Source organism: Rhamphochromis longiceps, linkage group LG13 (assembly GCF_057381845.1).
Source record: "Rhamphochromis longiceps isolate RC_006_pf linkage group LG13, R_longiceps_female_GT1.1, whole genome shotgun sequence".
In the NCBI taxonomy this organism is placed as follows: domain Eukaryota; kingdom Metazoa; phylum Chordata; class Actinopteri; order Cichliformes; family Cichlidae; genus Rhamphochromis; species Rhamphochromis longiceps.
The window spans coordinates 3590270-3734448 of record NC_140569.1 but is presented as its reverse complement, the minus strand read 5'-3'; the positions used below and the strand labels follow the sequence as shown (position 1 = coordinate 3734448).

Genomic DNA, 144179 nt, shown 5'->3' with positions numbered 1-144179 from the left:
CAAAGTTCCATATATTGAGGTCAGGAGAGCAATAAAGAGGTAGTGCTTTCCAAAATTCTCTAGACTGTCAATTTTAAAATGTTTCTGCATTTGCTCACTAGTGCAACCCCCCCCCCCCCCCCCGAACACTTGACTGTTGTCTGCAAGCTGTTGCCACGTCAGCACAGTAATGCTACAGTCACACTACAGAAAACAGTGACTGACTGTGGTGCACTTAACCTGTTCCTACCCAAAGAGCTTTCTGAGCTTCCTGCTTGAAAATGGCATATCCAAAGTGAATGGAGATTTTCTCTGCAGTTACAAACTCTGTGTAAACAATCTTGGTATCAAAATAAAGCTAACACTTTGATAAGAGATGTAAATATTGCAGCAGATGTTATGGAGGCTGAAACACAGAAGAAGTAGACTTTTTTCCTTGTTGAATTTTAAAAAGTTCTTTGTAGCATATATCCCATTAAAAATATTTCACATTTTAATCCAGAAAATCAGTAATCAACATATAGGTTCAGAATCTTGCCTAAGGACACTTAAGAATTCAGACTGGAAACAGAAGCAACCAGGGATTGAACCACGACCTCCTGACTGGCAGAGGACCTGCTTTATCCTCTAGTTTGTTGTTGGTTTTGGCCTCCATGTGGGTGTGTCCGTGTGTCTTTAAATGAATAAATATAGAACATTTTGAAGCTTTTCTTTAAAACCAATTCATCTTTTTGTACAGCCGTTGTCATTGTGAACATCTGTGTTGCCGCTCACTGTCTGGCTGGAGACCACAGCAGTGTCACTGAAACATTTATGTGACACTGAGTGAACCAACCTAAGACGTGACAGTGTCGAGGGTCCTCTGTCAGCTCAGTCACTTTTTGTTGTGTAGTCACCTCTTTGCATCCCTCTCCACACGCACGTACGTGCACAGCCAGACAGACCGTCTGCAACAACACAGCCTTCTGCTATTTTTGGCTGTAATTAATTCATGGAGGATGCTGTGTTTTACATCCCTTACCGATGGCCAGTGGTCACGTGACCTGACAGCACAGGCGAGAAGTGTCGGGTGCAATGGCGCCGGACAGCTGGCCGCTCTGCAGGGAATGCATGTGTGTGAATTCATTGCATTGATTACTTTGTGCTGCAGCTCCACGTGTCTGTATTTGTTTGGGAACGTCTGTATTTGCACATTCATGCGTTTGTGTGTCTGTGCACTTCAAAGAAGCTGGCCACTGGGGACATAAAGGAGCTAAGCCAAAACATGCGGTTCAGTTGATTACGTAAGAACAGGGAGTGATGCTGGAAGTGAAGGAGGAGATGGATGGGGAGAGAAGAGACGAAGAGAGCTTGGAGAAAAGATGGAGGCTGCTGGACAGACTGCAAGGCAAATGCTGGAAAAATGCAATATGGAGGCGGCAATACTCCAGAATTCAAAGGTTCCTTTATTATATTCATGCTGTGCTTTTGTTTTCCACTGTATGCAAAGATATCACATGGACCAGAGAGCCGTCTGTGTCAGGAGGGATTTGGCTCAAACATCTCAGTCAAATGTGAAGCGCTAAAAAAACCAAACACAGACAGAAATAAAATCAGTGCCCAAGAAACCACTTCAAGTTCCTGGAATCATTGTCACGTCTGCTGTGCTCACATAAATGAGACTTCTCTCATTTGTCTGAGCTGCTTTAAATTTTATTGACTTCCAGTGGTCGTGTGAATAAATGTCACCTTTAGATGAGAGAAACAATGGGAAAAAAATGAATTTTGTCATATGTGTTATGATTGTAAAGGTCTCTAATATTTTTTAGGCCAGGCTACAGTCTGAGGGCTTTAATCTAACGTGGAGCCAAATAACAAGCAAAGCTGGCAAAATAAACGGTGTCATTTCTCCGTTACCCTGGCTGAAAGTTAGATGTGTATGCATTACCACAATCCCACCTCCTAATGTACACGTCCCTGTTGCTTTGAAGTGGAAATGTTCCCTACAACAAGACAGTGGGAAGAAAAGACGAGCACAGCAACAACAATGGGAAATCTGGCCCAAATCCTCCTGAATAAAAGCAGAATAGCCAAAAAAAAAAACAGAAATCTTTTCTCTACTTTTCTACACCAAAAAAAATCTTTTGTTTTTTTGTTTCATTGGTTTAAATGAGCTTAATTTAAACCAGTGAATGACTTCACATTTGGCTGCATGTTTCTTTGTGCAACAGGAAACATCAACAGTAAGAGCTCTTTATGAGAGACTAGTGCAATCGTAGACACTTCATCATGCTACCAAAAGCTGTGTTGTGTTTGCCAATGGAGAATGAGAAGAGGACAGCTGTTGTATTACATTACACAGAGTGGCTTTATTCTCTTTTCAAATTGAGATAAAATAAGCTCCTCCACTTCTCTACCCCTGTCCTCAGCAGACCCTCCAGCCAGCTGTGTGAATGTGTGTGACATTTAGATAAGAGTTCAAAGAACATATGAATATATAGGATTTGTAATTAATCACTACAACAGCTTCATATTCCTGCATAAAAAGGAATATTCTGGGAGCTGCGGTGTTAGAAAAAAATCTTTCTTCCTTTAAATTCAGATGAGCTTTTTTGTGTTGTTTATTTAGAGTTATATTTTATATTAAATAAAGGAGATTTAAAAAATATGTGTGTCATTTAACCACAGTGTCAGAGGCCAAACTACAGAGTGACGTTTAGCTTTACAACTCTAACAGTAAAGGCACAGTTAGTTCCTCTGGTCGACATTTAAATCCTGTTAACACATAAACAGTTACACAAAGCAGCTGCACATTTTTTAATACAAGACTTAAAATTGTGTACAATTTCTAAAGGCGTTTAAGAAGCCACCATAATAAAATTAAAGACTACTTTTAAAAAAACTAGTACCTAAACTAAGGGTACACTAGGCTCACAACCCTACTGCAGACACCTCGAGAATAAACAGTTTCAGTCCTACAGCTGGCAGCAGATGTAGCTCAGCTGTTTCTCCAGTTGTGCTTTTTGCTGTTATCCTTGTCCCTTCTATGAGACAGTACCTGTACGAGTGATTCAACACGATCAGCTGGATTAACGAACATTACCAGAGTCCCATGAAATGACCTCCAGTTGATCACTCATGTTTCAGACTCTGTGAGGGTGGCATGAGGTCCTGAAGTCCTCTAGCTGCACCTGTGCTCACATTCCAGCACCATTCCCCACCACAAATGGCATGTCCACCTCCAAACATGGACTCGACTGTGGTATCGTTTTAGACCGTTTCAAAAAAGGTCCAAAGATCATACAAAGAAAAGACAAAGGTTCCCAAAGATGCACTACAATGAAAAACAATCCCAGCTGTGACGTAAAGGATGAAATGATGGCGCTCTGCTAATCTGTAAATATGATACATTAATACACAGGCTATGTTGGTGATGGTTTTTTGTTCTTGTAGTGAATGTGGATTTCTGAAACTAATCTAAGGGAAACATGTTAATGTGACAGTCACAAGAAGTCCCAAGAAAATATGCTTCGCGTGCCCTCAGCCGACAGACGGATAAGTGCTTGGAATGAATATTCATGTTGGTTATCTCCTGTTTCATTATCTAATCATTGGTTCCTGCTCTCATTCGTTCGGTTCCTGTTAGTTTGATTTCCTGCTTTTGGTAATTTTCTGCACTGTTTGCTGTCAGCCCTGTTATCTGTGTTGTTGTCACACCTTTCCTCCGTCCCATGCTCGCATAATGAATACAATGGACTAACTTAGATGTCCTAAGGAAGCTTTAATACGTTTTTTGAGGCAATAAGTTTGTTTTTTAATGTTCTGGGAACTGATTAGATTTCACAGTGTGTGTGTACAATCAGTTAATCACTCAGCAGGATGTGCTGTATGGACTCCGCAGCTTCCTTTGTTCTCCGTCAGGTCGTCTTGTTCATTTAGTCCAAGCTGTTCAGCATTTCTCTTTGTCTCTTTGTTATTTTCACAGTTATTCTTCTTTTTTCCTTTTTTTAAAGCTTTTTGTGTATTTTTAATCCTTTTTATAGATTATTTCATAGACTTGGCATTTTGGCTGTTCACCATATGGACCTTTTCCTCACTGCCTGCCTCTGTGAACGACAAAAGTTTGAATTTTTTCTGAGCCTCTCTCCTGCATTTATTAAACTCTGATTCCTAATCATTCTGCTGTTCAGTGCAAGCAGCTCAAGTGGTCTTTACCAGTGTAATAACTGTGTAATAAACACAGTCAATTTTTAATATTTCCTTTAGTGTCCAAACACCATATTAAGAACCTCAATGATTTCCACATTCACTCTGCTGCCATTACAAAGAAATGCTGCTATGGTAAATCCAATAATTATGTCAACACACGTCCTTCCATCAACCTATTACTTCTCATTCATCTGTAACGTCTGTGTCTGATGGTTCAGAGTCCTGGCTTGAATGAAAACGTATCACTTGTACCACTGTTCTCGTTTTTCCTTGAACTGCTCTTAAAGCCCTGCTTCTCCAGATGTCTTGATGCACGATCACTCATCCAGGTAAGGAAACCCCAGAAAGTTAATTCGGTTCATCTGGACGTAGCGTTTTCAGTGGAAATGTAAAATTCACATGAACAGAATCAACTTTCTGGGATTTCGTCTCTGCGGTTTTTACATTTTACATTTTGACACATCTGGTCTAATCTTGCAAGGACACAAAAAATAAATAAAAATGAAAAACCACAGAATCATCACATTTGTGCTGCATGAAGAATATTTTAATGCACCCATAACCTCACAATAAAAATCTTCAGCTTCACGACTGCAGAGGCTCCAAGGAGAGAAAAACCCTGGGTTTGCTTTGCTCCAGCTCATTTGCGCTGCGTGGGGAAATCAACAGCAGGGCTTTAGTGTGACTGCTCCTGCCTTTCTGGACTTTGTAACTTGTGCTTGAGAGCAGCTTTAGGTCTCTTTTTGGTGACAAAGGATCAGATCACAGTAGCTCAAACAAGCTTTTTTCCCCATTTCAGTTTCAGAAGGAAACCCTCTCATTCAGATTAGCTGTTTTATTCACAAAAAGTAGAATCAAGAAGATTATGAATGCATTGTGTTGGTTATGAATAGTGTAGAATTAGAGGGTGCGAGCAGAGAGAAAGCTATCAGTGATTTTTTTCTTTATCTAAATTAACTAATTTTGAAGAAGGAAGGAAGAAAGATTCATAGATAGTCATTTCCAATATTTAGTCTTTATTATAGTGAATAATAACATTTTAATTTGTTAAATGTTTGTTTTTAAACCTTCCTGTTGTTGTTGTTTCTGGTCTCAGTGAAAGCTCACAGAGCAATGACTTCTCTCTCTCCACTACGTTTACGCCTCAGAGCTGCTAAGCACAACCTGTCATGAAGTGCGAAGTGTCTGAGCTGCTGTGCTTTATTGAATGAAAATCTGGCTTTTCAGGGGTTTTCTTTTGAAATTCCATTTCAAACAACTTTCTTTGTTGAAAGTTGTTTTTCTATTTCCCTTCCCTTATATTTCCAGTCAGAGAAAAGATTCACAGCACAGCCCGAGGCCCTCGACCTCTCCTGTGGTTTATTGTGAGGAGCAAGATGCCGGACGCTTCTCAGCTCAGGAGCGACGCGACAACTTTGGTCTGTGTCAGGCAAAAAAACCCCCAAAGATTTGAATGGTCAAAGGTTTCACGACTCGACGATGTGCATCATCTTATTTAATGTGCTGTTAGATCTGATGACTTGTCATCTTAGGTACGTGACAGTCCGTGACTGATTCGTGTGGAAATGCAAGCCATGTGTGACACATTCACACCGGCAGCGACATTTATGCAATTCAACAAACGACCTGTCTGGTTGGTTTCAGATTGTCTTTTGATCACCTGTAAATGAAAATGAACTCATTGAAAGAATAACAAACTGAGAAACAACAGACACAACATGTCTGGAGGAAGGAAGTGAAAATGTGAGAGTGTTGAAGGTTAAATTGTTTCTGTGCCCACCCTTATTGGATTCCAGATTAGCGAGTACTAGACAAAATCAGGTGGTTAGTACTCTCGCCTCACAGCACCAAGTTTCTGAGCTTGAAGCCTCTGGTCTGGTGGAAATTTCCTCACAAGCCGTGACTTTGAAATGAGGGAGGAAAACCAGAATTGTGCATGTTACTGTAGGTTAATGTGCTACTGGGCTTAGTTGTGGCCTAAAAATAGATGGTATAAAGTCTACAAAGAACTAGAACCAGATGATTCATATAATTTCTTTGTTTCTGAAAGCCATGACCACAGTTTTGTCTTTTGCCAATCCTTCATGTCCTAAATGTGTCCATCTTAGACAGCTGTGGAACAACCACAAACAACCATTTGCATCATGTCATTTTGGGGTCTTCAGAGTGTCTCATGTTTGTGAAAACAAGACAAATAAGAACGAGTGTGGAGGCTGGGAACAGAGAAGCTGTCATTCTTGGAAACCTGATTTTGTTTTTTGGGCCAGTGTCTGTCCTCAGGAAGTTATTGCTGGCTTTTTGGCATAGTCTAATTTTCTACCATGGCCATGTGGAACAAAGACATGGAAGAATTGGCCCTTTGGGGAGTATTTTTCAGCTCGTTTTTAAATTATAAAGTAGGTTAACATTGACTGTTGAAAAAGTCAAGATCCGACTGAGCCGTTCTTCTTCTTCTTCTTTCCCAGGATGTAAGAAAAACAAAACAAACAATGACATCCTGTCAAAGCTGCCAGTGTGGCTCACTTATGGTGGCATTTATCAGTGTCACCCACCTTCCCAGCACACCACTTCCTAACTAAAGCTGCCTCTCTCAGTTAACTCTCTTCATTTGAGTCCTGCACTTGTGTCCTACATCCTCTCTGCCACAGCACCACACATGACAGCATCACTATCATAGAAACAGAAAACAGAAGATATTAAGGTCCCGTGAAGGCAAATCAAAGGCATGTAAGTGCCAGTTCAACACCTGGGCCTGGGCTTTCCCCTTAAACCACAAGTGTCGAACTCCAGGCCTCGAGGGCCGATATCCTGCAGGTTTTAGATGTGTCCTTGATCCAACACAGCTGATTTAAATGACTAAATTACCTCTTCAACATGTCTTGAAGTTCTCCAGAAGCCTGGTAATGAACTGATCATTTGATTCAGGTGTGTTGACCCAGGGTTAGATCTAAAACCCGCAGGACACCAGCCCTCGAGGCCTGGAGTTCGACACACCTGCCTTAAACCATTCTAGTTCAGACAAATTCATTCCCCTTATCTTAAAATTACATCTCAGTGTTAATTTTGTGATTCTAAATGTTGTAGCACTAAATACACAAACAGCCGCTTCAGTGAGGGGCAACGAAATGAACAATGGCTGCTTCTGCAGTTCAATTTCATGTTCTGCAAGTCACCACAAAACAGCAAGGCTCTCTAAATCCCTGGAGCCTGTGACAACAATTAGGAACCCTCAAAGTAATCCCTAAATAATAAAAAGTGCAGTTTACTGTCAGAGGTATGTGTGGACTATAAATATAATGAGGTCCTTAACTGGGATTGGTTTTCATGAAATTATTATTATTATTATTATTATTATTATTATTTTGCCTGTTCCGTTTGGCTCTTTTGCCATCAGAATTATTGTCTAAAGGCGAAGAAAGATGCCCAACGGATTTACTTTACCAAACTGACCATCCCAGCCTCGTCGTAATGGTCTATTTGATTCACCTTTTATTGTTTATTTTATTTATTTTTTATTTTCACTTGCTAGATACGGGACAGACTTGAATGAGGAAAAGAAAAGGGAGAAAGGAAGAGGGGGAAAAAACAGCGGAGAAGAGGGACGGGGGTAAAGGGCAAAAAACCCAAAAACCAACTAAATAAGCAGACAAAAAGATACATCTATCGATCACCTGATCACCTGTTGAGAAAGAAAAAAGAAAACAAGCAGAAGAAAACGAGAGCAACACAATAAACAACATCATGATGATATATGGGAATATAACAGTAAATACTAAATATTTAACATTATTGTGCAGCACGTAAGATCGTAAGCCAGGCATCTCTTGGAAAAGATATTATAATATAAAGGATCATAAAAATATATAAAATAGAAAATCCCGAAGCATGGAAATATGTTTAATTTTTAAGAAAATTATTAATTCATAACAAAAGATTATTGTGGCAGTGATGGGAATGTGCATTTTTTTTTTCACGAGTGCTCACTTACAGCTGACAGTGGAAAAAGGAAAACAGTGTCTCTAAATATAGTTGAGAATACGCTCGATCATTTCACAAATATGTGCTTTCAAATCAATTTTTAAATGTGCTTTTAATGCCTGTCGGATTATTTGACAGGCAGCTATCATCATCGCTCGCAGGCGCCCAACTGTTTAATGATAAATGATGCTGAGGTGTGTGAAGGAGTCTTTGCATGCAGTGGGAAACATGACATCAGATGTACTCACACACAGAAATAAGAGTTCAACTCCTGTGGTGTTTGTACGTTCCCTTCTTTGTTTTGCCTGATTTAATAAGAAGAATTACAGACTCAAACTGTGGCACATTTATTATGGATGAGAAGACACGTAGCAGCATAATAAATTCTCTCATAAATAACTGAGGCCCTCCAGATCCCACAGAGGTGAGCAAGGGTTTATATATGGAGTCTATGTGTATATATGATACATGCACATGATGAAAGAAGTTTTTGCTCAGGTGGAAAAAACTAAATCTTTACTCCTCGGTTCAAAAGGCTTCTCTGTGCAGCTTAAATATCCTGGAGGTGTGATCCTTACCGAGGGCAAGGCGAGTTCAGTGAGATATATTTGGGCAAAGAATGCAGAGCCTGCGGTCGGGCTGAGAATCACGTGGAAACCCTTTACAAATACCGTCTGCAGGGATGTCTTTCTGTCTTGTCTGAGGATCGCAGGTATTGTGTGAGTTTGTGTCGTCTTACTGAAACACTCAAACTTCAACGATGAGAGCTCAAATATCCCACGCAGTCAGTTATGGTCCCTGAGTCTAAAATCCAGAGCTTTGAGTTTTGTCTGATTTCCCGTTTTTTTCCTTTTACATTTCCAGGTTGTGGTTTCACATCGATTTCTGTTCTTGGTTTCAGTTTTATGTTACGTTTCCAGGTCTGGTCTAGTCTCTGTGTTTTGTCTTGTATCCCTTTGTGTCAAGTTACTTATAATTCCTCTGTGTTTCTTCGTTATTGCTGTCTTTAGCGTTCTATCTACACTTAGTGTTTTTAGTCTCAGGCCTTTTTATATGTAGTTATCTGAATTTAATTCTCAGTTAATGTTATTAGTGTTCCAGCCCTAGTTATGAGTTACTTCCTGTTTTGTGTTGTCAGTCTTTAGTCTTGTGTGCACTGTGTTTACTTTTTCTTCCCTTGTGTTTTCTCTCCAATGAGTTTCAGCTGTTTCCACTTGTTTCCTCTCCTCTTGTTATCTCGTATTTATTGCCCCCTCCTCTGCTCTGAGCTGTGTTCCCTTGCTTCATGTCTTCTGGTATTTCCTATGTTTCCTAGAAGTACATTTTCCCTTGTTCGTGTTTCCAGGAGATGATTTTGAACTTGGTTTGAATAGCCAGCAATAAAGCTTTGATTTTTGTTCGACTCCTGAATCTTGAGTTCTGTTTTGGAGTCTGAAACATGTCTCCTACACAATGTTACAGGATACAAGGTCATCAACAGGAGATCAGGCAACATGGCAAACTTTTCAAAAACGGAGGGAGCAGGCAAAAGGCAAAGAAACAATCCAGAGAAGCCAAACATCAGGAAAACAACATAAGAATCACTGGAAGGCTTGACTACAAAGAATACAAGAAGATCTGGCAAGCAGGGAGTGCAAGGCAGGAAGTCCATACACCAGAGAGGGTGACTGACTGCTAGGAATCAAATCTGAAGAACAAACCAAGTGAGACTAATCAGCCAGGCGTTCAGTCACAACGGAGCGAAAACTAACAGACTTGTAGGAAGCTTAACACTGTTACAGATTAAAAACAAACATGGGAAATAAAACAGGAAATGATTTAACTTCCTGACACAGAGGATCAAAGAAAGAAAACTAATTAAACATGATGACAGAGACAAGGAAACACTGAAGGAGATGAGGAGGAAGAAATGACTTACTCAGAATAGGAACCAAAGCTAAACAAAAACAAGTATTTAAAAGTAAATGCTAGAAGGGTAAAGCCATTTTAACAAGCTTCCTGAACTTCATGGAACTAAACAGGAAGTCAAATAGCACAATAACATTAAAGGCTCAGTGATAAAAACATCAAAGCAGGGATTCAAAACTCTAACATCAGAAAGTTTGCTTGGTTGAACATCACACTGCTGAGGCTGCGGATTGATGAGCATAGCTCAGTGGGCCGGATCACGGTCGCTCCATCTGGTTTCAGTATTTCCAAAAGAAATTCCCAGGTCATGCTGGCTGGTGCACTACTTGGTCTTCGGGTCTGTTCACCGTCCCTCGGTAGTTCTCCCACTTTGTTATGATGTGGAGGTGAATTTACCACACTGCTTGAACGTTTGATTTCTGGGTTGTATCATGGTGCATGCCACTGGCCTTTCAGGGGTGTAGATATAAAGATTATGTAACCTCTCAGGTCTGTGTAACCCTACCCGAACCCCAGCCCTGAGCATGTTGCAAAGAGCACAACACGAAATTCAACATTTTTCCAACCCAAACTTGTCGTGTAACAGTTTTTTTGTGTGTGTGTGAAGAATTCATCCTTAAAAAAATAAAAAGTTTCCCTGATTTTTCTGAAGAAGATAAATCATTCCAGACGGCTGACTGACCCGGAGCAGCAGCTAGTTGTGCGTTTGAGGTTAAATCGGATTATTTTATAATTTTTCTATCATTTTATATTCAGCACTGGTCCACATGCTGAACTATGAGCACCGTGTTGCTAGAGTCTGATTTTGAGATCTGTTTATTCACGTGTGAAAAATCTGAAAAAAAATCGAGCACGATACAAAAATAAGTGACACAAATTTGTCCTATGAAATTACGGTGTGAATCGCTGCATTAATGAATTTCATCCTTGTGCTATGTCAAGGCCTTAAACTTTAATCCCTAATCCTGACACATTTTTACATGAAAACGTGTCGCACAAAAGCTGACACACATCTAGAAGTGTGTTTAAATTTTTCCATGTGACGGAAACTGTGACGAGATAATAAGGAAACTGTTGTTTGGCATCTGATTCTGAAAGGAGCTCATTTCTCACGTTTCTATAATTGTGTCTTTAGAAATGACACTGTGGCTAATCACAGTTGGAGTTTCTACTTTATACTTATGTTATCACATTTTGAGAAACGTCTATGTAACATGCAGAGTAGGAGCAGTACTCGCAAAACTGTAACTGTCCTGTTACACCTCCATGAACAACTAACTTGTGGCTGTTGTCTTTTTTTGTGAAGGAAACAATCAATCACATCCACTCTATGGACCCAGCTGGCTGAGTGTGCAAAGCTTTCAGAGTAAAGCAGTGTTTGCTCTTCTCTCTGGATTCATGCAGGACACAGACTGAGTTCTCACAGAGACGCTGGACATGCAGAGCTGGTGGAGGCCTTGGCTCAACTTTGGTTTGTGATTATGAGGAACAGCTACAAACAATTTTACCTTTAGAAGTTGTCAAATATACTCAGAGGTCAGAAGTGGAGGATCAAAGCATGACAAATAACCCAGAAAAAAACAAACTAAAGTACATGAACTTTGACTCGATGTCAGTATTTGTTCTGGCCGTGCATTACACACTCAGCAGACTCCACAGGTTATTTGGTATCTCATCAGCTGTGTAATATTTTGGTCTTTGTCTGCACATCACGTAGTTGAACTGCGGGTGAGTTTCATATTTTGAATATTGCCACTAATGAGCCCCTGAGAGCTGTACAAAAGAAAACATGAAACATGATCATTATGAACTCCTTCTCCTCGTCATGAACTGCTTTGCAGAAGCTTTCATCCAGCAGAGAGGCAGGTAATCACATGTGATTTGTTTGAACGTGTTTGATGGTCTATTCATATGTAAATGAGCGTTTTAGGAAAGGAAGGAGAAACTGACAGTCTGCAGGGCTCAAACATGCTGGGGGTGTAGTTTTCAGCCAGGAAGCCATTCTGAGGCTTTTTACTGCATAAGTTGATTCATTCAGCACTAAATGGCATCTTATGCAGTTTAAAAGAGCCCCTTAAATTTTAAACCATTTTCTATTCGAGGATGGATGGATTTGATGGAGGTTTTAGTTAGCCGATCGTGACCTATTCCCAACTGCTTCAAGCACCCGGTCAGTTAATTGGAAGCCTTCCTGATTGTGCTCAACGACTTCGGCTGCTCCTGGCGTTCCTTTGATTTCTTGTCCAGGTGTTTGAGGGACAGGAGCTAATATTTGCTGTAGGGCTTTAATCCACCATTTACACCTACCTCGATTGTTTTACATCAATCCAGCCATCCAGCCAGGTCTGGAGTGCAGTCCAGGCAGAGAAGTTCAAGCTCCGTTTTCCCAAGTGGACCTCCCTGAAACACTATATCTGGAGGTGCTAATGGGTCTGCTGGCTGAACCACCTCAACTGTCTGATAATTTACTTTAGTGGTTCAAATTGATCAAGATACTGAAATCCTGGCAGTGAAACAATGGAATCAGTTATAGACATTTAAGAACAGGCTGAGGACTGATGTGATCTGACACACAGTGAATGTGCTACAACAAAGCTCTGTGTAAACCAACCAGTTGGTGATGATTGATCACATTAATAACTGAATTGTTGTAGTCATATTGATTCAGTCACTGCATTGGAAGGGAATTAATTTACATCATAGACATGAATTTGTATCTAAGAGTGAAGCAGCTTCCACCTAGCCTTAAACATGCACATCTAAAGGCCAGCGGGTGGTGGCTCCTCCGACTGGAAAATAAAATCCATCCTACTTTTGTCTATAACCTAAGTCTGCACTCTCATAACTAGTTTATAACATAAATGTGTAGTTTCCAGTCATGTTGAATAAAGCATGATGTTCACTTTATGTTTGCAGTTAGAGTCAAAAAGCAGCACATGACTGTTTTTTCTGTTAGATCATCACGTCCTGTTTAAAAACTCCGCTTGAGGCTTCAGGGTGACAACATCGTGGTTACATCACTTTTTACTCACAAGTCTACAATTAATATTCAAGAATATCAAAATATAGACAAACGTTAATAATGTTTCAACCAGGAAACGTGTTCTTCCAAACCACAGTGTCGCTTCTGTTGCTCAGACGGTGTGTTAAAATCATACGAGGTCTCCGTGTCAGTTCTGACGTTCTTATAAAAGAAGCTGTCTAGCACCCCACAGCTGCAATCAGTCCAGAGTCATTAGACCTAACGGTATGAGTGAAAGGCTCCCCCTGTTCCTCTGTGTATATGCACATGTCCTTCTGCTTGTGATGATGCCTAGAGGTGTGACTGTTCACCCATTCCAGCTGGATCTCTGCAGCTGATTAACTAATCACCGACCTGCAGTATGTGGGAGCCAGACCGGTCCAGGAGAGCCCCGCCCTAATTTAACCCATCCAAGTACTGATCTTTGCTATAACATCACCACAGGAACCATGCATTTCTAAAGCTGCCCCATTATCTGATTGGGGCCTATAGAGAAAGGACAGTAATGAAAATTTTTCATAATACTATATAATTGGACAGTAACGCTGTAAATATAAAAATGAAAGCTGAGGCTGAGAGTGACTATAAATTGTGATGATGGGCCTCTCAGTGCAGCCGTGCACGCTCCAGTCAGTAGTTGAGGAGCTTGAACTTGGCAAGTCAACTCGAGACTCCGGAGACCTGAGAATGGGATTTGTAATTGGAACGCCAGTGTTCCTGCTGACACCAGCAGCTCAGTCCGGGTCTGATAATTACACGATGCACTTTAACTCTTTTTCAATAGGCCATATATATGTATGTAAAGGCCACCCGGCAACTCGAGCATATTGCGATTTGTACTGAAATGACACATATGCGATTCAGAGCACAGAGAGGGAACGTTGTGCCATCCAGAGTTTATTCAGATCACTCAGTGACAGAGGGAATTACAAAAATATCCACAAGTCCAAATCTAAAGAGCTACTTTCTTGTTTAGAAAAAATATTAATACTACATAAGGTGACAAAATAGCCATGTTATGACAAACGTATTACAGCTCAGAATCAGAAGGTAGTATATCTGCCAGCCAGCTGAGCTCGTGATGCCTTGTTGGAATTCAGGAGTTAATGTTTCCTTTTCAAACTAACAAATACATCAGCACAAAAAAACTATATTGGAAACATTTTTCACACTTGGTCACCGTAGCTAATCTGATCTGACATGAAGATGAGAAACAGCAGCAGGTGTGGCATTACACCAGTGTGATGCACACGCCCACGTTTGCGTTTTTGTTTCCTGCCGCAGATGCAGAGTAAGCCTTTCCCTGATTTTGCAGTCTTTCGATATCAACCCTTAAAAGGAGACACAATGCACTTTCAAATAAATTACCTGAGTGTGGCTGGAAAGCACTCAGATCTAGAGGAGGTCCAGGCTACAGCCGGGAGACACAAGTTAGTCCTAGATGTTATTTTGATTGTCCGCAGAGAGAGGATTTAGCCAGGCTGCTTACTCGTATCTTTGTGAGGAGGTCCTCTGGTTTGAAGGCAGATGATCTGACAGACACTGGATGGAGACTGGAGCTTTTCTGCTCCCCAGCAGAATCACCTGGATCTCATCAACCTCATCAGCAGCAAATCCACCCAAAGAGGAGAGGACCTCTCAACCTATCCTGGCTCAGAGAGTAAGAACACACAGACCAGTGGCAGACGATGACAATACTTCATTAAATATAACATCAGCACAGTTATATCTGGATGACATAAGGAGTGAAAATATGAATCGTGCACATCAGCTGATCTTTTGATCTTGTGTCATGTGGCAGCCCTGTTTTAGAGATCCCAGGATGAATCGGCTCAGGGATTAGCTACTGCTTCAAAGTGGCCTGACGTCTGTGTGGTGACAGCCGGGCACCTGTGTGACACTGTTATTGACATGTTCCACTGTAACATGCTGAGGGCTTTTTGGGAGAACAGAGCTTCAGTACTTGTGCCCCTGGTAAGATTTACATCCATGCAGGGTTTTTTCTTTTTTTACAGTTTTACAAAATTAAAATCATATTTTGGGGTCATTGTTTCAACATGGTGGAGGAGATCCAGCAGGCTTCACCTGAGGTGAAGTACAAGTGTGTTATGGTCCCGGCTGTTGGACCCGAGTGTTCGTTTTATAGTCTTAGTCTGTCTGCTGTTTAGATGATGGCTGTCTTGTTTATTTCTTGTTACTGAAGTCTTGTTAATCATTTTATTGTGTTTCCTTAGTTCTGTTCTCAGTTTAGTCTCAGTTGGTTTCCACTTTTCTCTGTTACATGACTGCTGCGTTCTTTCAGGAAACATCGCATAATCTGCACTTTCCTTTAGTCCAGTTTGATACAGACATTTCCAAATCTGTGTGTTTGTGTGTGTGTGTGTGCAGGCCTATATAAATTCGGAGTGAGCTCCTCATTCATTATCAGCCTAAACTCACTAACAGAGAGGAGCTCTTTCAACTTCACATCATTCTGCAGCGGCTTGAATCGAGAGTGAGGAAAAAGTACATGAAAGGAATTTTGCCTCTTAATTGGAAATTTGGGGTTGCAGAGTACTTTGAAGATGCTAGCTGCTTCCTAAGCAGTTCTGGAGTGTAATATTTCTCAGGCCACGGCCAAAAGCATATTTATTTAGGGATTATCTGTGTCAAACTGCTAATACTCCTTCTTGCTTCCCTCTCACTCTCGCGTCTTAAAAACCCTTCTCGAGGAAAAGGCCGGACTCTGCTATTAACGTGCTTAAAATTTATTTATTTATTCATTCATCCTTACATATTTCATCTTTCTGAAGTATTTTTGGAAAATGACAGAGCGTGCCCACAACAGTAAAAGTGTCCCTGTCCCTCCTGCTCTGTGGCACAGTACAGTTTATCAGGACGACGACTCTTTCTCGGAGCATTCTGCTTCTTTTTCCTCAGCAGTTAATGGGATTAGTCTGACTGAAACCCACCATATCATTTTTTTAACAATGTCCTCTTTGCTTAGCGCAACACCAGCTGCAGCCACTGCATGTGATGAGGAAGTAGCAATGAGCATATACAGAAAGCGGAAACCTAATGTTGGGATTAAAAACTGGCACGCTCATGTATGGAAACTAGAAACAAAGGAACAGGGGATGGATTTCACACAGACGTGCTAAACGAGCATCGGTGCTCGTGAATGATGGAGAAAAAAAAGGCTGAAAGTGTGAATGAAAGGATGACCCTGAGACAGAGCAGGATAAAGCTGCCAACGAGAAGCCAGACGTTGTGAATGACTCTGAAAAACAGGGAGGGAAGCAGAGGCCTGGATTGAAGGAATGAAAGGAAGCCATACGCTGTGAAAGCGAGCGCTGTTGCTGAATAAAGAGGAAGGAAAATAGAAAAAGGCAAACAATGACAGCGGTGCAGAGACAGAAGAGGGTGAATCAAAAGCTGAAACGATAGATGTGAAAGCGACACAGACCGAGAATCAGAAAAGGAAGCCAAATTTGAATCAGACAGAAGATACCGAACATAGACAAAGCCAAGAGGGGCTCTGAAAAGGAGTCAGCCACATAAGAAAAGACCAGGAAGTCTGCTTGTAATTATGCTGCACATGCACACAGGTTGCAGCTTAACAAAACAATGCAAGTGCCACCCACAGATAGCTGTTGACATGGTTAAAGTTGGGGCTGTTGTGTAATAGTAGAAGCTTTGTTACATGAACATCTGGTCAATGTAAAAATGTTTTCCTGGTAAGAAAAAGTGACGGTAATAACGAGCATGTGTAAAAGTATACGTCATGTACCCGAGGCCGGCTGGTTGATCCTAGAAAGCAAACACAGACTCTGACTGCAATTTTTCCCCAGTTTAAAAACCATCAAAATTCTAAATTACACTCATGCATCATAGCCCTGCGTCTTACATTCTATCATGTGTGTAAAGTGGATGAAAATCTTTCATTATTAACACACATTTCCATACTTGCACTACATTATGTACTTACTGTGCGCATGTGTGTGTGTGTGTGTGTGTGTGTGTGTGTGTGTGTGTGTGTGTGTGTGTGTGTGTGTGTGTGTGTGTGTGTGTGTGTGTGTGTGTGTGTGTGTGTGTCAGGGAGGGAGTGAGAGAGAAAATGTAATGATGGAGTAAATGGCTCTTGAGATATAAAGTGGAGGGCATCCTGAAAGCTTTCACGGGGGCCTTATGTAACGCGTGTGCGTAAACTGTTTGGCTGGAGTTGAGGATGTAAAGAGGTTTTTAAATATATTAAAGTGGCCTCAAATGTGTTCATTGCATCTTTAATTGGGCTCCAAATAGCCGCCCTTTAAAATGCATGAACCTGTTTTTTTAGGGAGTCTGTCAAACACAAGGATATATTATCAATTTATATAGTTTTTATGCCATTTATTATAAGAAACAATTTTACTATTTACACATGCAGTAGAGAACATTCATCATTGTTGTGTTCCTGACATCGTTCTTTATCTATTTAGGCTATTTTTTAAATCTCTACATTAAAGGTCCTTAGAGCCTGCGCTGATCAACTAGCACCGGTGTTCACGGAGATCTTCAACCTCTCCCTGGCCCAAGCTGTGGTTCCCACGTGCTTCAAACGGTCCATTATTGTCCCTGTACCAAAGAAACAACAGCCCGCTTGCCACAATGACTACCGTCCAGTAGCACTGACTTCAATTGTGATGAAGTGTTTTGAAAGACTGATGAGAGATCACATCACTTCTTCACTTCCTCCCACCATCGACTCACTTCAGTTTGCTTACCGGACTAATCGTTCCACAGACGATGCCATATCTCACCTGCTCCACACATCCCTGAGTCACCTGGACACTGGCAGAGGGAATTATGTTAGGATGCTGTTCGTGGACTACAGTTCAGCATTCAACACAATAATTCCCTCTAAGCTTTTCACCAAGTTGACGGATCTAGGACTCAGCTCATCACTGTGTCAGTGGATCCTCAACTTCCTCACAGACAGACCCCAATCAGTGAGGGTGGGAAAACAAGTCTCCCCCTCCATCTCACTCAGCACTGGAGTGCCTCAGGGCTGTGTTTTAAGCCCCCTGCTGTACTCACTGTACACTTATGACTGTGTAGCCACATCCGACACCACCTCCATTGTCAAGTTTGCTGACGACACTGCTGTTGTGGGCCTGATCTCCGACAACATCGAGACGGCCTACCTGGAGGAGATTAGGAACCTGGAGACCTGGTGCCAGGAGAATAACCTCCTCCTAAACATCAGCAAGACTAAGGAGCTGATCCTGGACTTCACTACAAAGCAGGCGAGGAATTACAAACCCCTCATCATCAGTGGCACGCCAGTGGAGAGAGTGGACAGTTTCCGATACCTGGGTGTCCACATCACTCAGGACCTGTCATGGTCCTGTCACATCAACACCCTGGTTAAGAAAGCCCGTCAGCGTCTCTTCTTCCTCAGAAGACTTAGAGACTTCCATCTGCCACTGAAGGTGCTCAAGAACTTCTACTCCTGCACCATCGAGAGCGTCCTGACGTCAAACATCTGCACCTGGTTTGGGAACAGCACCAAGCAGGACAGACGAGATCTGCAAAGGGTGGTGCGCTCGGCAGAACGCATCATTCAATCAGAGCTCCCTGACCTGCTGTCCATCTACACCAAGCGGTGCAAGTCCAAAGCTAGGAAGATTATGATGGACCTCTCCCATCCCAACAATGGACTCTTCTCACTGTTGAGGTCTGGGAAGCGCTTCCGCTCCCTTAAGGCCAAAACAGAGAGAATGAAGAGGAGCTTCTTCCCCCAGGCTATTCGGGCCCTGAACCAGGTGTAGGACTGGACTCTCCCAAACACGTCACTATAAGACTGGACTCTCACACACGTCACCACACGCACCACCACACATTTCCTATAATCCTATAATTCCTATAATTTATAATCCTTATCTTTATAATCTCTTCTGCTATTTGCACATTCTTTACTGTAAATTCCTAAGTTAATTTGTAAATTTTTGTAGTAAATTGTAAATATTGTAAAACTTTTCTTCTGTCATTTAATGGTCGGGCATTGTACAGCTACAAGCATTTGACCCCCATGTCATACTGTGTATGGTTGTGTGTGTGTGACAAATAAAATTTGAATTTGAATTTGAATTTGAATTTAAAAGAAAAGGATTTCTGCAATTACGCGTAGTGATCTGAATCTGTGCGTCTCACAGTGAACAATACAGACTGACAGACACACAAGTCTGATGATATTGTGTGTGATGTGATATTGGCCAAACCTGCAAAAAGAAATGTGTGTTTATTTTGTTTGCACTCAGGTCCATCTTTTAAAATTCTTGTAGCTGAACTATTGATCGTCTCTTTGTGCGGCGCTGCACTGCTTCCAGTACCGAAGACCTGCTCTTTGGCCAGTGTCTGTCATGTACACTGGATATCCTTGATTGTCTATAAATGCCAGCTCTACAACTTGAATTTCACTTTAAAGAGGACATGCTCTCAGGCCAGTTGATTAAGATAATTTTAAAAAGCCTGTCCACATTAACATTGTACATTTCATGTTATTTCTCCTGTATTTTCTCCCCGAGACGCCTCAGGACATTATAGAATCCAGCACTGATAGTGTCACCTGGGGGGACGATGTCGTGGTTCATAACTCCATAAATGTCTGGAAAATGTGTTGTTTGGTGTCAGGGTTTTGGTCCAGGAACCGCCAATAATGATCAGCAACAGTAAACATTGGGGTAGTTTGACACAGATGTGGATTTTTTTGTCTCTCCAAGTTTAAGATTGAAGATGATCTAAAAGAAAGACATAGGTTTGGGTTTCTTCTCCCTCCCCCACTTCCAACCCTTTCTCTCTCGTCTCAGGTGGAGCTGTCCGGCTGGCTCTGTGTTGTTGATTCATCCATGATTGACTCCTCAAACAAACAACCTTTATTTGTCACATACACAGTTATACAGAGTACAACATGTAGTGAAATGCTTGTGTCCGAGCTGCGAATAGGCCGCAGACATAGCCACATCTAACCAGTCCAGTCTGTTTCTCCAGCTCCCAGCCAAGGAAAGCCTTACCTTTGCTACACCTGCACCCACTCATCGGTCACAGATACCCACCTGCCAGGTTCCCTGCTCGCCAGTGGAAGCACATTTTATTCATCCTCAGCTATATTTTGTTCAACTCACCTGAGCAGTTGTTGAGATCATCTGTGTTTCTGGTTGCTGTCGCATGAAATACCCAGTGTCCTCTTTTCAAAAATTCACCAGGATTTCAATAAACCTTTTGAACCTGCAGCTGAATCTGCTCCTCGAGTCCACTTGAAGTCAAACCATGGCAGCAATCCAGAGATGTGGGAGATTATCATATTTATGGGTGTAGAAGAAGCCCAGTTTAGATGTGAGAAAACAGGTTTCGGGCTGGCTTTAACTCGAAAAGATAGAAAAGCAACTTTTGTCAGATTCCCATTTTCAGTAACAGCGAGAGCATCAGCACTTCAAGCATTAAGCATGCTCTTGTGTGCGCACATGCACGCTGTTGTTTCTCAAAGTGAAGGTGGGAAGATGTTGCTGTAGCATTGCAAAAGTTAAAAGAGAGCAGCTCAGGGCGGATGTCTTGGTGCATAGCTTGGTTGTTTTTATACCAGCACAGTTCAAACGTCATTATTGACATTTTTTCTGAGCTCATGCAGGTTAGATTTAGACGCTCAAACTTAACTCAGCCTTAACAAGACAGTGGTGAGGACACAAAATGGGGCTCACCTGCTGCCTGTTAGCTAACATCATAAAGGCACAGCAGACAGAGAACAGACGGGGTCAGTCTTTGCACCAACGAGGACGAAACATTAAAGAGCCTCCGTCTCTCCTCCACAGGCTTAAGGACAAAATCAGTGTCCAGATGAAGTCACCGCTATTTTTCTTCCGCCTCCTCGCACTGACTCATCGTAATCAACATGTCTTTGACTCACCATATTAACGTGGCTAGTTAGCTTACGTCACAATAATAACACTAAAAGCCGATGGTTCAGTGTTAAATGACTTCGACAGCCCGTCGTCCAAGTGCAGCATTTCCCTCTTCATCTTTTTATCCTTCATTCATTTGCACCCCCCACTTCCCCTCCCCTCCCCTCACCAGTTAGTGTCCCTTTCTCTCCTCTTTAACCACCTTCTGAAAGCACCTCTCCTCCTCTTCCTCCCTCCCACTCTCTTTTTCACTTCTTCCTCGCTTTCTCTTCACATCTCAGTTTCTTTCACTCCGTCCAGCCCTCCTTCGCTCTTTCTCACTCCTCCTCGTCTCCCATCTCGACAGGCAAGACGCTGGCTGACTCGGGGATTGCAAACTTCTCACTTAGTAGCTCACAAAGCCAAATCTCAGCAGAAAACTGTACCGAAAAAAGTATAAAAATAAAAAAAAACACTCACAGAATCCCCCATCTCCTTCTTCTTTTGTGTAAAAGTACAGTACAGTAGGTGTGAAGTTGTCCTTCAGTTTGAGCTGCTCCCCTGCTGTCCACTCTGTTTGGAAGAAAGTAGAAATCACTCTTTATGATATTTCTGAGTGTGAATGTGGGAAGGCTGAATCAATAGCAGCCGCTCATGTAAACGCTGCCCTTGGCGGCTAAATAAATGAGTCAAACAGAAAACTGCGTCATGGTGCGCATCAATCCAAGTGATCGATAGAAACACAAAATCTATGGACTTTTCAGGCACAACAAAACAACAAAACTCTGTTTTTACTGCAACGTTTGGTGGATATAAAACTGTGTTATTATCCTTCACTCTGCTGGGGGAGGCTGTTGCGTCTTTGCTCATCTACATGTCACAGAGAAGCTGCAGCTGGGAGCTACAGCATGCAGAGGGTTGCTGGTTTCTGAAGCTGGGAAAATATTCTTCATCCTGCAGCTCCACTGAAGTGCTTCAATCCAAAAGTGCGTTCTTCTTTGTCTTTGATGCTGGGATCCTGCAGTTCTGTGTGTGTGTGTGTGTGTGTGTGTGTGTGTGTGTGTGTGTGTGTGTGTGTGTGTGTGTACAAAAACATTAGAGGTCACAGTAGTACCTTTCCACTGAAACCTTACAAAGTTTTTAGAGATTTAATCACAATTTTGAGACTTGATTTAAATATAAATGTATTATTTTTTCAACAAGAGTGCAGAGTACGCATCAAAATCGAATCTGCTTTAAACAACATCACAACAACCGTCTGTGTAGCCACAGTCACAGAAGTGCAAAAGAGTTGGCTGAGTTAGCGCTCACAATGATTTCAGTTTAGCTCTAAAGAGATGAATGGGCCACAGTCTGCACGCGCACAGACTGTGGGCAGTCCTGATGGTTTTATGAGTTCAGTCGTTCATTTCAGGTCACGTTAATAAAACACTAACCCTGTTTTCTTTTCTTTTTTTCATTCAAAGACGTAAAAACGATGATTATCCAGGATATCCTCACTGACCAGTAACTTGTGATTGTGGAGTTGTTAGCCAGTGAGTGTGCAGTTTCACAATCAGATCTACGATACACATCTGGTTTTAAGGGAAGATGGCAATGGCAGAAATGCTTAGTTTGAGGTGTCATTAAGAACTCTGATGAACAGTGAGTGATGTTGCAGTGGGTATGGCCATCTTTCATACCGTCTGTGGATTCAGGCTCACCAGCCAGATGTTGGAGCCTGGTTGTTTGAATCCACTCCCACACAGCCTTAAGAGCATCATGAGCTCCAGCAGTGATTTTTAGTGACAGCATCTGGCTCAAAGCTGGCACTACACATCGCTCCAAAGTTACTGATGGGGCTGAGGTCACAGCTCTGTGCAGCTCAGTGCAACAAACTGAGGCTGATCACTGGTGTGTCGTTTTTGCTAGCTGACTCTGACTTTTGCAAGATTTGAAACAATCTAATGGTCAAAATTGAAAAGACAGAGCACTGAAACATTATATGTTGTAAGCAGTCAGCTAGATAAAAACTCACATAAGTTACCACAAAGAAGCAAAAGTAATTTAGCTGCTGCTGCAGGTTTGTTTGATAAAGCTGCGGTCAAACCGGCACCGTAACCTGATCAGCGCTGGATCAGAAGGCTCAGAGGAGCAGGAGATAATCAGTAATGCGTCTCTTTCACCAATCATAGGACTCCCAGACGTACGAGAGATGGAAAAACGCTGATCAAGGTAAAGAGATGTAAGATTAATGAAGTAATCAGTGAAATGAATGATTCTGAAGACCATGACAAATGTAATGAAATGACATGAGCTTGTTTGGAGATAATCATTCTTTGAAGACGTGTCCTGCACTGTGTGTTTGTCAGAAACTATTATGTTTAATGATGCTTTAGCATTATGGGCATTTTAACAGCTCTATTACATTTAGAAGGGAACTGGAGTGTTTTCATTCATTTCAAGTTTCAGGTAAGAAGCTGAGTGTTTATAGGATGGGAGGCTTTGTGAAGAAGACCCTTTAGTGGACTCGGAGTCTTGCACTGTAGAGGGTAACAACACCAGTTCAATGTGATGGCTGGACTGGGCCCATACTGGGATAAACTGCATCACTTCATTTAAAAGTTTGGGTGAAAAATGATGTAGATTATGGACATGATCTCATGTCTCAGTTAATTATTAAAAATGTTAAATATAATGAGCTGAACACACAGCAGTGAATCAGCGTTCTGCCTTCCTGTCTGTCACTTTCTCGCGCTCCTCGTTTTCTCTCTTGTTCTCTTTATGAATCGTTTTGGTGCTTCTCCAAAAAATACACATTTTTAAACTAATCTCATTTAATTATTACGCAAATGTAATTAGTTTTTGTGCATTTCTACTTCCAAGAGGTGACTCATTAGTTCTTTCAGAGATGTCTGAATGTGATTCTGGATGGGATTCGGTTTTATTATGTCTCTGCTGTCAGAGTCTTAAACAATACAGTTTGTCTGTAACTGACTCACAATGATCGCTCGTTAAGTCTGATGACAATTTTATTTGGTTTGTAAGATACAGAATAAACACTTTTGTTTTTTTCTTATTCCATAATTTTATTTTATCGACAAAACCACACAGACACATTTTTTCAACAATAATAAGCAAACAAACAATAATACAGGGAGTGCAGAATTATTAGGCAAATGAGTATTTTGTCCACATCATCCTCTTCATGCATGTTGTCTTACTCCAAGCTGTATAGGCTCGAAAGCCTACTACCAATTAAGCATATTAGGTGATGTGCATCTCTGTAATGAGAAGGGGTGTGGTCTAATGACATCAACACCCTATATCAGGTGTGCATAATTATTAGGCAACTTCCTTTCCTTTGGCAAAATGGGTCAAAAGAAGGACTTGACAGTATGGCCACCAGTTTGGCCATATTTCAGAGCTGCAACATCACTGGAGTGCCCAAAAGCACAAGGTGTGCAATACTCAGAGACATGGCCAAGGTAAGAAAGGCTGAAAGACGACCACCACTGAACAAGACACACAAGCTGAAACGTCAAGACTGGGCCAAGAAATATCTCAAGACTGGTTTTTCTAAGGTTTTATGGACTGGTGAAATGAGAGTGAGTCTTGATGGGACAGATGGATGGGCCCGTGGCTGGATTGGTAAAGGGCAGAGAGCTCCAGTCCCACTCAGACGCCAGCAAGGTGGAGGTGGAGTACTGGTTTGGGCTGGTATCATCAAAGATGAGCTTGTGGGGCCTTTTCGGGTTGAGGATGGAGTCAAGCTCAACTCCCAGTCCTACTGCCAGTTTCTGGAAGACACCTTCTTCAAGCAGTGGTACAGGAAGAAGTCTGCATCCTTCAAGAAAAACATGATTTTCATGCAGGACAATGCTCCATCACACGCGTCCAAGTACTCCACAGCGTGGCTAGCAAGAAAGGGTATAAAAGAAGAAAAACTAATGACATGGCCTCCTTGTTCACCTGATCTGAACCCCATTGAGAACCTGTGGTCCATCATCAAATGTGAGATTTACAAGGAGGGAAAACAGTACACCTCTCTGAACAGTGTCTGGGAGGCTGTGGTTGCTGCTGCACGCAATGTTGATGGTGAACAGATCAAAACACTGACAGAATCCATGGATGGCAGGCTTTTGAGTGTCCTTGCAAAGAAAGGTGGCTATATTGGTCGCTGATTTGTTTTTGTTTTGTTTTTGAATGTCAGAAATGTATATTTGTGAATGTGGAGATGTTATATTGGTTTCACTGGTAAAAATAAATGATTGAAATTGGTATATATTTGTTTTTTGTTAAGTTGCCTAATAATTCTGCACAGTAATAGTCACCTGCACACACAGATATCCCCCTAAAATAGCTACAACTAAAAACAAACTAAAAACTACTTCCAAAAACATTCAGCTTTGATATTAATGAGTTTTTTGGGTTCATTGAGAACATGGTTGTTGTTCAATAATGAAATTATTCCTCAAAAATACAACTTGCCTAATAATTCTGCACTCCCTATATAGCAAGAAGGAAACTTTTCTTTGCATATTAATCAATCTCTACTTCATCTTCAACTTTTCTGTCATGAATCGCTGTGCGGCAGGCGGGAGTTGGACCCAAAATGCAGGACTCACAGACTCGAGGGAATGAACTCAAAACACAGCTTTATTTGCTGGTAAAACAAACATACAAACTAAACTAAACTGGGAAGCCACAAACTAAGAACTACAGCGAGACACAGGGAGATCCACACACAGCATGAGGGACGACGTCACGCTGAACAGAGGGAGACGCAGACAGAAATACACAGAGGGTTAACGAGGAAAGTGGGAACACACGGGGAACACAGGTGACACTGATAATCATAACGAGACAGGGCGGGGTGAACTGAACATGACATGTACGGGCGTGAGAGTCACAAAGTAAACAGGAAGTGCACAGAGGTTCAGACAGGAGGAGAGAGAGCACGGGGAAAACACAGACATAACGGGCTGGGGAAACATGAAACAACCACAAAGGGAGACGAGGGCTCATAAATACATAGAGGGCACACAGGGGGAAGAGAGAGCACGGGGAGAACTTAGACATAATGGGCAGGGGAAACATGGAATAAAACATAAGGAGAGACGAGGGCTCACAGATACACAGAGGGGCACACAGGGGGTAAAAGCCATGAAGGGAAAACACTTAGGGAACAACACAACAGGGCAACTCAGAAAACATGGCCTAAGCAAGGAACAAAATACAAACATACAAGAAAACTAAGAACACTGGGCCAACATGGCCCAGGACCATGACACTTTCTATTTGTTAAAAGTCATTAAATATGGAGCTGATGAATAGATGATTGTCCTGTCACTACTGGCAAGCACATACTGACAAAAACATGCTGATGTAATTACAGAGGAGTGTCGGTGTGCCGCAGACTGAGGTAACAGAATATCAGCATCCCTGTTCTTCATTATTGAGCTTCCTCACAAATATTTGCTGTAGATCAACAACCTGCTGTTCTACATTCCTGAATTTACAGAAACTAATAAGACGGCAGAGCATTAATCAGTGCAAACACACCTCAGTGAGATACGAGTTTCAGATAAGACAACAGTGAGTGTGGAAATAATCTCTCTAACTGCAGCGGGAAGAACTTCCCGCTTCGTTTTTTAGAGTGGAAGCTGGCGTCAAGGCTCACTGAAACCTGCAAGAAGTTTTTCCTTTAACTCATAAAGTAAATGCTGATTGCACATGACTTTAAAATAACGGCACATCAGCATCTATGTTGGCTCTCTAAGTTTCTTCACACATCTGTGGAAGAATTTCAGAATAATGCCACCTTTGTAAAGATGTGAGGACAGTAAACATCTCGCCCTCTGCAGTTTATATTACCATCAAAAGATTCACAAGGGACGAGGTTAAAATCAGTGGACACGCCCATGACCGTCAGGTCCTCAGCATCCTCTTTTGGTAATCAGTGAATTTGCTCAGGAACACTTCCAGAAATCACGGTCTGTGACCACGGCTCACGGTGCTGTCCACAGATGTAAAGTTTAAAGCTCTATTGTGCAGAGAAGAAGGCACAGTGAATATGAAAATGATCCAGAAATGCTGCAGTCCTCTCTGGACCAAAGCTTGTTTAAAATGGAGGCAACGTGCAGCGCTCTTCTGCGGTCACATGAATTTAAATTTGAAATTCTTTTTGGGAAACATGGGCGCCACATCCTCCAGACTAACAGCAAGTGAGACTATTCGGCTTGTTATCAGTGCTCAGGAATACACAGGTCTAAGAAAATATACCCCATTCAAACAAAGTTTTGTTTTCAGGCGAGGCCTCGAATATTTTAGCAGAATGATGCTAAACAACAAACTGCATCTATTACAACAGCATGGCTTCTGAAGAGTCCAGGTGCTGAACCGGCCTGCCTGCAGTCCAGACGTTTTAACAACCGAGAACATCTGGAACATCATGAAAAAGCATCTATGACACAGGAGAGCCAGGACTGCTGAGCAGACAAGAATGGGACGATATTCCCCTCCCAAAAGTTCAGCAGCTGCTTTCCTCGGATCACTGACATCTACGGACTGTTGTTAAAAGAAAAGAGGAAACATGGTCCAACTTCGTAAAGACGTTTTGCTGACATTAACTCCAAATGAGCACATATTGTTCTTAAAATGACACATTTGATTGGGTACTTCCTCCAACAGTCCAGAGCCATGCATGGAGTTAGGTTAACTGGTCATGCTAAACTGGCTGCAGGTGTCTGACTCAGTGTGTCAGCCCTGCGACAGATTATGTTGGCTCTGGACCTCTGACAGCTTAGAAAGGCTCCAGAGTGAGATTGTACAACATTTCACTTTCCTCTGTGATTTGTTTCGGTGCCTGTAAAAGACCATAGTACTCTGTTTTTATTGACCTTTGACCCAGCATCCCAGCTTTTTGGGGAATTTTTCTGTATTCCAATATTAAACTGCATTCTTTCATTGTAATGCTAGATAAGTAGGTCTTACTGTCATGTGCCGGCCATGTGAAGCAGGCAGGAGAGGACCGAAGCTCAGAAACAAACACAAAAGGTAAACTCAAAAGGCAGCTTTATCGCTGAACATCAGAAACTACGACACTAACTAAACTTGGAAGATACATGTAACTAAACAGGCAGGGCGATCACACAGCGGGGAACGAGGGCACAATGCAGTTTAGAGCAAGGAAAATGCAGGGCTTGAATATCCAGAGGGATAACGAGGGAATGACACACAGGAGGAGAGCACAGCTGGGAGCAATCAAACATGACGAGACCAAGGGGAAGCAAAACTGAAAACATTAACAAAGGACAAGGACTACCAAAGTAAAACAGGAAACAGTTCACAAAGCGTAGACATGGAAACATGACAGGGCCTGGGAACAGAGGACACATGAAGCACAGAGACCAGAATAACAAACGGCAACATGAGAGGCGACTGACTGCGGAGCAAGAAAACAAACACGACAGAACGAAGCCTCCACTAAACACGAGGGGCACAGGAACCCGAACACTAAGAGTCATGATGAAATCACAGGTCAATAATTGTACAGACTCAAAAACACTGGGTCGCAGTGTTTATAGCTACAATTAAATAGTTTTTAACAAGCTAGTTAGAACATTAACAGAACAACAGTACAATTTATTAAAAATATCATATATAACTAGGACACAGTCTCAGTTTAAACACTGTAAAGGACTATTTAAAAAGATGCGGAGGCTTATTTATTTTAGCATCTTTTACTGACTCCTGCTCTGTTTGCAAATAGTAGTCTAGCAAAACCCTCCATATAATCTTTCTATCTTTTTGTCATAAACAAAGACACATCTCCATCATGTGTTCTCCACGTTGCCTCTGATTTTTATTGCTGACTAATGTGACTGATGTTTGAATGCATTTTTAATGTTTAAACGCACCGAGTCTGCCACTCATCGTTTCAGTCAGAGCTGATAATAGCCCACTTAACTCTCATCAGTTACAGTGACAGCATCTTGTATGATGTCAAATGAACTGTCTGTGGAACAGTGTCTGCATCATCCTGACCGTCCTGACAGGAAATCAGTAGCATCCCCACTTTAAAGTGTGGCAAATGTTCCAGTACACTGGAGATACGAGGTTTTTCATCCTTTGGCTTATATTTTTAGCATGGCTGAAAACAACCTTGAGCAGTGTTTTTTTTTCTTTGCTTTTTTCTTGAAACTTAGTACAGTTAAATAGAAAAAAATGCTCTTTTCAAGAGTTATTTTTGGACCAACCAGCATTTTAATTGTGGGCAAAACCACAAAGCGCGAGTCGCCAAAGGTGAAGGTTGTGTTATCTCTTTTTAAGGCGTGCGTTTCACATCTAAGAACTCGCTTTATGTGTAGATTAATTTCAATATCAAACAGTTTTGTGACTTAGCCAGACAATAACAACAAAGCTAGTGCTTTACTTGTGAAGTAACATAAGCGTAAGCCTGCAGTAGCCATCATTTCCACGTGTACTTGCTGTCTTTAGGTGCTGATCAGAACAGTAAAGCAGAAACAGAGACGGAGATCAATCCCGTTTTATTTTTTAAGTATTTAATGATTCATTTTGGCAAGAAAGGTCACTTCACAAATTTAGCCATCACTCAGCACCCTGACAAAACTGTACAGACTGTAAAATATAGATTACATCTAAAACAAGTCTAAAGAGTTTTAACTGGAAATCTCCATCGTGGCTGGTTGTTAAATAGCTCGATGACACTGCTGCTGATGTCGTTTCAGTATGAAGAGCCATGATTGAAAATAATCTTACAGATCGGGTCAAAAACGAGGCTGATTAACTGGAACCAACAAGGTTTCACTCTGACAATAACAACATATCTTACAGTCTTTTCCACGTGAATGGTTTTGGACTCATATACAAGGAATTTCAGCAATTTGATTGGTCAAATACACATCGCATCTGTGCCGAGAAGTGCCATAGAGACTCTCCTGCTGTGCTTTATGGGTCGCTAAGCCCAGCTGTTATGGTCACCAGGGGCCATGGAGCCATCGCGCTTTCCTTTTTTCTCTTTTTAGTCTTAATATATACACAGGAGTTTCACACAGTGCTAAACAGCATATAAAAGCAATACTATCCCACGAGAGCTGTTCTTTGTACTTTGATAATGCTGACAGAACAAGGTCCCATATAGTCCCAGTGAACAACATTGGCTGTGGTATGAAAACTAATTGAAAAAAGTGTTTGAATGTGGCCCAGGAACCAATCTGAGAGCTTTATTTGTCCCGAAAGGATGCGTTTGGCCCTCTTGCTATTCTGACCTTGTTAGTCCACCAGCTCTACCTTTTATCTGATGTGGAGCAGTTTTGATGACGATAACTCAAAGGAGCGCCGTTGAGGTTTCTCATTAACCAAGATGGTTTGGAATGATCTCCCTCTGTTGTGCCAGAAACAACACAACTGGATGGGATATTTTTACCGTATGCCATCACATATGTTTTATTTTTCTGACTGACTCCTGTGCTATTTGCCCGTTGATGACCTCCAAAGATCATTTGAAATAGCCTTTCCCGAACAAATCCTTGTTTGTGCATTTGTCCGGTAATGGTAGGCCAGAGTCCAGAGCTTTGAATGTCTCCAGTCCACAGAGCTGACTCGTTCATCTAGCATTTTGAGATGAAACAGCAGGTTGAAAATTAAAAAACAATTGGTCCAATGAGTGCCGTGGGAGGATTAACACACAGCCAATCAGTGACAGATTAATGGAGTCGTCTCAGTAGAGTGTTGTCACTGTGCAGATGTTTCAAATGGGCAGCGCTGGCTTTCAGCATCCACGAGAGGCAAACAAAGATGTTTGACTCTCAAAACAGGACAAACCGACACACATCCATTCACGCAAATGGAAAGCGGTGCAGACTAAAGACTGAATGCTATGAACAGCACACTTTATATCTAATATGGAGCTGAGCCTCCCTGTTCAAAAACAGCTTGTGATGAGGACATTCTCAAAAGGATAAGCAACTGTTGGCTGAACATTTCCAAACATCTGGCTTCTAAAGCAGCTATTAGCAAGAGACAGCAGGTAATTTAAGTCACCTCCAGCCATATGCCTTAAATGTTGATCTCTCTATTTATTATCCTTACTGAAGTGTCACAGTTTCTCTGCATTTAGAGTTAACAGTCATTTTCTCAGAGTGTTTTCAGTGTACTTTGACTCAAATGAGGAGTACATGGGAATAAAACATCTGCCTTTAAACAATCACATCTTTGGTTGATGTGTAAATTTAGCTGCAGCTGATATCTCCACATTCCCCATCTTTTCATAGATTCTTTAGAAACCATGTGACCACGCCGAGCCAAGAGTCATTTTTTGACTATTGTGGGAACTGCTGGTGCACGCTTAGTTTGAGGGTTCGCGTTCCCTCACTGAAAAAAATCCATAAATCTACTTGTTGTGACGCAGGCTCTCAATTTCTTTAAAATTAGCTCCGGTTCAGTGCAGCGCTCTCATGCGGGAAGATGACTAGTTTGATGAAAGAGGCGAGCATTCAGTCACATTCTGAGATGCAGGCGACAGCCACTGAATGCCAGGGTGTGCCTCTACCTTCCATTTACCTTTTAGCGTGTCTCCTCTCTCCTCTGGATGTCATACAAAGAATTTTTTTCAGCCTGCTGTGCAGTCGTTCCCTTCCTATCTCGCACCAATGTGTTGATACGCCACTGAGAATATTTTCACGAGATGTTGTCAAGATAACAACAGCTTCGCTTCCCAGATAGTTTGAGTGTTGCATGTGAATGATAACATTCTGCTCTTCAGAGTTTTTGGATGCTCTTCAGGAAAAATGTGCTCCTGTGCTCCTGGCAACCATTCTCCATCTATTCTATGACGGGAAATGGAGCCATGCCACGGCGGCACTGAGCCCAGAAGAGTACAGTTCAGTGGTTCTCAACCTTTTCAGCTCACCTCCCCCCAAATAACTAATTCCCTTAATCACATGGCAAAGGCGTGACTGGGCAGAACCCTGAAGTGTGACTGAAAAAGATGGATTTACCTATTATAGCTGATGTTCTATACCAGGGGCAGGCAATTCATTTTTCCATATTGGACTGTTGTGGAGGGCTGCAGAAAAAGGTGAAGTCAATTCTGCTCAATATTCATTTTATCTCTTTATAAGCTCACTGATTCTGGTTTCCGTTGTGACCCTTGGGAAAATATATATCGCCCACTCCTGTGTTTCATTATGATGTTTATTCACACTTGATACTTGAAATAAAATCTAAAATCTAGAATCTAGAGAAGTGCTCGAGTCCCGTTTTACTCTGAGTGAACTTTCTGTTGTCGGGCAGACAGCAGAGTTTGTCACATGAACCAGACGTCCTGCTGGCTTCTCTGTATCATCTCTGCTGCCATGCTAACTCGGTAATTAAGGCTCAGTAGCTTAGCGCATTTTTTAAATTTAAAAATAATCTTGTGGAGAGCAGCTTTAATTAACGTTTCAAAAGAGAATAAAGGCGGTAATTGCAGTGTTCACACTTCTTTAGTAAAAAGAGATTTTGGTAAAACTGACTGAGTGCCCTCTGTTGCTCCTTCTAAGTTAGCTGTTGTACAATTTCAAGTTAACGAGGACAAATTCTCAGCAGCACAGAGTGTACTAATACTTGTAAAACACAAAGTCTCCTCAAAGGATTAAAAAACATTACTGAAGTCCGTGTGGAATAAGAGGTAACACGTTTCTCCTACTCCTACTGCCAGAAAGAAACCAAGCAAGCAGTTTCCAGAGTTCCTATTGTCAACATGATGTTGCAGCTGCTTGGTGCATGCAGGATGCTGCACTAAAACTTGTGCACATACAAAAGCTCTGTCACTTTATCACTCCCCCTGAGCTAAACTTGTACTTTTAACTTTAAATTAAACTCCAAGCAGACAGGCTCTCGATCTCCGGGGAAGATTAAACACACCAAAGAAACAGCGGCTGTGATCTGCTCTCTCTCCTTTAACATCCACATCGGATTTCCTCCCGGGGCGTCGCCCTGTAGCCTGAGACAGAGCTACACGGGAAAGATGGCTGCGTAATTAGTGTCTGTGATCACATAAAACTCCAGAAGAACAAGAGGTGAGAAGATTAACAGCATGGCAGCCCAACATATTGGAGGTCATTTAATTAACACTGGTGGTACAGATCCTAATAAATGATCACATCTAACAAATCTTTAGAAAAAAAAAAGCCGTATTTACGCTTTGCCCATGCTTTTGTCAGCTTTGACGACGATAACTCGATTGAATTTGAATAATCGAATCCAGAATGGACAGGGCTACGTGGAAATTCCAACATCGTTATATAGAAAAGGTTAAGACCATAAGTTTTCATCGTCATAAAATCATTTTGTGTGACTTGTTGCAGGCAGCAGGCTCCTAGCATCGCCTTCAGCCGCCACAACCAGCTGCTTCCCACACACACACACTGAAACTGCTGTGGCGGTTTAACGTCTAATGTGTAGTTATCATTTGGACAAAGGTGCCAGTAAGGGTGTACTGGTCCCATGGTAAAATTCCTAATCAACTAATGGCACTGATTAGTGGGATGCTAGCATTTATAAGCTAACTTGACCTCTATGTTAGAAAAAATTTTTACATAACTGTCGTTTTACTTCAAACAGGAAACAGAATCAGTTTATGTATTTTATTCCCTGGAAGCAAACATAAATCATGATTTTAATTGTTTAGCTCCATTCACTGCTGCTCATTGAGGATTGTCTCACTGGGGCCCCCTGCTGTTCAGCTGGATGAATTACATCTGTGACGTGAGATCTCCTAATTTCCAGCTGAGCCCAGTTGGAAAAATATGACCTCTTCGAGTTTTGAGCATCAGCTGGAGTTAAGCAATATTGGACTTCAAAGGAGACGCCAGTTATGGGTCAGGGGTGTTTCCCAGCAGCAGGACAAATCCTGATCCTGGATTTGTCCTAAAAAAATGTCCATATAATATATTAATGTTAAGATTTTTATATATTATAAAGAATGTAAACATAATTTATCAAAATGAAACTGGTACATGGGGTATTTTTTTTTTTGATGACTGTAGATTGAATATGAAACTGTGATTTTACTGTTTTTAGACCCACTTGAGACCGAACTTTAGCCCTAAAACTAGTCAATTGTTATATTAACTGTGAAAATAATTTTTTGGTGCGTGTCATGTCAAAAGATTAGATCCTGTCTGACCATCATTCATCTCTGTTTGAGAGGATACTGCCCATTTTATTGGACATTTCTTTTGTTATGTAATGCACAACAAGGCTAAAGTTGCACATTGTCTCAACTTTCTAACACAATGTAAAGCGAGACTCTTGTGTGCTGCAACCAAACCTTAACCGACAAAGCAGAAAAAGGCACAGGCACATTCAGAAAGCGTCCTCAATGATGTTGTTTCCCTCTACTCCACCTTCAGCTCCGTGTCGACATCATCGTGTTCTGCATTTTCACGTCATTTTCTCGTCCCTAAGAGTCCTTGCTTGCTCGTTAATTAGCTGCCATATTACAGAAATAAATGATCAGCAAATAGTTTCAATAAACAGGTGGTCATGACACGAGTAGAAGGAAAGGGAGCACGTTTTGGCTCATCTTCAAATGATATCAACTTATTAGGTTACAACAGATCAGAACCATTTGTTACAAAAACAGCGTGGCTATTGACTTGTGTACATAAATTTTTACATACTTTTTAATCATTACCGTGTCCACTTGTTACGCCTGTTCACCAATAAAACACTCTACGTTTTAGAAAAGTGATAACTACGATGCAAAGTAAACACATTTGGTAGCGGTTGAGCTCCGAGTCGTTCGTTATTTTCTCATTGTTAGTTTTCCTTGGGTCAGAAATGGAAATGTAAGTCACTGGCTACTGCGTAAGATCATTTCCATCCATGACAGGAGCTGAGATCAAAGTCTGGGTGTGTAGCTCCTGCTTTTGCATCAATGTCATGTTCAAAAGGCTTCTGAGCAACATAGCAGCCAGTTTTAAATCCACCAAGGTAGCCCTTCCTCGTGGGCTTCAGAGTCATTGCAATAGATTCAGCTAATTAAACAGTATGAATTCAACACCACTGAGCTCTGTTTTCTCTCAGTTTTCTCCAGAGTGAAACACTTAGGCTTCCTCTACATCCACTTAATCGCAGCATCTTTCCTCCTCTCGCATTGGCAATCCTCATGAAATCTGGAGGGTAAAAAGGTCTGTCAGCACAATAGCCTTGTGCCACAGTCTGAGCCCCAGTTGATTATTTTCCATACTGGTCTCTGCAGCCTTGCTGATTGGCAGACCTACAGCTTTACGCATCAGCGTCTGGTTTCTCCACCAGTTTTAGAGCCTCGTGCATGCCAGCCGCCGACAACTTCCGATTGATGTTCCTGTAGCGGCAGCGCAGGAGGTTGCTGTAGGTGGTTCTCAGATCACGGTTGAAGAATGCATAAATGAAAGGATTAATGAGGGAGTTGGCGTAGCCAAGCCACAACAGAGTTCTTTCCAGCCAGAGGGGCACACAGCTGCACTGCACGCCACAGACGAACGGCCTGGCAGTGGACACCAGGAAGAACGGCAGCCAGCAGAAGGTGAAGGCACCAACTACAATGCCCAGAGTGGCTGCAGCCTTCTGCTCCCGTTTGAAGATGGACTGGTTTTTCCTCTTGCGCCGTTGGTGGTGCTCGCCAGTTTTGAGAAGGCGGGAGACACGCGTGCTGCACTCCTCCTCCACCTCACGCTGGAGCTTCAGCGCCGCTGCCACGCAGTCCAAGCTCTCCTCTTCCTCGGCTTCCTCCACCTGTTCGACCTCCGTCCCCTCGACACTTCCCGTCTCTCCTGACTCTGCTGGCTGATGCCCTCCTCTCCCCCCGCGAAGAGTCACCACGGCTCGGTGCTCCCCTTCCCTGGGGAAGCCAGTGATGGTGTGCTTGGCTGCGCTGAGCTTGGCCGCTCGGTAGATCCTGTAGTACATGATCAGCATCACCGACATGGGGATGTAGAAGGCCACGGCTGTAGAGTAGACAGTGTATCCAAAGTCCTGGCTGATGAGACAGACCCTGCCGTCATTAACGTTCTGCGCCCAGCCGAACAGAGGGGGGAGGGTGATGGAAGCAGAGAGGAGCCACACCGACAGGATCATCTTGGCCATGCAGCAGCCGTTTTGCCGGACAGGATAAGTCAGAGGCTTAGTGATACCCAAATACCTACACAGAGAAAAACACAGCCAAATGAATACAACCCTAAAATGTGTCTAGTGTAACTCTATTTTTATTGCTTTACATTACCCTAATCAGGTGACACTCTCCCCACCCTGGACAAGGTGCCCTTGAGCAAAACTAAGATCTCTGCCTGCCACACTCAGCCCCCAAATGAGAGCTGGGTTACATTATGAAAGAGAAGCTTGGCGATGCTGGGAAAGACCATAAATGTTCAGCAAACCAGGCTACAAAATTTCCAACACACAGGGCATTGGCAGGCATGTGTGGCTTTCAAAAACAAATAAGCATAAAAACATTTTATCATTTGATTAAAGTGGTGAAAACGTTTTAAGGAAATGGAAAAACAAAGGCAGCGGTTGAATTTTAAACTCAGGGTCGTTTCAGAGTCTCTGAATCTGTAAATTGATTCAGCGGTCAGAACAGGAATGCCGTGGGCAGAGAGGTCACACTTTGTCCTGCAGCGTTTCATTTTAAGTAAGCGCCCCAGAACAAGACCCCGAGGCGCAAGAAGCCTCACAGAAACCCAGCGATCCAGTGTCGCAGAGCCCCGAGCGACAAAATCTGGAGTTAGACTACAGAAGGCATTTTTTCTACATCTGTGAAATAAGAACGTGACCTGTTTAAATGTATTTTTGGAGACTCGGGTAACAAATACTAAAGACAGGAGACGTTTAATTAAACTCTGTTAAAAAAAACTTTCTATCTTAGCTTCATGAAAAAAGACTGACACAGTTTTAAAGCTGGAGAAGTTTATCTTACCTGTCAATGCTGATTACGCACAGAGTCATGATGGACGCGGTGCAGCACATCACATCCATGGCGATAAAAACGTTACAGAAGAACTGACCGAATATCCACTGACCGCCGATAAGGTCCGTGATACTGACGAACGGCATCACGGCCAGAGCCACCGAAAGGTCGGCCAAGGCCAGAGAAACGATGAGATAGTTGGACGGCTGGCGCAGCTTCTTGACAAAACAGACGGAGATGACCACGAGCAAGTTCCCGCAGATCGTGGACAGCGTGAGCATAGTGAGCACCGCGCCGATCAGAACTTTCTCCACCCGGCCGTAGCTCAGGATCTGCTCCCCGCAGCGGGTCCCGTTCGTCTCCATGACCTGCGGCTGACTGGAGGTGGACGGAGAAGTGGCTGCTGCCGCTGCTGCTGCTGCATCTGCGGCGCCTTGCGCAGCCTTTAGTAGCCGAAGAGCAAGAGCCTCGGAGATCATCATGTTAGTGGAGCCCCCGGGATCTCCGCCACCGACTATGTCCTCTATCATGAACGACGACCTCATGTTGCCACTGCCGAAAGTCCCGTTACTCGCTCCTGCAACAACCATTCTGCCGCCTCGTGTTCCTTTTTATCCATGGACTTGGAGAGCCGTCCGGAGGTGGCACAGACGCGCACTGAAGTGCCGGTGTTGGTGCGTGAAATGATTAATTCCTTTCCCTAACCCCCGCCAGGAGACACTACGCTGGTGTGCCCTCTTTCATTCCAAAGTATCGACGCCTTATTTCATCTATTTACAGGCGCACTCGTCATTACGCACGTGGCGCGCAGCGGGCATATTCCCAAAATACCTGACCTACAAAACGGGATTTTATTTTCTTTTTGTCCTCGGCCTGACGGACTGCACGTCACGCTTTCACTCCGATGTGCTGGAAGACAAAACTTAAACGCAGCCCTACGCGTAAATATCACAAAAGTTGACGCGTGACGTCAAAACCCAAGTTGGATAGCCTATAGGCTACATTTACACAAATAACACGCACTGTGCTTTTTGGTGTTCGTTCTGCTGGAACTGGAAACCCGTGCCCATGTGCGTAATTACGCAGAAAGGATAAATGTTCATTAATGTCATTAATTTACACACAACAAAAAACAAAGGGAGATAAATTCGTATTTATCGAAGTTTTAATGATGTAATCTGAGGTTTTAAGAAAATTTTAAGAAAACATCATGTCATCCTTTTGGGGGATAGAAGTGAGGTCTTATAATTACATATTTGTGGGGAAATACTTTTTGTGGTTTCATTTTAAAGTTGTTTATCCCTCATCTGATCGAAGTGAAGGAGCTGAAAAGGATTTCCTTTAATTTTTACCTTGAATCATTTTTCTGTTTAGCCTGCATGAGTCACATTTTGAGTGTTAGGACAATCTGCCTCCATCTCACTTCTAAAACTATTAGATTTGTGTTGCTGGAGTTGAGAACAGGAACACAAAGTGCTCCCGACGTCTTTTCATCATTCTCTAATCTAAGTGCAATTTTGGAAAAGATAAGTTTATACGTGGCTGTGATACTAATGCAGTAGGTAGGCTTGGTTACTACCTCCCCCAAGTGATCAAAATCGTCCACTGCATGCTGCTCGTGAAGACAATGCTGGATTTCTTTCTTGGTTTTGCACCAAGCATCGCGCGATAAAACGTTTATACTCTCAATGCTTTAATGTTAGTTTAATTTGAAATAATTTCATGTTTTTCTTTCACAGGTGAAGCTGTGGTTTCTCACTTTAGGGCCCTGGAGAGATCACCACAGGCTGGAATTTCACTGCTGGTCGTCTAAAGTATCCTAAACGATCCCCAAACACCTCAATCTGAATCACTTAATCATCACCTTGTTTTATGACAGATTAGTCAATGTGAATTTTCCTCTTTGACTGCTTAAAAGACTTACAATAAACCTGTCAATCAATTCAACTTTTCCCACTTATCCAGTTCAGAATGGAGGCAGGGGCTTGTTTTTGGTGGGAGGCAGCCAGAGTGCCCACACAGATGTTGGGAGAACATTCAAAGTCCACACACAGGAGCTGGACTCAAACCCAGGACCTTCTTGCTGTGAGGCGACAGCAGTAAAACTGCACACTGCGACTCACACTCTGCTGGCACAGCAGCCAAAATACACTCATGCCAGTTACAACTTCAGGAGCACGATCCAATGACTGAGTTAGTAGCAGGTGATCCCCCCCCCCCCCCCCCCCAAAAAGCTTACAGGAAACTCTGGTCTTCATTCATAACTTCTATCCTGGTCTGATTTGATTGTTTTTATCCCCAACACTCTTAAAATAGGTCGATAGGTTGATTCCTGATCGGCACATCGCTAAATAAAAGAAGTGTAAAGAAACTTTAAACATTCACGAAGGTCACATAAACTTTTATTGGTTTCAATATATATGTCACGGTTCCTCAGTCATCCCTGACTGACTCCACCAGAGTTTGTTTTTTGTTTGCTTGATGTTAATGTTCATGAGCGGGACCCATTCGGGCTTTCCGCCTCTGAAGCTGCACACCTGCCTACAATGATCTCATCTGAGATCACTACTTTGGGTAGCGGCTGGCTAACATTCCTCACTGGAACATTAAACTATGCAGTTAGTAAACTTCTGGCTCCCTAGTTGGAAAGTACAGCCCTTGTTTCTTCTCCTTGCGGCCTGTCTCATTGTGTTTCTCCTTTGTACAGCTCGTCCCTGCTCGTCACTCAGCTGAGCTGAGTGAGTGTGGAGTGTTCAGACTGTTTTTGGATATTTGGACCCTCTCCTCCCTTGAGCTCCATTGTTCTCCTGCCATATATATATATATATATATATATATATATATATATATATATATATATATATATATATATATATATATATATATATATATATATATATATATATATATATATATATATATATATCAAACAACCTGAAATTAGTAGCCAACCTCATTACTGTAATGCTGGTTCTTGTGGAGAGCCTGAAACCAGAGGCTGGTAAAGCAGCAGATTTATGTCCAGAGTTTTATAATGTCAGGTTTAATTATCAGATATGGCCAGAATGGATCTACTGTTTTTATCTCTGCCAAAGAAAAATTACAAAAATAAATTTTAAACATTTAATGCATCGAAAGAAAAATTTGGTTTACCATTAAGAGGTGATAAATACTTCTTTTCCAAATTTGGGAAATTCTTGTGCAGCCGTTAAAATGATGATGAAATGAAATTAATTAATGGAATCAAATCAAATAAAACATAACTGCTATATGCCTCTCTGTCAGACAGACATCTTGTGTTACTGTGAGGGTGATCATGCGTGTGTCTCATCATGTTTGCTCCACACATTGAAGGATCTCAGCTTCCTTATGAAACGGAGCTTTTTGTATCCAGCATCTGTGTTGAGTTTCCAGTTCAGCCTGTTGTTGATGTGAATGTCCAGGTACTCCTCCAACACATCAACATCCCAGGATAGACACGGGTGTTGTAGCCATTCTCGCTCTTATGACATCTCTCTGGTCTTTTTCACATTAAGAAGCAGATCATTTCTCCAAGACTACTCAAATAAAACCATCCACTCGTGCTCACCAACCCGTCACTAATGCATCCAAACTTTCTGAGTATTTCTGCAGGTGGCATGACTCGGAGTTGGACTGAAAGTCTCAGGTGTTCATGGTAAATGGACTGGAGACAGCACGGTCTCCTGTGGAGCTCCTCTAATGCACATGAGCAAATCAGACAGAGCTCAGTGTCATGTCCTGCGGCCTGTCTGTCAGGCAGTCGCTGATCCCTGAGATGGTGGAAATGTTTGCTGACATTTCCTGCAGCTTCTCTCTCAGTGCTATTGGCTATCAAAAAAAAAAAAAAAACCCAAACTGCATCAACACCAGATTTCAAGGAGCTCACCAAACATAGGCCACCATATAATAACAACATCTGTTAGAGAGCTATCATCTGCTGAGAGCAGATTAAGCGCATTAAGAGCTCCCATTAACAGAAACAGACGAATGAGTCTCTTCGCCTCGACACCTTAAACATCCCTTTAACTGGCATCACACTGACGATGAATGTTGAGTCATTTTGTAATTGGGGGAAGTTTTAGACGAGAATCTAGAATAGCTTTTTAAAACGTTCATAAGTGAGATTTGTCCTCCCTAATGTGCTGCCTCATTTCATGATTAAAGTCATCATTGCACAACAGACTGTGTGACTTACAGGCCTATAATCATGTTATTGCCATTGTTTGTTTTTATACAGTGGTTGAGGTTCGATCTAAAGTCATTTTAATTCCTATTTTTCACCCATAATCTATGATTGTATATTCATTTTACTATCATGTCTCCTCTTGGTTGTCTGCGCTTTTATTCTAAGGTGCCTCTGAAGTGGATAAATCGGATCAATGCAGAATATTTGTCGAGTGCAGTCGAGTTCTGTTTAGAAAGGTCACGTTGTTGCTTCAGCGTATTGGAAGTCACAGAGTCACAAAACTATTGAATGGTCAAGCAAACAAGTACATTAAGAAAGTATTAAGTACCAACACTGAAAAACACTTGAAAGTTATTACATGCATGTAATGTAATGTAATAATGTAATGTGCATGTGTTAGTCCCCATAGGGAAATAGTTCCTCTGCATTTAACCCATTCACCCAGTGAAGCAGTGGGCAGCCACCTGTGCAGCGCCCGGGGAGCAGTGTGTAGGGACGGTACCTTGCTCACGGGTACCTCAGGGTAGCCGTTCAGTGGAGTCGAACCCCCGACCTTCCGATCATGGGGCCACCACTCTACCTACTGAGCTATCCCTGCCCAGTATCAGAACGTGTTGCGAGTACATACGTTTGTCTCCAGTTTCTTTATTCAGAGTTTGTTCTTTACTGACATTCAGTAGATTCATTCTTGTGATCACTATTAGATTTTTAATAATGTCAGTTATCAGTGGCTGTAGGGGGCACCAGTAAACTAAGGTGAAGTCATTGTGGAGAGCACAGCTCATGTTACAGGTATCATTTTACCATTGATTTGGAGATCACCTTGTCAGACAGTCCACTCATCACAGCAGCACTTTTCAGTTCAGTTGAGATTGATGCTGAAATAACCACGCAGACACAGTAAGCAACAGCTCGTGAATGTTCTAAATGTATGTCATAATGCAGATTGCTGCTTGCACTTACAAGGCAGATGATTTCTCAAATATCATGGAAACACTGGCTAACTTTTACTTGATGCTTCAGTCTTTGTTCTGGCTCAGTACCCTGATGAGGAAAATGGTAGCCAGGCCTAAAATCTATAACTTCTTTATGTAATTAGATATAAACTAATGCCCAGCATGCTGAAGAGGAATTTTATTGGATGCTAGCTTGCTAAATATGCAGTAGTGGTTCTGCCAGTTTTCTTTGAGTGATATAAAACTGAAAGAAAGTAGATTTGATTAATGATTTTAAACCTGCAGTTGTTATGTCTCAGTGACCATTGTTATGTTATTAATATAGAATAATGATAATGAGTCCAGCTGGGTTTTCACGATGGCTGCAGACTGGCAAGACATGCTTCTAAAAGGGCTTTGGCCTTAAGCACAGACTGTATATAAAAGATGAGTGTAGTCACAGTGAAATCAACTAGTCCTGGATGCCTCATTTTTTCTGATATTTCATCCATCCTCATCCGCTTTATCCGGGGCCGGGTCGCGGGGGCAGCAGCCTAAGCAAAGAGGCCCAGACCTCCCTCTCCCCAGCCACCTCCTCCAGCTTATCCGGGGGAATACCAAGGCGTTCCCAGGCCAGCCGAGAGATATAATCTCTCCAGCGTGTCCTGGGTCTGCCCCGGGGCCTCCTCCCGGTGGGACATGCCTGGAACACCTCACCCAGGAGGCGCCCAGGGGGCATCCTTGTCAGATGCCCGAACCACCTCAGCTGGCTCCTTTCGATGTGGAGCAGCAGCTGCTCTACTCTGAGCCCCTCCCGGATGGACGAACTTCTCACCCTATCTCTAAGGGAGAGGCCAGCCACCCTTCGGAGGAAGCTCATTTCTGCCGCTTGTATCCGCGATCTCGTTCTTTCGGTCACTACCCACAGCTCGTGGCCATAGGTGAGGGTAGGGACGTAGACCGACCGGTAAATTGAGAGCTTCGCTTTTACACTCAGCTCCCTCTTCACCACGACGGACCGGTGCAGCGTCTGCATTACTGCAGCTGCAGCCCCAATCCGTCTGTCGATCTCCGGCTCCCTTCTCCCATCACTCGCGAACAAGACCCCGAGATACTTGAACTCTGAAATGATATTTCATTGGTCCTTTATTATTATTATTATTATTATTATTATTATTAGCAGTAATGTGTCTGTGTGTTGTGCTCTTACAATTTATCGCTGTAGCTTGCTAATCAAGCTAGCTAGCATTAGCTTATAACTTCATGTTCCAGCCTCTCGTTAAAAATATGAAAACTTCTTTGGTGTCCAAACGCAAACACCAAAGCTTCAAAATGCAGGATTGGAAACTAGTGGGTGATGATGTCACTGTTACTTCATCCATCTTTTATAGTCTCTATGCTGTCTCTCCTTTGAAGTTTGGTATTTTAATATGGAAAGCTGCGGGGCAACACCCAATCACAGCAATAGTTGCCTCAGGGAGGGATAGTCAACGCGTTAACCAGTGAGCATATCCAGAATAATCCTCCTTCTGACACTTATGGATTAAATGACCTTCATATTTTATACAGAATGACTAGAAAATGAGGATAAATTCACTGGGTGCCATCAGAGGGATGTCATTACCTTCAACAGGAACTGAAATGCTTTTGCACCCACAGCTCTCACTGCTCAGTGGCCTTTCAGAAACAATGTCTCTTTAAAGCAGAGCTTCCCAAAGTGCGGGGCCCGCGCAGAGCCATTGCAGGGGGGGGGGTATGAAAAAAAAAGAAGAATGCTTGTACACTGCTAGCATAATTGACAGGTTTTTGACGGGGCGCCCACACAAACACAAAGCAGGAGATGAAGCATAGCCAAATATGTTTCCAAACCAACTTCCTTTCAAGCCAAAGACTAGAAAATACGGTGAAGCATATCTTCCTTTGGCTTCACCTGCACAAGTGCCGAGGTAGGTCTCTGTGACAGAATTAGTTTTCCCTGCGGGGAGCACGCTGGGCTCTCCAAATCACAGACAAACAGGATCCCACAGCTGTTTATGTTTTTAAACCTATTTTGCACAGAGAGGCATTTTTTGAAAAATGTATTGACAGCAATGTTGAATATTATTACACAGGAAAAAAACAACTACACGTAAAATAATCACACCGTGACGCCTCTGCCTTTGTAAATGGAGGGAAAGTAACTGCGTGTGTATATGTAAGCGTGTAAAACCTGCAGATAGTCAGATTAACAGTATTTTGTCTATCTGCCATTCTGCAATTCATCTCCTGTGAACAATAACGTGGCGCACAGCGTGACGTGAAAAAAGGCACATACCTTTGACGCTGTGACGAACTCTGTATTCCTCGTCCACACGTAAACGCAAAAAAGGAGTTTTAAGAAATCTCCGTTTTCAGTGATTCGAAACGCCGTTTACGTGGACGAAACAGCTGCGTTTTCAAAAATACCCGTGTAGGTGCGGAAGCAGCGTAAAAGAGTTAGTAGTTTATTTTATCACTACCTGTAATTTATTGCAGATTACTTGTATTTGCTGAATTGTTTACTAAATGTTTGAGGTGTGAAATAAATGCAACGGAGCAAAATATAGGTGTGTGTGGCTGTGGCTGGAGGATGTGTTTGGGGGGGGGGCATTTTTCTTTTTAAAACAAAGGGGGGACCTAGCAAAAAAAAGTTTGGGAACCACTGCTTTAAAGGACTTCCACATTGACTGACGCTCTTTTACAATCTGCCTCAAGTGGCCGTTAATGGAATTGCGGTTCTGGACGGTCTGAAACACACACTGAAGCCCACTGACTTCATATTACTTCATATCCCTGAGGTTGAGCTTTTGAGCTTTGAGCTGAGCCTTTTTGGGGCAAAAATGAAACTATGACGCACTGATATGAATTATTTTAGAATTTGTGCTTTACTCTGAAAGCAGAATCGCCTTATCAGCTGTGCCCGAGCTTCCTCCACCTGTCACCGGCTGAGACCGCAGGAAATCCCATTCCAGTGACTCCAGCGTCGCTGCCGCAGTTTCAAACGTCCCCGCGGGGAGAGCGTGTAAATACTGTGTTGCCAGGTTGGACAGGAATCCACCTTATAGCGGATGGCGCTCACCGTGCAGAGCTGTGCGCGTGCTCCTGCCATGCAGGCAGCTTGATGCGAAGATAAGAAAAACCGGATCTGGTTTCCGCGAAGAGCGCAAGTATCCGCTGGAACGGACTTTCCCAACGCGGCAGCGCGGAGGGATAAACGAGCCACGGACACGAGCGAAGCGCGTTTGTTCCCTGCGTGTGTCCGCGGCTGGACGGGCAGCAGGCTGACACGACTATTTGTCGCACGTCAGCTGATCGGCGCTGCTCTTTCTGAAGGCCGAAGCCTCGGATTTGGGAAAATACGCACACGCGCTTCCTCCTTCCACCTTCGCAGGATCGGCGGCTGGCCTGACATCATTGGCTGGCAGTTAGGAATGAATCATCGCCTTCCCCGGGGGGGTTCGGGGATGCTGTCGCTGTCATAGCACCCATAAAATCCCTCGGACACGCAGACCCACCCTCTGCGCTCTGCTGTTTTAAAGCCGTCTCGTCTTTGAAATCAGCATGGAGGAACTCTTGAGGAAGCTGCAGAAAGACGCGTCCGGCCACAAATACAAAGGCATCCGCGATGCCTGCGTCTACGCCTGCGGTGAGTGCACGGCAGCCCCTCCGGGCTCTTTGTCAACAGGAGGCGGAGGGAGAGCAGGGATGAGGGGAACCTGCGACTTCTCACCTGCTTTTAGCTTTTAGGAACCCGAGAGCAGCTCCTGCACTCAGCCCAGAGGCTGTGAAGGCTGAGCAAGAAGCCAGGAAATCTTTAGGACCATAATCTGAGCAGCCACGGTGCCATATGGCTGCCATGCCCCTGTGCTGAGCTCCGCACCTATTTTCTAATGCCAAATGTCAGCCTCTCTTAAAGAAATACGGTAAATGCTCCAGTCAGGCTTTAGACAATTAGATTGGATCGTTATAGAAAAATACACAAGGCAAATATTTGCTGATTCATTACTGCAATAACTTGGGAGTATTTGACAGAGACGAAGAAAGCATGAAGGAGCTTCTTCAGAGGTTTCCAGACTCTGAGCAGAAACTCTTTCCTGTCTCATTACTGTCTGTCTGCACAGTTCAGTACCTTTCACGAGTTCTCGCCTCAGCGCGAGACACGAGCTTCACTGTGGAGGGAAATATAGAAGTAGAGGAGTCCTCCTCTGGTTTCTTTATTAAATAAAATGTAGTTAATATGGTTTAAAATGTCTTAATAATATTTATGCACTGAAGAGTTCACACACACATCACATCAAGCAATAACAAAAACGGACACACCATGGTGTCCAAGCTCCCACACTGTTTTGGAATTATTATTATTATAGTTATTATAATAATAGTAATAATAATGAGTAGCAAAGTCTGATTGGGACTCCAGCCAACATCGCTTCATTATCCAGGTGGATGAATTATGACAGAAATTCTCAGAGTTGTTATGAAAAACCCAATTATCACATGAAGCTAAAAGAGTTTAATGCTCCAGGCTGCAAATCTGATTGTTTTTGCTGTAAAATTGGGCCTTTTAACAAGAAAGTAAATGGGGATTGAATCCTCTGCGGTGCCAGCCTCAAGTGGACGTTAGTGGAACTGCAGTTTTTAGCACTTCTGCATCACTGTGTTATCTTTCAGTTCTGCAGGATGAGTTTTTGGAATAAAGCTGATGGCGTACCGGTACGGATACGGATATGGAGGGTCATCAAGTTAGAGCTCGGTTTGAATTCTGTCAAATAATCCTCTGAGCTTTGTTACACTTAATCCAGCATGCTAGAAACTGGCAATGACCTTTTACAAACGAATCATGCGGCCGAACACAAATCATGTGACTTTCAGTGCTTTGTGACAACAATGAGAACGTGCCACAGAAGCCAGAATATATAAGCACACGGTGAAAAACGATTTCCACTGACGTCAGCGAGGAGACTGTTAGCATTAAACGGGTCAGCGTGACCTTTTAGTGGCAGGTGGAACTCATTGAGACAGCAAGGAGAGAATGAGTTCAGGTTGCGCTGAAGAAGGGGTCATTGTGTAATCGTACACACACACACACACACACACACACACCTATTTGGGTATGTCCAAAGAAAGCTGCAGGCCCTTTCCAGGCACATGCTTGCATATACACACATGCACAAAAGGCCTGAACTGTGACTTTCCAAAAAAGATGATATCATATATCAGTTCTGTTTGCTCTTTTCTTCACAGACCACTCGCATGAATAGAAACATGCCCACAGCATCAGTCACTGCAGGTCATGGTCGTCTCCGGATGTAAAGGATGCTGAACAGCCTGATGCAGATGCAGAGAACATATGTGAGAGAGTTTAGTGCAGGGACAAAGCTGCTGTTCACTAAGTCTTGGCAGACAAAGTATGAAAGCACGTGCAGAGATTTATGGCAGATTTTAGAGATGTCAGCAAGTCTCATATTTCACCTTATAGCTGGAAAAACGTGGTACGCAGTCAGAGTTGGTTGGAAGTCTAAAGAAGAGGTGAAAATTTCTCTCTGAGCTCACCGAGGTCACGTTAGGAGGAGGATGCAGCGTGCGCTGTGAATGTCGGCCGGCTTTGAACATAATGTGACTGTACAGATATTTTGGTGTTTGGTTTTCTTAAAGTACAAGCTCACATTTGATTTGGGGCATCCTGTTTCAGGCATTCATGCTGAATCTGTAATTTTAACAGAAATGAGTCAGCTAGCCCCGTATCTTTCAGTCAGGTGTCACGTAAATAAGATCCAATCCTGCCTTTTCTTTTTTCAGCAGTAAATCAATCTGCATTTGGTGCTGTAGTGAGTATTTGTGTCTGTGGGACTGAGTCAAAGTAAAGTGCAGTGTTTGTGTTCATGGTAATGAAAGTAGTGTCACTCAGTGGCTCGCTGGCTTCAGAGGTTGGAGGTTGTTGACATGAGAACATATTCAATGCAGAATATTTCTTCAACTGTTTCGCATGTCTGTGCTGAATTAAATGCAGCTTTTCATTCATGGATTCTCTATGAATGAAAATGTGACTTAACCACTCTGTCTGTTTCTTTGTTCCAATAGAAATGCTTCAGTCTCAGAATGGATCAGCAAAGATTTCCCCTTCACAGCTTCGGTAAGTTGAACATGACAGATTTTCTTCTCGAAAGTGTGAAATTAAAATGTGTAATTAGAACCTGCTGACAGCCTGTGGTTTGTTTTGAAGGAGGCGTCTTCGACAGTGTGAAATGTTCCTGCCTTTAGCTAACCTGATAGTGTTCATTCATTCTCTTCTGCTTATCCTTATCGGGGCTGGAGCCTGTCCCAGCTATTATGGGGCGAGAGGCCGGGTACACCCTGGACAAATTGCTAATCTGTCACCGACAACTGAATACTGAAATTTAAACTGCTAAGAACTTTGTGGCTTAAAACATCAGTTTTCTCAAAGCTGCCTGATTTGAATAGATTAAAATGACAGAGGAGTCATTTCTGAGTTGATAATGCAAATACTGAGCGCGAGCTCTGAGCTCAGCATTGCTTCAGTTTGGACGTTTGATTGTCAGAGAAGTGATCAGTTTAAACTGCAGTAGCCTGGACACACTGACAGCTAAAACTCATCTGTTCAAATCTGCATCTTCACTATGAACTCATTGTTTATTTTATCTTGTGCTCTTGTTTATGTGTTGTTCTTTATTGTCATTCTTCTATTTTGTTTTATTCTATTGTTAAGTGTCCTTGGGTATCTTGAAAGGTACTTTTAAATAAAATGTATTATTATTATTATTATTATTATTATTATTATTATTATTATTATTATTATTATTATTATTATTATTATGTGTATCTGAGGCTACTTTGACAAGCAGGATCCTTTTTTGGGCTGTCAGATATACACTGTGATCATAGACTATTTACAGATAGATAGATAGATGGATATATTACATTTTCTATGTAGTTTGTATTTGTATTGCTTCTTGAGTTTTTGCTTTTTATTCAATTTAGTTTAAATTGTTTGAAAATGCCTATTTTTATTTTATTAAATTTCTTTTTTGCGTGATTATTGTATAGAGATTTAGGTACATCACTACAGGTGTTAAAATAAAAACATGAATTTTTCAAAGCAGTTGACTCAGTAAACAAATCAGCTGGCCAGCAGGGGGCGACTCCTCTGGTTAAAAAGGCCGTATTTCCCATTTGACCCTTGACCCCAGTAAACACGTTCACTATTTTCAAATCTTATTTAACACAGTGTTATATTTATTTTGTGAGTTTGGTCCCCATCAGAATAAAAGCAATGATAGTTACAGCTGCAGTATTTTTCTTGTTATCGTACAGTTTAACTCAGAGTTTTCAGTATTTCTATTATTTAAATGAGTACGAGAGCACCACAAACTAAAAGAGCTGAGAGAAAAAGCAGTGTTGATAACACCTGAGCTCTCTAATGTGAGGGGAGTTTGTGCTACTGAGTCCAAGTGCTTTTGTGCTAATCACCTTTTAAATCATTCCAAAAAACCCAGTTGGACATTTTTAGAGTTCAGTGATCTCTTGGTGGAGTTTTTTAATTAGAGGGGATGCAATAATATGATCTGTCTGATTCTTGCAGTCGCTGTAGTGAGTTTGAAATCTAGTAATCTGTGACTGTTTCTGTGAGTAAAACTCAGTAAAGTGTAAAGTGGATGGAGCTGCTGCTGCTGGTGGCCAGCAGCTCGTGATGGTCCCGTAAATTCCCAACACGGCATGAATTATTCACATGATAATCTGTGTTGTTTTATTAGAGCGTATTAGATTAAATATTGATGATAATGTCTTTGTAATATAGTGCCATGATTTCTCTACCAGTGTGTTCTTCTGGCTCTACAGATAAGACTTCATGCCTGTTATCTCTGAAGGAGAGATGCTAAAGAACAGACTTGATTGACAGACTGATGGAAGATTAATTTATAATGTATTTAATTATAAATAATCAAATTCAAAAGTGACTGAGTTTGGTGTTTAAATGACAAATTCTCAATGTTTTTCACCCAAATGTTTGCCTTTTTGTCTTTTGACTTTGTTGTCTGTGTTGTTTGTTGCTCATAAATGGTCTGGTTGTGGGTAACTGCCGTGCAAACTGTGGCTCCTCACAGCCTGCTTGAGTGGTCGAGTTGTGGCAGCTCAGAGCAGCCTGAGAGCGCAGAGATGAAGCTCAGTATCCTGTAATCAGCAGCAGAGCGCGGTGACTCAACCAACCACAAATAACAAGAGGGAGATGGAGGGCGAGCGAGTGGAAAGAGAGATGGAAGAAACGGTGGGAGAAGCAACACAGTAGCTGGTTTACATAAAGATATCTGCGTGAAGCTACCGTGAAAAGCTTATTTAGCAAAGGATGTGGTTGCTGAGATTATTTGGGTTCCCTGTGCAAAGTTTTAAGCTTAGCATTTTGCTCGTGTGACGGGCGGATCTGACTGAGAAACCAGCTGACATTGTGAGCTCATGTGGTGTGATATGATATGGGATATTAATCAGCCATGAGGTAGGCCCACCCTGACGCATACTTTGCTTTATATCCTTCTGGATGTTATTGTGGGCCACAATTTATAAAACAGACACCATGTTGCACAGAGTGACTTGAAACCAGCAGTAAACTCATCAGGAAAGAGGTTAATTGAGCATGACCTTAGCAAGAAAACAGTGTGGCACTTCTGCAAGATGCTTTGCAACCCACCTCCAGCCCAGGTTTGATGTTTATTACAAATGTTGCTTATATGCAGCTCTAAGGACACAAGAACTAGAATGTAGTTCAACTTTATGACTTACGCTCCCCTCACCCATCAGACGGGTTGGCCAATGAAGACTTTTGCCAGACAAGAGAAGCTCAAGTAAATTGCTCCTCCTGACTTGTTACTGTAACGATTGTAAACTATAATGCTTCGGTTTTGGAGGAGGGCACAGATTTATGATGGAGGTGAAAAAGGAGACGTTCTGATAATCTGCTGATCTGTTTTCTTCTCACATCTCTGAAGTACTGCACACACAGTTTCACAGCCTTTAAGAGATATTCCGCCTATGCAACATAACCATTTTCAACCACTAATCATTGATGAGAACTCATTTATTAAAGCTTAATTTATTAACTTCCACTCCAAGATTTATTCACTCCATATTTAGCATTTTTTTCTGTTCCAAAGTCTGTGTTCGCTCACTTTATTGACACCAATCCCTGACTGCCTGTGATCGTGTCAGCTAATCTTCAGAGATTGTAGAGAGCTGTGATTGCACTGCCTGCATTACTATGTTGTGTTTGCTTCCAGAGAGCGCTGTCTGCTGCCTCTACAGATGGCTCTGGAGTCAAAAAACACCAAACTGGGACAGACTGCACTTACTGGCATGCAGGTACTGGAAGACACAAATGTATAAATAAAGGTTTTATTTATTTATTTGGATTTTATTCGTCTTTATTTAAACCTTTCTGATTGAACTCTGACACCAGCTTAAAGTGGAAGGTACAAACTGAAGCTGTAGCTTTTCTCTACACAGAAACTCCTGTGTGAGGACAGGTTTGTGGGTGGAGCTAGTGTGGAGGTGGAGGCACTGGAGAAACAGCTGCTCAGCCAGATGTTGGAGGCTATCAGAGTTACCCCATCTCTCCATGAAGACTTGCAGGTGGAAGTTATGAAAGTAAGACCTGGGAATTAGGGGTGGGTTTTTATAATCGATTCATCGATTAAAATCGATTCCGGCTTGGATAACGTAAAATCGATTCATTAAAATCCTGAATCGATTTTTTTAATATAAATTTATTTTGCCCGAAATGCCAGAATCTCTGGTGACATCTCACAAAATTTCAAGAACCACCAAACAGTTAAGACAGTAAATGAGAGCAGGAACACGGATTCTGCACATAGACTTAAACACACAGCGCGACCCGCGGATCAGAATCAGTGAGATGTCGCCTTTCTCACCCGACGGCAAGGACACGGTCGGGGCTGAAAGCCGACAGCTTGCTGATTCTGATGTGTCGGCGGGTCCAAGCTTTGTGTTCACGCCCTTTATGCGCCGATTCTAAAGCTGTTAGTTTGATCTCTCTCCAAACAATATTGACCGAACCAGCAGCAAAAGAAGATTCACATAAACATCGTCATGTATTCACTCTGACTTTTACTGTTTTGCTTCCACCGCAATGCACAGCTCTCTCTCTCTCTCTCTCTCTCCCTCCCTCTCCCTCCCTCTCTCTCTCTATCTCTGTACTTCAAGAACAGTTTCCCTTTCTTCATTATTCGCTTGCTTGTTACGCACAAGTCTACTGTTGTTTACAGCGCTGTCAGCCGCTGTTTTTTTCCCTTTTACATTCTTCCGAAAAGAAAACCTCATTTCTGCTGTTCAATACTGAACAAATTTAAACTTTTTAAAAATTATTCAAAATGCAAAACGCTTAACCATGTCTCTAATAAAACCGCTGTAACTTCAGAGGTAATGTTCATATGTTGATTAATGGTTTTCTTTCGTTTTTGATGTACTGCAGAATATTTTTATAAAATCCCAGGCCAGGAAAATCACCTTCATGTTTTTCTGTGTTTTATCTTCAGCTACTTTGACACAAAGGCATCTGCTGTGACGCTCACACCTTTGATAAAGTCTTGCGTGTGTCAGCTTCCTTTTTATTGATACAAAAATATGTAAATGTACTGATCTGAATTATAATATTTCTGACTGTCAAAATATCCCAGATTTAAATCGAATCGAATCGAATTAAATCGAATTAAATCGAATCGTGGATCGAATCGATTCGGGACCTTGTGAATCGGAATTGAATCGATTCTAGAAATCAGTGACGATACCCAGCCCTACTGGGAATGTGTTTTTGGGGCTGAAATGATGACAGATGGTTGTACTTGTGTCATGCATGAAACTTCCAGGCTTGCGTGGTGGTGCAGCCGGTGCTGTCCTTGGTGCTGAAAATTGTTCTGTGAAACTGGACTGAAAGAAGTCTACAGTTCTGAGTGCCCACACTGCTCATCATGTAGCTACACTTAATGTGAACACACTTAAAATAGTGTCAATTTCTAATCATTTAGACCCCAAAACTGATGTTATTTTCTAACATTGACTGTATTTTCCTGGAGCACGCTCCTTAGTGCACTTAGCCTATGTAAAGTGAACCTGCTATGGTAGCGATTTCCACCTCCATATTTTATTCTTGGACTCTACTGGAGTAGGTTTGCATGATTGCATGATTACTTATTGCATTATTATTGTATTATTTAATGCATGATTACTTATTATAAATAAGTATCTTATTTGGTCTTTGTACAGCTCCCATGTCATCCTTTGCCTGAAATAAGCTGGTTTAGCTCCTCCCCCTTTTGCTGTTACTGACCAGCTTTCTTCTGATTGGCCCTTGTAAATAGAATCATCGAGCCAAGAGTTGAACAAACAGCATGAAGCACAGTTTTTAGAGCAGTGTGCAACCTGAGCTTTTGGCTCACAGCTATTAATTATATATACATTAACTTTGTTTGCAGCTTTGGGCATAGTTAATATGAAAATAAAGCAGTTTAGTATGCCGTTATTTTTGTGCCACTATTCTGAGCGCACGTAAAAAAATTTGCAGGTGCAAGTGTTGTATTTTGAGGAGAAATTTTTCTTTGAGCGAAGAAAAGCTGAATTTGAGTGAACAAAATTCATTGCTGCGTGCAAAAAATGTATTTCAGTGTTTGCTGTTATCCACACACACACACACACACAATAGCACCCCCTCTCGCTCAGTCTTTGCATTTGCGCTCGCTCGCAATGTGTTGCTCGCACTCTCAACATTTCTGCCCGTGCGCGCTCAACTCTTTCTCTACACCGTTATATTTGTGCCAGACAACCAGCCAATCACAGAATTGGATGCAAAAAAATCGGATTGGCTGTTCTGGTCTCCAGTCAGCTCGAAATGATGAAATGCAATATCCCTGCTTATTAAGAGTGTGTTTCTCCTGTGTGCAGGTCCTGCTCTGTATCACCTACTCACCAAACTTTGACATTAATGGAGACTCCATCCTCCGGATTGCTGAGGTAGGGCAGCCTGAGACTGATGCGACTCATCTTCATAATCAGATACATGAGCTTTTACTTGGCAATAAATAAATGCATAAACAAATACATTCACAGACTTCATCACTGTGCAGAAATTTCTTTCCTGGATTCTTTTTCCAGCTCTTACATTAAGTTTTAGACTTTTTCTGTATTGCTGTCGCCTGGAATTATTCTGAAATGATTAGACAGACTTTTATGGGCCGGACTAAACTTGGACTGGACGGCCAAACGAGCTTTACAAAGGAAAATTCAAACATGTTAAAAAGAATTTGCATCATTTTCTGTTTAGCTTGTTCCTGCTTGTTGCCTCATGACGCAGACTTTTTTTCATAGTACCAGCTTTGAATAGGCTGTCTCAGACTGAACCGATGATAGAGGGCGTTGCATTTTTTTTTTAAGGAAAGTGAACTGTTAGCACAGCGAGCTGAACATGGATCTTTTTTTTAAAAGGTGAAGCGTTTCTCTGTCCTCACTTGCCCTCAAGCCTCATCTCATACTGTAATCTCATCAATTATTCAGAAAAGTGAGATGAGTTTTCCTACAGACACACAAACAAAGAGACAGGGCTGTGCAGATGAAAATATTTGCCAATAAAACCAATAAAACCGTGACGTGCTGGAAGTACCAAGGTCTGCACCAGGTTCACTGGCTTAGCAATCTGTACAAAGCTTCTTACTCATGGTTTTTAAGGCTGTATTATCATCATATTACTGGAACACGTCTGTGTAATCATCATCAGTTTTGCTGTAATCAAGAACATCTGTTCCCAGTTCAAGCCTCAGCTTGCTTTGATTTCTGCTGAACAGTGTACTTATAATGAGCATGAGAACGTATAGCTGAAGAGACTGGATAAATGTCCAGCACTGCCTGCCTGATGACATACTGCACACGTCAGGCGGTGCCCCGGCCTTGAAGGTCAGCAGGTTCAGTTCTGTATTAAACTATAGATTAAGATAGATTATAGATTAAGCTCTTCTGTTTTGCTGGGTTCACAGTGAATGGGGTTCAAGAGAACAGATAGCATCTTGTTTTTATTAGGAGGTGTGATCACAACTGGCTTAAAATCACAAATTCAAATATGACACATCAACCCCTTCAAGGTCGTCTCCTTGGGTGGCACTGCACCAGATGATAATGATAATAATGATATTAATAGTAATGATAGTTAAAGTAACCGTAGTAAAAGTAGTGCTCAATGTTCTCAATGTAAGGAGAAAAAACAGGGATGTGCTGCAGACCTGCAGCCTGGTCTTTGAGATGTAGCTGGAGTCTCAGCTCCCGTGGGTAGTGATGATCCCTGAAATTAAACTTGGGTCAAGCTGACACTGAAGTTAATGTTTGCTCTGTGTGGAACTGGTGCAGTCTGCAAGGTTTGGGACTCCCAGGAAATGCTTTTAAAATAGCAGCTGTGCTGGAAGCAGTCCAGAAGTGCTCAAGGAGACAGTTTCATTCACAAACGTTTAAACTGGGTTGTCCGCGTTGTACAGCCACCAGCAGTAAAAACACTGATGAATAAAATTCAGAAACTTTAGTTTTTTTGCCCTGAGTCATTCTTAGACTCAGCCTCCCTTTTGGTCTTTATAGAACATAAAAAAGTAATCCCCCGTTTCTCGATAGCTCAGGTTCGTAACTTGCTCCTTGGGCTGTTTCATAATGGATGCCTCATTCAGTTTGGTTTATATTAGGTAAAACTGATTTGGAGTCATGAATAAAAGAACGGTGTCAAATCATCTCAAGACACTAATCAGTTCAATGCAAAGATTAGACTTTACGCTGACAGCTTACTGTACAATGGGACGTTTGGTTCTAAGAAAGACGTTTCAGAAAGCACAGTGTTTTACAGTTCTACTGTTTATACTGAGCAGAAACGTCATGCTAGTCATTAATGTTCAGACCACCTGATCGTAGCGTGGTCGAGTGTTTTATGTCAAATGTTTTCTGTCACGTCACTTCCCCCAGCAGCAGAAGCAACATCTCCTGCAGCTAAGTGATGTTTGACGCCCATTAACAGCTCGTAAAAACCCAGTCACCATGGCGTGTTAATGGGCTCTGTGCTGTCAGGGCTGGCCATCTGGTGTGTGAGTGTATTGTATTTGCATTGGGGCATAACTCAGGGTGGCTGGAAAGGCTGTCAGCAACACTCCATTATCAAAACATCTAGGCAAATAGGGCCAGGACAGTTTTTTTCTAATGTATTTATTTATTTTAATGGAGGGATTGGCAGCGCTGAGAGATTCATGCATTGTCAAACACGGAGAGCTCAAGGCTTACGCTCCATCTCTCTAATGTGGTCATCAGTTACATGAAATGTAACCTGCCATACAACTATAGACACTTCAGATGTATTAGTGTGTTAACCCTCCGATAGACTGGTGTACCCAACTTCATGCCCTATGAATCCAACCCAGCTGTGGCCCTGAAGGGGATGGATGGATGGATGGATGGATGGATATCCTTATTTTAACTGTAAATAATTTTCTTGTTCCCAAACATTTGACTCTTACATCAAACAGACTAACTCATTAATGTTCAGTAGACCACAGGTTGTGTGTTTTTTGTCCTGTCTCCCTTCCCCAGCTCTTCCCCACTGGTACCAAGCGCTTGCTCATTGGGGGTCATCTGATTGTTAGGGTTGTGTTATTGTAGGGTCTTTACATTACAATATAAAATGCCTTGAGGTGACTGTTGGGGGGATTTGCCACAAATAAAGCTGAAAATTGAAACCTGACTACAGGTTGAACAGGTGGCAACAGTTTAGTCATTCTCAGACTCAGAGACTGTAAATAAAAAATGGATGTAGCCACCATACTGTTACTTGTTAGTTCGTGCAGCCTCTGTCGCTGTCGCACCTGTATAATTTATAGGTGCCGCTTACTTGTGTTAGCCTGTAGCATAGCACTTTATCCCCTCGTCAAAAATATGGTCACTTTAGTTTCAAAGTGCTAATACTAATACATCGCGGTGTTTCCCCCCATCTTTTATATTCAGTAGGTTGTTTTGTAGTAACTGACCAGTGCTACCTAGAGGCAAAATAGGAATATGAGTATTTTGTTACCGAGGAGCTTTATTGATCTGTTGTTTTCTTCTTGTTTGTGGCTGTACAACACAAGCTTTTAGCTTTTAAACGTTGTATAAATAAATGTACCCTGTGCATGTACTATATGAACCCCACATTATGTAGGTTCTAATATAATCCTCAGACATGTTTGTACTTACACTAACTGGCAGTGCTTTAAAAAACAAGGTGGAGTATCGATTGCTTGCAGGAAGTGTGAGCATTAAAATTGAAGGAGCCGGAGCTGTCAAGGCTCGGCTGTGTGGCAGGCAGGAGGAGGACCCAAACGCAAAACTCACAGACACGGGGATGAACTCAAAATCACAGCTTTAATGCTGGAATGGCAGAACATAGGAAATACAAAACTAAACTGGGAAAAGTAAACTAACATACGCAGAGAGACACAGGGAGATCCACACAACATGAGGGACGACGTCACACTGAACAGAGGGAGACGCAGACAGAAATACACAGAGGGTTAACGAGGAAAGTGGGAACACACGGGGAACACAGGTGACACTGATAATCATGACGAGACAGGGCGGGGTGAACTGAACATGACATGTGCGGGCGTGAGAGTCACAAAGTAAACAGGAAGTGCACAGAGGTTCAGACAGGAGGAGAGAGAGCACGAGTAGAACACCAACGTAACAGGCAGGGGAGACACGGAATAAACATGAAAGGGGACGAGGGCTCATAAATACATAGAGGGCACACAGGGGGAAGAGAGAGCACGGGGAGAACTTAGACATAATGGGCAGGGGAAGCATGGAATAAAACATAAGGAGAGACGAGGGCTCACAGATACACAGAGGGGCACACAGGGGGTAAGAGCCATGAAGGGAGAACACTTAGGGAACAACACAACAGGGCAACTCAGAAAACATGGCCTAAGCAAGGAACAAAATACAAACATACAAGGAAACTAAGAACACTGGGCCAACATGGCCCAGAACCATGACAGGAGCAACTCTTAATTCAAGAGGTACCTTGAGGTTGTTCCTTGCTCTCTTGTCCCTCTCACATGCATATTCATCCCATCTGTGAGTGCCTTATGGTGCAGGATGTATTGGGTTTTTTATTGATTGGGAGCAGGTGGTATAAAACATCCCTGAAGCTGCCAAGATTTCAAATGTAATTAGCAAATGTGGTCTTTGTTTAGGCTCTACGTGAGGTTGGGCCTGGTAGTTCTCAGCCCCTCTGAGCTCACAGGATGGAACAGAAATTTGATAATTGGTCAAATAAATCTTGGCTTACACATTTTGTTATCAACAAGCTCTGTAGCTCTTCCATTAAACCCCACTCTTGGATTAAGAATTGTTATGTGATTTGGATTTCTGTACTGTGTATTTGGGCGATATCCCATCAGCAGCCTCCTTAAGGGACAAATATTTGATAAACATTCTGTTGGGAGCGGGCAAAAAAGCACTTACCAGGAGGTGGCTGGAGAAAGAGCCCCCAACAAAGAAAGATAGGATAGGAATAATGGAGGAAATACATAGAATGGAAAAACTTACATTTTCTTTGAACCACAAAATGGACCAATTTCTTAAAATCTGGAGGAAGTGGGAGAGATTTGTTGTAGGTGGTAATGTGGGATGATGGGTGGTGGGTTATATAACCAGAGCTTAACTAAGTATTTTCACACAACTACTGGAAGAAGGAAGGCCTGCTAAGGACGTGGTCACTGTTTTTTAGAAGGCAGGTCATAAAAGAGACTGGAAATAGCCTTCCGAATATCATCAGGGATGGACTGTAAAGTGCTGCGTGGACAGTAGCAAAAACCTGACGACATGGGACCTGTAAAGAGGTGGAGGGGAGCTCCCCCAGACCGGGCTGGTCTGACGGTTTCACTGTGCCATTATGTTATTGTCAGTGCGTATTATGTTTGTTTTTTTGCTGTTTTTGTTTTTTTCATGTGAAAAAAAAGAAAAAAAAAAAGAATTGTTATGTGAATTAAGATCTCCATTGTTTCTAAGGTGCCCAGATGTGACAGACAATATTTAGCAAAAATGCTACAGAAAACAAAATACTTGAAATTCCCTCCTTAATTCTATATGAAATAATTGTATTTATAATGTCTGTTTTTAATTTCATGTAGAATAAGCGCGAGAATACGGTATAGTTGATTTTAAATGCAAAAAGCAAAGCGGGAAAGCATGTGTTATAAATGGCTGTGTGTTTGTGTGTGTGAGCATGTATTCATATCTTTGTGGGGACCAAAGATTGTACGTTTACTATACTTGTGGGGACCAATATCCCAGTTCCCACAAGTGAAAATGTCAAAATGTGGTTTTAGTGTCAGGGTTACAATTGAGTTAGGGTTAGGCATTCATTTTTCATGGTTAGGGTGGGTGGCTAGGGAAAGCGTTATGTCAATTAGATGAATACCCGATGTGTGTGTGTGCTCAGCTACTAGCTAACGTCTGTCTTACCTTCCACAGATGCACAGTGTTTACTCTGTAACCTTCTAATCTGCCTGAAAGATGTCTGACACTGACAATACATCCCCTTGCCCCTGCTGCTCTCTTGTCTGGTTACCATAGTAACCAGTGACGCCATGGAAAGCTCCTATGAATCTGTCCAACAGTTCGGTGTCTGTCTGTGATGGTTTCTTGGCACAGTGCGTCATGGTTTTTCTGGTTTAGTGACATAAGAAAGACCACACACTGACAGATGTTCGTGTGTGTGTGTGTGTGTAGGTGTGCATCGAGACCTACATGTCCAGCTGTCACCAGCGCAGCATCAACACGGCGGTGAGAGCCACGCTGAGCCAGATATTGGGAGACCTGACGCTACAGCTCCGCCACAGACAGGAGGTCACACAATACTTTAATTATATACACACAGATATATTATACAGATGTATACAGTGGGGCAAAAAAGTATTTAGTCAGCCACCGATTGTGCAAGTTCCCCCACCTAAAATGATGACAGAGGTCAGTAATTTGCACCAGAGGTACACTTCAACTGTGAGAGACAGAATGTGAAAAAAAATCCATGAATTCACATGGTAGGATTTGTAAAGAATTTATTCGTAAATCAGGGTGGAAAATAAGTATTTGGTCAATAACAAAAATACAACTCAATACTTTGTAACATAACCTTTGTTGGCAATAACAGAGGTCAAACGTTTACTATAGGTCTTTACCTGGTTTGCACACACAGTAGCTGGTATTTTGGCCCATTCCTCCATGCAGATCTTCTCGAGAGCAGTGATGTTTTGGGGCTGTCGCCGAGCAACACGGACTTTCAACTCCCGCCACAGATTTTCTATGGGGTTGAGGTCTGGAGACTGGCTAGGCCACTCCAGGACTTTCAAATGCTTCTTACGGAGCCACTCCTTTGTTGCCCAGATGGTGTGTTTTGGATCATTGTCACGTTGGAAGACCCAGCCTCGTTTCATCTTCAAAGTTCTCACTGATGGAAGGAGGTTTTGGCTCAAAATCTCACGATACATGGCCCCATTCATTCTGTCCTTAACACGGATCAGTCGTCCTGTCCCCTTGGCAGAAAAACAGCCCCATAGCATGATGTTTCCACCCCCATGCTTCACAGTAGGTATGGTGTTCTTGGGATGCAACTCAGTATTCTTCTTCCTCCAAACACGACGAGTTGAGTTTATACCAAAAAGTTCTACTTTGGTTTCATCTGACCACATGACATTCTCCCAATCCTCTGCTGTATCATCCATGTGCTCTCTGGCAAACTTCAGACGGGCCTGGACATGCACTGGCTTCAGCAGCGGAACACGTCTGGCACTGCGGGATTTGATTCCCTGCCGTTGTAGTGTGTTACTGATGGTGACCTTTGTTACTTTGGTCCCAGCTCTCTGCAGGTCATTCACCAGGTCCCCCCGTGTGGTTCTGGGATCTTTGCTCACCGTTCTCATGATCATTTTGACCCCACGGGATGAGATCTTGCGTGGAGCCCCAGATCGAGGGAGATTATCAGTGGTCTTGTATGTCTTCCATTTTCTGATGATTGCTCCCACAGTTGATTTTTTCACACCAAGCTGCTTGCCTATTGTAGATTCACTCTTCCCAGTCTGGTGCAGGTCTACAATACTTTTCCTGGTGTCCTTCGAAAGCTCTTTGGTCTTGGCCATGGCGGAGTTTGGAGTCTGACTGTTTGAGGCTGTGGACAGGTGTCTTTTATACAGATGATGAGTTCAAACAGGTGCCATTCATACAGGTAACGAGTGGGGGACAGAAAAGCTTCTTACAGAAGACGTTACAGGTCTGTGAGAGCCAGAGATTTTCCTTGTTTGAGGTGACCAAATACTTATTTTCCACCCTGATTTACGAATAAATTCTTTACAAATCCTACCATGTGGATTCATGGATTTTTTTTTCACATTCTGTCTCTCACAGTTGAAGTGTACCTCTGGTGCAAATTACTGACCTCTGTCATCATTTTAAGTGGGGGAACTTGCACAATCGGTGGCTGACTAAATACTTTTTTGCCCCACTGTATGTGCACACATTAACTAGTAGAAAATTACAGGTAGATAAAAGCATAACGTACAGTACCGCATTTGTTTTGACACTGAAGTGACAGTAAGCATGCCTCCTGTGTGTGTTCCTCTCCAGGGTGCAGATGGAGACGAGGTGACTGCACCGCCGCTGCAGAGACGAGGTACATCACTGCCAGGGGTTTCTCTCACCTCTGCAGCTTCCTTTGTCAGCTGTAGGGATTTACTTCTCACCTCCTAATATGTAATATTGCATATGAGCACAGCATTTCACTGCCTAATATCTTACTATGAATGCTGCAGACAGGACCATTGTAGGGTATGAGTGTCCAGCAGAGACTAAATAAAAGCCTTAAGATCACTCTGACCTAACAGGAAGCTCCCTGATTGCCAGTCCCGCTCATGTTCACGCTGAATTGGCCCCTGCAGTACACACAATAAAACGTTTTTGTTCTGGTCAAAGCAGATGGCTGCTCCTCCCTGAGCCTGGTTTTCTTGAAGGTCTCTTCATGTTAAAAGGGAGTTCTTCTTCCCCACTATCACCAAGTGCTTTCTGAATGCTGGACTGGGGACATTATTGCCCATTTTATGAGTGGCATGTGAAAGTTAAAGCATCACTGGTTGGTGGAGGCATAGAGACACTAGTTTGGCCCAGCAATGGTGAAAATGTCCAAGTTTAGTTTCTTGTGTGAGTTCAGCATTAAAGCTTGCGAGCCACTGGTGGCTGTGGGCTCTTTGTCATGTTTAGTGTGCAGCTCCAACTGTTTTGTAGCTGTTATAAAGCCACTGTAATCACCAATCTGCTGGTAGTAAGAAGCAACTTCGGAGAGAGACTGGCAGGGCTGCTTTTATGATACCATAAACAGTCAAATGCACTGTTTCGATAGATGCCTCTGCAGGCAGAGAGCCAAACAGGTTCCAGTGAGGGAACTGATTTATTCTGCTTCTTAGAGGGGAAACTGAGAGAGAGGAAATTGGGAAAGCAATGATTTTTTATCACTTCATGTACATAGTGGCGAATGATAAAGCAGGAACCACAAATTAACCTTTTTATGGTGCGTGTGGGGGGGGGTGGCTTTTTGCAGATATTTCTCCCACCAGCCAAGCTCTGTGTGAAGATGTGGTCACGGTTCTGACCGTTTTCTGTGAAAAGCTGGAGTCAGTGGACAGGTAACGCTGCAGATTCTCATTGACTCACTAATATTCTGTTATATTTCTCTTGTCTCGATATGGAGGTGATAATTCAGTCAGACTGATCCAAACACAGAAACAAAAACACAGATATATGATTTTGGAGCAAAGGATGGGCCGACGTCACTGATAATCACTCTGCTTTCATTAGTGTTTCATCTCCTTTCAGTGTAAGTAATGAGAACAAACATGAAGGCGCCCAGGAAAAGGTTGAAAAACTGCACATAGTTTAGCTGCTGTTTAGCTCATTCGTGTGGTTTCGTTTTAAATGTCAGCTTTACCACATTAAACAGTGTTTGCATGTTTCCTCTGCACTTCCATGGTTTCTTCCTGGAAGCTTCCTAGTTTAATACAGTAACCATTTCTTTATTTTAATCTCCCAGTGATAACCAGCTCCTGCAGCTACTCTACCTGGAGTGCATCCTTTCTATGCTCAGCAGCTGCCCTCCCACAATGCACCTCTTCAGAGGTTTCACAGACCTCGTGTGGTAAGACTCACTGAGTAAAATTTCATCAACTGATCCCTCACTGTTGTCCTAATTGGAGTTGATCGTAGTCCGATGTAATCAATAAAAATCGCTAATGTTCCTCTTCCCAGGAAGCAGCTGTGCCCATCCCTGGTGGCAATCATGGGCAATCCCGTCAATGACAAAACTATTGCTTCCCACCACGGCTACTCAGCGGCATCAGACCGAGACCGCCTCTCAGAGAGACTCAGTTTAGGTAACTGAATTTACTAAAGAATCCGCTGTAGGAGGCGGTCAGTTTGTCTGTTTTTTTGCAACAATTTGAAAGCGAATATCAGTGGAAATTAATCTCTATCAGGAATTCAAGCGCCAAGAAAGGGGGGAAAATCAATACCTAATTACTGATCGCTCATAAACGGAGCCTGATGCAGCTATGAAGATCACGACTGAAGCTAACAGTGTGAAAAGTGTTGGTTTCCACTCACTGCTGCAGGAGTTTAAGGAGACATGAGTTCTTATAGGAGGAAGCTTTCTATCAGCATGATTTCATGGGTTCAGCTTCATGCCCCTCTTTGTTTTGTTCTCCCAGGAATGGGCCAGGAGGTGGACTCCTCCTGCGGAGGACTGTCCGATCAGGGCAGAGGTTCTGGCTGCTCCTCTAGCGCCCCTGCCAGGATTGCACCGGTAGTGCGCACAGTTTGCTACATTGCAGCAGAGCTGGTGCGTCTGGTGAGCTGCGTCGAGTCAATGAAACCGGTGCTCCAGTCGCTCTACCACAGGATCCTCCTCTACCCTCCTCCTCAGCACCGCACCGAGGCCATCCGCATCATGAAGGAGGTGGGACAAAGACATTTCTCTACGTTTATAATATCATTTTTCACTGACAAGCAGCCTTTTGCTAATCTTTATTCAGCAAAGTTTTCACAAGTACCGCCGAGGATCATGCACTCGAAGGGGTCCAGTAACAGTTTGACATTTGGGATAACCTGCCTGCATATGTTTTTAGAACCATGTCAGCAAAAGCTTTAATGCTTTCGTCTGTGGCAGATTCTGGGCAGCCCCCAGCGGCTGTATGACCTCGCCGGTCCCTGCATGGCTGAGCCTGAGACCAGGAAGCGATCATTCTCAAAGAGGAAGTCCCACCTGGACCTGCTCAGACTGTTAGTAACTCTTAACTTTGTTCACTTGGTGTTTGCTCTGTTTCTGAAATTTAACAACCTGAAATCTGTCACCCAGGGATGTTTGTCCGTACTCTTTGTTTTGCTGCACATTGTTTCAATCGTCACTCGGTCCAAATTAAAGTAGAAATCAAAGTAATGTGTTCGCTCACGTCATTTGGCGATCAATCCTATACTGAGCTGTTTGTTTCTGCTTCCCGTGGCAGAGTGATGGATGGGATGACAGAGGCTTGTATGAAAGGAGGCATCGAGGCGTGTTACTCCTCCGTGTCTTGTGCCTGTGCCCTTCTCAGCGCACTGGATGAGCTGTCACAGGGCCGTGGCATCCAGCCTGAGCAGGTATGCAGACAACACACGGAACCACAGCATTAAAGGGCCATTCTGGGGTTTAACGTATTACTTATTTAAGTAGCACTTTTGTGCATGCAAAGGGTTTGGATTTAGTGTTCAGGCCAAAAGAAGGTCTCTATGTCACTGTGTAACCCAGTGATACTTAATGCATTCCTAGCAGTTAGTTTGACAGCCCTCAACCAATGAATGAGCAGCTCTCTCGGTGGCCGTCCATCATTAAAATGTTTGTGGGATTTTGTTAACAAGTGACAGCTCTTGGGTCTCTGAATCAGCATAATATGGGCTCTGGTGTTGATTACGTATAAAACGGTAACATAGCTGCGCTCTCCAGGCTCGGCTTCTCCTCAGACGACTGGACGATCTGAAAGATGGAACCGAGTCGACACGTGAGTCCATGGAGATCAACGAGGCTGACTTCAGGTGGCAGAGACACATCCTGTCCTCAGAGCAGCCTCCGTGGGACCCCAGCTCTTCTTCCTCCAATGTGGCCACCACCGGCACCACTGAGCGTAGCCCTGACATCAGCATCAGGATCACCACGGAAACGGGCCAAACCACCCTGGATTTAGAGGTGGGAGAGCTCGGCCTCGCTGTGGGCCACACCAGTCCGGAGGAGTGTGGAGAGGACGCTCGTCTCCCTTCGCCTTCTTTCTGTGGCGATCAGGAGGAAACCAAACACGAGCCGATCCCTGTGCCCAACCAGGGAGGCCAGAAGGAGGAAGGAGGGGTGCCCACAGGGGAGGTGGAGGGAAGAGGAGAGAAAGAAAGAGGTGGAGGCGGAGAGAGAGGAGGTGCAGTTCCTCCAGATGTGGTGCAAAGGAGTCACGCCCTCGTCTACCCCGACATCACGAACTTCCTGTCTGTGGAATCCAGGTCTCGGTCGCACCACGGAGGAGGGTCACGATACAGCGAGAGCAACTTCAGGTACTGCTGTTTCTCTAGTTGCTGAATTGAAATTATGATAAATAGTAATTAAGTAAAGAAAGAATATATAAATAATAAAAACAATCTCATGCTTCTTCCTGCTGCCCACCAGCATGGAGGAGCAGGACCTGTCACGGACAGAGTTTGACTCGTGCGATCAGTACTCCATGGCTGCCGAGAAAGACTCGGGGCGCTCTGACGTCTCCGACATCGGGTCCGACAACATGTCGCTGGCTGACGAGGACCAGCAGTTGTCCCGCGACTTCCCAGGTCACCGCTCCCTGCGCACTGCCGCCCTGTCCCTCAAACTGCTCCGCAACCAAGAGGCTGACCAGCAAAGCGCCAGACTGTTCGTGCAGTCTCTGGCTGGACAGTTGCCCCGCCTGCTGGGGATGTCCACTGCCACGGAGGTGGACATGTCGCTGCAGAACTTCTCTTCCACCTTCTGCTCTGGACTGCAGGCTGGTGAGTGAGGGGAGAAGGGAGGGAGGTTAGATTTACTGCAGTGGAGTGATTCCTGTACTGCGATCTGCATGAGTTTGCTACTCAAACACACACATATTTGCTCAGGGAGGAGATGGTTCTCCCTGTTTAAGTAAATATATTACACTGCAGGCATGCGCTGGGAATATCAGAGTGCAAAGACAAGACAAATCTCTACTACTGCAAGAACTCAATGACAAGGAGACACGCTAAAAATCAGTTTAAAGAATAACATTTATTGTTTCTTTTTTTCTACAGTAGATGATCTAAATGCTGAGGTTCTCAACATTTTTGTGGTCATGGTTAAATTACATTTTCCAAAGGCCCCTTCCCAGTCCTAACACACCTTTAGTTGGTCTGATTAATAAGATTTCCTCACGCTCACGAACAGCTGCTGTGATTTCACAGCAGTCGTAATGCAGAACATGTCTGCACAGCTGACGGAGGGTGGGTGCTTTGGGGATAAAAACTCTTCAGAAGAAAAATTACGTGGAAATGCCACACTGCCTCGCACACTCCTGGAACATTTATGATATCATGTTTCAGTCTGTCAACCCATCAATCAGGCAAATGAGCCCCATCTCCTTATCCCATCGTCCAATCAGAAGACTGCTGAGATTAGTCTGACTAATGAACACCTTGGCTGCACATTCATTCAACCAATTAGCAGAGTTAGTGACGTCACAATGCACAGGTTCTCATGCTAATGCAGTTTTTTCTGCTCTGTGAGTGGCTCTGTTACTGCATTTTATATTTATTTACATTTCTTTTCATTTTATTTGACCTCAAAGGTGATTATTTTTTGTAACTGAGCGAGGTAATAAAAATCTTGCTTTGTTGGACGCTATTGAGAAGTTCATTCTTTGCTGAATCACTGTTAGTGCAAACAGTCATTTTCTAGCCGTTTGCATAAACAGCTAGCTTTTCCAGCTTTTTAGCTAACACTACTTAGCTTTTAGCTAATGCTAGCTCCTCTATAAGCCTGTTTCCTGTGTCTTGACTGACAGGTCTGTAGCTTCTCACTGTTGAAGGTTCTCCTGAGCTCCTCCATAAATACATGAGATTGAGAAAAGAGTCTTAAAGAGTTTTTTGGACACAAATGCTTTTTTAAATTAATGTACAATATATATGCATTTTCTAAATCACTCTAAATTTGATGATTTAGAAATCAAGACCATTACCTGTGGGGTCGGGGAACTGCCAGAGAACTTCCAGCCTGCCTTGTCTTATTTTTTTCTAATTTCTTTCAAGCCCATCTGTGTTTTTACCTCCTTATAATTAAAACAATAAAAGTTAAAGAAGATGTTTCTGTTCTTCACACCTTCAGAAGTTAACTCTGGTTGTTCCTTCTAATAGATAATAGTGACAGTCGGGGTACCTGAATGGATGCAACGCTCTTTTCTTTGAAGTTTCAGTAAAAATCAGCTGTAGCAGAAAATATTGCATCTCAAATAAACAGCATAACTGTGTAGTGGAAGAAAACATCAAGCTTCAGATGCGGTTTTCTGTATGTGTGCGCTGCTTTGAGGAAACCTGGTAAAATATTCAGGAGCTTAAATGAGTTCACTTTCGGTTTCTGGTGCAGATTGGGCTTCCTCTCTGTGGCGGTGTCCTGTGTGGGTCGTGGGTGTTGTTGTTCTTTCATAAACTCTCTGGTCTTGTTCCATGATTGTTTTTAAAACCTCTAAATGGCTCGAATATGTGATTAAAATCCCCGTAACATTGTTGTGTAATGTTTCTTTTGCAACAGATTTGGCAGGCGGTACTTCAGATTAGTTTTTTGTACTTTTTTATAAGAGCATCAGTTTATTATCAGTACAAATTTCTGTTCTGACTGCGGTGCGGTAACAAAGACCCTCTTGTATGCACAGGTAGCTGACGTCAGGGTTTTGCTGGCATGGATTTTGCTTTTTCCTGTTATTTGTCATCGGTGTGTAGTTTAAATGCAGTACGTTTATTTTCTTACAGTTATTAAAGAAAACTTTTTGCCTTACAGTCATGACATCCATCGCTAAGAGCAGCAAGCCTGCTGGGAGTTTTTACATCAGCAGAGCAAAATTATGACTTAAATGAAATGTTACGCTCAGCTGACTTAATGAAATAGTTTGGACTTTAAATCCCCAGAGCAGGTGTTTGATTAAAACACTTCAGTCGCCTTCAGCCAACAGATTGTATCTCGCTGCCTGCTCTCACCTGCACACTCCCTTTCATTGGCTCTCTCACTGTCTCAGTTTTCTTTCTTTTTCACTTGTGCTGTAGGTGTTATTAATTCATATATAATCCGTCACATTTGACCTCTGAGAACACCGACACGTCCTCTACAGATGTAACTTGTAATCCTAAATCTGTGTCCCTGCAGGCGGCATTCACTCCCCAGGTTTCGAGACAGGCGACACTCTGAGCTGCCAGTCTCTGATGAACGCAGACGGCCTTTACCTGGTGTCTTACTACGCTCTGCTGCTCAATCTCAAACTCTGCTGCTGCGGCTACTACAAGCGGCGAACGCTCACGCCCGTCCTCAGCCTGGTGAGAGCGAGATTCGTTTCCTCTGATCAGTTTTCTCCAGTGTTTAAAGACAAAGATTCAAAGATAAGAAGTAAAACCAAACCAATGCAACTACATCCTGTAGTTTCAAAGAATCCTCTTTGTGCAGCATTGCTTATTTAAAGGTATAGATGTATCTTTGTGTTCCTCTAGCCACACAACCACCCAACTAAATACTGAATCAGCTCTACTTAGACATTTAAGCTACTTCAACTTTATCATCAAAAGTACAAGAAAATAAAAAAAAACTTCCCGCCCTGAATATAACAGCACTGAATTGGATGCAGTCACACTGAATGGGTGGACGTTTGTTCTGTTGTGCAGAAGGAGTTTGTGCGTCTGATCCAGAGCAGCGGCGTCCTCGTGGTTCTGTCTCAGGCCTGGATCGAGGAGCTTTACCACCAGGTGCTGGAGCGCAACCTGCTGGCTGAGTCTGGGTTCTCGGGTTCTTCAGAGGACCACACACTGCCGCTTATCACCATGCTGACAGGTACACACACACACCTGTACAGTTTCTACGTGCTCAGCTAGTCTCCACACACTGGCTCAAAAGGCCTCTCCATAACAAGGGAAAAATATTGATTAAGAGATAAATGAAGCAACAGTATTTATCATGAAAGGTGCAAAAGAGTGTGTGTGTGTCTTAGCCACTGAGAGAGCCCCTTATGCTACACTACACTGTCCAGGTGGCTTCAGATGACTGACAGAGAGCTCCCCCTACAGGCCTCACCAGCTGAGCGCACCGCCCTGCCCTCCTCTGTCCCCAACACTACGCAGCTCCCTCCAAACTACCTCCAGCTCATCCTCAGTCGTACTTGGTGCCCATCATCCAGATTATTATGATCAGTTTAGGTGTAGGACAAAATGACACAGACAGAAAAAACCCAACATAGTATTCACACAGTAGCCCACATAAACCTACCCTTAAATTCAGCTTGTAGTTCACGCCACACCATCAGTTTCATTTTACTTAACAAAAAGTCCCAGTTAAAAATATCTTTTGCTATCCTTGACTGTATCATCTCCAAATAAATTATTTGTTCCTGCAAACAGGGACCTGGCTAAATTCTGGTATTTATAGTAATGCCTATAATTGCTCACATCCTCTCCACGGGCAACTTTTTATCTGTTCAGTTACTGAGCTTTTCTATTAGCAGGGACCTAAAGGCTCTGTATGTTAATCCATAGACCTCCTAAATCTGTGTCTGAGTTTGGATAGTTTCCTCAGGGCTGCCTGCAGCACAAAAGGTAGAGCAGGTCATCTGCTAATTGAAAGGTTGGTGGTTCGAGCCCTTGCTGCTCCAGTCTGCACGGCAGTGTAGAAGATACAGTGAAGATACTGAACCCCAGTTTGCTCAGACAGACTTTGGGATTTATTATATGTAGAGGGTATAAATTCAAATACTTGACATGTTGTGACTTCTCTGTTCCTCGTCTCTTAGACATTGACGGCTTGGGCAGCAGTGCAATCGGAGGTCAGCTGATCAGGAGAGCGTCAAGCCACGCGCCGCTCGGCTGTGAAAAGCCGTGCAGTGACGCTGTGATGGCAGGTCAGTAGCACTTACTGAGAACGTAGTTAACATTTAATTCTCCTCAGTCAGCAGCTCTTCATTCACAGGGTTTTCATGTTTGGATTATATTTCTGGGGAGCTTTACTCGAGTTCGCTGAGCCCGTAATTGCTACTAAAGTGCTGCGCTGGTAATCAGTAGAAACCACAACATTAGCAGAAGTATCTCAGAGCAGAGCTGCATGGTCAAGACATGCAGGTTTTTTAAAGATTTTGTATTTACTGGTGCATTAATGATTGCAAAACATAACAGATGAACATTTGTAAGTTTCATGTCCTGCTGCAGAGTCGGTCTGCAGGAACGTTGATAGGAAACCTGCAGGTTTTAAATATAATCATGCTTCAGTGATGTTGTGTGTTTGGATTTGACCTGCTGTAACTGAAAGAGCAAGAAGCTGCATTGCAAACGAAAGATGAGACAAGCTGGGGAAAAAAGGGTAGCTGGGTAGAAAGAGGGCAGTGAGCACCTGTGCTGTTTCCTGCAGGATTAAGCCAGACTCTAACTGCTGCTGGCTGACTCACCCCTGACATTTATGCTCATCTTGTGTGTTTTGTGTGTGTCACCATTTAAAAAACCGACCCTTTTTTTTTTTGCTCTGTGTTTTTCAGGAGCTGTGTTCTCACGCTTCATCCTCACCGGTGTTTGGAAAAACCTGATCGATGTTCTGTCCACACCGCTGACCGGTCGCATGGCGGGCAGCTCCAAGGGCCTGGCCTTCATCCTGGGGGCAGAGGGGGTCAAAGAGCAGAGCCAGAGGGAGAGAGACACCATCTGCCTGAGTTTAGACGGCCTGCGTAAAGCTGCTGCGCTCAGCTGCGCCCTGGGTGTGTGAAGCATGTTTCATGTGCCTGTATTAATAAGACAAATGCATATCATCTTCTCTCATCCCTGTGGGGGAGGATTTGTGCTCCCTCCCTATAGCACAGGCAAAGGTCAGGATTATTCACTAGACATCTGTCCTACAGCTGGAGCAGATTCTAGGTATGTACAGTATGAACAGTAATTTCTATTAGCAGCTCAGCAGCCACTCAGCACTGTTTTTAATCAGCACGTCCTGTCGCAGCTCACTAAACTCGAGGACTGATTTATTTAGGGGCCTGAAGAAGTGCAGTGTGAAACATGTTGTAAACGCTTAATCCAAATATATCTGTACTGTGGATTCAAATATTACACTTATATCACAGCATGCACACACAGATGTTTTGACTTGGCCAGTGTGATTTCTTCTTCACGTGATTTGTGTCACAGTAGTAATATGTTATAAGATAGGAGATAACATGCTAAAGATACGAAACATTGTGCTAAAATATTTCTACTTCAGATTATTTTCTGCAGCAGTTACAACCTCTCTTTCTTTGTTTGGTATTTAGCTGTAAAACATTTTCCATCACTGGTTTAGCATTAAGACAGTTAGCATAGATAACTTATAAACGTCCTGAGGTTTCAAAGCTTGATGTAATTAAAACTAAATAACAGGGGCCCTAGAGTTGAGCCGTGTGGGACACCGCAGGAAAAAGCAAATGGACACAAAGACTCCGGCACAGACGGTGAAACCTTTGAGATACGGTTCAGTATGAATTTGGTGGAAGAAATACAGAAATAAGGTCTTGATGTAATAAGATAGAACAATGAGCTGCAAGTTATTTGGCCACAACCTTCAGAAGTAGAAAGACTGAACTGAAATGTCTTTGTTTTCTTCTTCCAGTCAGCAGAATAAGCACGAGAGAGCACCGGGGAGGACTTGCTGTCAGATGGCTTTATTGTTCACTTTTAGCCACAGTAACTGTCAGGATGGCAAATGCCCTCACATGACTGCACAAAGGAAGTCAGAGTGAAAAAGGTTCAGACTGTAGAGGCTGTCAGAGGCAGACAAAACGCTGTTAATTCTAATTCTAACATGGAGTTTACTGCCCTCGTGTGAGCTCAGACCCTCTCAGCTCCCGCCACAGCACAGGTCTACTTACACAGAATAATTGAGAACTGAGGGTTTACACAGCTTTTAATTGATATTAAACATGTTTTGGAAGCTTATGGGGTCACAGGGAAATGCAGTCACACTAATGAAAACCGCTTGACACGTGACTTTTTAAGCGATTAAGCACTTTAAACTTTCCCGTTAGAAGTCCTGGACATTCATTGAACCTGAATAGTCGTCTGAACCAAGTGCCAGCGGCCTTGTGGCTGGCCTGCCTTAAAGCTCTGTCCCATGTTTTTAGCTCGGGGATCCTTTCGTTTCCACCTCGGCGTTTGGCTGTCACTGAAAAGGGACACCAGAATAACACCAGTGTGCTGAGTGCAGATTAGTGTTCAAACGTGAACACTGGGCGAAGCTGTCAACCATAAAAATATGAGACACAGGTGCTTCCTTAAAACGCTCCAGTTTTAGGCTCATTTTACATTTCATCTGGTCTCAGTTCATTTTACACACTGAATGCAGCAAAGACGATGACTCTCCTCTCTTGCTGGTCTAACTTTTCTCTTCGTGCTGGAAGTGCAGACTGGAGGCCACGTCATGCCCAGTTTTACTTCATACTTTGACATCGTTTCAACACAGCGTGCACGCCTTTTTGATTTAAGTCATGTCAGTTGTTTCTTCACGTTCTCTTGATAACTTGAGTCCATGAGGGCTTTAAATGATCTTTCTAATAAGCACGTTTAAACCATAGAGGGAGATGAATCTGCTGTTGATCATCTGTACTGTACCATGCTTCAAACGTATACATTTAAATGTAAAAACAGAAATTATCAGTAAAGCATTTACTGGGCATTTCATAGTGCCTAAAAATCCCCTCATGGTACTGTAGGCTTTTAATGTTTCTGCCATACTTTGAGCTTTGACTCGTACTCACACGGGGAAGGTTTTGCTGAGTTCTGATTTTCCTTGTCAGCTTGATTATGTATCACATTAATCAAATTTGACACCAGTGGCAGGTGCCCAATAGCAGCCAGCACCTGTTCGACGCTGTGCAGCTCCTCTGGAGGTTAACTGCGAGTTTTACTTCCAAAATGTTAAATGCAAGTATTACAGAGGATGTCAGGGGAAATGCAGTTTACTTATCAACCGCTGTCAGATGTCTGTGAGTATCACTAGCATTAAAGGGCAGTGGCACATCCCCGGGGCCTGCATGGGAGCAAATCAGATTGAAATTAGTGCAGAAGGACTAATGAATATGAATGAACACATGGCGTACGACCTCCTCTGTGTTTGCAGTTGGCACGTTACAGTTTGTGTGTCTCCAGTTAAAATTTTAAACATGTACAGTGGAAATCCCAGAAATCTGTGAAAATGTCTCATTGGTAGATTCTGAATATGGATGATGGCTGAAATGTTGCATTTTTAATGTGCAGGGATGATGTTTTGTGGATGAATGAAACGGCACGTCTTTACTGTGTGTGTGTGTGTGTGTGTGTGTGTGTGTGTGTGTGTGTGTGTGTGTGTGTGTGTGTGTGTGTGCGTCTGTCAGGTGTGGCTGCCAACTGTGCTTCAGCTTTAGCCCAGATGGCTGCAGCCTCCTGTGTGCAGGAAGAGAAGGAGGAGAAGGAGGTGGGGGAGACGGGAGACGCTATCGCGCAAGGTATTTTCACAGAAACACAAACACACACTTGTTCGGACGTTTGCATGTAACAGACACACAAAAACCTTAAATTTGAATCAAGCTCATCGTCGTCACACACAATCAAGGGGTAAAACCTCAAATTAGTGCTAATTTGTGTTTTCCTAGTTATAAAACCCAGATAAAGGAAATCTTGACCGTTCATAATCATACATACAAAGAACCCACAGTAAACACATTTGTACACTTAATAAGGCCCCACTTATATCTCAACATGAGATATTGAGACTTGTATTAATATTTATTTATTACTTGTATTATTATTTCCTTAAGTACCTTTAACTGAGTATTTTCCATCTTCTGTTTTTGCTTTTGTCTCTTTTTAAAAAAAAGTTATTATTATAAACTTTTTACACTATAAGCAGAAACATTCTGGGCCACCTTGACCTGCAGGAGCTGCTCGGCATGGAAACCCATGCCGTGACGCTCCCAGCACAGAGGAGCTTGGAAGCTGCTGTGTGCCTCAGCACTTCTGCTCTGTAACTTGATGCGTCCTGACCTCCCGGCTGAGCAGCAGGTCAGGACCGTTGATTGTGGAATATCACGGAGGGAAGAACTGACTTGCTGCAGCGGCGGCGTCCAGTTACAGAACCAGGCTGGAGTTCAGTCAGATCTTCAGAACGACCTCTTCTTTCACAAACGTTTGCAAAGACCGACTGCGTGGCTAGGTGCTTAATGTTATGTACCTGTGCCGATGGGAGTAAAAAGCACCCCCCTTTTCCTTCACTAAACCTTGTGTCCTTGACCTTGATGAAATTGTCATGAGTTCAAGGAAAAGAGGGTGTTAGGAATATTGATAAGGGCTCGAGAAAAGAACTGTGTGCTGAGAATCTGAATGACCTGACACTAACCTGCTTAACATGCTGAACTGAAACTACAGTGTGTAAATGTGGACTACAAAACATCGTACGTACTGCACCTTGCTTTGCTAACAGTACGCAGCAGCTGGATTTGCTAAGGAGCTCACGGTGACTGAACGTCACAGTCTTGGGTATTTTTCCAGGTGGCCTTGTGGCATATACATTTGTAGGAGCTTCCCTTTCAAGAAGAAAATATTTAAATGAGTAACATAGACATGATTTACAAAGTCTGAAGCATGCACTTTACTGCAAAATGCTCAACATTTCTTTGCCAAAAACAAAGCTTATGTCTGTTGTGGTTGTGATCAGTGCTTCCAGGAGCGTTTATCTGTTTGGAATAACGGGCCAATTCCTTTTTTCGGCCACAGCCTAAACTTGGAATCATTTCTACTGGAGACAAAAGCAATGATAAAAACAAGATATGGGAACTAGTGACATCTAGTGACAGCTGCTACAAACTGCTGGCAGCATTTACTGGGATGCAACATTAATGTTTATATATTTCCACAACCTGAGAGTGGAGTTTTGTTAAAGCTCATCTCAAATCAGTTCAAGCACAATGTTCAGGGCGTCTGTGATATTTAAAATACACTTTACTCTGTGTGTGTGTGTGTGTGTGTGTGTGTGTGTGTGTGTGTGTGTGTGTGTGTGTGTGTGTGTGTGTGTGTGTGTGTGTGTGTGTGTGTGTGTGTGTGTGTCTCCCTCCAGTGAAACAGCGTGTTGAGCAGCGTCTGGAGCAGATCGGCCGTCCTCAGGGAGTTCGCCTCCACACAGCTCATGTGTTGTGCATGGACGCCATCCTGAACGTTGGCCTGGAGATGGGCAGCCACAACCATGACTGCTGGCCTCATGTGTTCAGGTACGTTTGTTTATCCTGTAAAATATACTTCATATATTATATATATCAAGCTTGGAAATGGTAGTATGTGAAGCTATAGTGGTTCATAAGGGATGAAACTTCAAAAATATGTTCTAGAACTTCAAATCACTTTCAGGGTGACAGAGTACATCAGCTCACTGGAGCACACCCACTTCAGTGACGGCTCTGCCCAGCCGTCCTCTCTGACCACAATCACCCAGCAGAGCCAGCAGATGGCTGGCATCGACCTCGGGCTGGAGTTGAGCTGCGAACCCAGCCCCGAGGCCTCGGACCTGAGCCTGAGCCAGCCGGTCATCCAGCCGCTTTCCATCCAGGAGCTGCTGAAGGAGAGCGGCAGAGGGGGCCGAGGCCTGGACCTGAAGAGCGGCAGCCTGATGACCGGCACCAGCGCCGCCAAGGCCGTGTGCACGCTGTCAACACAGGCCGACAGGTAGAGACTGAACAAATACCACAGCAACATGATAGACTGGATGGCAATCCAGACACTTTCTACATGTGATGTTCCAGGTGTTGCACCAGTGCTGTTAGTTGTGTTTTGATTTTGTTTTATTAAAACCCAATAACTGCACGTGCTCCAAGTTTAAGAAACAGTAAATGAGAAATTCAGCGATTAGATTTCCTTTGACAGTCGGATCAGAGTGGCCCCTGTCCGTATCCTGGTGGTAGTCATTATTTCAGAGAGTCGCTGCACTGAGGTGCAACTTCAGAGACGTGGATACTGAGTTGCTTTATGTTTTTTATATCTTTTTCATTTTATAGGTATTTAATCTTGCTAAAGACTAACAGAAGAGGGGTTCAGTTTTATTTATACTTGCACTCTGACAGCGTTGAAAAGACTCAGTTCTCTCTTTTGTCCACTTTAACTCTGATGAGGTCACAGTTATCTTTCAGACTCTCAGATCTTTCCTGCCGTGCTTTCTGCAGACATCACATCCTGACAAGAGGAAATAAAGTAATGTACGCGATGAAAGGCAAAACAAGAGAATTATGTGGTGCAATATTCATTTTATCTCTATTATTTAATTTTAATTATTGTTAGAAATTAAACTATGATGAACTGCGCAGCCATAACTAATAAGGCTGACCTCTAAAAGCTCGGCCATAATGTCACCACGGGCAACAAGACGGTGGAAATAGAAGCAGACTAACAAGTTTCACAGTGGGTTTAGTTTCTAACTGAAGTGCAGCAGCTGTGTTAGCACCGTGTTCCATTAACAGCCAGCATGACCGAGGCTCTTAATGACTTTATCTTCCAAATCCACGTTTCACCGACATTTGGTGCTCAGCAAGTGTTCCCGAGGTTGGTTTCATAGCCAAAAGATGGCAGTAGTGGAGCTACTGCTGTGTGTGTGTGTGTGTGTGTGTGTGTGTGTGTGTGTGTGTGTGTGTGTGTGTGTGTGTGTGCTATGACACACTTTCTTTGATGAGTCATTTGGTATTTGGGCCCTAAATGTAAAAGTGAGAACATTGTTTTGTGCTTGTTGTTACTGGACCGACACTCAGGATTAGAGTGAGACTGATGTCCTCACACGTGTACAAACATGTATGCATATGTGCGCGTGCCACTTGTTACGGCTCGCACACGGCCGCAGTAACTGTGGACTTGTTTGCGTGTTCATTCCAAGGATCATCTCTTACATAACCAGTTATCTGGGCTGCTTTTAGGAGCGTATATTAAAAAAAAATTCCCCCTGATCTTTTGGAACAGATGGACTGAACACATTTACAAGCTCAAAGTGGCGACAACCATAGTAAATACTGCTGCACAGGGGTGGCCTATATGTGCTTAGAGGGCAGTGAACAGGGAGGCTTTGCAAGTATTTCAGTGTAGGATGTAAACTTGCATGGCAGCGTTGCTTTTGCACTGTAGACGTTCATGTGAGTGTATGAAATGCTTTCTGTGTGTTTCAGGTTATTTGAAGAAGGGGCCACCAAACTAAACCTGGTTGGTCTGGTTGGTTTCCTGCAGCAGCTCAGAAAAGCTTCTCAGTCTCAGCTGTTTGACTCTCCCACCGAGACTGGAGACTATTCACTGGCAATGCCAGGTACACACTTTGCATTCATTCAGTGCACATTATATTGACTGGCTGACTTTACTCTGACATCAAAACACACACACACACACACACATAATGCTTCAGTAAATGCATGTGAGCACTCTGGGCAAAAGGCCCCACCCCACCCCTTACTCCATGCATGGGCTGACCATAGACTGTATAAAAAAGATGGACATACTCAAGGAGATGCCACCAATTGGTTTTGGGCTCTACGTTCTGAAACGTGACGAGCTGCCGTCACGTAGTATCTGGATAAAAGGCTGGGATGCTAAGCTATCAGCCAATAATTGCATTAGATTGGTTAGCAAGCTGCATCCATAAAGTGTACAGGTGCATCACACAGACACAAATACCTGCTCACTGATTAAAGTAACAGATTTTTTAAAAATCATTATTACATTTTAATCATCAAACTGGAGTTTTTTGGATGGGCTGCGTGAGAGCAATTATTCTTTGTCAGATATTTGCATTCAGAAATCTTTCAGAAGGCACCAGGAGCGTGAGTGCAGAGGTGCAGATGAGTGACCCAGTGAAACATGTTCAACAGTCGAAACTGTGTTTGCTTTAATAGCAGGTGAAATTGGCCAAGTTAAAAACTGGCTTCTCTTCACAAAGATTTTGGCTTCACTTCAACACAAATAAACCACAGACATCCATTTTTATTTAATAGCTACATTTTCTGCTTTTATTAAACACACCTAAAACAAATTCTGTTACATTTATTTAATTATTGACACACTTTTTTCAGACACACAAAAGAAAATTATCCAAAAAAACCCCATAGAATTTGCATCCTTTAAACATCCTCGGTCCCTTCCTGTGCCCTTCTCGATCTCAGGCCTTGGCCACTGACCCAAGGGTCTGCATAATTGTGAACCATGCTGGGCATACCTTGTTCTCTTTCTTAATTAGTTTCCCTCGTGTGGTTAATTAAAGATGAAGTACAGACAGGAGTAAAGCTCCGAGGCCTTTTTTGTGTCCTCTGCGTGTCTGTAGGAGAAGCCAAGTCAACGTTGGACCGGCGCAGCGCCCTCCATCTCTTTCGTCTGGGTGAGGCCATGCTGCGAATCGTCCGGAATAAGAACCGACCCCTTCTCCACATGATGAGGGCCTGGAGCGTGGTGGCGCCTCATCTGGTGGAGGTAGGATATTACCACCTTGTAAACAGTGTTTTATTTCTCTCCTTCTGTTAACTTCTCAACCTCTCAGTTGCGCAGTTGTGTAACTACAGAAGTTCTAATTGCTGCTCTCACACGAGTTGGAACTACAGACAAAGTCAACGTGTTTAAAAGACAAACAAAGCCAACAGTTTATCCACATGTGAAATATGGGTTAATCAATCTTCTCCTTTTATGGAGATTTACTTCACAGCAGCAGCATCGCAGTAGTTCAGGCAGGTCTCAGTCTTCTGAGTTTGGGTCTTACTGCACCTCAGGCTGCCTACATGCCTGCCTGTGTATCTCCAAGCCACTTTGCAACCCACCTCCAGCCCAGCTCCTCCTTTTAAGACAGGGGTCTCGAACTCCAGGCCTTAAAAGCCGGTGTCCTGCAGGTTTTAGATCTCACCCTGGGTCAACACACCTGAATCAAGTGATTAGTTCATTACCAGGCCTCTGGAGAACTCAAGACATGTTGAGGAGGTCATTTAGCCATTTAAATCAGCTGTGTTGGATCAAAGACACATCTAAAACCTGCAAGACACTGGCCCTCGAGGCCTGGAGCTCAAGACCCCTGTTTAAAGGTGTCTCTAACCTGATCAGTGTCAAATCTGTTATCACTAATGTCTGCTTGTTCCGTGCTGTGTCTTACTGCTGCTGTTATTCTTTCTATGTATGCACATGGAAGAGTGAAGGGCTCCCAGAAAACTGTGACTGCACACAGAAATGAATCTTCTTTGGATTGTAGCGGCTCTGAAATGAAGTTGTGTAACATCTGTGTAGACCACCTTCTATCTCGCACAGTGGTTTTCCTTTTTTTTAGCTCGGTACACTTCAGGCACTGAGAGAATAAAAGCTTTGATCTGAGGCTCTTTAAACACAAAGTTTTTGTCGTCATCACAGGCTGCGTGTCACAAAGAGCGCCACGTATCCCAGAAGGCCGTTTCCTTTATCCACGATGTTCTCACAGAGGTGCTGACGAGCTGGGCGGAGCTTCCACACTTCCACTTTAACGAGGCACTGTTCAGGCCTTTCGAGCACATCATGCAGCTGGAGCTCTGCGACGAGGACGTTCAGGACCAGGTGGAGTCGGATCTCAGTTCCTCAAAACAACCAAATCAGCCAGCGTTGTTCCGGGCTGTGCGTTCAGTTTGCCAAACAGTTTTTCTTGGGTTTGTCTCCCTGCAGGTAATAACATCGATTGGAGAGCTGGTGGAGATGTGCTCTCCTCAGATCCTGTCAGGGTGGAGGCCTCTGTTCAGCGCCCTCAGGACGGTGCACGGTAGCAAGACTGACACCAAAGACTACCTGCTGGGTGAATACTCCATGGGTATGTCTAACAAACTTTTTTCCAAAGTTTATCAGCAGAAAGATTTTTACTGTAAATCTGAGTTTCCTGCTCTCGTCTTATTGTCTTCCTCCAGGGAAGTCTCAGGCGCCGGTGTTCGACGTCTTTGAGGCGTTCATAAACACAGACAACATCCAAGTTTTTGCCAACGCTGCCACAGACTACATCATGTGTCTCATGAAGTTTGTCAAAGGATTAGGTTTGTCTCACTAATGTGTGCGTGCTATTTTTCATTTCAAGATATTACTTTTCAAGCCTTTTTGGGATTTTACTTTTCCCGGGATCAGGCTATGTATTTATCTCTTTATTAGAAGCTCATAACATGCAAGTACATTTTGTATTTATGTCACAGTTTAATACATCAGGAGAGCGGATTTATGCATCTGCAGATGCTGAGTGCTTCAGTTTTCTGCAGAAATTTAAGATTTGAGAATTTATGTTGATATGTGCTATTATTATTTCTTTTATTTATCAAAAAAGGCCAAATGCACAAATGCACGGGAAGTACTCATGCATAAATATGTTCCTGTACATCATTAAAATGTTTTACAAAAAAGCACCAAGAGGACACACAAGACACAAAAGCTACTTTTATGTTTTTAAAATCCCAGTTATTCATAATTCCTAAACAATGACTGGGAAGCAATTTTTCTTTTAGAAAGATACTTCATGGTTTTTAGAAAAATCGTCACCATCAAAAGCTTTAAAACCTCACAGAAGGAGAAAGGAGCAAACACGGGGCTGATGACAGTGAGTGGGAGGCGAGCAGCGAGTCAGTGACAAAAACAAGAAAACAGCACCGCAGAAAAAGCGATCCTGTGTTTCTCAGAGACACGTTCTCTCTGAATGACTCGAAACAACTACAGTGTCATCCAAGTGTTTTTTAAAGCTGACCTTTCAAACTCCGGAGAACTTTTATGCTTTTCCGTGCAGGAGAGGTGGACTACAAAGAGATTGGCGACTGCGTTCACGCGTCAGGTTACAGCTCCACAGACCTCTGCCTGCCTGCTCTCGACTACCTCCGCAAATGCTCGCAGGTGGAAGCTCCACAGATATAAAGTGAGAGCATATTTTTAAGATTTTTCGCTATTATAAAAAAGAAACCGTGTTTTGCATTTGATTGACAGCTGCTGGCAAAGATTTACAAGATGCCGTCTAAGCCGGTGTTCCTGGGTGCGCGGCTCGCCAGCCTGCCGATGAGATCGCAGGAACGCTCGATCAGCAGCGAGGACGGCATGGACTGTGTCCTCCAGGAGTTCGATGACGACACAGGTTTCGCTTTGCTCCTCTCTGTGCTTCACGGTCTTTGTCTAAGACTCCTCCTCCTTTCTCTCTCGTCAGTGCATTTTTGTTGTCTCATGTCCTGCAGGTCTGATCCAGGTGTGGATTTTGTTACTGGAGCAGCTCACTGCAGCCGTGTCAAACTGCCCTCGACAGCACCAGCCTCCAACGCTGGAGCTGCTCTTCACTTTGCTCAGAGAAGTCACCGCAGTGCCAGGTGATAAACTTAAACACAATCCAAAGAAGAAGAAGACAAACCCTACAAACAGCCGGGATGTAACCTGATCTCGCCTCTCCAGGTCCAGGGTTTGGCATCTTCGCTGTCATCCAGCTGCTGCTTCCTGTGATGTCACTGTGGCTGCAGCGTAGCCACGGTGACCACTCTTATTGGGATGTGGCGGCAGCGAATTTCAAACACGCAATCGGCCTATCCTGTGAGCTGGTGGTGGAGCACGTCAACAGTTTCATACACTCAGGTTGGTGGTGTGCGTTTCCCTCTGTGACCTCGCGCGTTTCGTCTTCTTTAATCGTCTTCAAGCTAAGAGCAAAGCATTCTGGGAACTTTGCATTTCTAAGCTTTCATGTAAATATTCACTGAAAGATTTGACCCGTGGTGCATTAGCACAGTCAGGTGCGCTGTCACAGATCTGATGGACTGTTATTGTTTCTCTGGCGTATAATGTGCTTGTTCTCTGAAGTGAAATGGAGCAGAAGTGATACCGTGTTGTTCCACTGTCCTCCTCTTTAGTCAGATTAAACTGCACCCCCACCCTGTGTGCTCACAGGCTCTGTTGTGGTGTTTGTGTGTGTGTGTGTGTGTGCACGTGTGTGTGTTTCTGCCGTCACTTCCTGCAGATATTGGTTACGAGTCACTGATCAACCAGATGCTGAAGGACCTCTTCAAGCTGCTGGTGGCTTGCGTGTCTGAACCTGCAGAGACCATCTCCAGAGTGGGCTGTTCCTGCATCAGGTGACCACACATCTGGCAGTTACACACCTGTCGCCACAGTGAAATCAAGTGTGAAACCTCTTTTCAATTCAGGTTGTCTTTCTCTGTTTTGGGTGGATTGTTGGCTGAGTGAGCGCTTCAGTGGTGGACGCTCGTCCTAAACAAGGATGACGTTTCTAAAAATGAGGTGCAGCTAGAAGAAAGGTGGACGATTCGTGGAACTATTTTTAAATCCTGGTAGAACTGCAACCACATAAGCTAGCGCAATCATTTTATTGCATTTGGAACCAGATGAGTTGTACTTACATCACATGCATTCAGCTTGTCCCAGCTCGTGGTTTCCTTCCACATATGGCTCTGCGGATTATCGCATGTCCGCCATTACCATTGAAAACCGGAAGTGACGCCTTTTTTGTGGGAGATGTAGTTTCTATCAGGGCCTTTCAAAGGTTTCCTGGTGTTTTTCAAAGTCGTGTTTGACTTTATGCCTTTCTGTGTCGTTTCTGGGAGGCTTAGAACTTAAATTTCACTGTTGGAAATCGTTTATTTTGAAGCACATGCTGTTTCTTTGCAAATTTTGCACAATAATGCAGCAGGCCAGTGTTTTTTAAATCCTGCCTCTACTCCTGTGACGATGTCTACACCGTCTCTGGGGCATGCCACCCTGTTTGTTTTGTTTTGTTAGGGCACTTTTGCACATGCAACACCTGCCATACACGAGACAACTGCTTTACATCACTGATACAGACTCACACACAGTTTTGTACGCTTTCCAAGGTTGTGTGAGGAAATCGATAGTGGCTCTTTTCTTCTCATTATTATTGTTTTTCATCTGTCAGTGTTCGAGCCGACTTACTCTACTTTTATCTTCACATTTACTCAAATCCTCGAGGTTTCCATACTAATCACAAATATGACGTTTTTACAGACTCACACATTTGGACTTGTGTGAGTCTCTCTCGTTTTATGTCTTGATTACGCAGAAACAAACATAAAAGGTTTGCAAACTTTCAAGGACTGCATTAGACACTAAGACTTTGTTAGTTTTGCTACTCGAGCGGTTTATTCGCAGCAACAGAATTGTCAAATCAAACAATGTCAGGTGTGTTTTGTAGCACTTTAGAAATTGATTTAAAAGGTATTAAAAGATATAGCTTAGTTTATTTTCTGTGTGATCAGTCCACGGTTGTTCTGCGTCTCTCTCCAGGTACGTGTTGGTCACAGTGGGTCCAGTGTTCACAGAAGAAATGTGGAGGTTGGCCTGCTGCGCTCTGCAGGACGCGTTCTCTGCCACGTTAGAGCCGGTCAAGGTACGTGATGAAATGCAGATGTCAGGTGGTACAGCACCTGGATACAAGTGACCTGGACAGCCCGCTGCAGTAAACCACATAATCCATCCCCAGTTTGAAGCCGCTTGTCCAGACAGAAGTAATCTGAAAGCAGTTAATACCATCACAGTGCTGGGATTCCAATAACCCCATTTAACCTGCGGTGTGCATTATATACTCGCCATCACAGTCCTGCAGCTGTGAGCGATCACTCTTTGTCTCCTCGCAGCAGGAAGGAAACTGCTCTCCTTTCCTTTTTGGTGTCAACCATCCTTGACTGAGAGGTTCAGTTAGATATTATCTGGTTTTTGGATTCTGCAGCTCTTTTGTCTGAATTACCTCAAATGTAGTGTTTTATTTGGATCCGTCACTTGTAGCTGTTCTTCTTTATCAGTACCGCACAGTGAGGCACCATTCAAACCACAATCGTTCCCAGCTTTCATGGATGAATATAGTCAGAACTGATTTCTTTCTAAATGTTCTTTTATTTTCTTTTTAAGACTAATTTTACTTATAATTAGAATTAAGTACAGTGTGGCTTTTATGTGCAATATAAATCCTTTTTTTAAGCGTTGACTTCTGCGAACGAAACCTAATCCTTATCGATCTCATGCTGGGGCTCGGTGCAGCGCCTTGGTTCATCTTCTGTCTGAAATCAGCTGATTTAGCTTCCTTCCTCTTACCTTTAAGTCGTCTTTCTCCTGCGGGTGAGTGAGGCTGCTGCTCTCAGAGCCACAGCTTTGGACCTGAGCTCACCACATTAGTGATTTCTGTGCTTCTTTACACATCGAGCTGAGTGTGAGACTGGGTGTTTGGACCAGTCTAAACCTGAGGTTTTTGCTTTCAGTGATTACTCGTACCTGCACTGATCTTATTATTTGAAACGTTTAAATATCAGGTAGAAATATGACAGAGAATAATGGTTCCTTTTTAACAGTCTTTTCTGTTTCACTTTCTAATAATGCAACATGTCTCTGCTCGTTCTAGCTTCTATTATTGATACGAGTTCCCTTTGTTGGAACGATATGGCTTCTTTCACCTGCTCAGTAGGCGCTCCTTGAGTCATAGCAGTCCTGTTTGGTCTGTGTAGTCTACGTCATCTCTCCAAAAATAGCCAGTGCGCAAAACTAAACAGAAGAAGAATCGACTGAAAGCTGAATGCGAGCTCGATGTTTGTCTCACAATCAGTTTCCTCCTTTCGCTCATTAAATGTTCTACCAGAACATGCAGTGGTCTGTTTGAGACGATCTGCCAGCCCGCTCAGCTTTAATGAAAAATTTGTGTTAATTTGTTGACGATGGTTCAGTACCTGCTGAGTGCATGTGTGAGCCTGCAGATTTAGAGCCTCAGCGGGGAGCCGACTCCTGCTGTTCCCTTTCACTTACCAAGGGAACCGCCGCTAACCCAGAGTGTGCGTGAGTGTTCAGCAGAGGTGACATGGACGAGCACTTTGTTATTGGATGTCGTGTTCCTGCAGTTCTGAGCCAGCTGCCTGCCTGACATCTGCTAAGCAGCTTTAAAGATTAGAGCCACATCTGTCTGTGTGTGCGTGCGAGCCTGTATTCATATCTTTGTGGAGACTAAAAATGGAAATTTACTATATTTATGGGGACCAAAATCCTGGTCCCCAAAAGTTTTAAAGCCATTTATGAGACTCAAAATGTGTTTTTAGTGACAGAGTTACAGTTAGGTTGTGGTTAGGTTAGGGTAAGGGGCTAAGGAAAGCATTATGTCATTTAGATGTCCCCAAAAGATATCAATACCCGACGTGTGTGTGTGTGTGTGTGTGTGTGTGTGTGTGTCAGTCAGGCTGAGATGGTGTGGAGTGGATATACTGGACAAAGGTTGTTGAATGTTCCAAACAGGAGGAAAAGAAAAAGTCATGAGGGAAGATTCAGGGATGCAGTGACGGAGGACATGCAGAGGGTTGGTGTGACAGGGGAGGATGCTGGAGGGGGAGATGGAGGCAGAGATCTGCTGTGGTGGCGCTTAAAGGGAGCAGCTGTAAGAGGAAGTAGTTTTCTAGAAAATACAAGATAGTAAAATAAAAATGGTCCAACTGGGCCGGGAGAGCGAGGTCTCAACAGTCGAAAATGAGAGGATGGATAGAAACAGATCTGATTGACTCTTTGTGAGGGGGTTTAACATTATCATGCTGAGCAATGTGCTTTGTGTATTTAGGTCTAATAGCCCTTTATATAACAATATTTGCTGAAGCAGAGGCATCTTAAAGCATGTTGCTAATGTCACACATGGAGCTGTGACCTCCTGAAATACTTCGGTGTCTATAATTCCTGATGCAATACGTTTGTTTAAGCCCTTAAATATGATTGAACTGACAGGTTCACATTTTATTCATCTGTTTGACTTGAAATCCAGTGTAAAAAAAATAAATAAAAATTTTTACATGATATCCCATTAGAGCTGGGCGATATGAGATTTTTTCATATCACGATATGTTTTTTTCATTTCAGGCGATAACGATATCTATCACGATATAAGCCAAATAACTATATTTGTAAGATTTAAATGTGCCGTTGCTCACAAGTAAAATGTGAAATAATCAGCAGCTTGTTTTTATTTAAATATTTATTTCCCATAATAAGTTCAACAGGGTAGATGTACTTAAGGAACATGAGACTTTTTCAGATAAATAAAGGCAAATATTGCAAACTACACAAAAGGCAGCCGCTAAAGCGTTTAAGTTTCAAAATAGAACAAACGAAACAGACTAAATTGTCAATTCCACTTAGAAACAAAATATTAATTCTAAAAATAAATCTTAGTTTGTTTTACAGAAGAACAGACAAAACTGACTAACTTTTGTCAATATCAAATAAACTGAGAACTAAAAGGAAATTCTCAATCTCTCCTTGTTGTATAGCTTAGCTTTTCAAACAGTTTTAACAGTTACTTTAGTCTGACAAAAGCCAAATGACGAATTAGCGCTTCCAGTCAGAGACTCAGGCTACGTCCACACGTACACGGGTATTTTTGAAAACGGAGATTTTCCGTTTTCGTTTTAAAAATAATCCCGTCCACACATAAAGGCAGAAATGAAGGAAAACGCTGCTATGAACATGCCAAAGCAGCAGGTGGCGCTAGATTCCTAACCGTGCAGAAATGTTGGCCAATCAGAAGTCTAGAAGCCTCGGTGGGAAAAAGTAAACAAAGCTGGGGCATAGAAGCAGAACTGAGTCGTATGTGTGGAGGGACAGTAACTGTGTGTATATGTAAGCATTTAAACACTGCAGAGAGTAGAATTAACAGTATTGTAGAAATTCATTTCACCGAAACAATAACGTGGCGCACAGTGTGACGCATGCACCAGTTCATTGTATTTCCAGACTTGCTTTCGGCACAATTTACAGTGCACGCTACTCTGTTTTTGTCAGACTTGAAATAGCCGAAATACCTTCACACTACGGAACTTCTATGGCTCTTCCGTTCGACAATCTCTCCGGCGTTGGAACCATCATCTGTTTTCTCTTCGGTCACGCTCGGTTGATTTTTCTAGTCGGCACACTCATTTCCTCCATTACCCGCTGGCTGCTTCCCAAACAAACACACGTGCGGCTTGGCACTTGTGCTGTACGTAACAAGTCACGCGACGTGACGCTGCGGCTGTGATTGGTTCGGCTCTGCGCTACTTAATTTGGATTGGCTGACCTTTTTTTTTTTTTTTTTTTTTTTTAGGAGGACAAGAGCGGCGAGGTCTATCGCGATAGCTTAATTTCTCTATCGAGTAAAAGTTATATCGCGATACATATCGTTATCGTACTATCGCCCAGCTCTATATCCCACGTATAACAGCACACTGAAAACAAGTGCATCTCGTTCGCTCAGATTCATACTAATCATTAGCTCTGAAACAAGCAGAGGGCTCCACGTCTTTGTAAAATACGCACTTTGCTTCTCAACGTTGTTTCTAACCTCAGTTAAAACTTCTTTCATTTCCGTCCCATCTTACAGAAATATTGAAGGAAGAGCAGAGAAATTTCAGACATGTTAATAAATGATATGTGACTGTAAATGAAATCCTGAAAAATGCATAGAATCGTATTATGTCTGTAGGACAGTTGGTAACAGGCAGCTTGTGCTATGTAGACATCGGTCCTTAATGTGTAGCTTCTGCTCTCAGACATATGAACACGTGGCCTTTGACTGGCTTTATAGAAAAGCTGCTTTTGTTAAAAAGCATTCAGGTCACAGCTGATGTAATGTAATAAACGCTGGCCATACATGTCATTCAGAGACCGACTGTCACCTGAAATATACCATATAACACAAAACCTGACTGGTGTATGAAGGAAACAGTATGATATTTCCTATAAACAATAGAAGCTGTGCTCCTTGATTAAACACACAGACTGAAAGGTTCATCCTCATTCAGCCAGAGTTTCAGGAATAATGGGCTGTAGTCTCTTCCACAGTATTCCAGTGGAAGAATGAATTTTCTGACGGATCTTCTTCTGGTTTCAAACCTGATTCAGCAGATTTCACTTCCAAGGAGCCAGAGGTTCCTTCAGCGTGACAGCTTTTAGATCGCAAAAGTCTGTGTTTCCCATTTAACCCACACCAGTCTTCCCTGTTTTCTCTCTGCAGAACCTTCTGGCGTGTTTTCACAGCGGCTCGGACAGCTTTTCTGGAGACGCCTGCGAGGTGAAGGTGGCGGCTCCTTCTCATTCACCGTCAGCCGAGGCCGAGTACTGGAGGATCAAAGCTATGGCCCAGCAGGTCAGTGTCACTTCACGTGGCTTCGCTGTGGCTTCGACCTCCAATCGAGAGTCTAGACAGGAAAAAAAAATCTCCCATCATCCTGGAGTTTGAAATGTCAGATCCTGAAGTTGAAGTTGTACATAAACTTGTATTTTATCACTTAATACTTACAGAGATCCATCGTGGTAAATGAATATAAACACACGTGTATGGGTAATCTTTCTTTAAGCCTGTCCTGTGGTTTTAACTGTCTGACCTGAGCTTGTCCGCATGTCCCGTTTCTATCCCAGGTCTTTATGTTGGACACTCAGTGCTCCCCTAAGACACCCAACAACAAGGAAGGCTTTGAGCACGCTCAGTCTTGCGTCCTCATCATCGAGCTGCCGTCTGACCAGCAGTCCAATGGACACGCTCAGAAGAGGTGCACATCAAAGCTCTGATCACATGGGTGGTTTATTACTCGTCTGATTGGTTTACATTTCTTAACGAGGCTCTGAAGGTGCCGCATGTTTTCAGTTAGATTTAGGTTTAAATGTGCCTCCTTCTGTGGTCTGTCCTCTTATGTGTGCTCTGTCAGTGACTGTGGGGGAAATGTGCTCTCTGAAGTCCACTAACTCTTTGTGCTTGTCTTTCTGCTGCTGTGTTAAAGGAAAATTGGGTAAGGCTGTTCTCTGTGTGTTCATCAACAACCATTTAAAAGTGTGACAAATGCCCACACGAGGCATGGACAGCATGATCGCCAGTGTTAATCTTAAATGAGCTGCACGATGCACAGACAAGTATGCAATGGCTGATTAGATGTAAACCAAAAATAAAGTTGTAATTAATGCAGCACTCAACCATCAGCACTCAGTCAGCTTCTCGCTTGCAGCTGCATCAACGATACAAGTTTAAGAAGAAGAAGAAGCTCTCCTTGTACATTTGCACTTCTTCACGTTACACCGCAGCCATATTGTGCAGCTCTGTCATTTACATGTTGCACCTGCATCTTTATCCTTTATCCTCTTTATTCATTTGTTTAACATTACAGTGATGCTACAACAGATAAATGAACCATGACTGGAAATGCATCAATGTGTTCAGTGAAATCTTTCTTTATTATGAAGGATTCTTTTTTAAATAAGTAACTGAATGTATGTGATTCGACTGATGTGCAGGATCCCATTCAGGACCATTGTGGTGAGCCTGCTGTCCCACCAGGTTCTGCTCCAAAACCTCTCTGACATCCTGCTGGAAGAGTTTGTTAAGCAGCCTGAAGGTCACGAAAGGGTCACACCTGTGACCTCTGACCCCAGTAAACCCACGGCAGGCTTCCTGCGCTACATCTCTATGACGAATTTAGCCATAATTCTGGATCTGCTGCTGGACTCGTACAGGTTACTGCAGCAAAACATGTCACATATGCAGATGGCAGTGTAGTGTTGATACTGAATCCTGCTAGTTTCCAAACATAGAAACAAAACAAGTTATTTTTATATTCATGCTTTTTATAATAATGTCAATCAGCTTCAAATGCAGCTGAAAAATCTGTTGTGTGCAGGACGGCGCGGGACTTTGACACTCGGCCGGGTCTGAAGTACCTGCTGATGAAGGTGTCGGGTGTTTGTGGAGCAGCCAATCTTTACCGCCAGTCAGCCATGAGCTTCAGCCTGTACTTCCAGGCCCTGCTGTGTGCCATACTGAGCCAGGCAGACAGCATGACTGCACAGCAGGTGGAAACCAGTCAAGTTAATAATGTTCTTGTATGTTTTTGTCACGCTGCTAATACAGCGCATCCAGATCCACACACTGAGGGGCACAAACATTGTTCCAGGCTTTTGTAGCTTAGAAGTAGCCAACAATTAGCAACCACACTGCAGCTCTTTTATAGTTTCACAGGGACCTGCTGTCACTTCTAGAGCATCGCTAATGCGTTCAGATGATTTGGGACAAAATTTTGTTATCGTAAAAGCCACAGAGAGTTATCACCCGAGTGGTCACTTCCACTCAGCTCTACAAAGCCTTATCACTTATTTGAGCTTATCGTTTCACAGCTCAGTTCACTGTTCCAGTTCACTCTCACTGCTGGAAACTGCTTTTCATTATCCCACCTCGTGCTGCTGCTTAGCACCAAACGCACACAGTTAGAAGGTAACTGGTGAAAAGTTGGACCAGAAGGTTCAGACGCACGCCCAGCAAAACGACCAACACCAGCCAGGCCGCCCTGTTGATCATATCACTTCTAAAGGAGCCAAATGCACAAGTTTTTGATTCGCTGACAGTCATTTCATAAACACATTTTGTAACCATGACCTGTAAATAACATTTAAACCACTGATGTAGAGCTGAATTTAAAATCTGTGTCATGGCGCGCTGCATGGGAGGAACGGAGCTGAGCAGGCAGTGAGCTGGACGCCTGCCCAGCTTTTATTTTGGAACTTTTTTTCAAACATGTCTTGGACGAATGTTCATGAAACGATTTTTCACTGTGCAGGAAAACATCTTCACATATACGATGTTTCTTGATTTCTATGATTTTCTTTTGCTGGGATTATTTAAATGCACAGCTCCAGATTTCAAATGCACTTTTGTGTATTTGGTAGGTCGAATGAAAGAAGCGCGGAGCAGGTATTTGATATGTCTGGAGGAACGATGTTCACAAAAATAACATTTTCATTTCATTTATTATTTTTTATTCTAATGCATATTTTACCAACCAGACACAGCAGTCATATTAACCTCTCAGCAGACACAGAATCACTGGTGATAACCGTCGTCACCACTAACAGACGAGCTCGTCACTAGTTATCTGTTTGACATCTGAACCTGTCGCCGTGTTCAGGTAAAGAGGATCCTGTACGAGGAAGAGGAGGGGAGCTCAGACTCCTCTCATCCTGGTTCCGCCTCCTCGGAGGATGAAGACATATTTGAAGAAACCGCACAGGTAACACATGCACACACACATGTTGGGTATTCATATCTTGTGGGGACATCTAATTGACATAATTCTTTCCCTAACCATCAAAAATGAATGCCTAACCCTGAGCCTAAACCTAACGATAACCCAACTGTAACCCTGACGCTAAAATCACATCTTGAGTCTCAAAAATGCCTTCAAACTCGTGGGGACACTTTTGTCCTCACAGGTGACTGTTGGTCCCCACAAAGATGTGTAAACAGGTACACACACACACATACACACAGCTTCTGATTGGCAGCGTTACTGTAAAGAATTGTGAAACATTCAAATGTGATGAGAGGCCACTCAGAGGGGCTGACAGGTGACCTCAATCTAGAATTAAAGCAGCGGCCTTGGATTAGTCGTGCTGCTGCTCTTTTCATCCATTATTCATTTTTTCTCTTCAATCCTCAGAGGCTTTTCTAAACTTTTGACCCTCCTCGTAATATTTGTGTCTTATCTGGCAGGTCAGCCCCCCTCGCGGCCGGGATAAGCGTCACCCGTGGCGAGCTCCAGTCCCTTCACTCAGCGTGCAGCCGGTGGGCAGCGCCGACTGGGCCTGGCTGGTCAAGCGGCTCTACAAGCTGTGCGTGGATCTGTGCAACAGCTACATTCAGATGCACCGCGACCTGGAGAGCATGCTGGAGGAGACTGCTCTGCTGAGGGGAAGTGCAGGAGGAGACCATGTGTTCTTCCTGCCTCTCTTCCAGTCCGAGACTTCGACCCCGACCTCAGCAGGCGGGCTTTCAGCGAGGGAGACGCCCTCAGAGGAAGGCGGGTACAGGTGTCAGACGACAGACGTGAGCTCAGCGTCACCGGGGGACACACCGACGCCAAGTCCAGGATTCAGGTTGGAGATCACGCATATTAATGTGTGCTTTGTGAAGGCTGTTTAGTCACCCGTCATATAAAAGCTGCTGCTCTCCTCTCCCCACAGCTGCACAGGCAGTCTGTCCAGTCAGTTCCGGACTGGATGCGAACGGAGGGACTCCAACATAACAAGCAGCTCGGTTGGAGGGATTCCTGGCAGCGCTGGCCCGGGAAGGAGAAAGGAATGGTGGGAAAGTGCTGGAAACAAGCTATACACCATTGCCACGGACAGAACGATCAGCAAGCTGATGATGGAGTATAAACGCAGGAAACATCAGCAGCAGCAGCCGCAGCAAAGCCACGTCAACCTGTTCATGAAAGAGCAGGGCCGGGCGGCGGCAGGAGGAGGCGGCATCGGGGAGAGGAGGGGCCCAGTAGAGCCGCAGAGGCCCCCGCAGAGGCCTCAGCAGCTGGTGGACCAGCAGGGGCCCTCTCTGAGGCACTCGGTTAGTGCGGGGCCGGAGGTGCTGAGGCAGGAGAAAAGGCCGCGGTCGGGGTCCACCATCAGCTCCCACAGCATCTCGCTGAGAGACTCTGAGGCTCAGATACAGGCGAGTGTGTGTGTGTGTGTGTGTGTGTGTGTGTGTATTCATATCTTTGTGGGGACCAACAGCCTCATGTGGACCAAAATCCTTGTCCCCACAAGTTTGAAGGTCCCCTGTTTAAACCCTCTCGTATAAAGAAAGTTGGGTAAAAGTGAGGTCTGCATCTGCTTGTGAACTGATGTCTGTGTTCCTCCCTCTGCAGGCCTGGACCAACATGGTCCTGACCCTCCTGAACCAGGTCCTCCTACTGTCTGACTCCTCATTCCTGGCGCTCCAGCCGGCGCTCTACCCCTGCCTCAGCCAGCTCTCCTGCCACGTGACCGACGCCCGCGTTCGCCAGGCCCTGCGCGAATGGCTGGGCCGGGTCGGCAGACTCTATGACATCATTCTGTGATGTCGCAGCGATGAAATGCAAAAGCAGCGGCCGGAGGCTGCAAAGTGTCGGTCAGTGAGGGACATAAACAGATGAAATCAGAAATGCTGCCGTAGATTTTAGGAGCTGATGAATGATCGATGGTCCTCGCCAACATTTTGTTGTCAGGCAGTCATTAAGTGACATCAGTATGAAGGATTTGTTTCCTGATGAAGGATACGGTATGAGGAATAAAAATGTAACAGGCTTCTCTATATTATTTGAAATGTTTCTCAGTAAATGTGCCGTCTGTGCTCTTGTTACTTGGTTGAACTGTTTCCTGAACCCTGAACAGTGCAAAGAAACAAACACGGAGCTCTTAAATGTCATCTATGAGTTCTCAGTTTTTGAAGACTGATTGGCCGAATCCTAATTTTGGTCCAGCATTGTCATAAAGTCTCAACACGACAATCACAGAGGCTTTTGATAATATTTCCTCACCCTCGTGCTTCATTCGTGTCAGTGACTTCCAGGGGTTTTTAACACCCATGAAGAAGCAGCCATGTTTACATTCTTTGCATTGTTGCATCTCTTCATACGCTCGTCTCTATAACCTCTGTCATACTCTGTCACCACATACACGTTGTATTGCTCCGTAGCGCCACAGGTGGTCCAAACAGCTCTCCCCGGTGCCCGTTTGGATGCTTTAATCCTTTTTACAACCTGCTGCAAATTTACTTCCAGCTCATTTTTCACTCCCTTTTCCACAAACCCACATTGTATCCAGATGAGATTAGATGATGAGAAAACTGCCTGCTGGCTCTTTGGGAGGGGGCGTGTAGGGAGCTAGAAGACAAATGGTAGCGATGTATTCAGTGACGCCTGCGCTGTTGCTGCAGCGACTCTTACAGATGGTCTGGTGATGTCTGGGCACACAAATCCCATCTGATCACTTGCAAATAACAGCGCAGTCCTAAAGGTCCTATTTGAGAAACAAATCTGATTTGCCTGCTGTCTGAATAAAGCCCATGTCTCAGCTCAGCAGGTTTCTGAAAATCTCCACAGTGCTGAAGACGGGACCATAAACAAGCCAGTGAAATCCTGGAGATCACAAAGGTTCAGCTTAGAACTTTATTTTTATCCTGTTTTCCTTCTCAGAGTTCGGAGCGAGTGCTCATTGATCCTGATCACATGTGGCTCAGAGGTCTGTTTAAGCCTTCTGACATGAGTATTAATTATTTTAATCAAAGACGGCGCTCGGTGTGTGTTTTGATGTTTCATGCCAGCCGCATGTCCTTTTTCATATCATCTATTTATGCAAATATTTATTTGAAATATATACTGTGTTGATAATATTTTTTTGCATATATGTGCTTGGAGCCTATTGGCTGTGACTGAAGGGGAAACCCTGAGTCTGACCCCACTGTCAGTGTTTCACCCCCCACCCCACAGGGGAAACCTGTATCCTTAAGCTTTTCCAACATTGTTGCTAATAGAGAGCAGGGGGTTGGTGACAAAGCCGCTTAATGAGAGCATCGTGTTTAACATCATCAGTAACTCATTTTTAAGTGACCAAAGAATTCCAATCGCCAAACGGAGGATTCACGATGTCTTTTGTATGGCGGTGCCTTCACATGACTTTCAGTCTTCATATTCTGTTTGTCACCATGTAACGTGTCTCAGTGTGGTTATATATGTGCGCCGATAACTTTCAGGTTAAAGTGAATGTTTTTGTCCTGCATCTAAAACAATACAAGAAAAGTTCAATAATAATCAACACCTGTCCTTTCAGCTCCTTACTGTCTATGATATTTAAATAACAGTCTTATCATTATTACCCTCTTATCATCAGTCATTTCCAAGAATAATGCCACATCTCTCACCTGGAAACCAACAGATGGATGAAAGTTTTGCCATCAGGTGCGTTTAGATCACGGAGAAAGAAACGTACTCCGAGCACGGAGTCAGCAAACTGAATGAACGTGCATTATCTCACTTTCACTAGTCCAGTTTGCCTCGATGAGCTGTAACTCTGCTGACCTCCATTCATGTGCATTTCAGGACAGATTATGAATGAATGAATGAAGAGTGCGCTGAACTGACGCTAACTTCAGCGGCTCGGCCCGTATCGAGGACAGGCGGGGAGGGCGGCAGCATCTGATGCTCCTAAGAAGATTTACTCTCCTTTTTTCACCCACTTTGTCTTCAGCGGAGACTCTTTCAGTGTTATTTGCTCTCTCTTCACTTGCTTCCTCACTTTGTCGGTCGCCTCATTCTCTCCTTTGTGCCAGCTGTCACCTCCTCCCTGGCAGCAATGCTTCCACTGGATGCTCCAAAAAAGCAAGCAGTCAGTGCCAAGCTGGGTCCTAATTTGATGCTTTAAAGTCATCAGCTTTTCCTGCTTTAGAAGCCGGAAAATCTTAAATCAACAACAGAGTTTTAAAGCTCACCGTCTTTATTTAATACAGGCTGGAACCAGTCACTGAGATCTTAAACGACTGCTGTTTCTGTTGCTTTGCTTTAACATGTGTTTAATATTTATGTCATGTGGCTTCATTAGCTTTTGTTGCCACAGACGAGGCGTCGAGGAACCGGACAACTCTAAAACCAAAGTGATGCCAAAGAATTCTTGTTGAAGAACTCATTTTACATTTTATTGAGACGTGAATTTCTTAACTCCAGGGAGAGAAAAGGGAACAGCTGCTGGGTGTGGTTGTATACGTTTTGTCCCTCTTATGGGACAGCCTGTTAGGCTAGTGATACTGTAGGAGCCACAACCACACGGGCACGCATACTCTCAACTTTCTATTCTTACCCCCAGCTACAGGAACTATAACCTGTCATCCCCTGTGAAGGAGATGTTTGTGCCTGTCAGTCGGCCTCTGCTACAGTGAACTCATCTCTTTAACGTAGGTGAAGCTCAAAGACTATAATCCACCCCAGCACGTGGTGCTGCATTATTGTGGACAACTAATGCTACAACCAGACAGACTCTTCCTATTGGAATCCTTTTTACCTTAGACTCAAGTTATACATATATACTCTAACAAACAGCCGAGTCCCAAACAGTTGATTATGTTCTTTTGGACATAGTGCTGCTAGTTTCAGTCATTACGCAAATATAGGATTAAGGAAACCTGCAGTCAGCTGAGACTGAAGAAGTCACCTGGATGATGACGAAATGTCTCTCCCACTAAAGACGTCCAGATGAACAGAATCAGCTTTTTGGGATTTACTCACCTGGATGATGGAGCGTGCATCAAGACAACCCCCTGGGTGCTTCATGGTTGATTTTTGCCACCCTATCACACACACACAAAACCTCCGCAGATGAAAAATGAAGCCAATGCTGCAGTTCTTCTTCTGAGTCCTTGCAGACTGTGATTAAATGGCCCACTTAACAGCAGATGTTTAAAGCCTGCCACAAAAGACTGTCTTGTCTCTTGTTTGGTTCCCTCCCCGAGAGCTGCTCTGCATGGGGTAAAGACTTAAACGTTATTTGGGGATAATTAAGGACTCGACCGCTTTGATGCTGGTTTCACTTCCAGTAATTGGGAGTCACTGAGCCAGACCTCTCGCCTGTGCTGTTGGTGTCTTTCAAAGAATTTCCAGTGAAAAAAAAAATAGGACTTAGCTGTACAGCTTTTAATCTTAAAAGTCCTGCCAAGAGTCTCCTCCAGTTAAAAATCTCCCATCCTCCTTGCCTGTGAGGTGCAGAGTCCACTACAGGTGCACCTTGTTAATCAAGCACACTAGTGTATGCACTTCTGCACTTCTGGCTCCACCTGCACAGAGACTGCTACGATGCTTGGTTTGAGGCTTCAGAATGTGAGTTTGCACGTTTTAAATGAGGTGGCTGCTAAGTCAATTTTTTTTACACGTATTGTTGATGTGATTGTGTATTTATGGACCTCAGCTCATCCATGAGAAACAAGAAAACATTAAACAAAATTCAGTTTTATTCTTTGTCTTTAACCCGAGCCCTGCATCAGAATGCAGAATATCGACAGCATCGGTTGGAAGGTCGTGCTCTAATTCCGGCCTCCTTCTTGTGGGGCTGCTACGTTGCAGCATTAGCACGTCTCGCCACTCTGTTGTGTCTCAGCTGACTTTGCTGTCCCTCAGCCCCTCCCGGTGTCCCTGACCCGTCCCCATTTGTCCCTGTTGTTCGAGGGCGAGCAGCAACTGGACAGATGTTGTGGGCCATCAGTGTGATCAGCAATAGTGAAGGGAAAGGATTTAGTGGGTGTTAAAGCTGTGACAGTGTTTCCATCAGCTGATGTGTCAGCGTCATGCAACGACACCGCACCAGCAGTTTGTGCTGATGGCGCCCGTGCTCCTCTAGGTGTTTGCTCTGATTGGTTCTCTGCTTTCACTTTGCCCACGACATTATTTGTAACGCCGAGTCCAGAGATTAATCTTTTGTCTGCGTTTTTTACTTTTACAGCCAACGTACATTTGAAATGTTGAGCTGAGATTAAGAGGGCTTGAACCACAGTCGCTGTGGCTGCTGCTCAGTGCAGCTCATCGCCACAACAAACTTTATCTGCACTCTAAGCAGATTTGATGCTCTTGGGTAAACTCGCTGCTGACAAGAAGCTGCAAATCCGTCTACGTGTTCCACGAGTCTTTGTTTGATTCTAAGCTCTTATTGCTTTCTGATTCAAGATACTGACAGCTCCTTCTTCTCTCCAATTCCTGGGAATTTGTAATATTGTTTCTACTATTGATTTACAGTAAAATCAACACATTGGTGACTTTATTGAGGGATTACTGATGGAAGAGGCAGTGCCTTACTGCATTCACTTTCCAGAGATCAGATTGAGACAAAAAAAAAGAGAAAACATTGTTTGGAGAACTCAGTATACGTCTGAGTGATTTGGCTGACAGTTTAAAGACCGACTCCCTTGTTTGTCTGAGAAATGTACACATATCTAAGGCTTGAGCTTTCAGGGCATCTGGGTGATTGACTGACTGAGAGCGTAGGAGTAAAAGCAGCTTTGACTATTCTGTCATTTTGTCTGACACGGATGGACAAAGTTTCTACGCGACCCAGACATCTGACACAGTTTCCACAGTGAAAGGTCATATGACAGAGGAAGTCATGAGAACATACAGAAACAGAAAAATATAAAAGAATAATCAAATAAAAGTTCTTAGATGTGTACTTTGCAGAAATATTGTGTCGGTAAATGTTTGAATTTGATTAGTTTTTAATTTTTGATGGACAATCGTGGGAAAAGATTTGGGTTATGTGTTTGCATTTTTTTTTAAAAATGCAAAGTCAGGCTTTATCAGGTTTTTGGGGCCGAGATGATGGTAAAGAAGACAGCATAAATTTGTCTTTAAGTCCCGGCCATTAGAGCAGAAATGAGATTTGTTATTTTCCTCTGCGTTTGTTTTTATTTGGTTTCATTGCTCTGTCCTGGGACCTCCTCACTCTTCTGTGTGCATAGACAGAAAGCCAGAGTGTCTGTAACATCAGACTTGATCAATCAGGAGGAGCTGGGGTAGAGTGGGTTCCAAAGCAGCTTGCAGATATGCAGCAGATGTGGGTGTAGATAACACATTCAACTGACAAATCTGACACGGTGTGCTATTTATGCTGTTTGAGGAGTAATCAGGAGATGATCAGAAGGAAGAAAAACATAATTACTGCTCACAAAGACGAAGCCACTAATATGGTTTCTGGTGCTTCATTTAACCAGTCATTGGCCGTTGAAGTGTGCAGTCTTGCCGCTGTGATATTTCCTGTGAAAATGTTTGCAGTTTCTTCTACACTGATGGAAAAGAGGTTAAACTGAACCAGATGTTGGCATCAACAAACTTGAAGCTGTCAGAAAAAGTGGATCTACTGTGTAAACTTGTGTTGATCTTATCATTTGACTCTGACATTAACCAAATGGTTGGTGTTTGATTTCATATCCTGTGTTCCAGAGACCAGGTGGTCTACATATATTTTCTTTCTCTCACTGAAGATCAGTTATGGCTACTGTCTATAAATGCTTACAAAGTAAACAATCACCACCAGAGAAAATGGTAAAAGTCTTTGTTTGACTGATGGTACAAATATAAAACACAACCGTGGGTGTCCCTGCAGGTGAAGGTGCAGAGTCTTTACGATGTGACTTCAGGCTCTCTGCTCATTCACTCAGGTTGTTTTGTCCGTTTGCTTCCTTCACTGACCTCAGATGCTCTGCTGCCCGACCTGTGAGCGCCGGCTCTGCTAATGTCGTGACTGTGATTTCTAAAAGTGCATTTTTTTCTGCTTTTGATATTAAAGAACAGCAGCTGTAAGATTTTCTCCTGGTGTTTCTAACCTGCTCTGGCTTCTCTCTTCTGTCCCGAGCGCAGCTGTGTAAGTGCTGTAAGTTGTAAAGTGCTTTCTCTGCAGGCTTGTCTGCTCTGTGTTGCAAATTAAAAGCAGTTTGCCCCAAATGTTTGGCATTGTGTTTTATATCTGATGATGATGATCAAATGCACTCCAAAGTTTGGATGTCTTCAATCCAATCTGAAAGTGATGATTTTAACAGTAAAAAGGATTTTTGTGCAGAATAAACAAAACCAGCTGTAATGTTTTAGTTACGGAGCTTAGGGGGATTTTTTGATTTTGTTATTGCTGACGGTTTGGCTTTGGTTCCATTTGCACATTGTTGGAGTCTGTGTGCTAAGCCGAGCTGACACACTGCGATTTGCTGAATACATGAAAGTGGTATTAGAGCTGTCCTTGCCAAAAGATCAAAACGGTTGGAGATTTATAGAACAAGGCTCACAAATTAGTGAAACCTGTTTATATATACGCTGTATGTTTAAGTTATATGCCAGAAGCATTCACTCGTCTGCCTTCAAACACATATGAACTTGACTGACATCCCATTCTTAACCCATAGAGTTTAATGGAAGGTTTGGGAATGTTTATGGGAATTTTTCACCATTCTTCCAGAAGTGCATTTGTGAGTTCAGACACTGATGTTGGACGAGAAGGCCTGGCTTGTATCAGGTTGAGGTCAGGACTCTGCGCAGGCCAGTCAAGTTCAGCCACACCACGCTCGCTTATCCATGTCTTTATGGACCTGCTTTTGTGCACTGGTGCGCAGTCATGTTGGAACAACAAGGAGCCATCCCCAAACTGTTCCCACAAAGTTGGGAGCATGAAAATGTCCAAGATGTCTTGATAAGCTGAAGTATTAAAAAAAAACCACTTTTTTTCTGGCAAACCCAAACCCCGACTCAGATTGGCAAACAGATTTGTGATTCCGGAGAACATGTCTCCACTGCTCTGGAATCTGCTGGCAGCAGGACCAATCGCTTCCACTTTGTTATAACACCACTGACAACTGACTGTGGAATATTTAGGAATGAGGAAATGTCACGACTCGACTTGTTGCACAGGTGGCATCCTATTACGGCACCATGCTGAAATTCACTCAGCAGTCTGCATGCAGAGGTGTTTTATACACCTCTGCTCACGGAAGTGATTGGAACAACTGAATTCAATGATGTGAATGGACAAGTCAAGACTTTTGCCAATATAGTGTATTTGTGAGGATTATAAATGTGCCTCTTTTACCTTTCTAAGAGTAATATTAATTGGAACTAATACTGGCTGACCATATGAAAGCATGTGTCTTTTGCCTGAGACGGTCATACCATAACCAGGTGGTTTGCCTTCTTGCTGTAGTTGTTGTGGTTGTGACTTCAATTCTCCTAAACCTTTGTTTTACTGAAAATGAAATATTCATTCATTCATTCATTTTGCATGTGAAAGCGTATTTTCTGCCTGGTATTTAGAAGAAAACAGATGATACCCCATCATTAAAAGACAGTTTCCAAAGTTACAGAGTCACATAAATCCATCCAAAAGGTACTTTCATTCAGTTTATATAGCGCCAAATCTCTACACTTGCCTCAAGGTGCTTTATTTTGTAAGGTAGAGACTGTATTGGTCCCCTTTTAGACCCATTTACTTTGAATACAACACAGCCACATACACAACTGTGTTGTGTGAAGAAGTTGCCCCCCCCAAAAAAAAAGTGTAGTCCCACCAATTTAACCATGGACAGAAACATAAATAACAGCATTTTATACCACAATAAATTGTTTAATGTCTCAATTGAAAACATTAACTATTCATCTTGCTTCTCCTCTTTTTCTTCTTTCCTAAGAGTTTCAGTTCCAAAATAATCCTGCAGTTTTAAGAAAACCTGAACAAAAGTTGTATGGAAATGTGGAACTTGGTTGAGAATGGCGTGCTATGACTATTGGCTGCAGCCCTGTGACAGACTGGCGACCTGTCCAGAGTGTACCCTGTCTCTTGTCCTGTGCTAGCGGGGATAGGCTCCAGCCCCCCCGCGACCCTGACAGGGATAAGCGAAGAGGATGGATGGACTATTGGCAGCGATTTATTGTACAGTTTTTACCAAACCTGTAAACCCGTGATATACTTTCCTCTTCCACACTTTTAAATGACTTGTAAATTGTCTCAAAGTGTGTAAAACCTTTCTCAGACTTACTTTATATCCCAGAAATGTTGAGAAAAGTTTCATCAGATCACAAAGATTTTTCACTTTTGGTCTTCTTGATATTCACAGAAAAAGTGATTCCCCCGAGCACTCTGAGTGACAGAGAGTCATCCACTGGAGTTAAAGCTTCCTGATTGTCTCACTCTTTACACCGATCATTTGAATGTATCCACTACACACCCAGTGAGACACATTATGTCAGATTTTCTTTGTTATTGCTTATCTGGACCTTTCAAACAATCGACACAGTCATTACTGTTAAACAGCAACAATCTTACTACATGTAAAAATCATTCAAAGTGTTGATTTTAGCTTCTGATGGCTCCTCGTTGCTCTCACTGACTGAAATTTCTTTGTCAGTGTGTCAGCGAGCGTTAAATATTCAAATAATATGTAATGAATGCTTGTGAGTTAATTATAGATGCAAAAAAATAGAGTGCTTACTGTCTACTGTTCTCTAACTCATCTACTTTGCTTATTTACTTAATTGTGTTTGGAACCGTAAATGCAGTTTTTTCCTATTAGTTTATACATCTTATCCTTCAACACAGATTTGTAACGTCTCCTAATGCATATTTTTGGAAGCACGCGATCTCTCTGCCCCCAATAAAAACACACCATAGTTTTTAAAAAAAGAAAAATCCTGGAAACACCCTCTGCTGTGACCCACTGGGACCAGTGATGTGTCTGTTCTCTGCTGGACTGTCTGCTGCCCTCATTTCTCTGCTGTCCCTCCCTCCTCCCCCTCCCAGATATATTTAAGGCTGATCACTTCAGCGGTGCAGTCGGTGCTAACCCTCTGAGCTGTCAACAGACCCGTCGGCTTCGGATCCTGAAACTTTCCACCATGCGGTCTCTGCTGGAGAGCAGCTGGAGGAAGTTTGGACCCGCTGGCCGGGACTCTCTAGACTGGTCATCCGGACCCTCGGCTCTGCCTTCTACTGACAGACAGGCACCGGTGAGTTCGCGCAGACGTCGATGATTTTATTTTTATTATTAAACATGCTGTCAGTGGTTTTTTTTCATCAGTTCATAATTTAATCTGAAAATATGTCATTTGAAAAATTAAATGCAGTGACACAAATGTGAGCGTCCACGTAATAAAATTAAATATTAATAATTGTCGAACTGATGGAGAGATGTTACAAAGCTTGCACAACAAAAACGTGTCACTTCAAAGATTCTCTGCAGAGTTATACTTCTAGCTTTTAGAAATGTTACTTATATGAAGCTATGAAGACACGATTCTTGGCATTCGATGAGACGGCAGAAATAAAATTTTGCATTGATACTTGAATCCAGTTTTATTTCATTAGTTTTATCTGATCTTAATGTGTTTTTAATCACACTGCCTAAAATCCAGATTGGAAAAAATGCAGATGTGTAGAACTGGAAGACATCCTTTAAAGACTTCTTTCAGTTACTTTCCAACAACAATATGTAACAACATCAGCTTTATTTCAATAAATTTTGGATGTTTTAACATTTATTTAACAACAAGTCATTTATTAAAACTGCTGTCTGGCAGAGGCGGAGCCAGACATTTGAAACACCCGGGGCTTAGCCCTAAAGGGTAGTATGCATGTGGGATTTTTTTTTTTTTTTTTTTTGGGGGGGGGGTAGAAATGACTGAAAGATTAATAGGCTCTTTTTTGACTTTTGTTCAAAAAAGAATGACTTCATATAGGGAAAAATATTTATCACATGTGCAAGACACCTTAAACTAGTTTTTTAATTAAGCAGCGAGGCAGAACAAGGTCAGGGCTGTATCAAGACACGAGGACTAAACCCCAATTCAACCAGACCAGGAACTGATCCAGAATTAAAACAGGACTACAACAGTTCAAAACCAGGACTACTGAGGACTTAACCAAGACAGAACCAGAATCAGAACTAGATGATAGTAGCACTAAAAATCATCATAGACCTGCACTACACTTATTTTTTTAATTCTACCAAAGTACAATATTTAGATTGAGAAAAGTTTATATAATTATTTATCCTTGTTGTGCAAACAAGCCTGCAAAACATAATAAATATAGAATTTGAAAAATAACAAACCTAAAAAGAAACACTAGGTACTAGATACATGAGTACCTATGATACAGTTATACTTTTGGTAAACAACCATTTGACTAACATGTGTGTCTCACCTGCTCTTGTTCATCTCTGTTCTGTCCTCATTCTCCATCTCCCTCTCTGTTCCTCTCTCTCTGTTCCTCTCTCTCCCTCTCTGTTCCTCTCTCTCCCTCCCTCTCTGTTCCTCTCTCTCCCTCTCTGTTCCTCTCTCTCCCTCCCTCTCTGTTCCTCTCTCTCCCTCTTTGTTCCTCTCTCTCCCTCTCTGTTCCTCTCTCTCCCTCTCTGTTCCTCTCTCTCCCTCCCTCTCTGTTCCTCTCTCTCCCTCTTTGTTCCTCTCTCTCCCTCTCTGTTCCTCTCTCTCCCTCTCTGTTCCTCTCTCTCCCTCTTTGTTCCTCTCTCTCCCTCTCTGTTCCTCTCTCTCCCTCTGTGTGCTGACAATCATCAAATATACAGTTGAAACCACATATTTATGTACTCTTCAGATCAAAACACAAACACTTTTTTAATTGTAAGATCAAATCAGACTAAATGTTTATTTTTTTAGATTGATAAATATAAAAAACATATTTGTTAACTTTGAGAGTAAAGAGAGAAACTATCTGTATTTCTTAATTGCAAATGGCACCAAATTGTATTCAAACTGAGCCACATTTATGGAGCTCCACAGTTCTTTTCCTGGTGTTTTGGTTGACATCTCTTGATTTTCCCATTTCAAAAAAACAGGCTCTGTGTTTTGCCTTATATGCATCCACAGCTGTGCCACCAATTTACTCACATGGACTCTACTAACCTATCAGAAGCTTCTTCAGCTCAGAATGGAATCGTCTGGAGTTTTCTTATTAATTAACAATAAACTTAGTGTACATGTACTCCTAAATTTGATGAAAGTGATAAAAAATAGACAGCTCTGTCTCTCTTTATTCTGACATTTAACTAATTCAAAATATATTTCAATATTTATCTAAAACAAAAGTTTACTCTAAATTGATGTTGTACAGTAAAAATGTTTTATGTTTTCTCCCTAAAGTGTATGTAAATATCTGGTTACAAATGTGAATATCCTGCTGTGTACTGAAATCCCTCTTGTTTTGCATAGAAATATACTGAACAACATACAAAGCATAATATATAAAATAACATTTACCTGAGTTTTTTTCTTTGAAAGAAGCCTCGAATGTCCATTCTTATATTTCAGTACATAACTGAAACCGAATTAGTCGGGGAGGGTAAGAACTGAAAATATGAAATAAACACACGTAAGCTAAGACTCTCTAAAAAAAATAGCATTTGTTCGGATTTTCATTTCGCCATTTGTTGATTCACTTGAAGAGCAAGTAAAATAATATTGGTCAAGTGATCAGTTTCATATCAATCTTTCGTGATGCACCGTCATATTTACATTATTTGTACGGTACGAATGATTTGCTTTGGTACCTGCTCAAACTTAAGCTCTCCTTAGTATGGCTGGCTCCGTCTCTCCAACAGCGCACTCACGGGCAGCAGCTGCCCCGCCCCCTCGCTCAGTCGCTTAGTGCCTGAGCTTGGATCATACCAATATCAGGGGGGATTCACGCACAGTCGTAAATTCCCACAGTGTGCACTATGTGCTTCGAATATTGTGTGTACTTTTTGTTTTATACAGTTGTCAGCCAGGCATCTAACTATGAAAAAATTACACTCCAAAATACCCCGGGCTTCTGCCAAAACAACCCGGGCTTAAGCCCCGTAAGCCACCCCCCCGCTCCGCCCCTGCTGTCTGGTAAAAGACAACGTCTCCCATCTCATGTTTACTCTTCATTCTTAGCTTTTACAGTGCACATATGCTCCAAATAAAAATAACATCAGGAGGCGGTGTGCTCAGCCTCACAATACTTTTTTTTTTTTTTTTTTTAAATGGACATTTTGGAATCACTATACAATACCATCAACTTCAGCAATTTGTCACTACATATATTTTTTTTCTATATTTAAACAACTAAAATATCCATACAAAAAGAATGAAAGAAGAAAGAAAAAAGAAGCAAAACAGGAAACAATAAATAAATAAATAAAAGATACATAAGGAAAAAGAAAAATGAAAGAAAAAAATGTAGGGAGTGTGTTTTTGTTTCCATTAATATAACTAATATTTCCTCTAGTCTTCTAGTAGTTAACAAAGTCAAAATCTAGAGCCAAAGCAAAAACTGGCCTGCGTTTTCTATGTAGTCCATCCATTTCTTCCATCGTGATACCAACAGCTCCCTCTTGTAGTTCACATCTGCTGTCATTTTCTCCGTTCTGTAAATGTCCATTGTGATGTTCATACACATGTTCATAGTTGGGCTCTCTGAAGAAAGACATTTTTTTGTGATGGCTTTCTTGCCTGCTGCCAGTAAAATATTAAACAAGTATTTATCGTTCTTTGTCCATCCTTCTGGCATAAGTCCACCCTCACAATGCTACACATTCACATGTACAAAGAGGAGATCAGCAGAAGTTCGGCACGGACAGCTCCCTCTGCTGGACAAAGTTTTTATGGCGCCTAAATGACCTCTGTTAAATCTGTGACTTCTGCACTTTATATTCCTTAACTACTACTACTACTACTACTAATAATAATAATAATAATAATAATAATAATAATAACAACAACATCTTGTGTCTGACTCACAGAACCAGAGTTTTGATGAGGCCATCTTCAGCGGTGGATCAGTCACCTATATCGTCATAGCAAGCATCTCCTTCCTCGTCCTCTTCATTAGCATCCTCGGCTTCGTGGTCTGCCGCCGAAGGAGGGGCTTCAGCTTCAATGGAAAGCTGGGATTGGCTAACGTGATCGCCTTGGAGGACCTACAGGACCCAGAGAGGAACTGCGAGCTGCTGTCCTCCCTCCGCAGCAACAGAGGTCCACTTCCCAGCTCAAGCTCCGAGCAGGACGTGACAGACGGCGTATTCCTCATGGTCTATCTGCCCTCTCCGTATGAACAGACCCTCACCAGGATTGCCAGAGCTGCTAGCACAAGCAGCTCAAAAGATGCAGAGCTGCTCCCTCCAAGTCCAGGGCCAGAGGCACGCTGTGGAGATAATGAAGAAGGGATGATGATGGTGATGAATGACAGGAGGGCAATCATAGAAGAAGTCAAAGACTGAATCAAAACTGAAATTAAAAGAAGAGACCTAAGATGTGAATGAAAACACTTCCAGTTGAGGACATAGGAATCTAACATATTACTTACCAAGACTACATCCCAAATCACCCTATTAAGTATATTAAAAATAAAATAATACTACAAAAACAAATGAGCCAAGAAGAGCTTCTGGGCCCTGTGCTGCTGCATGAAGATCTTCTAAACTGGTTTTTATACTGAATAATGTGACTGGGATCCAGGAAACGGGCATCTCCAAACTTCCTTTGGATGACATCCTCAGTGATTTTTACCTTAATGGACAAATGTGCTAAATATTTATAACTCTGACACAGAATGGTTTTTTTTTCTTTGTTAACAAAGCCCTCTACGCCATAAGCACCAAGCACAGTTTAAAAAAGCCACACAGACTTGTACACAATATTCTTACCATTTACATCATTCCTCATAAGTTAGTGTGATAATTTCTCCTGTTTGTACTTAACATTGTAAAAGTGTTCACGTGGATAACAAACATGCTATTTTTATTATTGTGTGTTTTACCTGTGACACAGCTGTAGGAGCCTTTAGACTTTAGTGAGCAGTAGTGGTAACAGGACAGTTTTATAATGCTGACATTTGTATTTATTTTTACTGTGTAATAATCACAAACAATAAAGTGAAGCGATCCCTGTGTCCCACTGTTTATTACTGTATCCTCCTCACAGGAATTTGTACAGATAGCAGACACACAGTTAGGTCCATAAATATTCTGACTTTTTTTTCTGTCTAATTTTGGTTCTGTACGTTCCCACAGTGAATTTTAAATTTTAAATGAAACAACTCAGATGCAGTTGAAGTGCAGACTTCCAGCTTTAATTCAGTGGGCTGAACAAAAAGATTGCATTAAAAACTATTGAGGAACTAGAAGATTTGAACACATTCCCTTCATTTCAGCGGCTCAAAAGTAATTGGACAAATTAAATAACTGAAAGTAAAAAAAATAAAAATACTTGGTCAAAATGCCTTCTGTCACATCATCAGTAAACACTAGTGTCTCAGTGCCACACCCAAGCCATCACACTGGCTCCACCATGCTGTTTTTGATCATATTGTGTTCCATGCCAGTTTTGTTGCCATCATTCTGGCATTCGTTGATCTTGGTGTCATGTGTGAAAAGAATATTTTTCCAGAACTGTTCTGTCTTATTTCGATTTTTTTTTCTATTGTTGAGGCTTATGAGTGGCTTGGACTTTGCAGTGAATCCTCTGTATTTACTTTTATGTAGTCTTCTCTTTATGGTAGACTTGGATATTGATATGGACGTTCCTTTTGTTTTGCTGAGTTCACAATGCTGTCTTGCTTTCTCAGGATGTACAAAAGTGTAGATTTTCATCATCATCATCATCATTGTTTATTTGTATAGCACTTTAAGAACACACCAGGCAGACCAAAGTGCTGAACAACACAGATCAAAAAAACTAACAAATTAAAAATACCATAAAATCATAAAAAAATTAAATAAATAAGAAAGGTGTCAGTTTCCTACAGAGTTAAAAGCCAGGGAATAAAAATAAGTTTTCAATATGGACTTAAAGACCTGCACTGATGATGCTTGTTTAATTCGGAGGGGAAGGTGATTCCAGAGCATCGGAGCTGGAATTGAAAACGCTCGGTCTCCTCTGCATTTCAGCTGCGACTTAGGGACCGACGGCAGCAGCTGCTCAGCTGAACGAAGCATGCGAGGAGGAACATGTGGCTTCGGTAAATCAGATAAGTAGACAGGAGCCAGACTATTTAAAGTTTTCAAAACCAATAAAAGGACTTTAAAACGAACCCTAAATTCAATGGGAAGCCAATGCAAGTGTTGTGGAAGTTTTCCATTTAAATAAAGCCTGCAGACGAGCGGTGAGCAGTAGCTAGCATTCTTTAATCAAAACACAAAGAACACTTTGAGTCATGGTCCAATTACTTTTGGTCCATTTAAAAGAGGACGGCACATTTTAAGGAGCTGAAACTCCTAAACCATTCATCCAGTTCGAGTGTGGACACCCTCAAATGAAAGCTGAGAGTCAACACAATATTTTCATGTCCGTTATATAAAAAACAAAACTTGTGTCACTGTGCAAACATATATGGACCTAACTGTCTTTGGTCCTAAGTTATGGGACTAAAAAGTGCCTGACATGGCCCAAATCAAGAACTGGGCTTGACAATAGGTCAGAATAAGGCTGTATCCCAATAAGGCCGCATTTTAAGGCCGATTACGTCACAGCGACGCGACGAAGCCTGTCCCAATTCAAAGGCTGCTCCATAGAAATGCAGGCCTCAAAGGCGTCTTTTACTTCCCTGAATTTTAAGGATGGCCCAACAAATCCCAGAATGCATAGCGCGGCGGTGGTGTTATTTAACCCCGATTTTTTTGTCCCCATGACAGAACAGAGAAAACCGACTCATAGTGTGTTAAAACATTTATATTTCTTTTTATTCAATCATCTTCCGGAAGAGAGAGACCCCTGCACAGCTCAAACGCCAGCTGCAAGAGCTCTAACATTAGAATCATAAACTGTGCCTCATATAGGTTTTATTTTGGTACGTTACACGTCACACAGTTTCAAACATGGCTTATATGGAAAGTTCCTCCGTTCTGTGTCTTATCTATTAATATATCTGTGCACTAAAACTTCCTGTTTTTCAGTCTGGCTGAGCACTTTGTGAGTCAAAAGTGGCCTTGCTCTACAAGCCTTCATTATTAAAGTACATAAAACAATATAATAGGAAAATAAGGATACTAAGGATATTGATTTCATGACGTGTGGATGATTTTGCGGGAAAAAAAACGGTGGAAAAGGGGCGCCCGAAGAGTAAACATGTGCAAATGTTTAATAACTTAGAACATTAAAACATTACTGTTGGTCACATGTCAGCAAAGTTATGTGACATTAGTGGCGTTTGTACTAACTTGGTTTTAAAGCCTTTAAAATATACGCCGTTCAATAGTTGACCTTAATCTTACAGAGAATGTGATGATTTCATGGATATTTAAAGTAAGCACTGAGACAAATTTAGTAATGCCAACATATTCAATATTTGTCTCTTATATATAATACATTTATATATACACAGTGTCAAATGAACCTTTCTTTGAGTGAAGATTTAAGGTGACAGGAAATATAAATAAATGCAGCTTGAATCTTTACTGAAGCTCAGTATTTGAAACAGTCATTCACTGCTGTAATAACTAATAATGATTGAAATTATAACTTTAATATTGGCCATATTATATTTACATTACCACAGTGAGATGACTTTAGTCTCATGAACAACATGAGCTAATTGTTATTTACTAGCTAATCTTAAATGACTGTTCAGCACAGAAATGAAGCCCAACAATCATGGTTCACAGTCCCGTGGTCTCAGCCTCAGATACTTATCAAATCGAAGCTCATGTAGAAACAAACAAACAAATGAACAAAAGATGTTCTCCTTCATTTCTCTCAAACAAAGCTGTATGAAACGTTTCCAGCTGTTAGTATCATGGTTGCTAGGCAACCTGGGCAAGCGCGACAGAGGCTAGACGGTCCCATTTCACAAGCCTCGCACTTCCGACCTTAGCGGTCTTTGAGTACGCGGCCCTTGTGGACCGTTAAGGCTGCAGACCCTGAATTGGGATACAGCCTTCGTGTTGTGTGGAATAGATGTGGCCCAAAGTCAAATCATGACTCACCTTGAGTCAGTGCGGTGGGTGTGGCCACTTATGGAGAAACATCTACTAATTAGATCCTGATCATTACTCAGGAGCTTTTTGAAGCATATACCGTGTCAACCTGTTTGCCATATGTCTGATAATGTTAGTTATACTGATTTAATTTGGCACTCTTCATCCCCTGACTTAAAATAAGAAGTAGACACACTGTTTTGCCTGAAATATTGACTCGCCCATCAAAATCATTGAGTTCAGGTGTTCCAATCACTTGCATGCCCACAGGTGTATAAAATCAAGCACCTAGGCATTCAGACTGCTTCTACAAACATTTGTGGAAGAATAGGTCACTCTCAGCAGCTCAGCATGAAAGTGGGAGGCCGTGTGAAATCACAGAGTGGGGTCAGCAGATACTGAGGCACAGTTTGCTAACTTTCACCTCCAAACTTCATGTGGCCATCGTATTAGCTCAAGAACAGTATAGAGATCATCATAGAATGGGCTTCATGGGAGAGCATGGATCCCATATCTATCTATTAAAAATGAGGACTTACAAATAAGCTTTAGATTTCCAGTTTATCAAATCCCACTGAGCAGTCCTTCCCTTTGTTGTGGAAGTTTTCCATTTAAATAAAGCCTGCAGACGAGCGGTGAGAGGTAGCTAACATTCTTTAATCAAAACACAAAGAACAGACAACCAAGTTGGTGGAGAGCCTGCATGACCGCGGGGCAGACGGTCAGCAGTCTCCTTGAGCCTAGCATGGCTCTCAGTTAAAGACCTTCAGGAACAAAAGGCAGTACACAGCTGTTTCGCACCTTAAGGTTCACACTCCCTTGCTACCTCCCAGAGTCCTCGAAGAGACAAAGGCTACGTTCACACTGCAGGTCTTAATGATAAATTCAGATTTTTTGATCAAATCCGATGTTTTTGTCTGCTTGTTCACACTACAAATAAAATGCGACAGCAAACGCGCTCTAGTGTGAACGCTCAAAGCGGCCGCATGCGCAAAAGAGGACGTCACACACAACGCGCTCTGTTTAGACCCAGAGCAACAGTATTGTTTGACTGATGGCCCTTAATATAAAGACTTTGGACTTTACGTTTCCCAATTTTTGCTTTAAGTTATTTTGTTATTTACATAATAATGTAAATAACCTAATAATGATCCTTATTGCTGTTTTAGAGGAGCGGTGCTTCAAAGGATAGCTGCAGATTTCTGTCAGAATCTGCAGATTATACAGAACAAATAAAATGTTCACGTTTCTCCAACGTTGTCTTCCCAACAGTTTCACTGACATCTACACTGGATGGACAGGAAGCGTTCACGATGTCTTCTCTGGCGCTGATAATTGCCGTCTGTCTTGTGTCAGGGACGTAAAAGACGGATTTAATGCAACATGACCATCAAACAGCAGTCGCTTTCTAAAACATCGGATATGTATCGGATTCAGTACAACATACGAAAGTGACCCAGATCGGATTTGAAAATATCGGATTTGTGCCATTCACACTGTCACACCATGATCGGATATGGGTCGCATAGGGTCAAAAAAAAAAAAATCCGATTTGATGCGCTTTCGCCTGCAGTGTGAACGTAGCGAAAAGACTCTTCCTGTGGAGTTGTCTGCTTCCCCCAACTTCCTTACTAGACCTCCACCATTTGTCTTACTGTATGAGTGTGAGACATGTTAAAATCCAGTGGCACCAAAGCATTATACAATAAAATAATGTGATTAATACATAAATAAAATAAATTCCTATACACCTTTAAATCTAACCTCCCTTCTTCCCCTCCCGTCCTGTCTTTCTTTCTTAGCTTTCTCCATCTCTGAGTGAAGTTAGCTCTCTTACTTTTCTCTTTCTGTGAAATAAACAGCTGGACTTTGAGCTGCAACACACTGTGAGACAAACTGCACACAAACAGTTTGTGTGTTTGCTGATGTTTGTTGAGCTGATTTAAAAACGCTGCATTTGAAATTACCTGACAAAATGTTTTTACCTTTATGCTGCTCCTCTTCTGTAGAGCTAGCTAGATGCTGAGTGACCACAACCACAACCACAGCATATGAACAACAAAATTAATGGTCCTCCTTAACCCCTGACTATAGAGCTGTGAATTATCCATAAATGATATAGTTTCCTCTCTTTGTATGCCATAAAATGGACTGGTATACTGATAGATTTCCTTTCATGTGTTACAGTTTAAGCTCAAATCAGTACAGATACGTGAAAATTCTACTAAAATACATCAACAAAGTATTTGTGCTTTGTTAGTTCCCACCTTTACAGATGGCATTCTGGAAGATTAAACACACTCCTAAACCTTGTGGAGAGTCTTTTATATAAGCAACAGGGCGGCCGACATCATAACAAACCCTATGGATTAAAAATGAGATGCCACTCAAGTTCATATGCATGTGAACGCAGACAAGCTAATATTTTTGGTAATATACTGAGAGAAGATTAAGTGCTGCTCAGATGAACTGATGACCAACAGCAGGTCAACAACAACTCCATTTTAATCAGCCAAAGGAAAAGATTAGCCGCATTAGGAAATGACTCATTTGATGTTGTTTTAGTGCTTCTGTTTCCTGCTTTGTGGCAAAAAACCCGACACACAAATAGAGAAAAACGTTAATTTTTTTTTTGTTTTGACATCCTGCACTGAAAAACAGCAGCGTGTCATTTGCAGTTAAAAGAAGCTAAATAAAACATCAGTGTTGTGGTTAGTGTCCCCTAAGCTGAAACACATGATCTCATTAACTGACACAGGCTAACCCTATGACTGCTACTCTGGCTAATGTTGCTGTCTGGTGGCTCGCTTTGACCACAGTTTGAATAATTTAAATAGTGGACGCAACACGGGCAGCTGGGGAGTGGAAGGAAATCAAAAGCACAAAAAGTGAAAAGCAGAATTTTAATTTCTTATATTTACGTTAGTGAAGTTTCCCTCCATTCACCAATCAGAGACAGCACAGTGTCCCGGATACACATCAGCTGAATCTGTTTAGGACTAATTACACACCTCGATCCTTCCACAAAACACAAATGGAGCCCTCATGCCAGCTTGGGCTGGGCCATATCATACCGTTCACGGTAAAACCGGTATAATGTTGGGCAACAATAAGAAAATGAAATATGGCGATAGAATATGGGTAAAACGCGCATGCGCAGTGCCTTTGTTTTCATACGCACATGGCCGAAAAAGCACGGCGGCGACTGAGAATGAGAAGGGCGAAAGCAGATCGTTGAATGAAACGATGAACCTAAACTGGTTTGTAAAAATGCTGCAACTTCAGTGGTGTGGAACTGCTTTAGCTTTCGTCCCTCAGATACACAACAAAGCACTATTTTTGGTAGAGCATGCTAGCGGGCCGTCGTCATTACCGTGTTGTTTGGAAAATACAGCGCACTTAAAATCAATCCTTTGATTTTTCTGAAAGTCGACAGTGCCCCTTATAATCCCGTGTGCCTTATGTATGAACTCTGGTTGTGTTTACTGACCTCAAAACGATTTTATGTCAAATCTGTCAAATGTTTTAGTGCGACTTTGCTAAGCATCGAAGCCGCACCGCTTGATGGATTGTCGGAGCATTACGGCTGTCGTAGGCAGGAGCCTCACGAAGTGATACGTGCTGTGCTTCAACATAATATTACCGTATTGTGTGTGTGTATACGCTCTTTTTAAGTTCTGTGGATATTATACATGGTTATGCTGAGGATGTGTCGGCCAATTTCCACTGGAAATGCCTTTTGGTTAAACTGTCAGCAAAGAATATACATTTGCACTGATAAATTTTTATATAGAATAGAATAGAATAGCCTTTATTGTCATTGTACCGAGTACAACGAAATTGGAGTGCCACTCCCTTGGTGCAAGATTCAATAATAAATATATATGTAAAATATAAAAAGTACAAAAAAACAATCGTAAGTACTCAAACAATAGTAAGTACGATATATACAGGATAGCAGCATTAATATAATGGCAGTGACGGTATGGTATAGCTAAGCAGGTTCAATTGTTTTTGTGCTTATTTACTACGGTGATAGCTCTGGGAAAGAAGCTATCCCTGAATCTGTTTGTCCTATATAACCTATATAACTTTAATGCCCATAAAAACAGCTGCTTGTTTAAGTGAAAATACAGTGATGTTTTATTTTTTGCACAATAAAGTTGTGGAGTTGTAAAGTATTTTGTCTCGTGTCAATTATATCGTCAGTTATATCGTTATCGCAAATTTTCAAATGTATATCGTGATAAATATTTTTGGTCATATCGCCCTGCTCTACTGTCAGCTATAACTGTACGCCAGAATATCACAATATTAAATAAGTAGTAGATATCTATCATGTATTACTGCAAATGCAGTGCACCCAGTAACAAAACACACATAAAAACTATTATTCCCACCGTGATATTTCAAAAAAGACAAAAAACAATAATACATCTTATATTGGACACAGTAGCGTTTTGTTTTTTGTTTGTTTTTTTTGTAAGATGAGATATGACCTCACTGAATAATGCATACATTAGAAAATGGCCATAATCTGCCAAAGGGTGTACGGGCTGTTTTTCACCAGATGAATGACTAATATTTCCAGTTTACACTGACTTCCTTCCACTGAAGCACTTACTAACCACACTCTGTGTGCATTTGCACAGAGGCGACACTAAAGAAAACCACAATTTCTCTTTGTCAGACTTAAAAAATGGGAAAAAAATACATAAGGAAAAAACATATATATTATTAGCATATTATGTTCAGCGAAAGTAGAATAGTTGTAAGGAAACTCTCTCCCAATGGGCCCCCAATAAGAAGAATAATAACATGCATGTGGGAGGTATGAGAAGAGATCTTTCTGTGGTTTTCTGTGAAACATAAAAAACTTTGGCAGGAAATAGTCAAACAGAAAAAGGTAAAGCTCTTGGCATGTGGTAGCATCATTTTATGAAAAACGATTTAAGACAAACTGTTCAGTTCAGCGTCTTTTTCTTTTTCTCTTTTGAAGAAGCAAAGATCGGCTATTCCACACTGAAAGTTGTTTGCTGAAGAAAAGTGTGGACTTTACCTCTGCATTACCTCCACCGTGAAGACAGTCGCTCAGAGATGGCATCTCATGCTCATGTGATGTTCCTAGTTGACACATGTGTCTGCCTTCCTGTGACTATTCTTCTCCTCGTGCTTTCATGTTGTGCTGTAAGTAAAAAATAACATTACTGTCTGTTTGTCGTCTGTCCGTTTGCTTGACAGCCTGTAGAAATGCAGTTAGTTCGTCGATCACACCATGCAGCTTTTAGGCATAAAACATTTCTTTGTGTGTGTGTGTGTGTGTGTGTGTGTGTGTGTGTGTGTGTGTGTGTGTGTGTGTGTGTGTGTGTGTGTGTGTGTGTGTGTGTGTGTGTGTGTGTGTGAGTGAGAGAGAGAGAGAGAGAGAGAGAGAGAGAGCCGAAATCACAATAGCAGTCACCTCAAAGCACTTTGAATTTGTAAGGTGAAATTGATCATGGGAATCCCCCAGCAGCTTACACCTAACTAAGGGAGGATTCAGGGTCACCTGGTCCAGCCCTAACTATATGCTTTAGCAAAAAGGAAAGTTTGAAGCCTAATCTTGAAAGTAGAGATAGTGTCTGTCTCCTGAATCCAAACTGGAAGCTGGTTCCACAGAAGAGGGGCCTGAAAACTGAAGGCTCTGCCTCCCATTCTACTTTTAAATACTCTAGGAACAACAAGTAGGCCTGCAGAGCGAGAGCGAAGTGCTCTAATAGGGTGATATGGTACTACAAGGTCATTAAGATAAGATGGGGCCTGATTATTTAAGACCTTGTATGTGAGGAGCAGGATTTTGAATTCTGGATTTAACAGGAAGCCAACAGGATATTTCTAATTTTAGAGATGTTGTGCAAATGAAATAAAGCAGTCCTGCATATTTGTTTAACATCTGCTCTCAGCCTGCAGGCTTTCTTGTGGGCGGCCATTTAAAAGTCAAATGGGAGGCAGAGCCTGTAAAAAAATTGTCAAAGTCTGGTTCCTTGGAAACCAAATATATCATGTGTGGCTCAAACGTTTTGCACAGTCCTGCACCTCTCTGTTTTTAGTGTTTAGCAACTTATAAAAGGTAATTTCTTGTTGCAGTCTGCAGGTAACCGAAATAAAATCACTTTTAGCTTCTCCTTATTCACAAGTGGTCACCAAAGCAGGATAGCACTGCAGCTTTGATTTGCCCGATCACACCAGTTAACCGTCCTGATGCAATCCCAAAGCTGTTTGTGTGTCCTACACATTACTGGTCATACTCATGTATTTCCCTGAAAGTGAACACTGTAACTGTAGAGAGACTGAACTGAACCGAGCACATCATCACATCATGATTTCTTGTAGAGATCTTGAGACGATGTGTCATGCTTATTACTGCTTTAATGTGACTTTCATACTTCCTGCAGATAAAACGCGGGCAGGTTCCTGTCATCTACTACACAAACCTCCTCATCACCACTCTCCTCCAGCTGTTCACAATGATCGCTTTGGTGGCAAACTCAAACCAATTTCAGTACAACTCCTCCTCCGTTTCTTGTTATGCCTTCAGTATGATGGCTAATCTTGGCTTCAAAATATGCATTTCTCTAGAAGGGTACGTGTCTTTGTTTGTACTTCCATTCTATTACTCAGTGAAACATCCTTATGGCCAGATATATGAACTTCTGTACTCTAATAATGATATTATCTCTTTGTATTGTGTTGCAGATCTTTTATCATCGTCTTCAGAGAGTTGGACAGCATCAGACAAACTATGATTTCTATGCTGGCTTGCGCTGTGATCTGGGTCATTTGCATTATTACCATCTCCGTTGCTGCAGAAAAACTATTTATTGTTTGTATTCTGGCCATACTCCTTGCTCCACTGTACATCCTCTGCTTAGCAGGGACCCTCAAGTGTCTGCCTGCTGCCACCTCAGTGCCTGTTAAGGAAAAACGAAGAATTGTGGGAGCAGTAGTTCTACTGTTCCTTAACTACTTCGTGATGATCTCTCCAATGATCGTTTTGATTTTTCACATCAGATCTTACATGTTAGATCACATTCAATACATTATAACACATACCACAGATGTTATTATGGCCTTATTTCTGCTCAGTCCTTTTGCGGACTTGATTCTTTTCGTTTTCATGTGTGACTGGTTCACTGACAAGCTGGTGGCATCTTTGTGCTGCTGCATTAAGGATGTCAGCACCCCATCGACAGTGTGACTGACTGTAGGACAGGTGGCTTGATTTAGGCAGAGAGAAGGAGAAGCAAAATATTTTGGAAATGCAGGAAAAGAAAGAAAATTGGTATGCAAACAAAACCGTTTACAAATGTTGGTGCAATGAACGCCTCACGGTGGATTCAGCTCTCTCCTCTCAGCTGATGTGTCAAATCGAAAGTAATGGGAAGCATTGTTTTTTTGAGTAATGATGTTGTCATTAAAAATGTAGAATTGTTCCTGAAATCACCAATAAAACCCCATAATAGCCTCAAAATGGGAAAAATGGGAAGAAAAAAAATAAATACATTTTCTTTTCAAATGTAAACAGTTATTTTTATACACATACACCTGTACAGACATGCAGCCTGTTAAAGTAATGCACAGGTTATATTTACTGCATCCTTCAATAAACAGCAAATTACATTAAAAATCAGTCTTTTATTCATTACATCAAACAGAGAAAAAAAAGTTAATTTCATCTTTAAACACAAACATAAAAACTTCCTCTTAACCAACAGTGACTGCTTCTCTCTCACAGTTGTATATTTTTTAAGAAATAGAAGAAACCAACTGAAATCAGAAAAGGGACCAAAGTCTAAAACATTACCTTTTTTAAACCCCAAACAGAACTTTTTATTAAAAAAGAAAAGGGGAAAAATACGAACATAAAATGAGCTAAACGTATGTCAGTGTCCCTTAAACTGTATTTTAATGGCCAGTAGGTGGCGATTCCTTGGCTGTGTATAGAAGTCAGTTGATTTATTACCTCAGCGATGAGTTTCTGGCTTCAGTTCGAGGGAATACAACACGACGTTCATTTTGGAAACTATGGTCCCGTTTAAAGTATATTAAACAAAGAAGGATACGCTTTAGTGCTTTCAAAAACCCAAAGTGTGCAAGGCCAAAACTTTAGCCGGGAGTTTGAAGTGGTCATTCACAAACCGCTGGACACTGCACAGTGGCCACATCCACGTTTTAAAACCACATAAAGACGTCCGAATTCAACAGAAATCAAATGTAAGTGGAGAGCTCTTCATCAACCTGACCAAAGCTCACTTTATCCTGCCTCATCTCTCATCTGCAAACACATAAGACCAAAGAACCTGTGAGACACACATCATCGTAGAAACGATGATGCTCACTGAGCTGCAGTGTTTTTACACGGTGCACGCTTCACCTTAAATCTGCACACAGCTCATCCAGCTGAACTACAAGCACATTTGCAAAAACTAAAACAGTCAAGTTATATTTGTTGCTTCCTAATAGACTCACAACATATAATTAGTTACTCTGACCGTTAAAATCAACAAACCAACTGCAACATAACTCAGTCACTCAGTTGTTAAACGTATCGAATCAAACAATCGAAGCTAATGAACCTGATACTGAATTGTCATTAATAAATAATTCACCTTCTCGCTGACTTTAACTCAGCTTTAAGGAGAAAGCACGTACTGTCATCCGAGACATTGTCCAGCAATATTTGGCGATCAGTGAATCTATCAGCGCTAATAATGACATCATCCTGATTAGAATTCACATTGTCTCCTTCACTCTGGTCTCCATGGTGACCGTACATATGATACATTAATATTACAAGAGGAAAAAAAACCTCAGCAGGTCAAAGAAAAGTCGCTGAACTAGGATGACATCCATATAACGTCCATCAGCCCATTTCCTGAGGAACACGATATCTGTGAGTAGGAAAAAACAGCATCCACACTCTGGAAAGCTTCTCGGGATAAACTGCAGTGTGCACTTGGCGGACCTTAGTGTGGCCAGGAGATCCTGTGGCTGATTTTCAGTTTGACTTCCTGTTTTTACTGAACTCTCTTGGCTTTTACTGATCCAGCTTCTCCTCGCTGAAGTTGCACAGGAGGCTCTTGGCTCCATTCTGCCATGAATACAATGTCTCCATTGGAGTTTTGCCGTCCTGCAAGGGAAAAAGAAACAAAGAAACTTTGAATGTTCCTTTTCTGGTACTGGCCCTGCAGACAGGATGAACGCAGAGGCAGCACATGTTCTCACTAAACAAACAGATTATTCAACATAATATTTTTTTAAGAAAAGCAGAGGTTTTGTCGACATCAGTCTACTTTAACTATGCACAAAGACACAAAGCTTTTTGAGTGAAGTTTTGAGGGGCTTGATATGAAGCATTAGTTCAGGTGGGACCCAAACCAGGAAATCAGTCAGCGTACCCCAGCTAATGACTCGGCTGATACGCCCTCCAGCTGCTGAAACTCATAAGGAATGCAGGGAGGTAGGTAAGCTGTTGCTCAAATGCAACCCAGTTCTTTCCTTCAGGTTGTGTCTGATTTAAAGTCACTGATGGCTGTTCTTAAAGGGGCCAGACTCTCACTGCTGCTCTCGGTGCCTCCGGCTTTGAGGCAGATTAAAGAGCACGAAGATGCCAGAACAGAATCACACCTCTGAATATCCCTGCGTACAAAATTAGGTCCCTTCTTGTGACTGTGTGATCCTAATGGTAGAAAACGTCACATGCAAGGCTTGTGTTACGCTTTTCAAATCAGTGTAAACAATACAGGTGTGGCAACACATGGAGTACGACATATTGTGTGTAGTTTCAAAAACCCAGTTGGCTCTCTGGAGGAGGCGTTGTGTACTTACAGAGTTCTTTGTGTTGAGACTGGCCCCGTACATCATCAACAGCTTGATCATTTTGAATCGGTTTATTCTCACAGCATCGTGCATGGGTGTGTCTCCGTCCTACAGCCGAGGAGGAAAACCCACATTTCAGCAGAGAATAAACTGAACACCTATTTTTATCATTTATCACGATCATCATCTTTTGGTTTGTGTAATTATGGATCGCTGGTGTCAGGACACGAGTGCTTAACTTATTAATGTGCCCCAAATTCAGGGTGAAATAGACCACAAGGAACAAGAATCCAGCAGCCGAGAAACAAACTAAAACTCTACGTTTTAGAAAAATGCAACGCTAAACATCCAGCTCCAAACAAACACAAATTCTTTTACAATGAGTTACCCATATAACGCTCTGCAGGAGTGCCTGAAGCTGAATTGGCTTTATTATTTCATAGACTGTATATAAAGGATGGATGAAGCCGCTGTGACATCACCCTCTGTTTGCTGAAGTCCTGTTGCTTGTACTTTCGTGCTTACTCTGTCTTTGGCGTTCAGGTCTGCTCCACAGTGAATGAGGTGCTCGGCACAATCGCAGTGTCCTGTCCTCACAGCCACGTGCAGAGGAGTGCTGTGCAGCTGAGGAAGAGGATGAGGAGGAGAAGAAGAGGAGTTTATGTTCATGCACGAAGAAATTCTGAAAATCAAATGTCATGAAAATACTAAAGTAGAGTATTTTATGAAAGTATCTGGGCGAGTGCTGCTCACACCACTAGATGGAGCCAAAGTAATTTTCAAAATAAAGAACCGGCTGCAGCTGTTGTGACCTCGAGTAACCCTTCCTCGCAAGTCCTCCACCAACCTTGTCTCTGGAGGTGAACTTGGCTCCTCGATCCAGGAGGAGCTGCAAGGCCGGCAGGCTGCCTCCCCTGCAGGCCCAGTGGACCGCTGTGGCCTCCAGCTGAAAACACACACACGTGTTAGAACAATTCTGTGTGTGTGTGGAGGAAACATCACTAATAAAGGGGGTAAAAGAGAAGGTGTGACATATTTAAAATGCTCACCTTGTCTTTTTTCTCCATAGCCGCTCCGGCCTCCAGAAGTCTTTGCATGACCTCCACGTGTCCTTTGAAAGAGGCTTTGTGCAGAGCTGTTCTCTGGAACTGGACGTTATACAGAAAAATAAGCTTCATAAGTGTAATTACTGTACATGACTTCAACATGCTAATTTTTGAGATTTTGACGTGCTGCAGGCAGACATCGCTGTGCCACACTCACATTGTCGCTTGCATCGGGGCTTCCTCCGTCAGACAGGTACTTCTCCACCACAGCCAGTTTGTTCTCCATGACTGCTGTGAGGAACAGCTCCTCGTCTACTGTCTCCGGCTGGAAAATGTGTGCAGAGAGACTTTAATTAAGAAACAGAGAAAAAAGAAAGGTACGCCTCGGAGCATGCGGCAAGAGAAGCTGCTGCTGTTGCAGCTCTATTGCAGACTTTCATGCATCGACTTATTGTCCAATAAAATCTGTTTTATACCTCATATCATTGGTGACCTGGAGCCCATGGTAATACTTTAGAAGCTTTATCAATGTTAACTTCTATACATAAAAGAGTTGACCTTTGGTTCACGTCATTCAGCATCAGCACACATTTATGCAATGATAGATTTTATTTACACTGCACCCTTTCTTGTCATCAAGGTTTAAAGTATTTCTGGTCAAATGCAAATTAATAATATTAAATTAAATCAAAATTTGGGAATTCATGAAAGTCAAAAACCTTACCACAGTCTCAGGCTCTGGCTCATCTTTCTTCAGGACCGGGCTCTTCCTCTCTCTCCGTTTCTTCCTCAGCTGCAGGATGTTGAACAGGTCGTCCACCGTCTCCAGCTTCAGTCTGCCGCTCCTATCCGTCTGACAGGTGGAAATAAGACAGAGGCCGTCAGCACGCAACAGTAAAAACCACAGACTTCATTTATTATTCAACTTCTACTGGTCTGTTTATTCACTGAATGATAATCAAATGCCAACATGAGCAGTTATAAGTTGTCATACTCCTGAATGCCTCCAGGTGGCAGCACAGATGAGGAGAAAACCAGTTAGATGGCTTCAAAATTCCTTCACCTCTGTGCTTGGATGAGATCATTTACCAGATTTAAGTGACGTCACTCTAACTTATTACATAATCCTGAACCTGTAATTCTCTCTGCTGTGGCAAAAAGGAAACGCCTGAATTTAAACTGAAATTTGTCACCATTACTATAACCGCAAATACGACTAAAAGTACGTATTACACATGATACACAACTCTAAAACTGACATATTTAAGTAGTTTTTACCTAGAGATGAGTAAGTTCTTCTGTTTAAAAATATCAAGTTTAAATAATGTCACATTTTATTGAATTAGCACAAAAAAGAATTGTATTCATTCTCACGCTGGTTATCCACACATGTATCTGATAACACTTGAATATTGTGATGTACTCATTGTATTTGATGCATTATTGTCACTCCTATTTTATTTTAAGTAATGAGACTTTCCTGTAACTATCATTGCTGCTGCAGGTGGTGATTGCACCTGCAGAGTCACAGCTGGTGTAACATAATCATATTGACATGTTCATGTACAGCTGTCAGTAAAATAATACTTCTCAGTGTAACCTGTCATTGCACTGTAGCTGCTGCTCTTACATTGAGAGCTGCCACGCTGACTTCCTCCTGTTCGCTGCCGCTGTCACTCTCCTCCGACAGACGCCCGCCGACCCCCAGCTCCCCGTGGGATCTGAGATCATCCCGCTTCTCTTGATTGACGGCCGCCTCGTACACACCCCCCTGAAAGTCATCTGCCTCTATGCCCTCTGACCTCTTACCGGTCACCTGCAGGAAGAAGGAGAGGCGGAGACGTCGTGAGGTGGTTTTGTGGTATTTTGATAACTGTTATATATCCAACAGCTGAAAGGCCAAAGTCTGAATGGTGCCTTTTGCAGAAAAACACCAAGAAAACCTTCCTGATGAATAGATTTGCAGTGTGAAGCACAGACTGATGCACTGAGCTTTGGCTTTGCTGCTGCAGAGTCAAACGCATGCACCCCTCAGCACAGCTAAACACACCACAGTGTCAACGCATTAACACACGCTCACTCAGCTCTTTAATGAGCCACAACTGTTCCATTCAAATCACTCATGTAGTCATTTACACAGCTTGTAGTCCATGCATCACTCTAACAATGACTGCTGAAGGAAACAAAGGGATGTTCAAGTCTAATGCACAGCAACAAACACGGCTGAGACTGAGCTAACCTCTCTGGTACCTCATCATTAAACCACTTTTACCTCCAGTGTGCTTTCATCTTGGAAAGTATACTGAGTGAATTTAATGGATTTAAAAGTTAAATCCTGCGTTTGGAGTTAAAGGCAGTCAGGTTGTGTGCAGAGACAATTCATCACATTTTAAACTGCTTTAGTCAAACAAGTGCAGAGCACAGAATTGAGAAAATCGCATTCATGTCTTCTTTGTTTTTATATATACACTTCAATAACTGTTAATGGTGATATGCTGTCACAGATGTGAAGGAAACCTCCAATACACGTGCAATTAGAGACGTTTCAGATTCATTGTTGAAAATACGTTTTAAGACATTTTAGCTGCTTCATCATCTGGTTTGTAACTGAATTAAAAATGAATATTTACTTGTACTTTCTTTGTTACAAGCATTTTTTTTACTGATCTCAATCTTGACTACAAATAAAGTGAATCTGACGGCCATGTTTTAATACAGCTTGTATTTACATTGTGCCAAGGGCGTAGATGTGGCATGGACGGAAGGGACATGTCCCCGCCAATAATTTGGTGCAGCGGTGCAGAAAGAGTTAAATCACGTTCTCTACTGGAGTCCTCCGTCATGTGACAAATATGGCCAATGTGATTGGCTGTGCCTTTCAGGGAGCTCTGTTTAGTTTTAGCAGCGGCAACCCTGCGCTGCGAGGAGGAGAGGAGGACGGCAGCAAAGAGGAAGAACCTGGATGTAAGAAAGTATTTTTCAAAGAAACCTGTAACTCACTTAAAGTCAAGTTCACTCATATAATGTGTCCGTCATAATAACGTTACAGACTATGTTAACTTTTAACATATTTTTAGGCGAGAATGTAGCTGAGTAAACTTTGTTGAGTCCTGAAAGTCATATTCTTTTATTGTCACGACTGTATTTGAAGCTATTTTTGTATGATACCTGATTTATATGAAATATGACTGAAGTAAACTAAAGCCTAAAATACTTAGTCAGTCATTTGTTTAATAGTAATTTAACATTATATATTTCACATGTAAAACTATGAATTGTAATTTTAAACTGTTTAAAAGCAGGTAGAATAGCATATGTAGGCAAGTATATTTCTCCTTTTGTTATGAAGAAGCAAAAAAAGAAAAAAGAAACTGGGCAACGCCAAAACCAAATCGAGGCCCTTGCATTGTGCAAAATCACAATCTAAGAGCCTTACATGGGAAATTAAAGATGCTACAACCGCGGTCCAGGTTCTAGTATTTTGCTTCAGGTTGACTGGCTTCTTGTTTTTAACTCTTGCTGCACACAACAACAGATATTTATACTCTTTACTTTTGTGCATTCAAAATCACTTCTTTTTGGTTCCATTCCATACAAAAATGGTTTAATTTAAATAATATTTAGGAATTAATTAAAGAAATGTGACAATAAGGAACAAAAGTCTATTTGATTTCTCATTTTCAAATGAAGTTTCTTGCCTGTTCTTCTTTCCTCGCACTGCTTCTCTCTGTTACAGTTGCACACATCAGCACATCTTACCAGTTCTTCAACACTGAGCAGTCCCATTCTTCTCCTTGATGGTTTCACTGTGCCGTGGGTACCTGGAGGTGGATTTTAGTCCACAGATCCTCTGGTCTGATGCTCAGTATGTCCGTCTGTCTGTCTCTTTGCCTGCAGCTGGAGCCTCGGCCTCTTATATAGCTTTGCTAAACTGCCGGTCCGTCACTGAGCTCAGATTACATCACTGTCCTCATGTGCTCATGTGGCATTCTCAGAGTTATCAGCGCTGCCCCCCTCCCCTCCTCCACCCTCATATCCATACTCAACCCGTCCCACCCCGAGTGCTGCCCACTTTGGGCTGATCCTGGCACGTCTGTGTCACCGAGCAAAGATGGAGATGAGCTTTGAGGAGTTACTCTGCACCAAATGCTGATGCTGAGTGTTCTGAAAATTGCTTGAACCAGTCACATGCATTCTTGTAAACATAAAGATATAAGACTCTGAAATCTTGAAATTGCAAAGTCTTTATCACCCCCTCCTGCTCTTTGCTTGAATCTTTCCTTGTTTTCTATCAGTTATCCCTGATTTGTCTTCATACATCTACATTCTTTTCAGCAACTTCACGTCCTGCCTTTGTGTTTAGCAGATGAGCCCTCATTAACATAATTAGCTCCTAAAAAGTTGAAGTTCAGGCTGGAATGAGTCTCTGCGCAGTGTTACCTCACTACGGTGAGAATCCATGCGTCTCACTGTGGCAGTAACCCGGTGTATCATGGAACAAATGCCAAAGAGCCCAAACTCTCTTGGATGCTTTGAGGAAACAGCAGCGTCAGGCAGTCTGGGAATAAATACAAGCTCTTTGCATGTTTGGCCTTTGACCTGCTGTCTGCTCTTTGGTACTTTTGATCTTGACCTCGCCTTCGTCTCCTCCTTTTTAAAACAGATATTGTGACCTTATCCTCTGACTGAGTCTCTGTGTCCTTCCTGCTGATACAGACTGATATGTTTCCTGTTCTGCAGGTGAGTCTGATCGCAGCACACAGACATATTAAAACTGCCTCATGATCCTCTGAAAGTTGTATAAACTTTTGCTATTTTGTGCCAAAATACAAGGTATAAATTTTACTATTTCCTTCAACTTTATCTTTCAAGTGACCAAAACGTGTGAGCTGAAACTTTCTAAAATGTAAACCTTTAATGTCCTTTAACCTCTGCAGGGCTAATAAAACAGGTATATAAAGGTTTAAAATGTATTGTTCTGTTTGTCTGTTAGTATAAAAAGTTAAATGCTGAGTGATTCATCCTCTCGACCACAGATGATCTTTGACAGTATCTGGCTGGGCCTGTGGTCATAGAAATGCAGTGACATCACCGCGAGGAGACAGGTTCACTGTGGATGGGGAATAAATAGTCACACTTTCAATCATCTTCTCACTGTAGCTCAGCCAATCAGGCATCAAAGTCAAAGGTCAACAGATTGACTGACAGTCGGCGACGGGTAACATCATGTCAGGTGTTCTTTGACTTGCTGGTAAATGCGGTCAAGTTGCATAGTACACATACTGCACAGAGCGACGTACAGTACATGCTATGGCAGTGATGACACCTCATCTGACTGCATGCTGCATGAGATCACAGTCCACCAATCAGAAGCCAGAAAATGAAGATGTCATGAGAAGTAACGCATGAAACAAGAAACCCAAAAGTAAAAGTCACTGAATCCATCGACAGCTTGTCTAAAGGATTTCATTTCAGTGCTGACATTTAAATTTCTGAAGAAGAAGCCGAGTAACAATTAAATATTAAATGATGTGGTGCTCACCTGCTTTTATTTAAACTCAAACTGCTGTTGAGTCTATTAAGAATAATAAAGTGCCCACTATTCTACCATCTTAACATCTACACTGTTGTTAGTTAAAATTGTTCTTCATAACTTTAAATGCATATAGAATAATATGTCTGTTATGCAATCATGTATTTCATGATTTTTTTTCTCATGCTAATTATTGTGTCACTAAATGGTCAACCATTACAGTCTTTATATAACTGAACTTGATAAAAGGCTTTGTTACTTTGTTCGTTGCTAAATTTTACAGAAGAATTACTGACTTTGTTTTGAAAATGTTCTTAAACACATCAATTGTCTTGTTACGGCTGGCAGGCAGGATTAGGACTCAAACAAAAAGCTTGAACTGGAAAAGGCAGTTTTATTTGCTGTGACGGAAACTAGAAGACACAGAGCTAGATGTTTTCAGGCGCCACAGAGACAACCCACAGCAATGAGGGAGTACAACTCAACAACAGACAGGAATACACAGGGATCAAATACACAAGGGAATAACGAGGGAATTGGAAACAGGAGTCATGCACACCTGGGACTAATAACGAGATGGGGAGGAAGCAAAACTGATTGCACTGAACATAGGAAAAGGAACTGTCAAAATAAAACAGGAAACATGAAGCTTTCACAAAGACGCAGAGACATGACTGACAAGGTGAACATGAAGGGAAGGCACAGTGACGGAAAACTAGAGACTACAAACTAAGCATAGAACACAAGGAGAACATGAAAAACATTAAATCAAAGAATATTAATTAATTTCTTTACCTTTTATTTTCCGTTATGATGCTGATGTTAGAAGCTGTTTTCTTTTTAGGTTGTTTTTAAGCTCTGGCCATGACTGTGGCTGAACATTAGCCTCTGGTTAACTCTGCTCCAGCAGTGTTTATTCATGAACACTGTCCCTGTTCAAAATAACCAAAATAAAAGAATACTGTAGGCGATACTTTTTTTAATGAATCCATCCTGATGTCACACAGTTACAGGTGTAGCTGCTTTGAATGAAAAGCTTAGGCCAGGGATGGAGTGGCCCAGAATGATCTGAATAATTAAAGCTGATAGTGTTTACCAACATAATAATACAAAGCATGTTAATTTCTCCCACCAACTACCCTTAGTGGGGTTTGCTTAATTGATAACTGTAAATTGACCAGGTGTGAACACGAGTGAGAGTGGGTGTCTGCGTCAGTCCTGACAGACTGGACACCTGTCCAGGGTGTACCTGTCCCCGCCACTCGCCCTACGGCAGCTGGGATGCTGAATTGGATCAGCAGAACAGGAAGGACAGATGGATGTTAATTTTTCTGCATGAAGAAATTTGTCTAACACATTAGAAATGATGTCATTCTACAGTCCCGTTTACATCCTCCTGTTTCCCCTCTCTGATGCAGTTATGGCGCAGATGTCAGTTCACCTCACAGATCTGAAGCACAGTCATCAAGCTGGTGCTCCTAAATGGGAAAGAGCATAAATCAAGTAACTTTGATTAAAGTGGTCATTTCAAACAGCTGAGCGAAGATCAGCAAGCACACAGTGTGTCTGCAAACTGAAGAGCTATGAGACGCTGTAATTCTAAGGAAAAAAGAAAAAGTTCATGTTATGTGTGAAAACTCGACTCAGAGATGGAGAAAGATGTAAGAAGAGGAACAGGAGAGTAAAATGAAAGATCATTCGCAGAGGCAAAGACCGCTCAGTATGTGACACTTAATAAATTGCTCGTTTAAAGCTTATATGCAGTATCCTAATGTTTAGACACAGACGTTCTTTGATGTTGGGAAACAACTTGAAGAATAAATGAAATTACCGTCACGTTGTTTACAGCGATGCACTGTGATGACCTCGGGTACCTCAGTCACTCATATGTTACTGGTTCTCAAACTGTGGGGCGAGCCACACTGCTGGGTCACAGACAGCCAGGTGAATTAGGGGAAGTGAAAATAAGAAAAATAAATAAATTTAAATTCTTTGATGAATGATAAATGCTGAGGCTTCAAGATTCTGACTGCCAAATAAATCAGAGTTGTCGCACCGATCAGTCATGAACATGCACTCTGTGGATTTTGGTTGTTAACTCCAAACTCTGGACTCTGGTTTAACCTACACTTCTGTGCAAAGATTCGTGAAACAAAGCATTAGCTGTCATGAAATTTCATCTATTTGTGGATTTTTATGAAGCATATCGAATATATTTGCAAGTTACTTCGATTTTATTTTCATGATTACAGACATTTTTTATGATTTAAAAGAGTGTGTATCTTTGCTGAGGAACAGGCATCAGCAGACATGGCTGTGAAATATCTCGAGACCTTCAAGACAGACCTGTTGTAAGATGACTGGAAGTGTTTAGGATGATAGTTTAAGGTATATTTGGTGTTTCAACTATTAAAACAGGCAGGTATAAGTGTTTTCAGAGGGGGTCTCAAGTACTGAAGGATTTCTATTTGCAGGTGGCTGTGTGTCCCTTATTTTTGATTACGAGGAAATAGAGATATGCAATATTATGAAGTACAATATTCGTAATGTATACCATAAAGTGCATAATCTAAAAATTACAAAGACAAATACAAACTTAAATAATCACTGACTTTCTTCTGGCTCTTTTTTGACCCTTCCCATCAAACTGGGCTGTCACTCATATTTGCTCTGTGCTGTTCCGACCCCTCAGTTCCTCTGAAAGTGCAAAACCTAGCTGTGGGCTATTTCTAAAACTGACCTTGTGACTGAAATAGATGGCAAAAGGGGGAAATCTTTTTGAATGGAGACCTTCACAGTTACTGCACCGCCTACAGATTACAGAGAGAACTGCATGAAGGAGAGGCTGAAGGAAAGCAGGAGTCCAATGAAGAGCTTGCGGATCAATGCTGTATAAGCAGTTACTAAACACACTAAAAGCTTCACAGCTGAGGTATCCTGTTAACTGGATAATGTTCAGCTGGGAATTTTGTATCCACATGTTGTGTGCACAGTGTTTATGTTGGTCAAAGAGCTCGTTCCTGATTAAAGAGCAGGCTGGTTTAATCAGCTGAGACTCTGCGACTTGCTTAGTTCACTTTCAGTCAGAGTTGTCTAAGTATCTACGTTTTTCGACTCGTGACAGCCCGAGTTTCAGACACAACGAACTTAAGCAAGTCGTGGTCTCTGTTATCTGTGTACACTCTTATGTTTTGGGCTCAGTGTGGGAGTCTTTGCAGCTTCTTTCCCTCCTGTGCTCCTTGTTTTCCTGTATGTCTGCGTGCACCTCCTCTGGTGAGGAGTTCCCCCGTGCTTTAGGGTCATCGACAAGCAAGGTTTGCTGCTGAACCACAAATGTGTAGTTTGATCTTAGTGGGGAGTAAAGGGTGGGCTCAAAACTAATCAAGCAAAAAAATCCAAAGTAAAAACTAAGACAAGCACACTAACAAATGGCTCTTATACCTCCACCACTCATCCCTCCTCCAGATGCAGACTTATAGCTCTTTAAAGATGACTGTCACCTCTCTGGGTTCAGTATTTCCACAAAAAAGCAGCAGCTGAAGGTAATAAAGGTTGGTAGAGACAGCACTCGCACTGATGTCCGTGGATGCAACGCTTCACTGATGGCAAATAGTTATTTTTCACCCAAGAGTCAAAAGTCTTGTCACGGTACTGGATCTGCGACACAATATTTGTGTTTCAGGTTTTGAATGAATATTCTTTGATTTGTTGTTATTCAGGGTCTTGATCCTCTTTATGGGTTTGTGCGATAGTTTTTGTCCTTAGGTTTCTGTGTCTTCCCGTGTTTCACCTTTTTGAGCCGCCGTGTTCCTGTCTCAGTTAGTGGCTCTTGTCTCCGTTCGCCCTGTCAGCCGTGTCTCCTTGTCAAATCCGCGTCTCGTGCCCGTCTTATGTTTCCTGTTTTACTTAGTCTCACGTCCTTTGTTAATGTTTTCAGTTTTGCTTCCTTTCCGTCTCGTTATGTGTGATTAGTCACAGCTGTGTTTCCCATTCCCTCCTTACTCCCTGGTGTATGTAAGCCCGGTGTTTTCCTCTGTCCTTTGTTGTGTCATTGCATTACTGCTCTGTGTTGTTTTAAATAAAGCTGCCTCCCTTGTTTCATTCCTTTGCTTTTGGGTCCTACATCCTGCCTGCCGCAGCACAGACCATGACAAGTCTTTATATGTACAGTTGTGTGCATTTGTCCGATTAGTTTTCTGCCTCTAAAATATGGAACCGTGTATAAAAACAGTTAATACAACACTTTTGTGAAACCCTTGAAATAAAGCTGAAAGTTTGCAATTCAAGCTCAACTCTTCTGTCTAAATAGACGCACAAAGTTCTGTGTCATATCTGTGAACTGACTTTTATTTGTGTTTGATACCAACACAGAATCGCAGCCATCGGATGGATTTCCTGAGGATCCTTTTCTGGAAGCAGCAGCTCTGACCAGAAGCTGTGAACAGGCGTGAGCAACAACGTCTCACTCAGTTATTTCTGTTCTGTGATGAAGTCTGTGACCGCCTTGCTGACAGCTCCATGGCTCGATCGCGAACAGGAGTATCTCACCGCTTCAACACCAACGCTGATGTTGACTGAAAAAAGGTGCAGCCCACCAAAATAAAGCCCCTCGTGCCTATTTAAACTGCCACTCCCTCTTCTAAACACCCATTTTATATCCTCCTCCTATATATGTCTGTATGTATGTTATTTATTTATATGTCAGCAGTCTAAAGGAGAGTGTGAAGATCACAGGTCTGTATACTGTATGTGTCAGTTCCCGTGCCGGCAGTCTGAGCGTTGAACCCCAGGGGGATACATCATAGGATTCAGTAATTATAAATAGACCCTGTGCAGAATTCCTTCTCTGGAAATATATCTAGTTTATTATTAGCCACGTAAATCCTCATCTCACCCGGTATCCTCATTCGAGGGGGGGCGGGCGCTGCATCTGTGAGATGGATGGCAGCTCCTCGGCACTGTTTACGAGTGTGTCATCGTATGAAGATAATCCTTCAGTCAGAGAGACGAACCGTCCGGTTGTAATTCACAGCACTGTTGGCCTTCTGACAAGTGGCTGCAGCCTGCGCAGCCCCCAACCGTCCTCCGTCAGCCTGACGGAGCCGTAACTCTGACAGGGATGAAGTAATTTGTGTGATTTCAGATATAAGTTTGGGTATTTCTGCAAATGATTCAACACTTAGTTGTTGCTGAAGGCTGGAGTCACTTCCTCTTCCTTCCTTCCTCTCTGTGATGTTGTGTCCAGTGTGTGCTGACCGCTCCAACCTCAGCTTTGCGGGTGTCTTCGCTGGCATCACAAAGGCAGGACTACTTAATCATTCCAACCTGTCGATGGTGCTCAGGAACAGATCAACTTCAGCTGTAGTATTTAAAATACTGAGCACATTATAATCATAATTTTACTATTACAGGCTTGAGCTGCTGGGGGACTTTCCATGACACACTGAGTGCTTCTTCTCCACTCCCCATGTTTCCCTCCACATGCATTTATACACCATATTTGCATGCTATTCATTCCTGTCTACTCTGTTCTGTCCTGTTTGTGATTCATGGTTGCTGAACTGTATGTATGTCCCTCTGTTATTTCTTCTCTCTCCTCTCACCCTCCAAAGAGCCTTAAAAAGATAAAGAGATGACTGTTGATGTGGACTGGCCACCTGAGGCCTAAAGCAGAGGATTTGCTTCCATCGCTATCTTAGTGTTTTGGTGGCTCATATAGTAGCAACTGGTCATGAAGCAGGCCTAAGCCCTGCTCTCATTTTCAACTCTCGAGAGACCACAAACTACACAATAAACATAATTTTTTATTCAGTTAGATTTGAATCTAATGGCTCATTTATTTTCAGCCAGAGACACAAATTCCCTTTGGGGTCATGTGACGAAGAACATCCAGCATCAAACTACCATGTTTTTTACTTTTCATGGTTTTCTGCACAACCGGGCGTTTCTGTGCTGCAGGCCATCAGGAAGAATCCAGATTTAAGAGTGAAGCCATTCACTCTTAAATCTGGATTTAAGAGTGACCTGGAAGCTATGTTCATTTTTTATTTACAGTCTGTGATCTTGAAGACTCATAACAGTGTGAAGCTGCAGCGAGAGCTCGTCCACCCACAGCACCGATGCTCCTCGACATACTGGTTCAGGTGTTCCCTCCAGGAAATTACTTATGGAAATAAAGTTTGTTGCTAGGCAGCATCGTCCAAAATGTAGTTTACTGGAAAATAACTTATTAGTTGCCCAGCAACATTATCTCATTGGCTGTGCTTGGAGACGTTGAGAAAAACTGAGAGGTCCGCAGTGAGGGGCGTAAACTGTTTCAGTTCATGATTCACACTTATTAACATGTTCATCATCGGGTCGAGAGGACACGGAGAAGCTGCAGCCTCACAGAAAAACAGAGAGAAGCTGGACCACAGTGAAGACTAACAATGATGAGATGAGACAAAGGAAAGAGTTCGCATTAAAGGAGTTTCCAGTTTATTCTTAGTAGTTTTTACTTTACTTCATTTACTTACAAGAAAATTGTTGAGGGTACAAAACTCTTCCTGTCCTGTGAATGTGTACTGTTAGATCTACAGGTGTTTGTTTTTGTAGCTGTCCAGTGTGCAGCAGCTGACGGGCATATTAGCTATCTGGCCTCAAAGGTTCAATTAGCACTGTATTTTTAGCCTATGCAGGAAAAGACATGTCCACAGGTGACTGCTTGGCAACAATGGCAACCATGTGTTTGTACAGTCATGTGAAACTGTGTCCCTTATGCACCACAGTGTCTCAGTCAGGTTCAGGTCTGGACTTTAACTGGACCACTGCAGCACCTTGATAGTTTTCTTTTTCGGACGTTTTGTTGGAGATTTGCTGCTGTGATTGGAACCTGCAGCAGGACAGAGACCACACCCCAGCCACACACATTTAACAGTTAATGAGCTCAACTAAACAAAAACCTCTGAGCATAGTTAAACCCAGCAATTGATTATATAGCAATACTTTTACAGTGATATATGCTACAGTTAAAATTTCCAATAATTACGTCAACATATATATATATTATGTAAGTAATTACAGTAAGAGAAAAATTCTGATTCCAATCTGATTTCAAACTATTCTAAATACTCAATTTTTTTAGTTTTTACTGTCTTTTGTAATCTAAGAAGAAGAGTTCTGCCTTTAAGTACAGAAGCCCCGCCCCCTTCTGTTGTCCATGTCCAAACCTTCTGTTTGTTAGAGGCAGCCAATCATGAAAAACTTGGCTAAAACTGTTGTTTTGTTTTTGTTTTTTTCAGTGGATGAACTTGGGGCAGGACAAAGGTCCAGTATGAGATAAACAGGGACTATTTTGAGATGTGAATCAGGAGAGAGGCACCCAAAGCAAGCAGCGTGAACAGCCATCGTATTTATCTGTTAACCTTTCTTATTTCATTCCTCACACATCACTTCTGTCGTTTTCCATGTTTACAGCTCAGTGAAACATCCTGAGTGTCTCTGAGGGGAAACTCTCCCAAAGTGTGCAACACATTTCGTGTCACGTCTCGTCACAGCCAGGTGTTGTTAGGGTCTGTGACACCTGTCTACAGATTCAGAATGTAAACATCACATTCACGCTGCTCCCCGAGGTAGTCTGACACAGAAATGTAATCAGCTTTATCACTTCATGTTTTTCTTCTCTATATTATCAAATGTGATAGCTCGCTGCATTAGTCATGCACCTCACAGTCTGTAAGACGTTTGGATTCATTCACTACAGATTTCTCTTTAACGCTTCAAGAAAATTAACAAAAAAGTGCAACAGCAAAGTGAATACAGGCACCAAAATCTGTGGCTGGTCCCTCTGCGGTCAGTAAGATGATACGAATTTTCAAAATGACCACAAATATTTACCTAAATGTCCATTACTACAGAATTTCAATCACCAGATCAATTCAATTTAGTTTTATTTATATAGCACCAAATCACAACAACAATCGCCTCAGGGAGTTTTATATTATGCAGTAAAGACGCTACAATAACAGAGAGCAAAGCCCTCGACTCTGATGGCGTCCACAGGGGCTACTGCGACTTGTACACGTAGCTGTTCATACTTTGCTTTCATACTGGCAGTAGTGTGAGCTAAGGGATTTTCAACTAGGTACATAGATGTCATTGAACTGTAGCCCCAATGACATCTTTCATATTTTTTAAATAAAACTACCGGGTCAAAATATGGATCACAAGTCCCCAGAATTATAGGTTCTCTCCATATCTTCCTTTTTGCTCCATGGACAGATGACACTGTTTTCCTGCAGTACTACTGACTGTTCACTATTAGCAATCATAATGGAGTAATGCTTTGCCCGCCAGGGTAGCAAGTAGGTCACATGACTGAAAACTATGACTATGGGGTTCAGTATCATGTCCAGTGTAACACTGGAGACTGACCTGCCAACATCCCAATTAGTTAATTGGCCACTCTGTCTCCTGAGCAGCTTCTAAAAGTCATAAGTGAGAGTTGGGCAGGTAGTGAGGAGTGCTTTCTAAAGTCATCATCTGCACATGCCATTAAAGATGATATGAAAATGCTCAAGTCTAGTTGCCTAGTTAAGAGTCACTGGTCATCTAAAACTTATAAAGGTTTCCGGGCTTTACCAAAAAAATGATCTGCATGCCAAATTTGGTACTTTCCCTGGAATATGAAGTCATCTGTGGGACTAAATATCCTGTAAAATACAAATAACCATGTGTTTGTTATTGCAGAGTGCATGTCAGTGTGTTTGTGAAGCAACTGTTTTCTGCTACAGCTGATAACAAAGACCGTGAGGTCAGCTTGGATGTTGCTGTTTGAGTCTGAAGCGATGTGAGGACCTGTCATCGCCACCTCCCTGTAACCCCCACCACACGGCAACACACATAAACACTTCGTGTGAAAGCTTAAAGAGAAACATCTTGGTGTGTATTATTAGACACGGGGAGCTTGATGGCAGTAATGAGGGTCTTTAAGAGAGTGGAGATGTGTCGAGATTATCCACAGGTGTTATACTTGCACAGGTCTGCATGTTGGCGTATGCAGGCATATATGGACAAACACTAAAGCAGCAAATCAGAGAGATTCATTCCTCAGGTTGAAGGGGTGACTGTGACTTCAAGTGTGCACATGTGATCATCCTCATAAAATCAGGGGCAAAGATCAAGTTCAGAAAGCCAGCACCTGCTGTAGTTAGACACACACACACACACACACACACACACACACACACACACACACACACACACACACACACACACACACACACACACACACACACACACACACAAGCTATTTCTGTGTGACACCTCTGATGGTAAACAATTCATAATTCCCCTCTAATCTCCTTCCTGCCTGATAGAGTCTGACACAATGGAGAGAAGTTACTCAAAAGAGAAATAACATAAATAAGTAAAAAGGAAAACAACAGCATCTGGATTGAAATGTTTCTAATTTTCATTTTCATGCATGTTTCCTATGAATTTCGCTATAATAAAATTGTAATCATTATGATTAACATGTTGGAGCAGTCGTCACAGTCAACCCACTGCAGCTGCTCATAGATTCTGTTGGCAGAAAAACAGAAGAAACGACAGACTCGTGTTCTGTTGGATAAGTGTAAGGTGAATTTCCAGCTTTCCCCTCTTTCCTGGCACACTCAGTCCATTTGTATGTTCGCGTGGATGCTTCACCACCAGTGCTGTTACCAGTCCTCCATCACCAAGTCCCACCACTAACCACACTTCACATTAGTTGCAGCAAAATGTTCTTTTCATCTTCACATTATCTCAAACTGATTAAGTAGCTTTGGGACAATCTGGACCAGTGTGTTACACGGTGCTAACTTGAGTTTTGTGTAATTATTTGTGTCAGCAATGAAAAGATTTTGTATATTTGGAGGCCTCGATGAACTGTTCTGAGAGACAGAGGCATACATTGCCTCAGATGTTCTGTTTTCATTGAAGGAAGGTGAGAAAGTCCCAAAGCTTGCTTCAGTATTTCAACCCTTCATAATTATGAGATACTTGACCTGCTGCAAGGGTGACCACACATGGACTTAAACTTGTCACAGAGTGGGTGGCATAGGAGATGGACTTGGTTTGGGTTCAAAAATGCTAAAGAGTTAGCCTCAAGAGATCCAGTGACCAAACTACAAGATTAACCTTTGCTAAATAAGAGAAGCCTGATGAATAAGGCAAATGTCTGGTTCTTATTTTGAGCTATAAACACAATCTTTTTTTTACCTTTTAAAGAATCCCTTCAGATGTAACTTTGTTTCTATTTTAAGTCTTTGCTCTACATGCTGTGGACGGCACAGAAGCTAAACCAGACAGTGAGTCTACAGTCCTGTGGCATGTATGCTGTGTGAGTCTCGTGGTGTGTGTTTTCGTGAATACGTATCCTGAAGAATGCCAACTGCTCACCATGAACAGGTGGAGCGGGTGCTGGAATGGGTCCGTGTGGAGGAGAGGCTCGCCGGCGGCGAACAGCAGCTCCAGAGGAATCCGAGCTGGTCCTCAAATTCAAGGTTAAAGACGGGAGGAAGGGAGGGGAGAGCTAATAATTAGAATAATAAAATGCTTCTTGTGTGACAGCCTCTGCAGTGTGTGCTTATACCCATGATTGTGATATAGTTCGACTTTTATTTTCAGTCCCTTCATAAAAAGGCTCACACAGAAAGAAACCCACAGTATTAAGTGACCTGTCCAAATTTCAGCAAACAAATTACTTAAGAAAAATTGTCTGTTTTATTTTAAGACAGAAAAAAAATGCTTGTAGATTCATACAAATAATTTTTATTAACAAATAACTATATGAATTACCCCCTCCCAAACACACACAAAGTCTTGAGATAATATTAAGTGATAATATTAAAATGTTATCGTTTCATACACACAAACATGTTTCAGTTGCCTCCTGCCAAATTGTGTAACTGCAGTTCCCATAATGGCCACATGAGGTTGGCTCCAAAAGTGAGTCAATCCCCACAGACTCAGACAATGTTACTCAGTGGGTAATGTCATGGTGGTAAACAGCAGTCATGAGATACACTTTGTTGTCAAGTTGTGAAACTGAGTATTAAATAAAACTGAAACTGTCCACTGCAGTCATTACCCGTTCTCTTTACTCGTACTTCCTTGTTCTCTGTCCTCTCTTGTAGTTCTTCGTCTTTGTGGAGAACTTGGCTATGGTAGTTGACTTTCCAGTTACAGGTCAACACTGAAACTACGCTGTTGGCTTGTCTCTGTGTAGCCTCTGTGTTCATTGAATTGCCATAATCCATCTCTCAGACATGCACGACACCCAACAGAGTAACACCGTTGCTTTGTTTGTGTGACACATGCAGTTCTTCCACATCTCTCGAAAAACCTCATAAAGAAGACAGTGAGCTTGCAGATACGAATGTGTATGGATGTTTCATAACTGGTTAAATCTATACAAATCCTTATTTGGCGTACTGATGTCTACATGTTTTATTTTACTGGCCATTCATCCATCTATCCCCTACCGCTTGGTGCAAGCAAGCAGTGATGTCTATACTTCTGTCTTCCTCGAGCTTCCAGGTGGATTGCCACCTCATGATAGCAGTTGGGGTGATTTTTAGAATAGAATAGAATAGAATAGAATAGAATACCTGCATTTATCTTTGTGCAGGTGTGCCCAAAGCAAACGGAGGTGTGATAAAACAAACTCAATGAACAACAATATCTTGCTGGCACAGGGTTACTGGGGTCCAACCCTGGAGCCATGCTTGGGGAGCAGCTCGTGGACACAGCACCTGGTAGCTCAAAAAAGCCGATGAGCTTCTCTTCCTGAAGCCCAACACCTGCAGAAAGACAGCGGCCCAATTCCCAGTTCCCTAAACTAGCTGTAGAGAGCAGTTTTTCTTCTCGCTGTGTTTTTTATTGCATTTAATACTGGCGAGATTAACCTCAAACATAATTTTTCTTACTTTTCTTTCTAGAAATATGGTGAATAAAGTTTTTCATTGCAATATTGTTACAAAGCAGAAACATTTACTCAGACAACTGACAATTTGTCAGTTGTCTGAGTAAAGCTAACATTAGACCTGATAAGCTTCACCAGATTGTGGGGTAGTATAGCAACAAAACAGCTGAGCATCTTTTAGGGAAATGGGGTGTGTTTTATCACTTCAGTCAACTTTTGTCTGTTTTCTTTTTTAATCACAGGCTGGAATATTCAAGTATCACATTATAGGAGTAATAGAAGGAGGTGGTAAACGTTTACTGATTACTCAAAAGTAATTAATCATGGTCCTCTTTTACTACCGCCCTGCTGCCCGGAGCATAGCTGTGGTCAGAGCTGCAGTGCAGAGGGATTTTCGTGCAATAGTACCCATCACACCCTGATATTAATCCCAGTTTGGTATTTTCTGACTCAGCTGCTGTTCAGCTGCTGCACGCTTCATCAAGAGGGATGGCCACTCAGCCCACACATGTGGCTGCCTACGATGGATTGCTTGTGCTGATGGAGCAAAGGGACTCAAACGTTCCTTGGTACGACCACAACGATAATTTGGGTAAAGACATCAACATTTTAAAAGATTAACAAAATTAGTGCCACTTCTTATCAACAAGGGTTTTTAATGTGAGGTAAAGTACTGAAAACAACAAATGCTCACTGGTGAGCGAGCACTTGGTGATCGTTGGGGAGAAGAACTCCTTTTTAACAGGAAGAGCTTTGAAAGATGAGGAACAAATCCCACTCAAATCTCATTTGGACAGTTTCTTGTACCACTGCATGTCCACTAATATGTTGAATTTGATAGGAAAGATACGCTTGTGGACTGAAAATTAAATTTAAAAAGAAAATGGGCTGCCATCCATCCCAGCATGCTCTGGGCAGGAAGTAGTCTTTCTCTCTGGATGAGAGGCCAGACTGTGACATGGCAAAATGCAGTTTGGAGCTAAAAGCTGAAGCCTGATTTCTTTGTTTCTCTTCAGCTCACTAACAGAAACTTTGCACATGGCTATGTAAAACCATCCATCTGTGGAAGTGTCTTTGTGAATGTGACTGATGTAAACCGGAGAATAATGAGTCATTCAAAGTAAAAGGATAACTGAGGATGAGTCAGTCAGCCGGGAAACTATTGAACGAGCCTTTGAGACAGGAAATAAAGATGAGGGGTAGAGGAATAGACGGGGCGAGATGAGGAGCAGGAGAAGAAAAGGAATTGTCAGAATGAGAAAAACACAAAAGAAATCAAATGCATTGAAGTGCCAGAAAGGAAAAGGCGGCAGTGAAAATGAAAAGAACGGAGTGGATCAGATTGGAAAAAAGAGGACTGGAAGAGAAGCATTCATGAGGCAGTGGTCAGTAATTGGGGGTTCAGAAGTCAGCCCACATTCCTGTAGAGTGAGGATATAGAACAATTGTGGCGAGCAGTGTAAGCAGGCCACTGAAACACCCCGAGATTGTCCAAGACAGAGAAATAAGGAGGACAGATGCTACTCCTTCTACTCCCTTTAACAGCATTTGGACCAAGGAAGTCTCCTTTAATATGAACTCTTCACATATTGTTAAATTGCGTCACGTTTTCAGTAGCTTGGCTCAATAAGAACGTCTTTTGTCAGGCCACCAGCTTGTCAATTTATTAGTCACTATTTGATGGATCACTAGATGTTCTGTACAGACATTTATGATCCCCAGGAGAATCATTTTAATAGGACTGGCAATCCAACAAGCTAAGGTTGAGACTTCTTCTGCTTTTAGGGGAAGAACTCAGTAACCGTGGGCTGAGCTGACATTAATCTGGTGCACACATTCGTGTCCTCCCCGGGATGATTTGTCCTTACTCTGATGATCCCTTGACTTCACATTTCCATTGAATTTGAGTTGGAATACCGGCAGCAAAAGCAATATTTATTAATCTTAAAAATGATTTAAATCAGTGTCTGTCGCTGTGTGAGGATACGGGGTTTCTGGATGTGGCAGATTCCCATGGTATCTATGAGACAGGTTGACAAACGGATACGTTATCATGGTTCTCCAATTTGTTTCGCTTCCGCTCTGCAGTCCCTTCCGCTCTCTTTCTCCCTGTGTCTGTGTTGGGTGCATGTTAACCAAACCTCTATTTGCAGGGATGCAATCCTTCTGGCATTCCCGCCCTTTGCTCCAGCACACCTGTAGGTAATAAGTGCACCTGCGCATCATCATCTGACTCCACTGCATATTAAACACAGGGAAGACCTTCATTCTGCACCTGACATCGTTGGTTCAGTCGGTTTCCCACCTTGTACTTTTGGCTATATTTAGAATTCGTGACTGAAACTTACCTTCCTCTCCTTCAGTGCAGGAAACCCTGGCATGTTTGTGGAAACGGGGTTTGTGAGGGTGAATCTTTTGTGGAAGGCTAATATTTGCTGGATTGTTGTTTATGGACCCAAGATGGAAAAATGTTTGTTGAAGTATTTTTTCCTGTAAATAATCTGATTCTGAAAGTCCTGTTTGAGTCCACCTGCAGCACTATCTGCGGCAGAATGATAAGGTCAGGTATATCAGAATACTTTATTCATCCCGAGGGAAATTATGAACTCAGACCCAATTCTATGTTTCCCCACCCAACAAGAAGCTCCGTTAGAAAAGCCCAAACAGATGCTGCATCATTTCTGGAAAACAGGACACCATGTTTCAAAGAGTCATGCAGTTTGGAGGTATCACACTAAACCCAGTACGACTCCTTCTCCTTCCACGGTCCTAGACACCTGGTCTGCTTCCTCCACCACCCCTGGAACACTCAGTGTTTTGTGGCCTTCAGACGGCAGTGCCACACCTATTCATCTGACAGTGCTGAAACTGTTTTTCTCAAAGTGGACACGCACTGCTCAACTCTTACCCTGGCTTTGTGGAGTTTGTCTCTAAGTTCAGGAGTGTCTTTGAAAAGGCTCCAATCTTGAGCTGCAGTTTATAAACTCTTTTTTAAAAATGTCAAGCTAAGAGAAGTGTGTCTAATTATTCTACTGAGTTAAATGCAACATCTTCCAAGCCCTGGTAAATGATCTCTGAGAATCTGAGAAATGTGAATTGACACAGTTTCCTTCCAGGTTGCATCACTGAGAAGTGACCCAGTTATGGTCCAGTCAGTAACTGACAGGCCCATTCCTTCCATCCCAGGTTAGTTTATCCTCTGGTAATTTATCCTCAGCTCAATGGACGGACTGAGAGAACTAAACAAGAACCGGAAGCAGCTGTCCGATGTGTGGTCCTCTATCTCAGCTTGCTTGGACTGAGTATGGAAACAGTGAGACCCTGACCTCATCTGCCAGCGGCCTTTCACCGTTTGAATCATCCTTGAGTTACCAACCACCTCTCTTACCAAACATTGAAGGTACGAGTCCTGTTCCTTCTGTTTAAGACCATCTGCGCTGTTGCGGGACACTCTGGCATGAGACTCAACCTGCCCTCCATGAGAACCAAAGAGAAGAATAAACACATCACGATCACAGTCGGACCCCTGCTCCAGCCGACGTACCAGGTCAGAAAGTCTGGCTCTTAACCAAAAATATTCCATTACACACTACGTCAAAACTGTCTTCAGATTTTACTGGGCCATTTGAAATTGAGACTATAAGTAACCTTGACTCTGTCCATCTACTGTGAAACATGAGAATCCATAATGCCTTTCATGTCCTACACATTCAGTCCATTAGGATGATGATGATGAAGATCGGCTAATCAAATACATTTGATTAGCTGATCATAAATGCATACCAGAGAGAAAGGGGTAATAATGCACAAGAGAAAGTAATCAGACTTAACCAGGCAAGAAAACACAGAAGCCACTGGAAAAAACTAAGGATTACAGGCCTGCATCAGCAGGCTGTTATTGTCTGTGTTTAGTCAAAAAGAGCCTGCAAAATGATAGCAAACCCACTTAAGAAGCAAATACTATGAGAGGTTAAAAAAAGAGTCAGCAATTTGTAAGACAGATGCAGCGCTATCTATAAAAATGATTGCATATATATAGCTTGTGTCTCTATGTAGAGTAGTGTCAGGGTTACACAATAGATTAACTGTGACACTTTCAGGGATTTAAATAAACAGATAAAAATACAAAGTGGTGAAACTGTTGCCATCCTAAGAACAGCTTCTTCTTTTTCTCCCCCACATATACTCGTGCTCTTTATTGATTCTTAGTTCTTCTAATTTTGTCTTCTTTTTCTCATCTGATATCCATCTACTCCTTGTACGTATTCAGCCCACCTAATTTCACAGATGCTCTCAATTCTTCAATCACGTTGCTGCTTCTCATTCTGTTCTTTCGTTATCTTAAATTCACCACAGAATCATTCTCTTCCATCTCCATCATTTTGTATCTTCTCCAGCTCTTTTATTCGTTTGCAGCTGTCTCAGTTTCTTATCCCTGTATCTTTTTCCTTCTGTACCTTATTCTTCTGACCTGTCAGTCTCCCTCCTGTTTTCTCTTTAATTGTCTCTCTCTTACTCGCTTTCTTATGTTCAAGCTTTTGCCCTAATTTGAACTGACATAAACTTCAACACACACATTCTTACACTTGGCAATAATTGGTCTAATGAGAGCATGTAATTTTTTACCATCAGTTGCACTGGACCATGGGTTTTACATACTTCTGATATATTTGCATTAGTATTATTATACTGTGCACTAGAAACATTTAAAAGACGTAAAACACAATTTAAAACATAAATTAAATCCCTGAATATTGTTTTATTCACCTTTATCCCCAAACCTCCAGTATACTCCAGTCTAATGGAAGCCTTAAAGTTAAGTCAACATTTCCAGCTTTAACTTCCCACGACTGAAACGCTGCTTGTCTCAAGTTTCATTATCTGTCTTGTAACTCACCGGCCTTCTGGGAGCCAGAATCATGATGATCATTAATAGGGGTGCTGGTTTTATTGTTGCCTCATTATAGTAACAAGAGGCTGGAAAGCCTTTGCTGTTCATGTGTCATTTTCATTTTGTCAGGTCTGTCCTGGCAGGAACTAATGCATGAAGTCTGGGTGCACTTTAATAAGAACAGCCTCCACCTCTGGGATGAGATTCCCAAAACAATCTCCTGCAAGAAAGA

At 42.4% G+C, this 144179-nt stretch overlaps 5 protein-coding genes across 5 annotated transcripts; 3 read left to right on the top strand and 2 right to left on the bottom strand.

Moving 5' to 3' along the window:
- Positions 1-34772: 34772 nt before the first annotated feature.
- Positions 34773-37632, bottom strand: htr7 (5-hydroxytryptamine receptor 7). The gene is made up of 2 exons (XM_085427595.1): positions 36917-37632; positions 34773-36142 (listed from the first exon to the last, which is right to left on the bottom strand). Exons 1-2 carry the CDS (start codon positions 37495-37497, stop codon positions 35248-35250), a joined length of 1476 nt encoding a protein of 491 aa, XP_085283721.1. The 5' UTR covers positions 37498-37632; the 3' UTR covers positions 34773-35247.
- Positions 37633-45053: 7421 nt separating this feature from the next.
- arfgef3 (ARFGEF family member 3) lies at positions 45054-99685 on the top strand. The gene is made up of 41 exons (XM_085427594.1): positions 45054-45713; positions 48149-48200; positions 51355-51436; positions 51581-51721; positions 54032-54100; positions 59879-59995; positions 61769-61814; positions 62736-62820; positions 63225-63329; positions 63440-63564; positions 63898-64145; positions 64356-64468; positions 64693-64825; positions 65169-65761; positions 65874-66226; positions 68604-68770; positions 69113-69278; positions 70231-70338; positions 70966-71181; positions 73822-73932; positions 75540-75690; positions 75827-76141; positions 77623-77756; positions 78765-78910; positions 79829-80008; positions 80114-80255; positions 80350-80472; positions 81207-81310; positions 81401-81545; positions 81643-81771; positions 81854-82030; positions 82410-82524; positions 83711-83813; positions 88437-88568; positions 88841-88971; positions 89708-89926; positions 90091-90262; positions 91372-91473; positions 91956-92338; positions 92426-92909; positions 93106-99685. The coding sequence occupies exons 1-41, from the start codon at positions 45629-45631 to the stop codon at positions 93295-93297; spliced, it is 6894 nt and encodes a 2297-aa protein (XP_085283720.1). The 5' UTR covers positions 45054-45628; the 3' UTR covers positions 93298-99685.
- A 2661-nt stretch (positions 99686-102346) lies between these two features.
- Positions 102347-107022, top strand: LOC146655204 (uncharacterized). Its single transcript, XM_085428299.1, has 2 exons — positions 102347-102735; positions 106509-107022. The coding sequence occupies exons 1-2, from the start codon at positions 102625-102627 to the stop codon at positions 106983-106985; spliced, it is 588 nt and encodes a 195-aa protein (XP_085284425.1). The 5' UTR covers positions 102347-102624; the 3' UTR covers positions 106986-107022.
- An 8753-nt stretch (positions 107023-115775) lies between these two features.
- LOC146655203 (uncharacterized) lies at positions 115776-117912 on the top strand. Its single transcript, XM_085427253.1, has 3 exons — positions 115776-115865; positions 117110-117297; positions 117411-117912. Exons 1-3 carry the CDS (start codon positions 115776-115778, stop codon positions 117910-117912), a joined length of 780 nt encoding a protein of 259 aa, XP_085283379.1.
- A 440-nt stretch (positions 117913-118352) lies between these two features.
- On the bottom strand, positions 118353-125510 carry LOC146655202 (ankyrin repeat domain-containing protein 1-like). Its single transcript, XM_085427549.1, has 9 exons — positions 125339-125510; positions 123210-123395; positions 122304-122432; positions 121797-121904; positions 121583-121681; positions 121381-121479; positions 121059-121157; positions 120543-120641; positions 118353-119844 (listed from the first exon to the last, which is right to left on the bottom strand). The coding sequence occupies exons 1-9, from the start codon at positions 125363-125365 to the stop codon at positions 119752-119754; spliced, it is 939 nt and encodes a 312-aa protein (XP_085283675.1). The 5' UTR covers positions 125366-125510; the 3' UTR covers positions 118353-119751.
- Between the last annotated feature and the right edge of the window lie 18669 nt (positions 125511-144179).

What these genes read in the sequence shown, in the direction of transcription:
- htr7 (XM_085427595.1), bottom strand. Translation starts at nt 37,497, where the DNA reads ATGGTTGTTGCAGGAGCGAGTAACGGGACTTTCGGCAGTGGCAACATG. An exon ending in TGCGTAATCAGCATTGACAG is followed by an intron (nt 36,143 to 36,916) that starts GTAAGATAAACT and finishes TTCTCTGTGTAG; the next exon opens with GTATTTGGGTATCACTAAGC.
- LOC146655203 (XM_085427253.1), top strand. Translation starts at nt 115,776, where the DNA reads ATGGCATCTCATGCTCATGTGATGTTCCTAGTTGACACATGTGTCTGC. An exon ending in TCGTGCTTTCATGTTGTGCT is followed by an intron (nt 115,866 to 117,109) that starts GTAAGTAAAAAA and finishes TACTTCCTGCAG; the next exon opens with ATAAAACGCGGGCAGGTTCC. An exon ending in ATATGCATTTCTCTAGAAGG is followed by an intron (nt 117,298 to 117,410) that starts GTACGTGTCTTT and finishes ATTGTGTTGCAG; the next exon opens with ATCTTTTATCATCGTCTTCA.
- arfgef3 (XM_085427594.1), top strand. Translation starts at nt 45,629, where the DNA reads ATGGAGGAACTCTTGAGGAAGCTGCAGAAAGACGCGTCCGGCCACAAA. An exon ending in TGCCTGCGTCTACGCCTGCG is followed by an intron (nt 45,714 to 48,148) that starts GTGAGTGCACGG and finishes TTGTTCCAATAG; the next exon opens with AAATGCTTCAGTCTCAGAAT. An exon ending in CTGCTGCTGGACTCGTACAG is followed by an intron (nt 89,927 to 90,090) that starts GTTACTGCAGCA and finishes TGTTGTGTGCAG; the next exon opens with GACGGCGCGGGACTTTGACA.
- LOC146655202 (XM_085427549.1), bottom strand. Translation starts at nt 125,365, where the DNA reads ATGGGACTGCTCAGTGTTGAAGAACTG. An exon ending in TGCTCAGTGTTGAAGAACTG is followed by an intron (nt 123,396 to 125,338) that starts GTAAGATGTGCT and finishes TTCTTCCTGCAG; the next exon opens with GTGACCGGTAAGAGGTCAGA. An exon ending in CTATGGAGAAAAAAGACAAG is followed by an intron (nt 121,480 to 121,582) that starts GTGAGCATTTTA and finishes GTGTGTTTTCAG; the next exon opens with CTGGAGGCCACAGCGGTCCA.
- LOC146655204 (XM_085428299.1), top strand. Translation starts at nt 102,625, where the DNA reads ATGCGGTCTCTGCTGGAGAGCAGCTGGAGGAAGTTTGGACCCGCTGGC. An exon ending in CTACTGACAGACAGGCACCG is followed by an intron (nt 102,736 to 106,508) that starts GTGAGTTCGCGC and finishes TCTGACTCACAG; the next exon opens with AACCAGAGTTTTGATGAGGC.